General features: G+C 40.2%; 1 pseudogene; it reads left to right on the top strand.

The window, feature by feature from the left end:
- Nucleotides 1-43,080: 43,080 nt before the first annotated feature.
- On the top strand, nucleotides 43,081-112,157 carry LOC142431908 (elongation factor 1-gamma-like; annotated as a pseudogene).
- The last annotated feature ends 32,022 nt before the right edge of the window (nucleotides 112,158-144,179 follow it).

Here is a 144,179-nt window from a genome sequence, read left to right as displayed (position 1 = left end):
AAAAGCATATTAAATAATTCAAGAAAGTTAATAGCAATATTTAAGCCATAGTGTGTTTGTCCAGGTAGACCAGAGAAACAAATTCATGGACACTCATTTGTGTATAGGAAAGAGCTTTATATACAAGAGCAATTGAATATCGAGAAAACATCTCAGACAAGTCCAGATCAAGTCCATAAATCCGATATTAGTCCATATGTCTGATACCAATCTACAAATTCCTCTTCAGACTCACAAAACACATGCAATGACACCGAGTGCAGGAAGTTCACAGGCCAGTGGGTGGGATGTCTTGTGACCCAGAAGTGGTATAAACATCTCAGTGATGGCAGAGGTCTCCCCCTGGCTCCTCCGGCTCCCAGAGTAGCTTCTTGTTAGAAATGTCTCTGTAAGGCAAGGGTCCTCAAACTATGGCCCGCAGGCCACATGTGGTCCGCTGAGGACATTTATCCGACCCGCTGGGTGTTTTTGCCACCGCTGCCTGTCCTGCTTAGCAGCTGACCCATCCCAGGCCACAGTGAGCAAGTGTCGAATGTGCACCACACTCGACTGCCCCCCTTCTCTGTCTCTGGACTCCTCCTCTCAGTCTAGGTGTGATCAGATGAATCAGAGCTTGCCTGTGCAGAGCCTGCTGCTGCCTGAGGACCAAAGTAAGAACAAGGTAGGATTTTTGTTGTTGTTGTTAAAGTTAGGAGGTCTTTTACTTTATTATTATTTTGAAGTTAGTAGGGCATTTCGTGTGGTTAAGGAGGGCCTTTTTTTCTGTAGGGAGGAGGTCTTTTTTTTAAGTTGGTTAGTTGGTTGGGGCTCGTTTCTAGGGGGACTGCATCACAGTGATAATGCAAAAGAATTAGAAAAACTGATCACCAATTTCCTATGGAGAGGGAAGAAACCCAGAATTAGCAGAGAACTCCTCAAGAAGGACAAAGTCAGATGACTTGATTTACCTGATTTTAGCACCTACAACACAACCACACTGGTCAAAGCAGTGTGGCAATGGCATAATGACAGATACTCAGACCAGTGGAAAAGAATAGAAAGCCCAGAAGTAAAACCATCAGCATATAGACAACTGATCTTCAATAAGCATCCCAAAGACATCAGGTGGGAAGCAGATGCCTCTTTTAAGAAATAGTGCTGGAAACAATGGATATTCACATGTATAAAAATGAAAAAAGATGTTTACCTCACCGCATGCACAAGAACAAACTTAAGGTGGGTCACAGACGTAGAAGGAAAACCCCAAATCATCAGGGCCATCAAGGAAGGCTAGCCTAAGATCATTGGCCCAGGGAATTCATAGCTACTGTAATAGGGAAGAATACACACACAGGTAATCTGGATTGACAAATGGGATTTAATAAGAATAAAACATCTGCGTGCCTTGAAAGACTTCACCAAGAGGGTAAGAAGGCAACCCACAGACTGGGAGAGAATTTTTAGCACTGACACATCAGACAAAGGGCATATTACTAAAATCTACAATACCTTCGTGATCTGCAAAGAGAGGAAATCAGTCAACCTTCTAAGGAAGTGGGCGAAAGAACTAAAAAGAAATTTCACTAGGGAGGAGACCCGTATGGCCAACAAACACATGAGAAAGTGTTCCTGTTAATTAGCCACAAGAGAAATGCAAATTAAAACAACCATGTGATACCATCTAACACCCCTGAGGTTAGCCCAAATCAGAAAATCAGAGACCAACTAATGTTGGAGGAGATGTGGTGAAATAGGAACTCTCCCCCACTGCTGGTGGTCATGTAGATATGTAAAGTCACTATGGAAAGTGATCTGGTGATATTTAAAGAAAATGGAAATCGATCTAACTTATGACCCAGGCATCCCTCTACTGGGCATATACCCAGAGAAGGCAAAAATATAAAACACAATCAGTCATCTGTGCTCCAATGTTTATTGCAGTGCAATTCACAATCACAAAGAGGTGGAAACAACCTACATTTCCATCAGTAGACAAGTGGTTTAGTAAATTTTGGCACATACACACAATGGAGTACTATGCAGCACTAAAAAGCAAGGACAATCTCACGAAATATGTTTCATGGGAAGGGTTGGATGGAATTATGTTAAGCAAGGTCAGCCAATCTCAAAAGGACAAGTATAACATGAGTCCCCTGAGGTAAGTACAATCAGCACAGCAGGAATAGAAGAAAAGACACTTATCTCACAATACACAGGTGGAAGCCAAGCAGTCGGGGGGAGGTCAGACTAAACCCAGGGATGTATAGGTAAATTCAACATAAAGAAGGTAAAGGAGGAAGGAAAATAGGGGTGGGAGAAGCTGAGATGGTGACATGGGGGGAACAGAGCACTAACCCACCAGGGGGAGGGTATTGGCTATATCTCCACAGAATTGGAACATGCACACAGACCCCACCACGGCACACGAAACGTAAAATGTAGAGGAATGCATGAAAAGGCTGTAGGGACACTAGGGCAAGCCCCAACCAGAACCAGTCTGACCGACCCCTGCCCTGGAAGTGTGGTTGCAGAGAATGACACTAGACATTCTGGTAGGGGAAAGGAACCGACGACCTACCATACCCAGATGGAAGCACACCAAGAAGGAACAAGAGAAAGAGGCAGTCGGCCTAGACTCCATACGGGCACACCAAGCCCAGAGGGTGAGGTCCCTGCAAGGAGTTGTTGAGGCACAGAGAGGACTGTGGGATTACAAAGAGTTCAAGACATGTTGTCCCCTAACTGGACATTTAGAGACAGGGGACAATAATGGAGATACATGGTGGGGAGACAGTGTAGGAATGGAGCATAACAGATCAGCAATTGGAGTACAGTTGAGCCACAGAACCCCTGAGGAGCCCCAACAATGGACTTCAGGAGAGGAGGGGCAGGTCCCGGATCTTCCTAAAGACCAGTGGGGAGGGTCTCATTGGACCAGCATAAAGACCTGGACCTATGTAGGGTCTCTCTTTCTTTCTTTCTTTCTTTCTTTCTTTCTTTCTTTCTTTCTTTCTTTCTTTCTTTCTTCTTCTTTGTCTTCTTCTTCTCCTTCTTCTTTTTATTCTTTTTAATCTCGCTCTTTCCTTTTTCCTTTTCTTTCTTCCACTGTATGTTTTCTTACTGCTCAGATGAGGACATGGATGGTTTGCATAATTATATGGGTTGGATCATGGGAGAGAAGCCTGGGGAGAAGGTAATGGGGCCAATGGCCACAGAAGGTGTAGGGGGAAGAAGGAGGTGGGGAGAAGGGTGTAGTGAGTGGATGGCATCATGGACAGGGGAACAATGAGGGAAGTGGAGCTAGTATCTAGGAGAAGGTAGAGATCCTGTGAGTATTAGAGCAACACAAAGCTAGTGAAGTGGAAGCACTAAGAGGTGGAAGAAGGGGGAAAGTAATGATGGGGCAGGAGGAGGCAAAAGGAAACAGAGGCAAGCTCTAGGAGGCAAAGGCATAGATAGGGAGATTAACAGAGGTGTCAACTTATGCAAATACATTTATCCATAACAATAGTGGTATTAGTCTGTGTACATATTTTATAAGGCAATACAGTGAAGCTGCAGGTGGGCTTTGAGCCTTGGTTCATACCTTCCCTCAATACAAGAACATTCTGTTCTAACAAGTCTGCATTCTGTGATGCTCACAACACCACCCCCCCGCCCCCCAACACACACACAGTCGCTGAAGACAAAATGGGTGCATAAGCAGATGTGGTTAAGACAGAAGATAGTTTCCAGCTATTAAAAGATATAGTGTCTGGGGTTTTAAAGACTTGAAGTAAGCAAGCAGCCATCTAACAGTGAAGCAACAAGCCCACATGGAAGAAGCACACCACATCTTGATTGTGAGGTGTCATCAAGACCAGGCAATGGGCATCAGAAGACTGACAACAAACAGTAAACCAACAAAAATGCATTGGTGAGAATGAAGGGGGGTTGGGGCAGAGACCCAAAGCCCATCTGTGGACAATGGAATATCCCCCCCCCCCAGAGGGATCGCAGGGAGAGGTTGGCTCAATCAATGTGCAGTAGAGCACTAATGGGTCACACGATATACCTCTTGAGGCCTCCTCACCCCTCTGCTATCATGACCCCAATGCCTCTTCCCTATCTAGATGGGAACATGGACATAGGCATAGGCAAGAGATAAAACTCACATCACATGGAATTCAGGAACAGGAATGGGAATAGAGATAGCAAAAGGGTAGGGGGGAAGGTGGGGAAGAGGTGGAGAGGGAACGGGGTACCAATCACAATGAATGGCACATTACCAAACATCCCTATCCAGGGGAAGAACAACAGAAACCAGAGGGGGAGACAGCGGTCAGTGTGAGATTTGAAAATAATTAACAATCTACAATCTTTCAAGGGGCCACGAGGTGTGGGGGTCAGTGAGGAAAGAGGGGAAATAAAGAGGAACTGTTCCCAAGGCTCAAAATAAAGTAAATGTCTAGAAAAGTATGGTGGAATATATGTACGAGGCCCAAATAAAATGATTTTTTAAAAACATTTTATTAGGTGCTCATACAACTCTTATCACAGGCCATACATATACATACATCAATTGTATAAAGCACATCTGTACATTCTTTGCCCTAATCATTTTTTTCCTCCTCTTTTCTTCTTTTACATTTTATTAGGGACTCATACAACTCTTATCACAATCCATGCATATACATACAACAATTGTATAAAGCACATCTGCACATTCCCTGCCCCAATCATTCTCAAAGTATTTGCTCTCCACTTAAGCCCTTTCCATCAGATCCTGTTTTTCCCCCTCCCTCCCTGCTCCCCCTTCCCTCATGTGCCCTTGGTAATTTATACATTGTTATTTTGTCATATCTTGCCCTATCCAGAGTCTCCCTTCCCCCCCTTCTCTGCTGTCCCTCTCCCAGGGAGGAGGTCACATGTGGATAATTGTAATCAGTTTCCCTTTTCCAACCCACTCAACCTCCAAAAATAATTTGAAATTTAAACAAAAGAAAACCCAAACATTCATTCCATTATATATAAAAAAAGAACTTGAACAAACCCATAACACGAAAGAAGTAATAGGAAAACTTATCATGAAACTCTCAACTAAAAAAGCCCCTGTCCAAATGGCTTCACAGGAGAATTCTCCAAACATTCAAAGAAGAGCTAACACCAGTCCTACACAAATTTTTTCCAGAACATAGAAAGGGAGAGCAAATGCCCAACCTCATTCCATGAAGCCAACAAAAACCTGATACCAAAATCAGACCAAAACTCCACAATGACAGAGAATTACAGACCTATATCTCTGATGAACACATAGAGGCAAAAATCCTCAAAAAAATCTTGGCCATGAGAATCCAACAACATATACAAAAAAGTAACACATCATGTCAAAGTTGGATTCATACCAGAGATGCGGGTAGGGTTAAATCTGCAAACAACAATTAATGAAATCTACCACATCAACAAGAAAAAGGGCAAGAACATATAATCTTATCAATTGATGCAAAAAAAGCATTTACTAACACCCAACACCCATTCCTAATAAAGACTTTCAAGAAGTTAGGATTAGAAGGGAAAATCCTCAAGACAATAAAAACTACATAAAAAATAGCCATTATTGTACTCATTCAATGGAGAAAAGCTGAAAGCATTTCCACTGAACAAGCAAACCCAGCAAAGATGCCCCTTATCTGCACTTCTATTCAGCAATGTGCTGGAAGTCCTAGCCAGTGCCACAGGGCAATGGCTAAATATCAAGGGTGCATGACTGGGCAAAGAAGACGACTTGATGCAAAGGGCTTAAGTGGAGAGCAAATGCTTTGAAAATGATGAGGGCAAAGAATGTACAGATGCGCTTTATACAATTGATGTATGTATGGATTGCGATAAGAGTTGTATGAGTCCCTAATGTTGGTTTTAAAAAATAAAAAAAACAAACAAATGTGCTACTATTTCATGTTGGCCTCCTGAAACTTTTCTTCAAAATTACAAATGTTTCTTTGCCAAGGTCTTGTTAAGGCATAGTGATAAGGGATTAATAAAGTGGCACAAAATCTTCAAGGATTCATGGCTGTTGGTGAATAGCAATGGAAACTCTTATGAAGAATATCTTAGGGGCCATTTGAGCTCAACTGAATGTAGATGCTCCTCAGCCCATTAATTTTTATTCATCAGCAGTCTCCACTATTTGGCATCATTCATATAATTTGCTTATTTTATTCAGTTTTTGATAACTCAAAAATTACTTTATAGGGCAATACTTCCAATTTAGAATATCCAGAAAAGTCTGAATAAAAAGATATTAATGGTAATCTAGCTAGAGTTTAAATGATTTTTAATTGTACAATTTGCTTCTATTTAATTTCTTCATATCCTTTCCTGATAAAATATTGACATTCCTTTTTATTGAGAAGATTGATCTGTAAAAATCTATAGCCATTACCACAAAATGGTTTATTCTATTAAATATTGAAAAGAACAGGTATATGGAAAGACATGTACTTAATCATGTACAAAAATGAAATTAAAGAAAAGCTTTTGCAATGTTAAAAAAAAGAAGTGAAGATGATCATATCATCTGAAGATGATATGATTTTAATAGCGAGACTCCAAAGAGGTCTATAATTGGATTGCTAGAAACAATAGAGGAATTTAGCAGGGTATCAAGACACAAGATTAAGAAGCAGAAATTGATTGGATTTCTATATACCAGGGATGGGAATACAGGAAAATTCTCAAGGAATCAGTACCATTCACAACAGCCATGCAAAAGCTGAAATACATAGGAATAAACCTAACCCAGAGACCTGTATGAAGAAAATTACAGAACATTGCTATAAGAAACCAAAGGGACCTACACAAATTGAAGCATATTCCATGTTTGTGGATCAGAAGAGTCAATACTGTGAAAATGTCAATATTACCTAAAGCAATCTACAGATTCAATGCAATCCTGAACCAAATTCCAGCATCATCCTTTAAAGAAATGGAAAAACCAATTATCAACTTTATATGGTAAGGGAAGAAGCCCAGGGTAGGCAAATTCCCCTCAATAGAAGAGTGGATGAAAACAAAAAACCTCTGTTACATACACAAAATGGAATACTACTCATCATTAAAAAACAGCAAGGAGACCATAAAACGCCTCAACTTGTGGAGGGATCTGGAAGATGCTGAGTGAAGTTAGTCAAGCACAAAAGCGCAAAGATTGTCTGAGTCCACTGCAGCAGGAACAAGCAGCAGATCAGACACAAACTCAGGTGTGCAGGTCACCCAGTCTTCTGGCCGGGAATCAGACAGCCTGCTAAAAAGCTGGATTAGTGCCAAAGAACCACACACTATTTGCTCCAGGTAAGTATTGTGTAGGTCCCTTGGCCAGAGTGCACCTCACAACAGCTGGGGTCAAATGATCAGGGGAGGAGGGAGTGCTGTCTGCACTGTGGATCTGGGGTGAGGTCCCCTGGAGAGGGAGGGGGTCCTTTCAGAGGGCTGAAGTTTACTCATGGGAGGGGCAGAACAGGAAAGGGGAAAGGGGATGGTCAAGTTTGGGGGAACATAGGTGCAAATCTTTAGAGGGAAGAGGACAAAGTGCTGCCCTCCAGGTGGGGAGAGGAGAGAATGAAGATGCCCTTGGGGCCATTAGGTAGGGGCAGTCTTACATAGCAAGCAGCAGGTGGGCAGAATTGGCCTAAGGCAGTGGTTCTCATCCTTCCTAATGCTGCGATTGTTTAATAGTTTATGTTGTGATGACCAACCCCAACCGTGAAATTATTTTCGTTGCTACTTCCTAATTTTAATTTTACTACCATTATGAATCGGGCGACCACTGTGAAAGAGTTGTTCGACCTCCAAAGGGGCCATGACCTACAGGTTGAGAACAACTGGATAGGGAACGAAAACATAACAAAGGTTGGGGGGTTAACAGGAAATGGAGGGGTGAGGAAGATAAGAGGGAGATGATGTCAATTAGTCCAAGAAGGAAAAGTATGTTTGGAGACTGATTATGGAAACAATTGGACAATTATGTTTGACTTGATTGAACTATGAAATGTTATGACATATGTATTAACTCACAAGCTATAAAAATTTTTTTAAAGGCATAGATCCAGGAATGGGTTTTGGGCTTGGATTAAATCCTAGCTCCAACTTAAGAACAATGAGTTCTTAAATCATGGCCCTGCTCCATACTCACCTTCATGAAATGGTCACTGAGGATGAGTGTGCTACAGCAAAGCGGGTGAAGGAAGCAAATGGTGCCTGGCTATCAATTGAAATATTGTCTGGGTTCTCCAAGGCTTGTATTCAAAGAAGCAGACTGTAAGTGAGGAGTCAACTAAGTCCACACAGCAGAAGCACACAAGTTTGTACAATTCAAAGATGATGACTGCAAAATTCAAATATAGTGAAAAGAAAATATCAGAGATAAAATTATGAATATCCAGTTTGTGCACATTTGCAGTATGTTTAGTCTGACTGATCCACAGGCAGATCTGCTCTGGCCACAGGCACGAGCCTCAAACAGCTTTACCATCCGGCAGTGACCATTGTTATTTTGACTATGCTGGATGGAACTCTGTACCTGGCCAGTTGACCACCTTATAGACACAACCTGAATTTATTCTGGGTGAAAGTAACTCTTACTTGTTCCATGACAGAAATTTCTTCCCTGGCTTTTTGAATGTTGATGGGGGTCTTTTCCTTCCTACCCATTACTTGGAGTTTAGTCTTTATACTATTATGATTTTATCTTTACCACCTTAGTGCATGTTCATTGCTTATTGTTTTCTGTTGGGTTTCTCAGCTGTGCCACACAGGAGGGGTGGATGGATAGAGGAACTAACTGATACAAGGGGATATAAGTATCTTAGAGGTGGAGGGAGAGTGGATTTCAGGAGTAAATAATGAAGGCAGGAGGGATTAGGGAACATTAGAACCACCAGAACAGATTGTGATGGCAGAACTCATTTTAAAGGCAATTTAATCATGAGGGGTGGGGGTGGGGATGCTCTAAAGCTGATGTGGCAATGAGTGTATAATGATCCTTGACCTGACTGAACAATTGAACTATTCAATTGTATGATATGTTTATTATATGCCAATAAAACTGTTGGGAAAATCTATTAAAAGGTCTCTGGAGAAAATTAAAGATAACTAATAATAATAATAATAATATATGCCTCGCTTTTATTTCAGCTCTTTTCAATATTCAGTAATGTTGATGGTACTTCTCTCCAAGTTGAACTTTAAATTAAATCCTAGCTTAAGAATCACCAGCCTTAAAGGACACAAAAAAAACCTGATGCAAACGAGATGAATGGAACCTCCAAAAGTTAAGTGTATCAACAAAAGTTCACCAAAAGCAAAATATGTAAAAATAGAAAATACAAATTGGGACAATATCTTTGGCAGTACTTAGTAGACAAGGAATTATTCTACAAGATTTACAGAAAATTTCAACAATTCAAGAAGGAAAATACAAATAATCCACTTTTTAAATGGGCAGATGGAAGACTCAGACACTTAATGCAGAGTCATAAAAACCCTGTAAGACAGGGAGGACTGACCCTGCGAATTTCTTAGAGTGTAACTCTTTACAGAGTAGAAAGCCCACATACAAATCTAAATTTAAATGGCAAAGATAATGTAGAAATATGAGGGGTATCCCCCAAAACCGGACATAAGTTCTGCTGGGTGGGTCTCACAGAGCACACGCTTTTCTTGCTCAGCAAGCATGTAGCAACTTGCTCTGCGTTAGTGCATCTGTGGCTTTGCCTGGCAAGGTTCTCTCGGGCACAGTTAATTTTTTCATAAAAACAGTTTTACTTGAACATCGTTTTTTTTGTGTGTGGAACAATTTATGTGAACAGTATGCAACTGTGAAACATTTTTTCATGCTAGGAAAAAATGTGCAGAAACTGTTGTGATGTTGAACATGGCTTATAAGGACAACACTATGGGAAAAACTCAAGTGTATGAGTGATTTTCTCTTTCAAAAGAGGTGAAATATCAATTGATGACAAACCTTGTTCTGGACATCTGTCAACGTTCCCAATGGAATAAAATGTTGACTCAGTGCATTTGGAGTTTGTTCCATGAGGTCAGACTATTAATCAAACTTTATCTTAGAGGTTCTGAAAAGATAATATAACTGTGTGACAAAATAAGGCTGATTTGTGGCAGGTGGGTGACTGGTTTTGCCACCACAACCATACACCTGTTCATGCAGCCATCTCAGTGTGCCAGTATTTGGCGAAATCAGCATGTCTCTCTTGCCCGACGCACCTGACTCACCAGAGCTCAGTCTGTGCAACTTCTTTTTGTTTCTTTAAATGAAAAGGGACATGAAAGGACAGCGATTAGACGAAGTAGAAGAGTTGAAGAAAAAATTGAGGGATGTGCTGTCAGCCATTCAAACAGATGAGTTTGAAAGATGTTTCCAAGAATGGAATCACAGATTTGACAAATGTATTAGGAGTAATGGAGTGTTTTTCAAGGTGATAAGGTTGTTTTGTAAAAATAAACAAATACATACATATCTTTGGAAAAATATGATTTTGTACCCCCTTGTATGTATATTTGCATGCATTTAATGAACTTTGGGATATTTCAGTGATCTCCCCTTCTATTAAATGATCTGAAGTTATGTTTTTATCACTCTTGAAATAAGAAAAGAGGGCAGTGTTGGATCTGTCCTTGAATTCTTGCCCCCCATGCAGGAGAGTGACATTGCGTTTCTGGATGACACACATATGCATCAAGCACAGCAACCACTCACCTGCCATTGGATGTTTGCATATCGCTATGATATTGAGCAGGACTAGTGGACCTTCCAGACTAAGACACATGAGACAGAAAAGCCTGGTGATTTACATCTGAGAACACTATGGATCATGACATTTCATACTCATGGTGCAGGGAGTTGCCATAAATCAAGGACCTACTCAACAGTAGATAACAACAACATTAAAAGGAAATGGAATTAAAGTTTGAATACAGAGATAATTCAACCACCAAATAAAAAAGTGATATTGAAAAATCCAAAGCATCTTATTAGAGTCTTCAGAAGCAGATGCTGAAACAAGAACTGGAGGCAAGCCCAGAAAGTATCAATAGGACACTGAAGAAAGAAGATAAGAACAAGAAGAAATCCAATATAAGATGCTTTAATATGTAATATATCACTTTGATTACTAGGGATCAGCTCCATTGGGAACATCTGGGATATTATAGATAATATATCCAAATTTAGCTGAAAATTTTCTGTCTTGAGTGGTGGGGAATGGCTGCACTTACTTGTGAATTATCACTCAATATTGGATAAGAGCTGCTCCAGTGTGTGTTATGCCCTCAGAACTTCCACATTCCCTAGTGAGAGACTGAGTACGTCCCTGATGTCAGAAAAAGTCCTCAGACAGAAAGCTACTCACTGTAGGTGAGTCTCAAGGGAATATGGTTAATTCATCCACAGGACACAATTTCCTTTTCACAGGAAATAAAACAATATTCTACATTCCTGAGAGTTCATTAATTTTTTTTCATACAAATGTGCTTCAAAAATAATAATAGAAGTGAAAGTAAAATATAACAGAAACAATGTTTCTAATTTAGCATTAAGGTGGTTCATTTTAATTCAAGATGAGCACATCAATTCAGAACCTCCATCCATCATGATTTTGGAACTATAAATTAGAAGGAAGCTGAGATGTAGATGAAATGATTATAAATTCAGTTAGGTTCCGTGAAGATCTAGCATGAAACAACATGTGTTTGCAAGAATAATACTATAAAAATATTACACAATGGTGATAAGATTACAAAGAAGAATTTTACTAGACAGCCTCTACAGATATATTAAATAAAGTCAAAAGGTTTAACTCACATAAAGGAGAATCATTGTATATCTAGCCAAGCTCTACCTGGTATCAGTGATTATGTTTCTGGATCTATTTATTCTCTGAATATGCTTTGGAATTCTGGCTGTCCACTGTTGATGTTCCACTGCAATCATTTTAAAATACTATATGTAAGATTCCCCATTTCTGGAGTAAGAAGACAGCGAAAATCTTATGCACAGCTACCAAACGTTGTCAGATACCGAAAGCCTAAAAAAGCTTTTCTCTCTTTCTCAGAGAAAGTGCCAGAGGATGGTCCTCTCCGGTCAGAGGTAACTCGAAATGAGACCGAGAAGATGCGGATTTTTAGGAGTTGAGTAGACCATGGTAATGTGAATGGAGTTAAAGCTGTGGGAGCACACCCATTAGCATCTTCATTTGCTGATGGAGCATGACTAAAGATGAGAAGAAACAGCTGCTAAAATCTGCTAATGAACAGAACTTAGAATGTGGGAAATATGAATCTGGAAAAACTTGAGGTCATTAAAAATTAAATGGAATGCATAAAGATTTACACCTCGGTAAGCTGTGAGCTGAAGTGGATTGGTATTGGACATATTGATTCAGAAAATCATATGATTTACAATGGTGGGATTATCACAATCAAGAAGAATGGCATGATCTTCATTGTCAAAAAGGATATTGCAAAATAAAAAAATGAAGTACAATGCTGCCTGTGAAAGAATTATATCTATCTGTCTTCAAGGAAATCCAATCAATAAAACTATCATTCAATTATTTATGCACCAATACAAGAACTAGTGATAGAGAAAATGAAGAATTCTCCAAATTACTTCAGTTAGAATTGAGCAAACATGTAACCAAGATGCATTGATAACTATTGGCTATTGGAAACAAAGAGGAAGGAAAGAACAATCATTGTAAAATATAGTTTTATGGTCTTAGTGATTGAAATGAAGCTAGGGATCACATGATAGGATTTTGAAAAACCAGTCAACCTATTCATAGCAAACACCAGTTTTAAATATCAAAAAGGCAACTATAGATATAGACTTCCCCAAATGGAATGCCCTGAATCACATTGAAGAAACGAGGGAGAAGCCCATTTCAGCAGCTAACACCATACCTGAAGCTGCCTGCTGATGAGCACATTAATTGCTCTTATTTAAACTCAAGTAAAAGCTGAAGAAAATTAAAACAATAGCCAAAATATGACCTCGAGTCTATCCCACCTGAATATCAAGAATATCTCAAGAAGAGATGTTTGACATTGAGCACTAATGACAGAAGACCAACAAGATCATTGGTACCTGATAACCCTTCATAAACAGTAATAGGAGTAATATTCCCTGAGGGTATGGGAAGAGTGTGGGGTGGGAGGGCACTGGAAGCTAATAGCATTGATGGTTGTATAATTCCACTTGATGGGACTGAATAACAAGAAAAAATTCAAGCCTCAAGTTGCAATATTGAAAGTTCTATGGGAAAATTATTGAAAGATACAGGAAGCATCAAGAGAAGGTGTAAATGAGACACAACATACTCTAACTGACCCATAGAGCTACGGGGACCAGCATGAGAGACACTATGCAGACAATGTGCCCGGTCTGCCCTATGAGCATCAGGCTGAAATAGAAGGAAGTATAATAGGACAGCAAGGGGAGCAAAGTAACTAAGTCCCTGAGGAATCCTGAAAATAGACTTCTGACTCAGGAAGAGAGCTTGGCACCTCATCAGACCCAATTAGAAAACATTCATAAGTGCCAGCAGACAGACCTAAAGCTATTTATGATTTTCCCCCTCTTTCTTTCCCTCTATGACTATCTATATAAGACAGGCAGGACAAGCAATCTAGAGGAGAAAACAATGAGACTGGGGGACATTGGAGAAGAGCGGTAAAGGGGGGAGCAAGGAGGCAACAAACTCAGGGATAAGGGAACAAGAGGTCTAAAATTGATGGTGAGGAGGGCGTATAATGCCTGGTGGGGTTTGAACAAGTGTAATGCATCCGAGAGGAATTACTGAGAGCTGAAAGGAGGGTGAGCATGATAGCGGGACAGGAGGAAAGTGAAAGGAAATAGAGGAAAGAACTAGGAAGCAAAAGTTATCGATAGATTTATAGCTGTAGGCATGTATATATGTAAATATATTAATTTATAACAGAGATAGTAAATATACATATATTTATATGTCAAGTATTAAGATAGCAGATGGACTTTGGGTCTCTATTCAAGGCCTCCCTAAACACAGGAACACTTTGGTCTAATAACCTGGCACTCTTGGACCCCTTCCAAACACGATTGCTGAAGACAAAATGGGTGCATAAGCAAATGTGGTGAGGAAAGCAGATGGTGCCTGGCTATCAAAAGATAAAGCATCTGGTGTCTTAAATGCTTCAAGTTAAATAAGTAGCTATCTAGCAGGAAGCAACAAAGCCAGCATGGAAAACACAGATCAGCCTGTGTGATCACAAGGCGTGATGGGATAAGGTATCAAGAGATCCAAAACAAGCAATTATTGATATGAATGAGAGGGGGTTGGAGTGGAGACCCAAGGCCCATTTGTAGACAATTGGTATCAAAGGTAGAAAATTATTTTGTATTGTTGATAGAAACATATGTACAAGTGTGTTTAATACAATTGAATGATGGATTGTTTTAACGTTTGTAAGAGCCCCCCCCCTCCGCAGAATAAAATGATCAGTAAAGAGAGAGAAGGTAGAAAGAATATTCAGAGGCTTTGCACCAAAAATTACTAGTCCCCATCCCCCATTTCAGGAGGCATCATGTGAGCAAGAAGCAACGGTGCAGAAGGAGGAAGTTCGAGCAGCACTGAAAGGATTAGCCAAAGACAAGGCTCCAGGAAGTGATGGGATTCTAATTGAAATGTTTCAACCTGTTGATGAAGCAATGGATGCACTCAGTCATCTGTGCTATGAAATTTGGAATATAGCTAGTTGTCTAACTGATCAGAGGAGATTCAAATTTGTACCCATTCCAGAAAAAGGTGACCCAGCCTGAAGCCCAAACTGTAGAATAATCTAATTGGTATTACACATAATAACGTTTTGATGAAGATCATCCTACAATGGTTACAGCTGTACATTGACAGGCTGATGCCAGGAGATCAGGACAATTCAGGACAGGATGTGGAACAAGTGATACCATTGCTGATGTCAGATGTTTGGCTGAAAGCAGAGAATACCAGGAAATGTTTACTTGTGGTTTATTGGCTATGCCAAGGTGTGAGGTGATATTAAGTCTGGTTTCTACCTTATCATACACCTCGGGTTCAAGAAGGCATGATATGCAGCTAGAAAACTTATAGTTAAGAGATACAAAGGGGCAGCCAGAATTGAGGCATGGAAGTCCTTGAAGTATAGACACTCCAGGGCCCAGAACTTTATTCAGGGCAGGTTTAAATCCCCCTCCTGCCATGTGGCCTGCAACATGTGACAAATTTACATGAAGTGACAGTTTTACAATTATCTGAAGGTAGACAAAAAAAACACATTAATACATCAGCCAAACTGTTCACAGACAAGAGGGGAGGACAGGGTTGGGAACAAAAAGAAACTGCTAAGTTTGCAGACTGTTGCTTCTGCAGCCCTGCCAGGGAGCAGGAAGCAACGGGTTCATTTTATCTCAGGCGCAGAGGCAGGCCAGCTGCTGCTTCACCAACTCCATAGCATGTTCCCAGGGGTCTTGAGCTGTGGGAGGTGATGGTCCAGGATGCCCCATTTGCCTAAGGAGCAAGCAGCCTTTCCCCCATACCGAGGCACTGGACTGCATGGTTCATAACAAACTGTGGAGATCCTTGAGAAGAATGGGGATTTCAGAACACTTCATTGTGCTCAAACAGAATTTGTACATAGATAGCAAGAAGCAATTGTGCAAGCAGAAAAATATAATACTTCATGGTTTAAAATCAAGAAAAGTGTGTGTGTTGGGGTTATATTCTCCATCAGAGCGCTGAATTATATGAAGAAGAGTGTTGTATCAGAATTAGAGGAAGACTTATTAACAATACTCAGATGTCACAATCTTGCTTGCTGAAAGTGGGGACTGGAAGCACTTGCTGATGAAGATCAAGGACTGCAGCTTCAGTACGGAGTATGACCGAATGTAAAGAAGAACAAAATCCTCATATTGCTATTGGCCAATAGCTAACATCGGGATAAAGGGAGAAATGTTGAAGTTGTCAAAGATTGTGTCTTTCTTGGATCCAAGTATGAGGATCCATGCTCATGGAGACAGCAGTTAAGAGATCAAATGATGACATGAGGTAAATCTGCTTCACAGACTTCTTCAGGGCATTGAAAGGCAAAGATGTTCATTTGAGGACTGGTTGTGCCTAACCCAATCCATGGTGTTTTCCATTGACCGTTGGGCATGGAATATAGAAGACCAAAAAAGAACTGGTGCATTTGAACTACGGTGTCTGAGAAGAAGATCGAAAGTACCATGGACTGCGAAAAGGACAAGCTGATCTATCGTGGAAGAAGCATGGACAGAGTGCTACTTAGAAGCAAGGATGGTGAGACTGTCCTACCTACTCTAGGCATGTCAGGAGGGACTAGTTCCTGGAGAAAGACACCAGGCTTGGTAAAGGGGAGGGGAAGCGAAGGAGAAGAAGGTGGCTGCAAGAACGTGCTCAGGCACAGGAGCAATTGTGAAGATGCTGCAAGTCACGCAGGATTTTATTCTGTTGTGCATAGGATAGCTACGGATCAGAAACTACTCAATGGCTCCTTACCAAGAAGAACGAAGTGTGACATTTTACTTCTGAGTGAAATTGATATTGTGTGATCATTTCTGAATTCTGTTCTATCTCATGGTTTTGGAATCTCTTCCAGTTGGCTGGATAAGTAGCTCTCCTTCAAACGTCTTTGCATCAGCGACCGAGCACGCTCAGCATTGCTACTGCTTGTTGAAACAGCTCATTCTCTTTTCCGTCAATTCCTGGAGATTCGCTTATTGCCAAAGCTTTTTAGTCTAGCTCGAACTTCTTGGTTTAATACAGTCAATGCTTATCAGACTCCACTTACGTAAATGATTAACTACTGACCATATCATTTTGCAAAAGTGACTGCGTATTACATTTTATATATATACACAGCTTCCTTAGTCATTCAACATTTTCCCTTAAAACAAAACAAAATCACCATCATCAAATATATTTCAACTTATAGTGACCTTATAGAACACAGTAGAACTGCCTCTTCGGCTCGCCAAGGCTGTAAACATTTATAGAAGGAGCTAGCAACCTCTCTCTCCCTTTGAGGTTTTGTAGGTTCAAGCTGCTGCCCTTGCGGTTAGCAGACCAAGCAAAGTTCTTAATTTCCCTCTAGAATTTTTACATATTGCAACTTTAGGCTTTAATTTCTTTTTTTTTTAGTTCTTTCTGCTTGTGAAATTGAATGTGCCCTGCCTTTTTAGTTTTCTGACATAGATCTTTTCAATTCCACATGCTATCAGCTATGAGTTCTTTGTACTTTCTCCTACTATTATTACCTCTTTCTTTGCCACATGTCTTTTACCTACACTAATATATTATCTAATTGCATCATTTAGTCACTTACCAATTAGAAGACCTACTCTTTGGCATAGTTCTAGAGTTAAGTTAGGTTAGAATGCTTGTCTTTGCTGTGGTGGAGGATCCCCATTTCAGGATGCTGTCATTATGATACGTAAGTCAAATGGCACAAAGAATGGACACATGAAAATATGATCTTATTTCTAGAAACTTTTTTATATGGCCATGGCATGTGCCAGTGAGTAGTTTTTAAAATTCACCTTGATGTCCTAAGACAACAAAACAAAACAGATCTCCAATTATATTTTTAAAAGGTTAAATATGATCAATACATAAAGTAATGGATTAATCCATGAAAATATGAGATAATGTAGATGTGTATTAGTTATTCAGCTAAGTGGAAAGAGTCTGAGTAGGTACAGCACACTGTAAGGGATTTTTACTAGTTATATAATGAGAAGTTAACATATAAACAAAAGGGATATACCCAAGTAAGGAAAATTATTAGTATGCCTGGAAAACCAATTCATATATTTTCAGAATAATAATCACTGTTTTGGGTCTCTCTAGTGGAGTCACAATTTTGCTTAAGGCTAAACTCTAAGAATCAACTGTATAGGTCCTTCTGTATTTATTCACTATTCAGGACATAGTTTTCATTCTTCAAAAGTGAAAATTAAGAACGTTAGTAAAAATCATCCCTGCATGCAAATAAATGACATTTGTTTCTAAGCAAGAATTTTCTAAAGTAGTCTTGGATTTATACATTAAAAACAAAAAATGTTTTGTTGACATTTTCAGTAGTTAGACTTAATTAGTGTAATTTAAAAACAACCATGAACAAACCCCTCGTAATAAATACATATTAAGCACTTTGAATTGCCATAGACTCTATGATTAAGTTGCAAAACTAAGCTTCAAGTAGAAGTCAGGGCAAACAGATTTTTTTAAGATACGGCTTCTGCTGCAAGGTGACTCTAATTTAAGGGAATCTTTAATTATTAATATTTCTGGGAAATATATAAACTCCCTTTCCTTGTGCCCTCAATAACAACAGTTCCTACAGACAATATATTTCTTAATACTCTTATTACTTTATCTGTTAGCAGTTTGTTAAAAAACCTGACAGTGCCAGAGCTAGCAATGAAGTCTGCTGGTGAATCATGTTGTACATCTTATTGACACAGAGCATAATATCTTAATAATTGGCTTTAGATGAGTGCAGAAGAGCGAAGATCATTCTTGTAAGAACAGGCCTGAAGCTGAAAGGAAATACAGATAGTCTCTGTCTTTGTCTCTCCTCTTCTCTCTCTTCTCTCCTCTCCTGTCCCCTCTCTTCTCTTCTTCTTCTCCTTCTCCTCATTCCCCTTCTCTCTCTCTCTCTCTCTCTCTCTCTCTCTCTCTCTCTCTCTTTCTCTCATTATGTATCAACTACTCTCTTCTGGTCTTGAGCCAGATGGTGTTGTTAGCACAGAAAAATTAAAACACAGTTCTTGATTTTTAAGAAATTACAATATGATAAAGGTTAAATAACTTTCAGTAACGGTTCTTAATTAGTAGAAAATCTGTAGATGATGGTTGCGTTAATTCTCTGTCCATGGTTATATTATATGAAGGAAAGTTAAATTGACTATTGCTGAATGTGTTTAAGTTATGTTTAAGTATGGAATGTTTTTGTATTTTGGTATCAAATACACCTTGAATTAGGATGGCACATGGTACTGTATAGGGATACTAACTGGACTAATCCTCAACTCACTGCCGTTGAGTGAAGTTTGACTCATAGAGATGACCTTATAGGACAGAATTGTCCTGTGGGTTTCCAAGACTTATACTTTTTCATGGGAGTAGAAAGTATCACCTGTCTCTGGCAGTGCAGTGGTGATTTAAAACTGCTGACCTTGTAGTTACCAGCCCACTATGAAAGCAACCCCATATTTGTCGCCCTCTTTTTCAATATAAAGTCACATGAATTATATATATATATATATTTCCTTCTAAGAAAGAGAAACTCATGTCCTAATTTGGTGGTGCAGTGTTTCCACTTGGGGCTGCTAACTGCAAGGCTAGGAATTCAAAACCACCAGCCATGAGATGGAGGAGGAAAAGGCTTTCTAATCCATTCATGCGTTAGTCTCTTCATGGGGGCAAGAGTAGCGTCATGTCATAAGAACTCATTGTTCTTAGACTGGAGCTGGAATTAAATGTTATACCCAAACCTGTCAATATATCTGTGGTTTAAATATGTCTCTGATTTGCTTTGGAGATATCGTTCTCATTGTACGCTAGAAAACCTCATGAATCATAGCCCTGGAGCATAAGGTAATTCAACGGATCTTTGTCTCACTGTCATCTAGTATCTCCGAGCTCAGAATTACCCTCCAGGACAGGGGAGAACTTCCCCTGGGGGTCTCTGAGACTGTAACTCTTTATGGGAGTGGAAAGCCTCATCCTTGTCTCACAGAATGACTAGTGGTTTCGAACTGCTGATGTAACAGCCCAACATGCAACCACTCCACCACCAGTGCTCCTTTTAATAGTGTCATTAAGTCAGCCAAGTGCATAGAATTTAAAGTACTGATGAGAAAATGAAACTATAGACATATAGGCCAGCTTTTCAGACTTCAATACATGAATTGTTGACTTGTACAGATTACAAGCTGATGTGAGTGGACCCCATTTATATGAACAATGGGAGCTGTTGATAGGATAAAACTTTCCATAAACCAACACATGCTATAAGAAAGCAAGGAGGTGATTAAAATAGAGTATAGATGGTACTTTCAGGTCACCATTCACTGGGTTCCATTAAATCAAAAAGTCTAAACCAAAGTTAATAACCAAGGTCTGGCACTCATCTCTTTCTTGTCACACGAGGGAGTTTTAGCTTTAAATTAGTCACAGTGGTGTTTAAAGAAAATCCCAGTTCTTTTAGTGAAGTTTCCACACTGAAACCTTCTGATATGGACTATGAATGGGGCCATGTGCATCTAAAGGACAGAGTCTAAATTCTCAGTAATCTATAGCACATGACTGGGGTCCCTAAGGTCTGAATAGAAACTAAGTAAAACATGTCTAATTAAGAACATAATACTGGGCTTATTCCTCGTTTGGGTTCTATATAAATATAGGTAAGTCTTTGAGTGGGAGAAGCTGTTGGCTTCAAAGGCAAACAGGCCAGGATCACCATATGGCAGAGCCCAAGGTGGTGGAAGGATGCTGATGCCCCATGAGTGCTAACGATGTAGCTGTGGCCCGTCTTTCCATCTAAGATAGACCTGCCCTGGGAGGAGCTAAAGAAAGCAGTGCCTGCAAAGATATCATTGCTTCATGTCCCCCAGCCTTATCCTCCCTCTGTTCTTGAGCAGCCCACACAGATTGTGCTTTAAGCCACTGTGAAGCTTCAACCCCTGCCATTTGTCTAGAGCTAAAATTTATTAGACAGGAACTAGTCAATTTTTTTTCCAGATAGACCCTCAGAAGCCAATTGATTTGTTTATTTTGCCTTTCCTGGTTCTTCCATGGAAATGTTAGTGTAAGGAAAAACACCTTTAGAATGGATTTGTTTTTTGAAAAGTTTTTGTCCTAGATTTTTTGAAGCTTATCCTGACCAGATGCAGAGTTAATTACACAAAACAAAACTCAGTGTATACATTTAATTGCTCATAATCCTATTATAATTTTTTTATCTTATGCCATGTCAGATTAACACTTTGTTGGCACAAACTTTTAATTGGCCAATTATTTTTTGAAACATATTAGACAATTAGATTGTTATGACTGTTCAAGTAGTATTTTCAAGAAAAAATTCTGGAATTTTTAAAAGATTACTTTTGTATTGTGGCCCAAATCAGAATTACATTTTACAGATGTCACCCACACATTTAGCTTTTGGAAATAAGTCTTGGTTACATGTCTCTATTAACAACCTTTTTGGATTTATTTGGTATACACCTCATACAGATGAGGCTGTAAATGATGCTAATTTTTTGTGTGTTTAATTTTTTGTTATGAGATTTCCTCAGACCATTGAAATAGATGATGAACTGACCTAGTTTAGTACGAGATATTTTTTTATTTGCAACCATTGGAGATTACATCATATTGCTGGTATTTTTTATAAACTACAATGACAAGCCGTTTTTTAATTTTCTCATGGCATGCTGCAGGTATTACTATAAAAATAAAAAGGGGGGAAGAGGTAGTGTCTGTCACAAAGGACTTATTATTAATTTTATATTTAAATTTTTTCTTTGCCAAAAGACTTATATAGAATTCATGTTGAAAGGCATTTCTCTATCTCTCATGTACATTTTCAAGACTTGTTAAGGTGTGGTGGGAAATGATGATGAGAATTAAATATCAGAACATTTGCTCATTCAAGGGAAGACTTGAGTTTATTTTTCAACAGATGATGGAAATAATGTACGTGTGTTAGTCTGGGGTGACTAGAGAAACAAATCCAGAGACACATATGCTTATAAGAAAAAGCTTTATATTCAATATCAATTGAATAGTGAGCAAACATTCCTGCTCAGTCCAGGTCAAGTCCATAGTCTGATATGAGCCCATATGTCCTATACCAATCTATAAATTCCTCTTCAGACTCCCACAACACATGCAATGATGCCCACTGCAGGAGGATTTCAGGCCAGTGGGTGGAAAGTCTTGTGGATCCAGTGGCAGTGGAAGCATCTCAGTGCTCGCAGGGGTCTCCATGTGGATCTCTCAGCTCCAGGGCTCTAGCATATCTCCATGTATCTTGTCAACAAGCATGTCTCCCAGGGAGTGAGTCTGTGTCCAGCCTCCAGTGAGCAATTTATCTCCTTAATGCCTCCAAATGAGTCATCAAGCTGTGACCTGACTGACAGGCTAAATGCTACCCCATTCACTCTTAAGTCTCAAATTGACAAGAGATTATATAACCCCCACAGTATGGATTTCTTTTTGGCGTGTCTGACCACGAAGACGATGTTTCTGCATTAAGCAGTTTCTCTCCAGAGGTTCCTGCAAGGATAGTCTCAGTCTGAGACTTAATAGCTTCTCATAAGACGCCTAGACGTATGTTTCTGGCCACGTTGGCAGTGTTTGGGTTTCATCTGATGTAGCACCCATCATGCTTGTTGGGCTTACATTCCTTATCAACCATTAATACAAATCTCTGAACGGCATTTTTCCAGGACCTGTGGTTTTCACAAATGAAACTCAATGACCTCCAGAGCCATGGGAAGACAGGAAAGTCACTTTCCCAACAAGGAAGGACTTGCCTTGAACTCTTGAACTTTACTTTGCATGATGACTCTAATCCACTGTGGGTGGGATTTACAGAAGGTTGTCTTAAAGCTAAAATGCAAGGGTGGATGGTTTGGTTATCCGTTAATTGGACTGATTCTAAATTTTTCTCCTTAGCAGGAATGACTTTTGCTAAATATGAAAGCAAAACTTGGCAACGGGGATAATACATTTTGTGAAGTTTTCATTTATCATAAAATTGTACAAAAAGAGCGGTGTTGGTTATGCTGTCAGGGGCCACATGGAGAAATAACTGTTCATAATTCTGTCACAACTGTTGATTGGGGGCCCAATGGTAAATATCTGACATATTGTTCTGGGGATGTCAATGCAACGTTTTGTGATTATGTACAAAGTGTTATTTGGAGCCATCCAGGATCTTATTGGGTTAACACCAAGAAATTGATGGCATTGAATGAAGGTGGGCTAGCTCCTCTTTGAACTTGTCTTTTGCTTCCGTCGATTGGACTTGAGCAGTGGGACGTGTGGACGTTGCCTTTAGCTGCACATCTTCCAATGGAGAATTTGGAGGCACAAGTAGCTCACCTTCCAGTTATAGTTTTACACTTAGTGAAATGCATTATGTAACTTCTTGGGTACAGTAGCTTTATGTGATTCCTATTGGACATTTAAGTTTTGACTATAACTTGCAGCAAATGTAAACTGTATGCTTGTTTTAACATTCTATGCAGGTGAACTTAAACAAAGTAAGTCATCATATTGAAGTCCCATCTGGGAGTGTGGCTGTCAGTGCAGATGTCTCCCCCTTGAGAGGATGCTCTTGTTACTATTGTGTTAACTAAGATATTGCAGAAAGTGCTGAAAAGACATAAAAGGTTTATTGGAATATTAATTGTTATGATTTTAGAGTTAATAGACATAACCACGAATGCAGCCATAGTAGGAGCTGCACTACGAGAATCCATTGAATCTGAACATTTTGTGCAGAAATGGCTAAATGATTCTCACTAAATGTGGAATATTTGAGCCAGAGTAGACAACAGACTAAACAGGGAAGTTGCTGACTGCAACAAGTGGTGAGATGGATGGTAGACAAACATATTGATTTATAAAAACAAATGTCATTGGAATATCTCTGATTATTATTGTATTACACCATACTCATACAATCAAAGCAGATCTGAATGGAATTTGATAAGAGGTCATTAGAATAATGTAAAAACAATGTAACATTGGATATTGAGTCATTGTGAGAAGAAATCTTTGACTCTTTTAATGAAACTCTTAAAATGATCCTGCTGATAATATTATTTCACAGATGGCTGAGGAATTATCTGGTAGAAGAGCCTTGTGCAAAGCAGAGGTTCATCTGCAATTACATTAATAATTGTATTGTTTATTATTTTACTAGGTGTTCAGGCTCTCCAGAAGAGATTAAGTCATGTGGAGGCCAAGCAACTAGGACACATCAATTTATTTGTTTAGAAAAGAATATACTAGAGGAGAATAAATTTAATTTTAGTTTGTTGTTGAAAACATGGTAAACGAATTGCACTTAATGTTACTTGTTTGGACTATTGATTGTACACATGCTTTAACTATACTTCGTGAGCCATATCTTCATGAAGATAATGTTCTTATGTTGGATATGCATATCCCATAAATAAGCAACTGGATTTTGGGTTCCTACATACCTCTAGCATCAATAAAATAACAGTTAGTTCTGATAATATGGCCTTACATGATACTCACCTTCTTGACATGATAACTGAGATAACAGGGGGCACAAGCGAATGTGTTGAACAAAATGGATGGTGCCTAGCTATCAATCAGATTAGTGGCTGAGGTATTAAAGACTTGTATACAAACAAGTGGACAACCAGCAAGGAGTCAACAAAGTCCACATGGAAGAAGCCCTCTAGAATGTGTGATCTGAATATGTCAAAGGAAATGGTATCAAAGCTAAACTGTAAACACCCAGTTATGAAAGTTTATGAAGTACAGTGGAAACCCAAAACTCATCTGGAGAGTAGTCAATCAGGATGACCACCTGACTTCTTGTGCAATGTTTTGAATTTTGTCGAAGAAGTTTTCTTATGAATATTTCTTATTTGCATCTTTAATGAAAAATGATTAAAGGGTTTGTTTTACTGTTAAAATGTGCTATTGAAGTGAATAAGACCCATATCATTTTTAGTTTGTTTTAAAAATATAAAAAAGGGATAGATGGAGGGAAAGCTGTTTACTCTTTATGCAAATAACCACCACGTTTCAAGACTGCGGAAGGGTGCTGTTAGCTCTACCACCAGAGTTACTTATGCATCTGTGGTCTGTCTTTCTGTCTTAGATAAAAATACATTTAACCTCCCTCCCTGGGTCTAAAAAAAATGGCACCTGGAAAGATAAAATTACTTCATTTTCCCAAGCCTTCATCCTCCCTCTGTCCTTGAACAACCCAGACTAATGAGTTAATGCTTTTTTGTGCCTCAAGAATTGTAAATTGCCTTTTTGTGTAATCAGATCCTGGCAAGAGCATACTTTAGGCTTCATGACATAAAGACTAAGCTCACTCCTAACAAAGCTCTGGATTCTGAAGCACCTATGCTCCAGGGACTGCTGTGCCCTAACTTTTTGTCTGTCTCTTTTGTGTATAAATTTTTTCCTGCAGATCATACCATCTTGAACCCATTTGATTTGTAAGATAAGAGGTGGTCTCTACATTATCTTACAAGCCTTTTTTCCTAAATGAAGGCTGCTCCACCCGATTTATGGTACTCAGCCATGAGAAGGATAGTTTATGAAATGTTAAAGTTTTGTCTTAACACCAGCACCCATCTAAGTGGAAGAAGCACACCCACCTGTGTGATCCAAGGATTATAAATAATATGATCCAAATCTAAAGAAAGGAATGCATCACAGTTTACGTTGTGAACTCCCAGTATGCAGAAGGCGGAACTTGACAGGGGAATCCCAAAGTCCATTTGCAGGGTCCAGACATGGATTAAGACTTCCCTGAATCCCTTCTGACAGCAGTGGAGGTGTGTGAATAGCCCTGCTACTAGACAAAGAGCATTGTAAAGTTCATAATGGCAGCCTTAGGTCAAAATATAATATCTTATCATTTGATCTGCCTTTGGACTCATTGTAAAGGATAAAAGTGAAGGGGGAACACATGTGGAGTAAGCCCCTTGTGAGTGATTCCCCTCTGACTATGGCTCGAGGATGCCAATAGCCTTGGTAATATGAAGACTTCACCGGAAAATGAATTGTTGCAAACACAGTTACACTAACATGTAGCGCCCTATCATTTGATCTCCCTATGATTCATTTAAAATTGTTCTAGTTTTCAATATTTTCTGCTATCTTTTCAATTGAGGTTTTATGTGTTTTTCTTGTTAGTTTTGTTTGTTTGTTAATGTTTTTATGTATATGACATCCAGAGTAGGTAAATCTACATATACAATAACTAGGTTAATGGTTCTTTAGGAATGGGGAGTTAATAACAGTGGGTAAAAGAGTGAATAAAATGTTCTGAAATCTAGTGAGGTAGTGATTGTATAACTCTTTTGGATATGAATAAATTATTGAATTATATAATACATGAATTACATGCCAATAACATTGTTGAAAAATATATTTGTATGTTATTCACTATAGAAATGCATTAGAGTGGGGTCCTCAAACTTTTTAAACAGAGGGCCAATTCGCTGTCCTTCATACCATTGGAGGGCCAGACTATAGTTTTTAAAAAAACTGTGAACAAATTCCTATGCACACTGCACATATCTTATTTTTAAATAAAAAAACAAAACAGGCAGGCCGGATAAATGTCCTTCACGGGTTGCATGTGGCCACGGGCCATTGTTGGAGGACCCCTATACTATTTGTATTATAACAAATTATGGATAACTTTGAAAAGAATAGCAATTCTAATATACTTCCATGTGTTTATGCAGAACATACACATGGAACAAAAGGCAGTCATTAGGACAGAACAGAGAAACACTGCATGCATTAACATCAAGAAAGGTGAGTGCCAGATTTGTATCATTTTACCATATATATTTAATCTCTATGCTGATATACATAATACACACACACACATACCAGACTACATAAAGAAGGACTGGGCATCAGGATTAGAGATAGGTTTATTAACAACATATGCAGATGAAACAAGAGTGAAGAGAACTTGAAACACATGCTGGTGAAGATCAATTCCTGAAGCTTTCAGTATGAATTATAACTCAGTGTAAAGAAAAACAAAATCCTCACAATTGTAGCAATAGATAACATCACGGTGAATGGAGACAAGATTTAAGTTGTCAAGAGTTCCCTCTTGCTTAGACCCACAATCAATGCCCATGGGTGCATCCATCAAAAATCAAATGATATATTGCATTGGGTGATATTTTTAAGAATGAGGAAGTAACTTTTAGAACTGAAGTGTCCTGATCAAAGTCATAACATTTTCAATCATCCATATACACATGACAGCTGGACCGTAATAAGGAAGGCTAGGGAAGAATGGATGCACTTGAATTACAGCCCTGGGAAAGAAGAGTGAGAACACTACGGACTGCCAAAGCAAAACCATTCTGCAGGCAGAGTTTTCCTTAAGCTTGAGCACGTCAAGGCTTTGTCTCATGTATTTTGGACATATTAACAGGACAGAGGAGTCCCTGAAAAGAATGCTTGGTATATTAGAAGGCTAGTGAGAAAGAAGAATACTATCAAGGACATGGATTAATACATGGCTGCAACTATTGGTCCACCCATTTTTACAATCACTCAGGATGCAAATAGGGGCAATATAAATTGGAACTGACTGGACAGCACCTAAATCCAACAATAACATATTGTTCAGGATATAAGTAAGAATATTTATACTTCAAAAATTAACTAAAATTTATCCAGGTATAATGACAAAACTTAATTGATAAGAAATAAGCTTCTCCATTCCAAAAGAACCTTGGAGGTGTAATGAACTAAGCTCTGCACTGCCTCCCAGCAGCTCCAAATAAGTCCTTGAGCACCAGCCAGCCCTCAGGAAAAAGATGAGGCATTTTGCTAACATAAGAGGCCCAGCGTGGGAAACTCATGGAAGCAGTTCTACTGTGTCTAAAGGGGAATTGTGAGACAGAATGAACTTGACAGCAATGGGTTTGATTTTGGTTCTAACTCTCATGGAGAATCACTCAGGACCACCAGATATGGCTGGACAGAGCACAGCAAATGAACACACCAAGAAGGTTTTGGTAGAATGAATGTCTTTATAATATGGAAAATAGCATTTGCACACCTTGCTTACTTGGATGATGCTCCAGGTGTATCGCTTCTGTGATATTTTTTGTAATAACAAACTATTGGAAAAGAAGTTCCTGTAGATAGCAAGCTATAACCCAAAGTGACCATTAACATGGCGTTCCTTTCAAGCCAAAGTGGATGTCAGGAGAGACTCTGAAACTTACTCTTTATCACAGAATACCAAAGCAAAAGGAAGAAATAATAAAGTCAAAGAGCTAAATAGAAAATTACAAAATGGCAGCTTAAGAAGACAAAGCCAACTATTATAATGAAATGTATGAAAACCTAGAGTTAGAAAACCAAAAAGAACAAGTTTATTATAACTTACACTGAAAGAACTGAAGAAAAAAATTCAGCCTTGAGTTGCAATCTTAAAGCATTCTGTGGGAAAAATATTGAAAGATGCATGGCGCATCAAAAGAATATGGAAAGAATACACAGTCACTCTACCAAAAAGAACATCTGACCATTTCAGGAGACGACAGCATATGAGCCAGAACCAATGGTGCTAAAGGAAGGAGTTCAAGCTCCACTGAAAGCATTAGCAAAAAGCAAAACTCTAGGAATTGATGGAATTCCCAGTGAAAAGATTTCAACAACCTGCGTGAGCACAGGGAGTACTCACTTGTCTATGCCAGGAAGATATTTGGAAGACAGCTGCTTTTCCAAGCAGCTGTCAGAAATCCAAATTTGTTTACATTCTAAGTAATGGTGACCCAACTGAATGAACAAATTATAGCGCAATATCATTGATATCACACACCAATAAAAGTCTACTGAATATTAACCAACAACAGTTGTAGCTGGATATTGACAAATAGCTACCAGCAATTCAGGTCAGATTCAGAAGAGGATGTGGAACTAACGAAATTATTGCTGATATCAGATGGATCTTGACTGAAAGTGTGAATACAAGAAAAATGTTAATTTAATTTTTATTAACTATGAAAAAGCATGCAACTTTGTGGCCCATAGCAAACTATGGATAATCTTGAGAAGAATGGGAATTCCAGAACACTTCATTGTGCTTATGAGTAACTTGTCCATGGACCAAGAGGCAGTTGTGTGAATGGAGCGAGAGACACTGCATTGTTTAACGTCAGGAAAGGTGTTCCTCAGGGTTATGTCCCCACGCCATCCTTATCCAACCTGTATGCTGGGCAAAGAATCTGAGAGGTTTGTTTGTGTGAAGGAGAATGTGACATCAGGGTTGGAGGAAGACTCCTTAATGACCTCAGATTTGCAGATGACACAGCCTTGCTTGCTGAATGTGAGGAGGATTTGAAGAACATGCTGATGAAGATCAATGGTTTCAGCCTTCAGTGTGGAGTACCACTGAAGTTAAATAAGACCCAAACGCTCACGACTCTGGCGCCAGGCAGCAGCAGCATACGTGAAGAAAAGGTTGGGTTGTCAAGGATTTGGCCATGCTTCAATCCACACACAAGGCTCATGCACACAGCAGTCAAGAGATCAAAAGACGTGTGTTGCATTGAATAACTCTGCTGCACAAGACCTCTTCTCGGAATTGAATGCAAGGTTGTTACTTTGAAGACCATTGTGTGCCTAACACAGCCACAGTATTTTCAATGACCTCAGATGGATATGAAAGTTGGACATTGAATAAGAATGACTGAAGAATTGATACATTTGAGTTGTCATGCTGGAGACAAATATTGAAAGTACCATAGATGGCTAAATGGACAAATTGATCCTCAAAGAAGTATGGGCAGACTGCTCCTTAGAGACAAGGATGTTGAGAATTCATCTAACATATTTTGGACATGTAGTCAGCAGGGACCAGTCCTGGCGGTGGGGGGGGGGGCATGAAAAGGCTTTCGAGGCGATGGATTGACAGCGCGACTGCAACAATGTGCTCAAGCAGAGGGACCAAGGTGAGGATGGTGCAGGACCAGGTATTGTTCCATTTGGTTGTGCATCGGGCTGCTATGGGCAGAGCTAACTCTGCGGCACCTAACAAAACCCTTTCTTGTCACATCAATGCTGAGTGTCTGGATCACGGGTGCCTTTCTTGAGAGGAGGTGTTGTCATTTGTTTCTTCTCACCACGATCCTCACCCCAAAATACAAGGGCCTTCACAAATGTCATTATCTTTTTTTCATTTTCTATTAACTTTTTGAAGCCCCCTTGTAACCTAGAAACTCTTTTCCTCATTTTACAGCACCTCCTATTGAGTCCACAAACTGATCTGATGTGTTTGAGGAAGAGGGCAAGAAAGTAGATGTTAGGAATGCTTTCCTTCTTTGCTCCCCTGACCCTATCCATTGAGTTCCATAAGGGTGGTTTATCCATGAGGTGAGTTTCAGGTATCCCTGGCTTTCAGTGACCCGGGGTTATCAGTGTGCTACAGTGTGTGTGAGAGCCGTGTTGCGGAAAAATTTCCCCACTAAAAGAACTAACAGAGCCCCTTGGAAAAACTGAGAGAAGACACATCACTTCAACGTCAATAAAAATTTTACGAAGTATATTTACTTAATATGCATAGTATATAAAACTCTAAGCTAGCCTGTATTTTGTGACTTTGAGAGTTCTAATATACATAACATAAATGGGAAACATTACATATCATAAACTTGAGTTGAGATTACCATGTCTTCTCACTATTATACTAACCTCACCAAATTATCATCATATAAATTACTCAGGAAAAACATTTGCAAAGATTTTATTGCATCTAATCAAGAGCTAAAACTCCAAGAAAAAGGCCATAAGTGTTATTTATAATCATTAAACTGTGTGCAAATATTCTAATTTATATAGTTTAAAGTATGAAAACCCATGTGTTTACATGTTTCTTGCTTAAGGGAGACATTGATAGCAAGAGATATAATCATAGAAATGTATCTAATGTCACATGCAAATCACAGAACATTTCACACAGAACAGAGCTTTGGGTGACATAACTGAAATAATTTTATAATTGCTTGGTATACAATGTGTTTCTGCATGAGGGTAAGAACGGAGCTGAGAAATCACAGTGAAGGGAGTTAAAATTCTTACTCAGAAACTTACTAAGAGAAGGACACTCAGGGAGTTATTTAGTCCCTCTGTAACTTTGTAACCTCATCTTTAACTGGAAATACAATGTGTTGCTGTTGTTAGGTGCTGTTTTGTCAGTTCAGATTCATTGCAACAGCATGTAGAACAAAGGAAACTCTGCCTGGTGCTCCACCGTCCTCACAGTTCCTGTGCTTGAATGCATTGTTGCAGCTACCATCCACCTTATCCAAGGCCTTTGTGCTGTCGCTCTACTTTCCCAAGTATGATATCCTTCTCCAGAGAAAGCTCTCTCTTGACAATATTTCAAAAATATGTGATACAAGGTTTTCTAAGAAGCATTCAGACTGTACTTCTTCCAAGATAGATCTGTTTGTTCTTTCAGAAGTTCATGGTATTTTCATTATTCATTAATAAATGATAGATGTGACAATGCTTAACAAAGCCTATGATATGTAATTTTAATTCTTGATTGTAAGTTAAAAGGAAAAGTGTACTCTGGTCATGCTGTTTAAACCTTTCTCATCTGTTATTCTCCATTCAGCTGAAAATAATGAAGAAAAACCTATAAAAGAAAACACATTAGATGAACAATGCTACCATAAATTCTGCTTAAAAGGGGGTATTTCACAACATTTTATTGCTTTTCATAGCCCAGCTTAGAGAATCAGTTTTTAATTTTCCTCATATCACCATGGAAAACACAAAATCCTTATAATGCTCTGCCTGGAGGATTTATCCCCAATGACATTGACCTGGCAATGATGATGTATTGTGTTCATCAGGTGTTAGATCAATGTCTCTTTGTTGACCAGGAAGCCAGGAAACACACAGCAATTAAAAAGATGTACAGTCTAATATATTCTAATTAGAGATGATTGCCCACATTCACCATCGGGCATTCACAAATCACCTACCAACTCTTTAAGAAACAGGAAGGCTGCAGCTCCGTGGCCCTTGATACTGAAAGCCGTACGAAAGCAGTTAATCAGTATGTTAGACACAGAAATGGTAGGTGTGTATTTATTCTCTTCTTTTGCAGAACAACTCTTTGATTACTTTCCTTTAACATTTTGAATGATCTTTAAAACCAGGACCTGAAAGAGTCGTGTCCTGCTTGACAATGGTTAATCAAAGAAGACACAGAAAGCACAGCAGGAAAGACGTATTATTAATGGAGTCATCCAATGAGATAGAATTGATAAATAATAATACTGACAGAAAATAACTTTACAACATTTGTCAACATTTAAAAAAAGAAATATATAAACATAGAAGATGGTCTGTTACAGCGGGACTCCTCACGTAGAACAGACAGGAGAGAAAAGGTAAGAAGAGGAAAGAATTAAAACATAGCAAATATGCTATTTCCATGACAATTTTAATCTACAATGACCAACTGGGAAGCCTTAGCATTTCCTTTACACCAGCATTTTTGCCTCCCAAACTTCATGACACACTGTAAAGTGATTCAGGCTAGAAAACTAAGTCATCATGTTTGCTTTCTCCCTCTTCCTCACTCCTCACCATCAGCCAAAAAACAAAACAAAACAAAAAAGCCCAAAACAATAAACTCTGCCAGATCTATTTGCAAAATATCTCTGATATTTGCTTTGTCTGCCCATTTCCAAGTAAGTGATACTAAGATCAATAACCACCACATCCCACTTAACAAGTGTTTCTCAAATCCTGTAGAGCATACAAATTACACGAGGCTCTTGTTAAAATGTAAATTCTGGTCTACTCGGTCAAATGTGGGAATCTAAGGTTCATTATTTCTTAGAAGCTCCCAAGTGGTGTTGATCCTGTTCATTGATGGCGCTCATGTGATTTATTTATTTATTATTATATAAGGATAATTTTATTGAGGGGTTATATTTCTTATAACAACCCATGCATCAATTGCATCAAACATATTTGTACATATGTTGCCATCATCATTTTCTAAACATTTACTTTCTATTTGAGCCATTGGCATCAGCTCATCTTTTATCCCCCTCCCCTCCCTTCTCACCTTAAATGACCGCCAGAATCTCACTTTAAGTAGGAAGATATTGACAATCAGTAAAGCTAAAGAAAAGAGAACTTAAAGTTACTGATGAAGATCAAAGAATTCAACGTTCAGTATGGGCGATAGTTCAACATAATAAAGCAAAAATCCTCACAATTGGACCAATTGACATCATGACAAAGAGAAAATATTTAAATGGTCCCTTATTTCACTTTACTAGGATCCCGAATCAGTGAATCAGTGCTCATAGAAGCAGCAATCAAGTCAAATGACATAACACTGGGCAAATTTGCAATACATAACCCCCACCTCCTTGAATGGTTAGAGAACAAAGATATGACTTTGAGTACTCAGGTGTGTCTGACCTACACCATGACATTTTCTATCTTCTCATATACTGTGGAAGCTGGGCAATGCCTAAGAAAGACTGGAGAAGAGTTGGGGTATATGATTTATGTTACTGGCAGAGCATATTGTGCCAATATTGTACAGTAGAACCCCAGTACTCAACCTCATCAGTACTCAACATAATCAGATTTTGACATGAAATGTCGAAAATTTTTCATCGGCGCTCAAACAAAACATCAGAATGCCACCTGCCCGATACACACGATTTTTGTCAACAAAAGCAGTTCGTGTTGCAGTCACTCAGCATTAGTTGGCGTTGTTAGTACATGTTGTTTAAACCTTTTGTGACTGTGTCCCACATGTGGCTTTTTCTAGTGTTTTTAAATAAAAAATGTGGGTCCTAAGACAGTTTTTTGAAAAGAATCATCAGGATAGTGAACTGGTCAACCATGTTATTGTTGATAATTTAGAAAGCAGTTAAGGAAACGCCAACAATAGACCACATTAGACAGATGTTTTTGTTTTTTTAGAGAAAGCTAGCCAGGTCTTAGTTAAAAAAAAAAAAAGACAAAGAAGGGAAAAAAAACCAAAAACCTCCTGAAAAGCAGCTGTTGATTTGATGGAAGGGGATTCCCTTCCAACCAATGACCCTCTCTCCATCCCTCCTCTCCACATGCATGTCCACAGATCCAGGGGATTCCCCTTCCAACCAATGACCCTCTCTCCATCCCTCCTCTCCACATGCATGTCCACAGATCCAGGGGCTTCCCCTTCCAACCAATGCCTCTCTCTCCATCCCTCCTCTCCACATGCATGTCCACAGATCCAGGGGATTCCCTTCCAACCAATGACCCTCTCTCCATCCCTCCTCTCCACATGCATGTCCACAGATCCAGGGGATTCCCCTTCCAACCAATGACTCTCTCTCCATCCCTCCTCTCCACATGCATGTCCACAGATCCAGGGGACTCCCCTTCCAACCAATGACCCTCTCTCCATCCCTCCTCTCCACATGCATGTCCACAGATCCAGGGGCTTCCCCTTCCAACCAATGACTCTCTCTCCATCCCTCCTCTCCACATGCATGTCCACAGATCCAGGGGATTCCCTTCCAACCAATGACCCTCTCTCCATCCCTCCTCTCCACATGCATGTCCACAGATCCAGGGGATTCCCCTTCCAACCAATGCCTCTCTCTCCATCCCTCCTCTCCACATGCATGTCCACAGATCCAGGGGATTCCCTTCCAACCAATGACCCTCTCTCCATCCCTCCTCTCCACATGCATGTCCACAGATCCAGGGGATTCCCTTCCAACCAATGACCCTCTCTCCATCCCTCCTCTCCACATGCATGTCCACAGATCCAGGGGATTCCCCTTCCAACCAATGCCTCTCTCTCCATCCCTCCTCTCCACATGCATGTCCACAGATCCAGGGGATTCCCCTTCCAACCAATGACTCTCTCTCCATCCCTCCTCTCCACATGCATGTCCACAGATCCAGGGGACTCCCCTTCCAACCAATGACCCTCTCTCCATCCCTCCTCTCCACATGCATGTCCACAGATCCAGGGGCTTCCCCTTCCAACCAATGACTCTCTCTCCATCCCTCCTCTCCACATGCATGTCCACAGATCCAGGGGATTCCCCTTCCAACCAATGACTCTCTCTCCATCCCTCCTCTCCACATGCATGTCCACAGATCCAGGGGATTCCCCTTCCAACCAATGCCTCTCTCTCCATCCCTCCTCTCCACATGCATGTCCACAGATCCAGGGGATTCCCCTTCCAACCAATGCCTCTCTCTCCATCCCTCCTCTCCACATGCATGTCCACAGATCCAGGGGATTCCCCTTCCAACCAATGACTCTCTCTCCATCCCTCCTCTCCACATGCATGTCCACAGATCCAGGGGACTCCCCTTCCAACCAATGACCCTCTCTCCATCCCTCCTCTCCACATGCATGTCCACAGATCCAGGGGCTTCCCCTTCCAACCAATGACTCTCTCTCCATCCCTCCTCTCCACATGCATGTCCACAGATCCAGGGGATTCCCCTTCCAACCAATGCCTCTCTCTCCATCCCTCCTCTCCACATGCATGTCCACAGATCCAGGGGATTCCCCTTCCAACCAATGACTCTCTCTCCATCCCTCCTCTCCACATGCATGTCCACAGATCCAGGGGATTCCCCTTCCAACCAATGACTCTCTCTCCATCCCTCCTCTCCACATGCATGTCCACAGATCCAGGGGATTCCCCTTCCAACCAATGACTCTCTCTCCATCCCTCCTCTCCACATGCATGTCCACAGATCCAGGGGACTCCCCTTCCAACCAATGACCCTCTCTCCATCCCTCCTCTCCACATGCATGTCCACAGATCCAGGGGCTTCCCCTTCCAACCAATGACTCTCTCTCCATCCCTCCTCTCCACATGCATGTCCACAGATCCAGGGGATTCCCCTTCCAACCAATGACTCTCTCTCCATCCCTCCTCTCCACATGCATGTCCACAGATCCAGGGGATTCCCCTTCCAACCAATGCCTCTCTCTCCATCCCTCCTCTCCACATGCATGTCCACAGATCCAGGGGATTCCCCTTCCAACCAATGACTCTCTCTCCATCCCTCCTCTCCACATGCATGTCCACAGATCCAGGGGATTCCCCTTCCAACCAATGACTCTCTCTCCATCCCTCCTCTCCACATGCATGTCCACAGATCCAGGGGATTCCCCTTCCAACCAATGACTCTCTCTCCATCCCTCCTCTCCACATGCATGTCCACAGATCCAGGGGATTCCCCTTCCAACCAATGACTCTCTCTCCATCCCTCCTCTCCACATGCATGTCCACAGATCCAGGGGATTCCCCTTCCAACCAATGACTCTCTCTCCATCCCTCCTCTCCACATGCATGTCCACAGATCCAGGGGATTCCCCTTCCAACCAATGACTCTCTCTCCATCCCTCCTCTCCACATGCATGTCCACAGATCCAGGGGATTCCCCTTCCAACCAATGACTCTCTCTCCATCCCTCCTCTCCACATGCATGTCCACAGATCCAGGGGATCCCCCTTCCAACCAATGACTCTCTCTCCATCCTCCTCTCCACATGCATGTCCACAGATCCAGGGGATCCCCCTTCCAACCAATGACTCTCTCTCCATCCTCCTCTCCACATGCATGTCCACAGATCCAGGGGATTCCCCTTCCACACACTGACTCTCTCTCCATCCTCCTCTCCACATGCATGTCCACAGATCCAGGGGATTCCCCTTCCACACACTGACTCTCTCTCCATCCTCCTCTCCACATGCATGTCCACAGATCCAGGGGATCCCCCTTCTAACCAATGACTCTCTCTCCATCCTCCTCTCCACATGCATGTCCACAGATCCAGGGGATTCCCCTTCCACACACTGACTCTCTCTCCATCCTCCTCTCCACATGCATGTCCACAGATCCAGGGGATCCCCTTCCAAACAATGACTCTCTCTCCATCCTCCTCTCCACATGCATGTCCACAGATCCAGGGGATTCCCCTTCCACACACTGACTCTCTCTCCATCCTCCTCTCCACATGCATGTCCACAGATCCAGGGGATTCCCCTTCCACACACTGACTCTCTCTCCATCCTCCTCTCCACATGCATGTCCACAGATCCAGGGGATTCCCCTTCCACACACTGACTCTCTCTCCATCCTCCTCTCCACATGCATGTCCACAGATCCAGGGGATCCCCCTTCCAACCAATGACTCTCTCTCCATCCTCCTCTCCACATGCATGTCCACAGATCCAGGGGATTCCCCTTCCACACACTGACTCTCTCTCCATCCTCCTCTCCACATGCATGTCCACAGATCCAGGGGATTCCCCTTCCAACCAATGACTCTCTCTCCATCCTCCTCTCCACATGCATGTCCACAGATCCAGGGGATCCCCTTCCAAACAATGACTCTCTCTCCATCCCTCCTCTCCACATGCATGTCCACAGATCCAGGGGATCCCCTTCCAACCAATGACTCTCTCTCCATCCCTCCTCTCCACATGCATGTCCACAGATCCAGATCCTCATCAATCTCAAGAGATGGGCCATACTGTAGTTGTTAAAAACTTTTTTTTTAATTTTGTGTTTCTTATTTAAATTATATTACTTAACTCTGAACTTATTTACTGTGAAATTTATGTGTTATGTTTTGTATAAAAAGGCAAGGTTAGGTAAAAACTTTGGTGGTCGTGAACAGATTAATCAATTTTCAGTTATTTTTGTTTTGTTTTTAAGGTCACTTTATTGGTGGCTCTTACAGATATTACAACCATCCATACAGCAATTTTATCAAGAATATTTGTACATATGTCAACATCATTATTTTCTAAACATTTACTTTAAAAAATACTTCTATTTGGGGCCTCTTACATCTCATTACAATCCCTATATTCATCTAGTGCGTCAAGCACATTTGCACATATGCCGCCATCATCATTTTCAAAGCATTCTCTTCCCACTTGACCCCCTGATATCAGTTCCCCATTTCTTCCTCCTCCCTCCCCCACCAGTCCTCCCTCGTGAACTCTTGATAAGTTATAGATTATTTTTTCCATCTCTTACATGGCCCCTCACCCATTTTTCTGCTATTTGTCCCCCTGGGAACGGGTTCTAGGTTGATCCTTGTGATTGATTCCCCATTCTCCTCCTACCCTCCCCTAATCCTCCTGGTATCTCTATTCTCATTTTTGGCCCTGAGGAGTTTATTTATCCTGATTCCCTGTGCTGCCGGCTCTTATTTGTAGGAGTGTACATGCTCCATTCTAATCTGATTTGTAATGTATAACTGAGGTCATGATAGTGGGGTGAAGGAAGTATCGGAAGCTAGAGGAAAGTTGTGTGTTTCACTGGTGCTATACTGCACCCTGACTGGCTCATCTCTTCCCTGTGACACCTCTGTGGGGGGATGTCCAATTGTCGACAAATGGGTATTGGGTCTCCACTCCATTCCCCCCTTCCTCACATTCACCTTGGGTATGGTTTTATTCTGGGTCTTAGATGCCTGATACCTGATTCCATGGACAATTCACACAGGCTGGTGTTCTTGTTCCATGTGGGCTTTGTTGCTGCTGAGCTAGATGGCCTTCTGTTTATCTTCAAGTCTTTAAGACCCTAGACGCTATATCTTTTGGTAGCAGGGCACCACCAGCTTTCTTCACCACATTTACTTATTTCTTATTGGAAATATTAATTTGCAACTCAACTGCCTCTCACCTTGACACTCCTTCTAGATCGGATTAGTGTCGAGGACCGAGGTCCATCTACACTGTGGATTGTCAGAATAATAAGCAAACCTGTCTAGGATGAAGTACAGCCACAATGCCCCCTAGATTCAAGGAAGATGAGATGTCATGTCACATATTTTGGACATGCTGTCAGCATAGACCAGGCTCTGGAGGAGAACACCATACCTGGTAAAGTAGAGGGTCAGAGAAAAGGAGGAAGCTCCGCAAGGAAATTTAGTGACACGACAGTTGTGCGGAGGATGCAAGATCAAGCAGTGTTTGTTCAGTTGCAGATAGAGTTGCTAAGAATCAGAACGGAATTCAACATGATACCCAATAGCTACAACACAGAGATCAACTGGCAATGGCCTGTTAAGATCTTAAACCAGTTCCGGTGTAATCAACTTCCAAACATGACCACCCAAATTTTGTCAGAGGATATGACTGCTCCATGGGGGTTTCAAAGGCTGGATTTGTTTGTTTTGTTTGTTTGTTTGTTTGTTTTGGGAAGTAGATCTCTTGGCCTTTCTCCTGAGCACTTCTGGGTAGACTCCAACCTCCAACATGCTTAGCAGTTAAGCATGTTGACTAAAAATTAGAGACTTCTGAAAGATATTGAAAGGTACCCAAATTGATCCTTCTACTATTTCCACTCATCAATTACCTCCAGTCTATATAAAAGAAACTAGCGATTAATGACAATTTGTAGTATTCGGTGAAAGTCTTACTTTTGTCCCCTCTGTATGAGGTGAGACGAGAATGCTCTAGTCCTGGATCGATTGGAAGGAATTAGAAATGACCAACAAAACTGAGCTAATAAGTGAGTGTGAAGACTGACTTCATGGTCTCTTAATGGCGGTCCTTATATTTTAAAGAAACAAACAAGCAAGGAGGCTTATTTCCATTAGAACATTCAGAGGGCTGGGAAATGAGAAAAATCTCTGGGAAAAATAGCATGTGTCCTCTTATGTGGCATTCATGATTACAGAAAAGTATACTTTGGGAAAATGCTCCCAAAATGATGACTGTAGCTAAACAGGCCCTCCCTGTGTGTCCTTGGGCCTACTTGGAAGAGACTCTTGCACTGTAGATGGCCAAAGTATCAAAAAACAGCTAGAAACACACAGAGGTATTATGACTACGTCCTGCGCCACCCCATTCCAAGCCTCATAATTACTTGGAACTTCAGGAATTTAGAATATTCTAGCCTTATGTGGATGACTTCACTGGGTCTCAGTAGCCCCATTCCCCTGACTCAGCTCACCAGAAGTATAAAATAGAAGCCCCAGAATGCGCTCCCTTCTCCAAAGTGTCCTGTCCAGTCCTTTGTTCTTCCGAAAAACCAGTGCTGTTCCTTGATATTTGTAAGCCTCCAATGTAATAAAATCAAATCTCCCAAATTGGCTCCAGGTCAGGTTTTCAGTCTCCTGGCACCAACTCTCCTTAGGGGTTAGAAGACCACATAGTTTCTCATTACTCAACTGGCAAAGTATTTCATCTTGTAACTGTAATATCACCATTTTGGAAGGGGGGAAAAAGGTATGTTTTTCTATAAGTTTTGAAAGTTAACTAGACTTCCATTGTTTCATAAGAAACTTATGTTTTGCTCTACCTTCAAACTCTCTATACCACTACTCTATTACCTGCATAACCAACAAATAGTTTACCAAGATAGGTCAAGGTGGAGCAATAGTGGAAGGAACCTGCTTCCTGTTTTCTGTCCCTGCATAAACAAATTACCAAACATATAATGGATTAAAGCAATACTCGTCTATCAGCTACCATTTCTGTGGGTCAGCGGTTGGTGCACCTGTGTCGGTACTATGGTCAGAGTATCACGGGGTTGAAATCGGGATTTAGGGCACTGTGTTCTCCAGGAGGGGCTGTGGATGACATTCTTCCATTTGTTTTTTGTTGTGGACAGAATTCAATCCATTTGGGCTGTAGGATTGCAGAGTGTTTTCCTGTTAGGTGTCGAGTAAGAATTTCTCTCTGTAGTAACTCACCACAACTAACCCCAATGTAACTGTTAGGTAGTCAGAGACAGAAACCAGGAGTTAAAGACTGGAGGGCCTACACAAAATCAGGCCTTTGAGACAGGAAACCAGTGCACTTGGGAAGACCCCAATCTAGGTCAGGTGGACTTGACTCAGCCAATGAAGTCAAGCAGTACCCTAGACCACGCCTCCATCACAGGGCCCTGATAAACCAGAAACTTGCAGACCACCTCCTGTCCCCCCACCAGCTGTGCCTCACTGTGCTGCGGCTTCTCTGGCCTCGGGTGGTCACGTGTGGGCATGAAGTGCCCTGAGGGCGCCTGTGTAAAACCTGTGACTTCTTCTCTCTTATAAAAACTCACTTGGATCACAAACCAGACGTCGGCATTATTTTTTTCTCATGCAAATGCAGGGACAGAGGTATTTCTAACCCAAAGAATCTAGCACTTTTCTGGTGCCTGTGACTCGGAGATACAAGCTGGAGGGTAAGCCAGTCTGGACCTTTCCCCCAAGACACGTTGCCGATGTTCCCAGAACTGGCTCTGTGGAGCCGCGCATCATGTATTGTGAGAGCCCCGTCCCTCATGCCTGTCTTTCTATCTGTCCTACCTTTTCTATATGGGACTGGGGTCTGCCTTCCTGTGTTTCCAGGGGCGTGCCTGCTATTCACAACCTCGTTCCTCAGATGCGATGGAAATGCTGACGCCTGCAGGGTTGGGTAGTTTGAGTCCCCAAAGCCTTTTTGAGTTTCTGTGGTCTGCTTTCTGCTGTCCAGCTAGATGAACGTGCACACGCACAAACTTTGTTGGTCTCTGCAGACCCCCGGTTCTGGTGGCTTGCCCACCCCCCCAGGGTGGACTTGGCCACTGTGGAGGCAGCCATTCTCTTGACCACGTGACCCTCTGCTCCCTGGCAGGATGACATCACCCAGTGGCTGCCACCATTTTTGATGTGGGACAAATGAGTATGTGACCTTGGCCAGGATGGCACCTGATGCCCCAAACACATGGTGTGCGTGTGGGGGCGGGGGGGGTTGCCCCCAGGGTCAGACACTCCCTTCCCACCTCCTTGCCCTTTAGTTTTCTCCTGGCATTACAAACAAGCTGCTTGGTACTGTTGGGTTATTGGCTGTTTGATTTAGTGTCCTAGTTTGGATTTGGGTTTGTTTGTTTGTTTATTTTATTCCTAATGGGTGGCTTTTCATTGCCGAAGCCTCAAGCCTGAGTAACTATTAACTTTCCTTTCTCAAGGCCTTTCAGCAATACTGCCTTCAGCACATTTGGGGGACAGTTCCTGGTACAGTCCCGTTGTGATGTGTGTCAGCCAAGGATCCCTATTTCCCTAAAAGGTCCCCTGACCAATCGCTCCTCCCTTCCATAGGTTAGGGAGCCTGTCATGCCAGTGGGCACCTTTGAGGGCTATTCGGAGGCCACCCCAAGCAGTGGGCTCGCCATCAGAGGTGGTGAGTTGCTCGTGCCAGTAGTTCCGTCCATTGGCCCTGTGTGGTCACCCACACCAGTGGCCATTGCTTGCTGCCTAGAAAACAGTCGGGACCCACTTTGCTGTCTAGGAATGGGGTCTGCGACCCCTCCCTCAAACAGGGGCATCTGCTTGAGGTGCCAGATTTATGGCACGCTAGGGGCCTGCACTGAAACTGCAGTTACTGACCTTGAAGGATTGAGGTCTCAGTAATTTTTCTGTTGTTGTGTTTTCTAGATGGGGATTGTCGGTTCGATGCTGACGGAAACCCACCTTGGCTGCATTCTATCTAATTGGGATAGATTTGACCCAGAGAGACTGGCGCAACAGAAGCTGATTCGTTTAGCAATTCCATCTGGCCACAGTACATATTGGGGAAAGAGAATCATGGCCGAAGAACAGCACCCTTTCCCTTCCAACCCTGATTCAGCTAGAACATGTCTGTGGAAGGATGGGGAGGTGGGAGGAGTTCCCTTCTGTGAGAGCACGTGTCCTTTTGAGGAGCAGGAAAGACCTTTGTCCTCAGGGCACCCAGGACCCCCGACGGGACCCTGAAGCTAGGGGCTACTCTTCCCCCAGACCTGAACCTGCCAACGTTCAACCCTGAGCAGAGACAGCTGGGGAGTTTGGTGCCAGGCAGTCCACAGGCCTTTCACCCTGATTGCACTCAAGCAGATTAAAAATGACCTGGGCAGTTACTCTGACAAGCCCAAACAGTACATAGAAAGCCTCCAGCACTCACCTGTGATTTTACCTGGAAGGACGCGATGGTCATACTGGGACAGACTGTGACAAACCTTGAGAGCGAACAAGTGCTCAAAGGTGCTAGGAAGGTTGCAGAGGAGTTACATGTGATGAATGATAAGTCCCCAGTGGGACTTTTACTGTGCCTTTTACTGACCCTGTCTGAGATCACAATGATACCAAGGACGGGTGGGCATGGGAACGTATTCTGGTGTGTATCACAAGTGGACGGAAGTCAGGTAGGCAAAAGGCCATTAATTATGCTAGAGACAGCGATTCACCAGGACCCGAGGAAAGCTCCATGGGTGTCTTAGAGCAGCTAAAAGAAGTCCTGAAGGATCACACTGCTGTAGATGTAGATTCTTACGAAGGACACGTCTTGCTTAGTGACAACTGTCTCATACACGCTGCACCGGACATTTGGAAGAAATTCCCGAAGTTAGTGCAAATGCCTGAAGGGGTTACCCTAGAAGAGATGGTTGCTGGTACTAATGCTACCTTTTACAATAGGGAACAGAAGGGGGAGGTGCAGGCCCGGCAAAAGGAGAGAAGGAAGACATCAGGCATGCCCAGGTACTGGCTGCACTTGCTAACTGCCCATCAACCACCTCCCAGGCTTCCCAAACCCATGACCAAAGTGCCAAGTGCTATGTGTGTCAGGATCCGGGCCACTGCACACGGAACTGCCCTAGCCAGGACCACCCCAGGGCCATGCCACCCCGACAAGCAGGCTGGCCACCAGGGTGTCCCTTGTCCTATCGCAGATAGCCAAGAGGGTTCAAAATTGGTAAGTTCTCTTTGACACAGTGACTCTGTGTACCCTATCTTCTTGCAGACTTTCCTGGGTTGCTCAATGGTTTGCCTGTAGAACCTTTACGCTAGATTTTTTTTTTCTTCAGTTCTTTCTTGAGAAATGCTGAGTATGTTCTTCCCTTTTCATTCCTAACTGGGTATCTTTGCACGTTTCATTATAATATTTTGCCTGTTGAAATTGTCTATTAATTTATTATTCTATTTATTATTTTTTCCATCCACTTTAGCCTCTCTCTATATAAGTGCAGTGTCAGAGTCCCTTCTGATGTCCACTTTGATCTTCTATTGATTTCCTATCTCTTCTAATTTCTCTAGGTGCATTTACTCAAGTTAGCATTTGACTCCTGTGGATTGGTTTTGATTTTCTTCAACATCAACTTGAACTTGCTCATGAGTAATTGGCAGTCTGCTCAGCATTTGGAAGGTCTTCTCCTCAGTGTTGATACTATGTATCTTATTGTTTCTTCATATTGATGTTCCAGTTTTATTCTTGTTTATTCCATCTGCTGAGGTCCACATGTGCCGTCATCATTTACATTGTTGGGAGGAAAAAGCAAAAATCAAACCCACTGCCATTAGTCAAGTTAACTCCCACTCATAGCAGCCCTCCAGAGCAAAGTAGAACTGCCCCTTTGGGTTCATGCTACTGTAATTCTATAGGAGAAGAAAGTCTTACCTCTCTTCTCTGGAGCAGGGGTTGAGTCAAAGTGTTGGATTTTCCGTTTGTAGTCCAATGCAAAAGGGTTGGAGCTAATGAGAGCACAGTGAGGTTTTGTTGGGAAAGGGCATTTGTGTTATACAAGTTATTGGTCTTGCTAAATTCTATCATTATCTCTATCCAAAGCATTGTTTCTATCATTAAGGTCATACTTTCCAACTTCCAATCCTGTCTCTTTCGTTTCATCATTCACATTCCAATCAGAAGTACTTATCAAAACATATTTATTTCATATTTGATCAATTTCAGAATTTAAAAATTGGTAAGGCCCTTCAATTTATTCATCTTCAGCGTTTGTGTTTGTTGGATGAATGTGAATGGTCTTATTAACTGTTCTTCTGTGCAGGATATTATCCTGTCAGGATAAATCCTGAGAAGTCCTTTCTGGTGATGAATGGATTGCCATTTCTCTTCAATTTGCCATTTTCAGTACTGTAGTAGAATATATGATTGTCCGATTCAAAATGACCAATACCAGTTTATTTCAGTACACAAATGCCTAAGATCTCCACGTGTTCCATTTCATTTTTTATTAATTCCAATTTTCTTAGCTGTATGCTTTGTACATATAATATTTTAAGGTTTTGTGTCAACTTTGCTGGACCAAGATTCTCAGTGATTTGGCAACTAAGATTTGGATATGCCTCAGGATGAGATTTAACACAGAGTAATCACCTCCACAATGATATCTGCCATAAACAGCCAATTACTTGGAAAAAAGTTACCTCAGAGACAAGGTTGGTGGAAAATCTTGCTTCAGTTTTTCCTCCCTGTGCATCCTGCATGTGATATTCAATCTGGTTCTTTAAACTTGAGACAATTACCTACTATCTGATGTGCCAACACTGATTTCATTTTTTCTATAGTCACAAACCTGAACAACTGACCTTGACTTCTGTGGTAGTTAAATAATCTGTTGTCAACTTGAGACTATTAAGAAGGAAGGTGTGGAGGTTAGCTTGTCAATCAGGTCGCAGCTTGATTACCTCAGTGGAGGCACTATGCAGATAAATAATTCGCTAGAGGGGGGACACACACGCTCTCCCTGAGAGACTTTCCTGTTGACAAGTCACCTGGAGCTGTGCTTATGGTAGTCTGAACTTTGGAGCTGGACGAGCTACATGAAGACACATGCCATTGCTAAGAAGCTTCCACTGCCACTGAATCAACAAGACTTTCCACCCACTGACCTGTGATCTTCCTGCACTCAGCATCATTGCATGTGTTGCATGAATCTGAAGAGGACTTTATAGATTAGTATGGGACATATGAGCTAAAATCAGACTTATGGACTTGATCTGAGCTGGTATATTTTCTTAATATACAATTGCTCTTTGATATAAAGTTTTTTCTTATACACAAATTCATTCACCTTTTCAGTTACCAGGCAGTTGCTGTTGATGTTGTTGTTTTCAGTCTTGATTGAATTCATTAGTTTTCTGGTGTCAAGAGAAACCGTCAGCCTAACATCTGACTGCTAAACTTGGAACATATATGAGAATCACTGATTTTGCTTCACTAGAGAACCTAGCTTAACACCGTATATGTCACACCTAATTTATCAATGGTTGATTTCAACTTTGTCTTCTCACTTTGAGTCATACAGTATCTGAAAACCAAGGTTTCAAAGGTTTGCTTCACTCATTTGATTAAGGTCAACCATGATTTGAGGAGGTAGCTCTTTCTCAATTGTATTTTTTTTCCTCCAAAATTGTACTTCAAATGTTTTTCCATGTAAAAGTCTCATCTTCTGACACTATAGTAGACAATTTTATATGACTATCATAAGATATTCACAGGCTAGTTGTCAGGATTGGTTTGTCTGTCTCTTCTTTCTAGTTGGCCTTGGTCTGAAAGCTCCAGTGAAGGCTACCTGCCCATCATAGGTGACCGTACATGTGTATGCAGTACTTGCGGCACCGTCACACTAACTGCCACAGTACAACAAATCGGCAGATGAGTGATGGCATAGATATAGTCATCACCATATCTTCATGTGGCTATAGTGAAAATTTCATGTGAAAACTTCCCAAATGTTTTATGTAAGTCTAAAAGCTTATCTGAACCACAATTCATAATTATGAGCTCTTGATGGTGCTCTATTATAGCACCATTTTACTCTCTTCATAACTAGTATCTTTGTGTGTAATCATGTGTTTATTTCCTTGTGTGCTCACTATCTCTGTGAGATCTTAAACACAAATGTACAGAGACTATAACAGTCTAGTACTTTCTGAAGTTCAATGTCTTTTCAAAACCTAATATTAAGTTGATATCAGTAACTGTGTGTTGAATAATTAGAAATATGTTTAAATGAGAAAATATAAAATATTCTAAAGCTCAGACAGCTTCAGAGTAAGAATTATCAAATTCAGATTGAAAAATATGAGCAACAAGTCCTTATTTATATGCTCATTTTGAGAGTACATAACTTTCTTGATTGGTGTTCAAAGATACTTATATTTTGCATAGATTTATGAAGACACAAGTTTATGCCATGCAAAGATTTCTCCTGTAATTATTTCTATATGCCTACCAGATGAGCTCTTCTCCTAGACAGTGTCAAACCGTAGCTATGGGCTATTTTCCTCCCTAATACCTCTATAAATCAATGCTTCTTATAACGTATGTGTATGTTGTATTTATCTTTTCCCATATTCTTTTCTATCTGTTAGTTACAGTAAATTTGTGCAGAACAGAAAAGTCTTTATCTTTGTGGTCAAGGATTATAAATTGAGAAAAAGCAATCAAAATGAGTAAATTTTGTTCTCCTGTATACAACAATGCCTATTTTCCCCATACTCTACCATTAGGTTTTGTAAGTCATTGCAAAGGTTACACATGATGCAGAGCCTCGATTCATGAGTAAAGGTTTGGCTAGGGAAGTTAGCAGGTTAAAATGCAGATAAGAAATAAGCAGCAGACAGTTGTTCAGTCAGGAAATGTTACAAAATTATTTCAATGCTGACAAGAAATAGGCAATGGGTTTGCCACTGTACCGTAAGCCTCAAGCTCTGTGGTTCAGCGAACCAAGCTCTCTAAATTGTCCAGAGGCACCCACACCAGTGAACTTCAGCTTGAAGGCACTCAGTTCCATCCCCATGGATCATCAAGCCCAGCTCCACTAATTAGTATCCAGAGGCACCCCATCCCGTAGGCCAACTTCTGGACCCAAATTGCCCAGCTTTACTTGTCCTGTGACCTGGGAAGTGCATCCTTCTGTCTCATGCTCTGTCCCCTGGTTCTTTTGCCACTGCTGCTGCTGCTGTGGCTGCTCCTTTGTCACTTGTCTGATGTCACAGATGTTTTCTAGATGAAAGAGGTGCTTTGCAGGGATCCCACTCCACCCCTGGATCTTGCCTGTGGTAAGGTTCCCTGAGGGCTGCTTGTATATCCAGTAGGATGGCGATCAAAATGAACCTTAGTAATAATTATTCAGAGATGAATCCTGTCCATGTCTTACCCCATCCTTCTTAGCCAAACTCATGCAGGAAAACGTAATTTTTTTGGAAGTTACAAAGACTTTGGCTAAAAGAGCCACAATAAATAATTCACTACATCTGCACAAGGTGAAGCCAATTGAGGAATATTGGGCACATAGATTTCCTATGGAAGTCTGCAAAGATTTTTACTAAACAGAGGGTAAGTTCCAATATAACAGTTCTGCCATCAGAAGATTGTATTATGCTCAGACATACTCGGCCTCATTTACTTACTGAGTGGCATTACATGGGTCTCATTTTGAACTAATTTCTATTAGACCACCCTTGTAGGCTCTCCAGGCCACTTCCCAGTATTTGAAGGGGAACATTCATTGTAAAAAGAAATCCCAACCCCCTAAAGCACATCTACTGCTATAGAGATGATTCCAATTCATAATGACCCCTTAGGACAGGGTAGAATTGCCCTTGTGAGTCTCCAAAGAGTTGACAGGAGCAGAACGCTTTACCTTCCTCCCACAGACTCGACAATTTATCCAATACCCAGAAATGCATATTTATTTTTCTAGAAATATCTCCAAGATTTAGTGATATATACATAGGTACCCTCTTGTCTCTTTCTTTGAGATAATAGATTTTAACCCATCTGACAAAAATGAATTATTCTCTTCATTGATAGTAGAGAACATTTTCTTGCATAATCCAAAAGTAAAAGTTATCTTTGAGAATAAATATGTCTGGTGTTCCCCAACTTTATACCAAATATTTTAAGGGACTCCTTAGTAACGTCTCTTCTTTTTTTTCACCCAAACCATTTTATTAGGATATAATCCAAGTTCCATACCATCCCACAGTTCACATAAAGCAGTATTGTACAATTAATTGCTACCGCTAAAGGTACTCAATGCCATTGAGTCTATGCTGACTCATAGTGACCCCCAGGGGGTTTCTGAGACTAGACTGTAATTCAATGGAGTAGAAAGCCAGTCTTTCTCCCGCCGAACTGCTGGTGGCTTCCAAGTGCTGACCATGCAGGAGCACTGCCTAGTAGGGCTTGTTCTTTGTAACGTTTCTTCTTGTTGCTGTTTTAGGTGCTGTTTTCTGTTTTTGGTAGAAACAGGCATATAGAAATTAATTATTAACCTTATGGAGTACTTGCTCCATCTCAAAACTCTAAACTGTATAATGGTTAGTGCAATAAGAGACACTGGATAAATCTTGAAAATCCAGCCAGTCCCATGTCAGACATCTACATGGGTCTTTCCTTTGTGTGGCTCACTGCTGTGTACTAGACAACTGAGATAGCGAATTTATTGTGTAGCATGGACGATAAATACAAGTGGGATTAATTGAAGGGCAGAGATATAAATGGCTTGGTGAGCCTTGCCTTTCTTGTCTCTTGCTCTTTGCTCATCAGACCAGTGTGCGGCTGCCTTGCTCATTTTGTGCCTCAATTTACAGGCTTCACTACCTGTGGGACACCTAACCTGTGGACTGTGTCACTGTAATCTGAGGTCCCTTTAAGACCACATGATTGAAATTACATCTCTTGAGCTGGGGACTGACAGTTGGTGACCTGACTTACAGTTCGTGACCTGCCTTGCTGTTTGCTGCCTCTGCTGCAATAGCCTAGCTCTCTCTCCAAAGGACTACCTGGCGGCCCTCAAGACTTAAAGGACTGCCAGTGGTTCACAACTCTCTCACGGAAGTGAGTTTCACTGAGCCATTTGTACTGCTTTATAATTTAACTGTTCATTTCCTATATTATATATCTATCTGTTTATAATTTAACAGTTCTTTTCTTGTGTTATATGCATGTATATCTATCTATCTATCATCTATCTATCTATTTATCAGCAATCTGCTTTATCTCTCTAGAGAACCCTGTCTAACACAACACAAGGATAAAATTTGTATTTGCACCAAGAAAGTAGCCATAAACATTTTCCTGTAAGTGCTCAATTCCAGCTCACATTCAAAATAAAATAATTTGCTTGAAACATGATGTCTGTTGTAACTAATAAAATATCCACTCCTTTCACAGAAAATAAATATAAAGAGAAAAGTACCCTAATTTCAGAGGGACAATAAAAATGGGAGGGCATCAGCACGGTGTTTTATTTTCCAAAACTTCATTTATTTTTGTATTTATATTCGCTAGTTTGTAGTGAATAGTTTTTGCTAAATTAGGAACTGACAGCTTAATTACATGTGATTGATATGTTTTCTGTGAGGAGTCACTGCTGGAATATAAACACCTATCTTTATTCCTATTTGTATTTATCATGTTCAATACAACACTAATATAGAATGGTGATACTTCAGTTCAGCTGAATTAAAAACTGTTCACTGTAAAAGGCTTAGCATGAGCAAAGTTTTATTTAGCAAGTATTAAATTGTCCTGTTCTACTTTGTGATGTTATCCCCCACATGGTATATAGCTCACCTAAAATTGCTAAGCTGATGTAGATATGCCAAAGAACTGTGTTACTGAGACAGCCTTTACAACACATTCACAGCCATGTCTCTATTGAATACTCCATGCAACCAACAGACAAAAACTGTCCTTTTCTCTTCTCAGAAAAAAGCACCTATTCAGTGTTTAAAAGGATGACAGTGTTTTTTTAAATTGTACTGTTTTAAATATTCTACAGAAAATGTCACTATTTCCAGTACTAAGCCACCCGGGGGAGAGTATCGGTTGTGTCCTCACAGATCTGGAACATGCATACAGACCCCACCACGACACACCAAACAAGGAGGGCAACGCAAAGTACAGAGGTCTACACAAAGAGGCTGGACGACACGCTGGCCCAAACCAGAATTAGGCCGACCCCCACACTCGAAGGGAATACCACAGAAAACAAAAATAGATCGTCTGGAGTGGGAAAGGAACTGACCCACCAAACCACATCCAGAAGGAAGCTGAAACAAAAGAAGGAGAAAGGACGTAGTGGAGTACACATGGGTCCACCAAGCGCAAGGTCAATAGCCCAGCTAGAAGGGTCCATCAGACAGAGAGGGCCATTCAGCTGGCCACACTACAAGATGTGACATCCTGCACCAACACATGGCCCTACACGGGACAGCACCTGAGACAAAGTGGGAGATGTGCGACTGAACTGACCCCACCACACTGAGGCAAACACTGGGGGCGTGCAATGAAGCAGCAGAGGAAGCAGAGTAAAGGGATCCCGAGGGAGTATAAAGGATGGACTTCTGGGCCAGGACGTGGCGCCTCACAAGCTACACCTAGAAAACACTCCTAAAGGCCAACGAACTACTAGCAATTTTTCTTTTAATATTTGCTATCCTTTTGTTTTGTCTTTTTTTATTTGTTTTTTTTACCTTGTAAATTTTGTATATTAGTGACTTTTCTGCTTATCAGCATGTCGATGTTGCTTCTGTCAAAGCCATGTTCTTTTGTGCCACTTGGGTGCTATCAAAGTCATCTGCATTAGTATGCACATATTACTATGTCAGCAGGTCCACCTAGACAAGATAGGCTGGACAAATAATGAGAGAAGAAAACAACAGGACCAATGGTCCTGGAGGGACGTGGGAGCGTGGGAGGTAGGGGAAGGGAGGAGGTGTCACCCAACACAGGGACAAGGGAACAGCGAGTGGTTCAAAACCAGAGGAGGGAGGGGAGGGGAGGACTGGTGGGGAGTGACCAAGAGCAAAGTAACTGAGAGGAATTACTGAAACCAGAATGAAGGCTGAACATGGTAATGGGATGGGAGGAAAGCGAAAGGAAGTGGAGGAAAGGAGTAGGAGGCAAAGTGCATACAGAGAAGCCTAAATGCAGACATGCACATATGTAAATATATTTATGATTATGGGGGCAATAGACTTATATGCATATATTTATAGGTTCTGTAGTAGGGTAGCAGATGGACATTGGGCCTCCTCATTCATAATTCCCCAATACAATAGCACCTCGCCCTGCTAAACAGTCATTGCAGGATACCCACCTTCCCGACATGATCACTGAAGACAGACCTGTGTGTAAGCAAACATGGTGAAGAAAGCTGATGGTGCCCAGCTATCAAAAAGATATAGCATCTGGGGTCTTAAAGGCTTGAAGGCAAATAAGCGGCCATCTAGCTCAGAAGAAACAAAGCCCACAGAGAAGAAGCACACGGCCTAAGTGAATACAAGGTTTTGAATGGACCATGTAGCAGACACCAAGGAACAAAAACAATCATTGTGTGATCACCTTCCTCACATAATCGCTGAAGACGAAAGTGTGCATAAGCAAGTGTGGTGAAGGCTGATGGTGCCCGGCTACTGAGAGATATAGCGTCTGGGGACTTAAAGGCTTGAAAGCAAACAAGTGGCCATCTAGCCCAGAAGCAACCAAGCCCACACAGAAGCAGCACACCAGCATAGGTGATCGTGAAGGGCAGAGGAGACCAGGTCTCCAACAACAAAGGAGGGGTGGTGGTGAGAACCACATCACCGTGAAAGAGGGGGAGTGCATGATGGGGACCCAATGCCCAGCTATAGACAGCTGGACATCCCTTCCAGAGGGGTAGTGGGGAGGAGATGGGTCACTCAGGGTTCAGTGTAGCAACAATGAAAATAAAAAACCTTCCTCTAGTTCCTGACCCCAATTCTACTGCGGACCTGGTTATACCAGAGGATGTACAGCAGTGCAGTGGGGATCTGGAGGCACAGGGAATCTAGTCAGACGAACCCCTCAACACCAGCGGTGGGAATGGCGACACCAGGAGGGAAGGGGGTGTAGAAAGGGAGAACTGATCTCGGAGATCTATGTGTAACCTCCTCTCTGGGAGATGGGCAATGGGGAGGCGGGTGAGGGGAGACGCCGGGGAGTGTAAGATAAGATATAATAATTATTTATAAACTATCAAGGGACCAGGGGTGGGATCGGGTAGGGAGGGGGACAGGTGAAAAAAAGGGAAACCGAGCTGATTCCAGGAACCCAATTGGAAGGTGAATTATGAGAATGACGAGTGCAACGAATGTACAAGGGTGCTTTGCTCAATTGATGTATGTACAGACTGTGATAAGAGCCTTATGAGACCCAATAAAAAGATTTTTAAAAATTTCCCAGAAGCAGCAGAGCTTGATGAAGATAGTATGTTCTTCAGTCAAGATGATCTAGATTGAATCTTGACACTCTGACTTACTAGCTGTGCAAATTTGCCAAAATTATTTCATTTCAGTGAATTTTACCTACCGTATATACTCGAATAGAAGCCGACCCAATTATAAGCCGAGGTACCTAATTATTACCTGGAAAACCGTTAAAACTGATCGACTCTAGCATAAGCCTAGGGTAGGAAATGCAGGATGTGAATTAACACAGAGACCAGAGGGGAGAGACGGAGCACAGCCACAGACACATCCTTACCAGTTCAGCTGCTGGCATAAGTGAATCACTATGGGTGCTTCTGCGAATTGGAGCCGTCCATGTCATAGGATGGCTCTGATTGGTTAGATGTGAGTAAACAAACATTCAAAGCCCTGCAGTGTCAGGGGGGCTTTGAATGAACAGGGGAAGAACAGCAATCATCTGCGAGATGGTGCACCTCACTGGGGTACCGCTGACCCATGTATAAGCCAAACCCCAGTCTTTCAGCCCATTTTTGTGCTAAAAATCCTGGCTTATACACCAGTATTTATGGTACTTTGCAAAATGAGTGTAACTCTTCCTTTAATGCAAACATTTCAGTGGTTTCATAATGCTTACATGAGACAATGGGGACCACAGTGTCTAAAAGCCTGTCCTGTGAGTTGTACATACTCAATTAATAAAATTATTGATGCCGTGACTATACAACGGCTTACACTTAAACATATATTGTTTATTTCCCTAAATTGTGACTCTATCTTTCATTTTTAATGAGTCATATTTTTTTCAAAAAAGAAATCCAGGTTAAGTAGAGTTAATGGTTGCCGAGCAAACACGACAGAAAAAGACAAGGAGAAGATCACACAGAGGAAGTTCTTCAATTTGAGAGATAGTTGGGGAAATAATTGTATCAGTCACCTTCCTAGTCACGAGTAACAAAAATTCAACTTATTTTTCTTGATGCTAAAACCAGGAGATGGATTTGCTCCTACTTCAGATATCTAAAATGTACATTTGGCTATACGTATACTCAAACCATGTCCTCAGGATTCTGTGTATCATGCTGTTCTCTTTCTCTATGTTAAGCATCTTCTAAGAAATTATCTTTCACTTGGGAAAAGGCACCTGTGAGAGATCTAGGTTTACACATGTTTAATTATTACAACCAGAAAAAATAAGGTAACTCTCCCCCCCCCCACCATATCTAAATAGTTATTTGTCAGAGTCTGATGGTCAGCAGTTTGAATCCATCAGGTGCTCTGACTAAGACAAGGCTTTCTACGCTCAGAAACCAAAACAGCACTTATACCTGATCCTATATGGTGGCTACGGGATGGCTTCAACTCAATGGCAGTGAGTTTCTGGATTCTTTTATAAAAGTATATGACAAAATAACAATCTATAAATTATCAAGGGCTCATGAGGAAGAGGGGAGCGGGGAGGGAGGGGGGAAAAGAGGACCTGATGCAAAGGGCTTAAGTGGAGAGCAAATGCTTTGAAAATGATTAGGGCAAAGAATGTATGGATGTGCTTTAAACAATTGATGTATGTATATGTATGGATTGTGATAAGAGTTGTATGAACCCCTAATAAAATGTTTTAAAAAAGTAGTTACTTCATAAAAAGATATTAAGAGTCTCAGTTTGGATCCGATGCCCACAGTGGACTGTTTTCTGTGACTACAACACAAGAATAATCAGCTAATTTATAATGTGTTACGTGACTATTCCCATGACAAGAGAGGCAGGTCCCTTGATTGAAGTTCCACTAAACTCAATGGAATACTAATAAGGAATTTCTGATTGAAAACGAGACTCAGGGCAAAAAGGTAACTTTGCCTTTGTGCTTTCAGATCACATATTCTATCCAAATTGTCAAAAGCCATTGATTAAGTTATCACAGCAAGATTTTACATTATAATTCTCATGAATGCTAAAGTGATGTGTATGGTGCCTTTGGACCCTCAAATAGAGAGCTCTGGCCTCTTATGAGTAGTCTAGAAAGGGTGTTCAAGAGAAGATGCGTTAACTGAATGAAAGTAGTAGGTGTGGTGCAGTGCATTACTGATATAGCTCTTCTAGTCACACCCCGTAACTCCGACCAGATAACGGCTGCAACCATGTATAGACTTGTGGGGATTAGTCAGTTTGGCTTTAGGAGCAAAGATCTTACTACTTTCAATAAAGAATATGCACCAGAGTCCCCTCTGACCATAGATAAGGTATGTGACTCACCTTGCTATTGTACAGAGTATATTGGAAAGTGGATTTCTGCAGATGCAGTTAGATTAAAATTTAATGCCTTGCCCACTTGATCTCCCACTTGATTCATTTTAAAATTGTTCTAGCTTTTAATATTTTCTGCTTTCTGTTCAACTGAGGTTTTATCAGGCTTTCCTTCATTATTGCTAGGTTTTGTTTTGTTCAAATGTTTTTCTGTATTTAAAATCCAGGATAATAAGTTTATAAAGACAGTGACTGGATTAATGACTACTTGGGGATGTGGCAGGGGACGTGGTAGGGAAATGAGGAGCTAATAACAATGAGTGCAAGAATGAAGAACGCATTCTAAAATTGATTGTGGTGATGATTGTACTTCTGAACATAATTGAACTATTGAATGTTATGATATGTGAATGATATGCCAATAAAACTGTTAAAAATAAAATAAAAAGACTATGCAAGAGTAGGGTGCATACACTGGGTTCCTAGGTCACTGTATGCCGCTTCCCTTCTACCCAGCAGCCAGACAGCTGTGACCCCAGAGGCACATGGGAGTGGCAGAGGTCTGGAGGAAGTTGACCTAGAGAGGCCTGCCTTTGAACTCAGCTGAGAAAAGGCACTCCTGACTAAAGAACTGTAGTCTTTGTATTTCTGATTCTTCATTGTAACTGCTATGTACCCTAAAAGCAGTTGTGAATATTGTCTGCAAATACGGGGTGACCATTTTGATGGAGGTTGAATAGAGCATAAAAGGAAAGGATGCCTTTGGGGAGAAAAAATGTGTTTGAATTGTCAAAGAAAGTTGGTGTGTGGGGCATGTCTGACGACCACCTCATAGGAATTGGCATCGCTAAGGTTAAGATGTCACCACCAGGTCACTTTTACAGTAAGGAAAGAATGTGGTAAGCAGGTTATGGCATGTTCAAAACTGTGTGATGATTCCGAGAGGTACAATCATGAGAAACCAGTGATTTGCAGATCGCTGGGGAGGTGGGGAAATTAATATTGAACAGATTCATATGGCTTTTGCATTCTTCTATGTTAAAGGTAGGTTAATCTGTTTTAAGAAAGATGCCTCACAATGAAGCAGCTCAAATGAGACAAACAGCTTTTGATTGCTTACATAACAGCTCAGTTTTTCTAAACATGATGTCTTTTCAGGGAACTGGTCTCTTCTGATAAGATACTCAAGGTACAGGAGATGAGCCCTTGTTTTCCTCTTTTCCAAGGAATAGTGTGACTGTGCTTTTCTAGTGGGGATTGGTTTGTTCTTCTGGAATTCCAGGGTATTTTAAAACTCTTGACCAACACCATAATTCAAATGCATCAATTCTTCGTTAGTCCTACTAAAGGACACATGCATCAAATCTTCTATCCACCTTATATCCATATAAAGTAACTGAAATGATCAAAAATCCAAGGCTACGGTTGAGTGCACCTTAGACTTCTGAGTGATATCTTTGCTCTTTTAACCCTTTAAAGAGGTATTTTTCAGGACAGTCGCCTACTGCTAAATGTTTGATTTATGGTCTGTTGCTTCCATCTGTATTGCTTGATAATTAAGTAAAATGAAATCTCTAATTACTTCAATCTTTTATATACTTTCTCAGTTTATCATGTCATCTAATCATTCAATTATGAGAAATTTTGTTTTCTTTACGTTATTCTGGATTCCCTAGAGAAGTGAAACCAATGAGGTTTATAGATGTATATGTAGCTATAGAGGAAAATTCATTAATACTATAGCTCACACAGTTGTAGAAGCAGGCAAGTCATTCACAAGGTAGCCTGGAGGTTTCTCCCGACTCTAGTTGCAGTGGCGTTGATGAACCCAAGTTTGGCAGGTTTTGGGCTACAGAGAAAGGAAATGTAAGGTCAGCAGCTCTGGCTTGCGGCTGCAGAATGAACCCAAGGTCAGCAGGAAAGATAACAGTCCACTAATAACTCCCAGAACGGGCAGGCAACATGCAGATCGTTGGCTCAAGTCCAAAGAACCAGAGGTCTATAAGCCAGATTCAGCTCCCGGACCCAACAAAAAGCAAGCAAACTGCTCTACAACATCCATTTATATCGGCAGAAGGCCATATCCCCAAGGAAATTTCCTTTCAGTTGATCCCATCAAGGCTGTTACTGGAATACGGCGTGGCATCATACCCTAAGTTTCTTACAGCTGATTGGCTGCTCCTAAATTGACGTATCCTAATATGGGGGATTTCTATGTTTTCAGTGCTAAACTGCTGAGAATCCTGACCCAGCCAAGAAGAAGCAAAACCCATCACAATTCTGAAGACTAGTAGGATATTCATTACAAGTGCTTCAGTCCTCCTCTTCCAGCAAGCAAGTCTATGACCTCGGCATACCACAGGGTGTGAATGAGCCTCCAATCCTGATGCCATTTTCTTCTTCATCCTATCTTGGTTCTGTCAGATTATTTGAACAGCATACAGATTGAATGAATATGGCAAATGCATATCCTAGCAAACACCTGACTTTATCAAATAATGGCCTATTGACTTATGTGTAGGTTCTCCAAGAACAAAATTAAGCTCTCTAGTATTCCTGTTCCATAGTTTTCTGTGCTGTATGCAGTTTAACATACTTACATTGTCAATAAAACATAAGTAAAATATGTAAACATTTCCAGATTCATTGAAACATTATAATAGATATTCTTTCAATTCCTGCAGCCCCCCTCCCACTCCCAATGCTTTAAGTGAAGCTTCAACTTCTTTCTTCATTGCTATTAGTTCTTTATCTATGGGTTGAGATCAACTCAGTGTTGAGTTTTGAGGTTTTTATGACATCCAGTAATTGCTGGAAATTAACTACTTATTTTGGTAGTATGACTGTGTAATCCTTCCAATATATTTTGATGTGGCATAGTTCAACATTTTGAACTATGAATCCTTGAATATTTCAACCTGAGGCTTGAATTTTTCTATCTTTTTTTAAAAATTGAGATAGGTTGAGTGTATTTATCTCTTTTTGTTTATAGCTTCAGGTTTTTATTATTTAGTTAGACTTCCTTTAGTTTTATCTAGCTGCTTTTTAAAATTTCTTGTTAAGTGTGGGAAACTGAGGACTAGAAAGACAGTGTATTCAATCAAACTCTCTACACTCATAATTAAGACTCTGGTGAAGGAAGGCCTGGATATTTGTGAGTTAGAGATAACTCTGAGTCACATTCTTCATACTAAAATTCATTCCACAAACTTCTCCTTTAATAGTGCTACTTTAAAGAAGCCTGTTACAAGGCAAGCACATGTCTGCTCACTGTTTACTGAAGGCTCTCCTTCTCCAGGAACAAATACGTTCTATTGTTCTTCCCACACAAAGGGCAGTCAACTCCCCTCTGATGGCCCCCAATACAGGTCTTAGGTACTTCCCAAATGCGCTCAAGGATGTTTAGGGTTAAGACACTGCCCACCTTGTTACATACATGATTGACTGTGAAAGACAGTGCTCGCTTGCCCCATTGGAGAATACAATCACTCTCTTTCTTATTCCTGACTTCTGGAAAGGTGAGCACAGTGCACACTTTGTCTCTCTTCATTTTCCCTCAAATGCACACCCACTCCTCTGGACACTCTCAGTGAAGAGGCTGAGGCTAGACCTCACGGCTAAGCTCTTTTACTTCATCATTTCTTCCATTTGACTTCTCAAGAGGACCATTAGCTTCCAAAAGAACAAACAAATCTGTCTTGGAGGAGGGAAAGCCAGAGCACTCCTTAGAAGGAAGGACGGTGAGCTACGCTATGAACATGTTACCAGGAGAGATTGGTCCCTGGAAAAAGACATCATTGTGCTTGGTTTACATGGGGTCCTTATGAGTCAGAGCCTACTTGAGAGCACACATCAACAACATGCTCAAGAGGTAGTTTGAAAGTCTGCTTAAGGGCTCTGCTTTCTGCAAAGATGAGGTCATTCCACTACTCATCTGGTCTTCAGTCACTAGTGTTCAAGGAATCAAGCAAGGTGGTTTCTAAAATCTCTAGGGATTTCCTGGAATTGTTTTAATTGGTTTAACTTCTTCTTGTGCTTGCTTATGAGCAATTGATGGTCTCTTTAGCACTCATCCTTGACCTTGTTGTGAATGTTGATGCTGCTCTTCTTCACTATCACTTTCCACAGAATTAGTAGATTTGATTTTTGTGTATTTCATGTGATGAATTATATATAGAGTTACTCTCATAGCTGTTGAAAATGATGTTTACAATGAATAATTAGTTAGTCTTGCACAATCCAATCATGCAATTTCTGTCTCTGTTTCTGTCAACAAGGAAATGTTTTCAAACTTTCTTTGTTTCTAAATCTCACATTCTAATAATCAGTAATGACCAATACAAATTGATTGCATGTTTAATCAATTTCAAATGGCAGAAATTATTTTAAAATCCTCTAGTTTTTCATGTTCAGCATTATTGATTGCAATATGAACGTGTGTAATGGTCATACTACCTGGTATTCCTTGTAGGTATATGAATATTATCCTATCACTAACAGTGTTGCACTTCAAGATAGAGCTTCAAATATTCTTTCTGACAGCATGGACACGACATTATCCATCTTCAAATAATTATTATTAGCATAGTTTATTCAATTAAAAATGTCCATACCAGTTTTTTTCTCACTAAAACCTATTCATTTTTTCTTTATACATTCCATTTTAGTTTTGATGACTTTCATTCAGTTTTAATAACATTCATATACTTTACACTCCTTTTATGAATGAATCTTTGCTTTGAGTCATGCCATATCAGAAAATGAAAATGCTGAAATCTTTACTCCATCCATTTCATTCAGAATGCTCCAATTTGAGGAATAAATTCCTCTTCCGTGGCCTTTGGGTAACTTCCCACCTGAGCGGCTCCTCCTCTAGCGCTGTATTGGACAATGTTCCATTGTCATCTATAAGGTTACCACGGGCCAATGTATTTTTTAAAATCATTTTATCTGGGGCTTGTATAATTCTTATCACAATCCACACATCCATCCATTGTGTCAAGCACATTTGTACATTTGTTGCCATCATCATTCTCAAAACATTTGCTTTCTACTTGAGCCCTTGGAATCAGCTCCTCATTTTTCCCCTCCCTCCCTCCATCCCCTCCCTCATGAACCCTTGATAGTTTATAAATTATTATTATTTTGTCATATCTTACACTGTCCGACGTCTCCCTTCACCCACTTTTCTGTTGTCCATCCCCCAGGGAGGAGGTTATATGAAGATCTTTGTAATAGATTCCCCCTTTCTACGCCACCTTGCCTCCACCCTCCAGGTATTGTCACGCTCACCACTGATCCTGAAGGGGTCATCTGTTCTGGATTCCCTGTGTTTCTAGTTCCTATCTGTACCAATGTACATCCTCTGGTCTAACCAGATTTTTAAGGTAGAATTGGGATCATGATAGTGGGGGGAGGAAGCATTTAAGAACTTGAGGAACATTGTATGTTTCATCGTTGCTACACTGCACCCTGACTGGATCGTCTTCTTCCTGCGACCCTCAGTAAGCGGGTGTCCAGTTGCCTACAGATGGGTTTTGGATCTCCACTCTGCACTCACCCTCATTTTCAATGATATGATTTTTTTTGTTGTTGTTCTTTGATGCCTGATACCTGATCACTTAGACACCTCATGGTCACAAAGGCTGGTGTGCTTGTTCCATATGGGCTTTGTTGCTTCTCAGCTAGATGGCCGCTTGTTTATCTTGAAGCCTTTAAGACCCCAGATGCTATATCTTTTGATAGCATGGCACCATCAGCTTTCATCACCACATTTGCTTATGCATCCATTTTGTCTTCAGTGATCATGTTGGGAAGGTGAGCATCATAGAATGTCAGATTGTTAGAACAAAGTCTTCATGTGTTGAGGGAGTACTTGAGTTGAGGCCCAATGTCCATATTTAACCTTCATTGTTAACATATAGGTATATGCCCTTGATTAAGCCCCAATAAGCACCCTACACCCTTCTCTCCATTGATTTTAGTTCAACTGTAGTTCCTTTGTCTCTGCTCCGCTCCTTCTTTCTCCCACCCTCCCCATCTCCTGTATCCCCTCAGAACCATTGGTTCTGTTCTTTGCATCTCAGAATTATTTATCCTGCCTATCTTAACTAGATAGATATCCAGATACATTAATAATTGTAAAAAGCAGGCAAAGCCAAATAAAACAACAAAGGAAGTCAAGACAAAACAAGACATACAACAAAAAGAAAGTCACTGGCAAAAATGGAAAAACCTATCAATAGTTAAAGGTCTGTTTGTTGGCCTTTATGAGCGTTTTCCAGGTGAGTCTGATGGTGTGCCAAACTCTGTCTCCAAAGTCTAATTTTGGTATTCCCCGGGGGTTTCATCACTTTGGTCCCCTTGCTGTCCTGTTACATGCACTTAGTGTTTCTCTCCAGCATGATGGGGTCAGATTGGGCACAATTCCTGCACTGAGTCTCCAGTGTTGTCCCCCGAAGTGCTATGGTTTAGTGAGGGACACTGTGTCTCATGGTGGGGCCGGCCATATGGTCCTCACTGTGTGCTGTTTCCCCCGAGGGGGAATATTGTCAGGGGCTTGGTGGACCATGATGTCCTCCCCTTCTTCTCCATCACTTTCTGTCTCTCCCGTGTGCTCTAATCAGACACGCTCCTCTCTCCAAGCTGTAGTCCCAGTGCTGTCCTCTGAAGTGCATTCTTCTAGGGGAGCGAGGTTGTCCACATAATTGGGATTGGGGCCAGCCCCACAGACCTCTCTGTTGGTTCCCTGGTACATGTGGGTATGTTGTATCCATATCTTGGTGCACCAGGTTGAAGCCTGGTTTCTCTGTCCCTCTCCTGTGTAGATAAAAACAATACCCTCCCCTTGGAGGGTTAGTGCCCTGCTCCCCCTTACACATCTTGTTTTGTTTATTTTGTTTTTTTCTCTTTCTTTCTCCCTACTATTTAGTTGACTGCTGTATATATCCCTGGATTGGGTTTGGCCCTTACCATAGTAGCTCACCCCAGAGATGTATGTACATAGTAGCTTTTCCCATATTGCCCCCACCCTTTTTAAGCTTACCTCAGTCGACTCATGCTGTGCTTGTCCTCTTGTGCTTGCCTTACTTCACTTAGCAAAATTTCCTCCAGTTCTTCCTATGCAGTGATGTGCTTCATGAGTTCATCACTGATTTTTAGCGATGTGTAGTACTCCACTCTATGTTTGTGCCACAATTTTTTAATCCATTCATCTGTTGATGGAAATTTGGGTTGTTTACAACTCCTTACAATTGTGAACTGTGCCACAATGAACATTGGAACACACATGTCTGGCTATGGTTTTTTTCTTGCCTCTTCTCTGTATATGTCCACTAAGGGGGTCCGGGGATTGCTGGTTGTATGGTAGCTCAATGTCCATCTGTTTAAGATATCACCAAATGTATTTCCATAGTGGCTGTACATATTTACAGGTCCACCAGCAGTGGATGAGAGTTCCTATTTTACCACAGCCCCTCCAACACTTGTTGCTTTTGAATTGGACTATTTTTGAAGATGTTAATTGGTATCTCATAGGAGTTTTAATTTATATTTCTCTTATGGCTAATGACTGGGAACATTTTCTCATATGTTTATTGGACATTCGGATTTCTGTCCCTGTGAAACTTCTCTTCGGGTTCTTTGTCCACCTCCTTAGTAGGAACTTAGCTTTTTTTTTAATTGAAAGTTTGCAAAGTATTTTAGATTTTAGTAATAAGGCTTTTGTCTGATGTGTCATTGCTAAAGATGTTTTCCAAGTCTGTGAGCTCTCTTTGTGAATTCTTTCGATATACACAGGTGGTTTATCTTCAGGATATCCCACTTGTCAATTTGTGACTCCTCTGTATTTGTATCCTTCCCTATTTCCAATAATCTATGTATCCCTGTGCCAAGCATCTCAGGTTTGTTCAAATTTCCTCATTAATGGCCCTAACAGCGTGGGGTTTTACCTCAAAATCTGTGATCCACCTTGACTTTATTCCTGTGCATGGAGTAAGATAAGGGACTTGCTTCTTTTTTTGTGCAGGTAGATATCCTTTTTTCCAGCACCACTTATTGAAGAGGGCACCTGCTTCCCATTGAATATTTTTGAGCCCTTCCAAAGATCAGTTGTCTGTATGCTGATGTTTTTATTTCTGGGGGTTCAGCTCTTTTTCCTTGTTCTGAATATCTGTTGTTATATGAGTACCACACTGTTTTGACCACTGAGGCTGTATACTATGTGCTACAGTCAGGTAAAGCAAGCCCTCCCACTTTATCCTTCTTCTTGAGGAATTCTTTGCTACTTCTGGGCTTCTTCCCTCTCCATTTGAAGTTGGTAATCAGTTTTTCCAATTATTTGAGCAAGGATGATGGTATTCATATTGGGATATCATTAAACTTATATAGTGACTTGGGCAGAACTGATATCTTTACTATATTGAGTCTTCCAATCCATGATCATGGGCTATTCTTCCATTTGTTGAGGTCACTCTAGAATTTGGAAACATTTTTCAAACTCATCTGTTTGTATGCTGACAGCACCTTCCTCATTCTTTTCTTTGCCTTTTTTACACCCTTAAATCTCTGTCCTTTCATATCCCTCTTCATTCACAGAAACAATAAGAAGTCTCATGGAGTAAGGTAGGGTAAGTAAGGTGCATGGAGCAAGAGAGACATGCTATTTTTTGCAAAAAACTGATGCACTGAGATGGCTATGTGAACACGTGCATTGTTGTGGTGGCAAAACTGGACCCCCGTATGCCCCAAATCAGGTCTTTCTTATATTCAGACTGTTACACAATCTTCTCAGAACCTCAAAATAGAATGCTTAATTAACAATCTGACCTTGTGGAACAAACTGCAAATGCACTATCCCCCTCACACCAAAAAAAAAAAAAAAATCAGCATATGTTTTTCGGAGATAGCCCCATGTATGGACTTTAAAGAAAACTTAAGAATCCATCATATGCTTTTAACTTTGCAACTAAATAATGATAGTATTAACTCGTGTGAGTTTGCGCACATTTCCTATTACTTGAATTGTTTTAATCAATAAATTTTAATGTTCATCATAAATTCATTTAAGTTAGCATGATGACATATATTTTCATTTTCTTATGAGTTAATAGAGTGGGCCCATATATAACAGCTTCTCAGAGTCCTTTTTCTAAGATGCCCCCCTCTTCTCCCACATATATATGACTGGAAAGCAGCATCCGCTCACCTTGGACATAGTTTGCTCACCCAGGAGTATGACCGTGACACCAGTTATATCAGTAGGTTCAGAAGGAGTTATCAAAGTAAGAGTTGAGAGATCAGTGTTTGTCTGGGTGATTAAAACTGTTCATTTAAATTTGAGCTGAGTCTTTGCAGAGGTGATTGTTTTGCAGAGAGTAGGATGAAACAGAGAAAAAACAGAAAATGGAGAGAAAGTTTCCCTGATCTTTGAAACAAATGAGCTTAATAACCCATCTGTATCCGTCAGACACATGGCTCCGTACATATAAACCTGCTTTATAACTTTCAGCCACTGCGTATTTTTTTTAGAACTTGAGATCATTCATTGATCAGTGGTGCCCTATATGTCTATATGAAAATGTGGAGGGGGTAGAGGGGAATCAGATCAAACTTAAATTACCCAAAATGACACTAATAACACTGCAAAGTAAGGTCTTCTAGATATTGTTTTTGAATCGTGGATATTGAAAGTACTAGGGACTGCCAGAAGAATGAACAAAGCTGTCTTGGATGAAGTTGTGGTAGTTACATAATCTGGTATCAATCTGAGAGGAGTATGAGTGAAGGGGTAGAGTCTGGCCTGTCAATCAAGATGTAACCAATGAGGCCTCTTTGTGGGCATGCCCTTCTCCTGAGAATTCTGGGAACTCCAGGATTTCCTACTTGGAGGCAGTAGAGACTCTCATGACTTACTCCCTTGGAGACTCTCGACTAACAAGACACATGGCACTACACTGATGGATCCCATGCCCTGGAAACTGGAGGAGCTATGTGGAGACTCCTGCCAGCACTAAGATGCTTACAACACAACTGGATCCACAGACTTTCTACCCACTGGCCTGTGATCATCCCACTGTTAGCGTCATTGCATGTGTTTTGTGAGGCTGAAGAGGACTTTATATATTGGTGTTGGACAGATAGGCTAATGTTGGACTTATGGGCTTGGACTGGACTGGATTGGATGCTTTCTTAAAGTACAAATTACCCTTTATATAAAACTCTCTCTTAGACATATATGGGTTTCTATGGATTGGTTTCTCTAGTCTACCCAAACTAACACAGAAGTACAGCCTAAATTCTCCATAGATGTAAAGATGGTGAGACTTTGGACATGTTATCCAATGTTCCTGGAAAAGGAATTCATGTTTAGTAAAATAAAAGGGCAGCAGAAAAAAGAAAGACTCTCAATGGAAAGGATTGACACATCCAACAGTGGGTTTCACCATACTAAGTATGATACAGGACTGGGTAGTGTCCATGTCTGTTGTACATAATGGTCGCTGTGAGTCAGAATTGATTACATGGCCTCCAACAATATCAACAGAGATAATGCTTCCCATTAATTTCTGAGTACTACCTTCATTCCTATCTTGATATTTACTAAGTCTTCAGATCTTTTCTGATGTATTTCTTATGTTACACAAGTTTTTGAAATTTACAAATAAACATTATCCTAAGATAAGAAATTGATGCTTTTAAGTTTTCATATCATATGGTCCAGTACTTTTCTTTCCCTAAATGAAAAGTCAATTTAAATGTTCTAAAGAAAGGAGCTATTTGGACAAAGACAGTTTCTCAATCATGAAAGTCATTTAGAGTGAAAAAAAAGGTTAATTACAGGAAGATAGGCCACAGAACCTCTCCATACAACTTCAAAAAGTTTCCTGGGATAAGGATAAATATCAACATGGTACTTTAGAATTAGAAGAAATATTTCACAAGACAAATAAAATTAGGGGTGTCTTTTAACTTTTTCAATAATATAAAGCATATTGAATCATTTTGGGACTTCGCTGAACAATTTTCTACTGGGTCCTAAAGTTGTTGCTTTACATTTTTTCCTAATCATTCAAGCACAGTATATCATCATTTATTCCTGATGGCAGACTTATAAGGCCTAGGGAAAAATATGCAGTCTTGGAACCTATGTCGAATAACATTTCAAAGAAGAGTAAATCTAATTTGAGGGGGGACGTGGGGAGAGGTAGTGCATAGCTTATTGATACTATCATGCCTGGACAGATGAGAGGCTTCACAAATAAACGTTTTTGTGTAGTTTAGTATATTTCACTACACTCTTCATTTTGTTTACAACCATGTAAAACAAAAAATATATATTATATAAAATATAATTATACTTTGTTTATTCTTTAGCCATGGACATCACTAGGATCCAAGCAGAGTTTTAAAAAAAGCACTTTTACATAGGCGCATTTAAATTTATGTTACACATTCTAATATAAAATCATGGGGGCTAATTTTTGGGGCTAATTTATTCAGTTTTCAAGAGAATTTTATGTTTAAAAGTAGATTTTTCCAGATGACTTTTATCATCTTTGTGTATAATGAATAGCTCTTATGTTTGTGAAAACTGTACTTATTTTATAAGAGCTATGAATGCAGCGAAAAGGAACTGCTGAGTTTGTCTGTTTACCCCACCACCTGCACCAGAACCTAAAGAGGCAGCTTCTGCCCGAGACAGCCTGGGGGCAGTTCGACTTCATGCTACTGGGTCCCTGTGAGTGGGGATGCAGACTGTCAAAACAGACAACAAGTTTGTCTTGGACAAAGAACAGCCAAAATGCAAGAGGAAAGGGTGGCCAGATTTTGTCTTACATAATTTGGACATGTTGTCAGGAAAGACCAGTTCCCTGCAGAAGGACATCAAGCTTGCTAAAAAGGAAAGGCAGAAAAAGAGGAAGAATTTCAATAAGATGTGTGGTAATGACATAATCCTTTGTCAATTTGAGAGGATTCAGAGTGAAGGGGTGGAGTCTAGCCTGTCAATCAGGTTACAGCATGATGACATCATTTGGAGGCGCTAAGGAGATAACTCACTGGAGGTGTGATATAAGCTCCCTCCCTTAGAGAATCTCTACTGAGAAGACACACGGAGCTATGCTGATGGCAGCGAGAGCCCTGGACCTGGATGAGCCACGTAGAGACCCATGCCAGTACTGAGATGCTTCCACCATCACTGGATCCACAAGACTTTCCACCTATTGACCTGTCATCTTCCTGCATTCGGCATCATTGCATGTGTTGTGTGAGTCTGAAGAAAAATTTATAGACTGGTAATGGACATATGGGCTAATAATGGATTTATGAACTTGACCTAGACTGGACTGGGATGTTTTCTCAATATCCAATAGCTCTTGTATATAAAGCTCTTTCTTATACACATATGTGTGTTTCTGAATTTGTTTCCCTAGTCAACCCGGACTAACACAAGATGCACTGATACAGTGGCTGAATAACATGGTTCAAACATACTAGCAATTGTGAGGATAACATAGGACTGACGGTATTTTGTTCTGTTGTATATAAGCTATCTATGAATCGAACCATCTGGCTCAAAAGTACCTAACAACAACCAGAAACAGAACTGGCTTCTCCCACAAATCTGTGGGACTCTAGGAATATCAGTTTGAATAAAATTAAAGAATGGGAAACAGGAAAGATGAGAAATGAACTTGGCAGAAAACAGACTAATTGTCACAGTCGCTGTAATAATGAGCAACAACTGTGAGACTGAAGCAGGAGGATGAGCTACATTTTGTTCTGTCGTACATATGGTTGCTAAGAGACGGACGCAAATTAAATATTCCAATAACAACAGCACTCAAGGTCTACCAGGTGGATTATTGTTTATATTTTTAATGTGGGTAGGAGAAGGCTTTAAATGCTTTCCTATTTTCTGCACTCACCAGAATGCATCAAAATACATATTTTACTATGAAGAATTTTGCTGTGGGCATTTTCCCAGAATATTTAGTCTACTATAAACCTAAAGGCAAAATAAAAATTTTTGCATTTTATTCTCAAGAATATTTCAAAATATATGTTTATTTGATAGAAAGTTTTTAACCTGTGAATTTACTCTGTCTTTACTGGATTAATTAATTACTATAGCTATATATCACATTACTACTGTAATAATACTCATTTTCAGAGTTAATTTTATCTTTGCTCAAGAACATATTATTCCCATTTCTTTTAACTTCTTTATTTAAACTGTTATGACATAGACATTTGTTAGGTGATTCATTTCTCTTCCAAATGTAAAAGTCAATTTAAAAATGACATTTTCATATGTGTATATAAAAATGTCAAGTCTGAGTTGTTCTTTTATTTTTTTCACAAATGTCTAGTTTTAAGTAAGATCAAATTAATTTCTTACTACTTTTACTCCTGTTAAATTAATTTCATAGAAGTCCTCTAGGTGAATGAGCTGTGTTCTACTGATGATTTTTGCTCTTGTTTTATTCAACTTACAAGAGATGGATTAAAACTCCTGTGCTCAAACACATGAGCGATTTTGAGAATGGTATTGTTCTGGGAAGCTTTCCTTTCATTGTACATCTCTTTATGAGTTGAAGTAAATTCATAGATAAATATCTTGAGTAAAATAATTAGCTTAAAGTTTGATGTGAATTGGACAGTGAGATGCATTACTAAATAATATTTTTGCTTTTAAAATGTCTAAAATACATAATATTTTTCTTATTGATATTATTAATATTATCATTGTATCACTAATGATTAATAAAGTAATTTTAGAACTACACTCAAGTTATAAGAACATATTTTCTTTATTAATATGTAGTAATGAATGAGTAATAGTAATTGCTTGGATAAATTAAGAGCACCCTCCATAAATTAGTTTTGCTATGATGCTGGGTGTGCTTTTAAAAAGCATGACTCATGGTGAGAGCAGTGATACTGGGAGGGTGGAGGGAAGGTGAGGGAGAAAGGGGGAACAGACTACAAGGATCTACATATAACCTCCTCCCTGGGGGACAGGCGGTGGAGAAGTGGGTGAAGGGAGATGTCAGACAATGTAAGATATGACAAAATAATAATAATTTAATAAACATATCAAGGGTTCATGGGGGAGCAGGGAGGGGGATGGTGGGGAAAAATGAGGAGCTCTGATACCAAGGGCTCAAGTAGAAAGCAAATGTTTTGAGAATGATGATGGCGACAAATGTACAAAAGTGCTTGACACAATGGATGTGTGGATTGTGATCAGAGTTGTACAAGTCCCCAATAAAGTGATTTAATTATTTTTTAAAAAGCATGATTTATTTGTTTTACAAATTTGGAATATTCACTTTTTCTGTAACTGCACATTCAGATTTTAAGGCTTAAAGAATCATTACATGTGGAAATAAAAGCTTATTGACTCAAACAAAATCAAGCATTTTCTAAAACTTTCAAAAAATATGAATTTTAGAATTGTTTTCTCCCGATAGCATTTGCATTCACAAACAAGCACACTAATGGGAATGAAAGAATCAGAATCAACAGATCAAGTCAAACCAAGGTCAGCAAACCTTGTAAGTCATTATAATGAATGCCTGTCAGCAAGTACACATAAAAAAGTTTGCCTGGCATCGCTTGGTTGTTAAAAGAGACATCTAGCATTTCACCACAGCTGGCACCTCTGACTTCACATAGCGAATGCAGACATGCTGACCACAGCAAAGGGGAAGGCAGAATGGAGCCAGTGTGGAACTGCACAGGGTGCAAATATTATCCAAGCGTTATTATTGACTGCACCCCCATCTGCCAAGAAAGCCCAAGTGATTACATACAATATGTGCTCTCCTGGACACACTTGTAGCCTCTCTTCTCCCTTGTCTAGCCCATATTATTTTCTTCTTCCATAAATTAACTCTATGTTACATACAGAAAATGATCCAGCTGCTGTTTAGAACAATACAGTCGTTTCAAAATGCAAATGCTAAATGAGTTCCATACAATTCGCACGCATGCATGCACACACGCTTACACGCACAGAAATGTAACAAAAAGAGGAGAGGGACCTAGAACCAGGAAAGGTCTTTTGTACCAAGAATGACCTTGATTTTTCATGGTGGGCTTTTTTCTTTGAACCTCAGCCTATGAATGCATAGTGAACTATATAAAATATTTGGTTGTGTGTATATTATGTATACAGTATGTGTATATATAGCATGTATAATTATATGTATGTTGTGTAGAAAAATTAGATGGTATCTTTCCATTCAAAGATCTATCTCTCTACCATTGAGAAGACTCTTCCCCCAGAGTGAATAACACAGGACTGAGCTTTGCTTTTAATCCATTAACTCACCACCATGCTGCAACGAAGTAAATGTTCTTAAAGTGGCTCTTAAATCCACTCCTTATAACTTCCACCAAATGATTGGGGGCGGGGGGGGGGGGGCTATGCAAACGGTGTGTGACCTACTAAGAAAGCAGATCAGTCAGTTCTACTTACAGATCTTCGGGCTTTAAGAATGAGTCATCTCAGAAGCAGGAAGATAAAGAAAAGTCTCAGGATGGTCAAGAGAGACCCCACTGGAGCACATCCTGCATCTCTGTCTGAAGAGGCAGAAGCTGAGACAAGAGGCACCGGGACAGAGCAAAGGAGCCAGGCCCAAACGCGAGGCAAAGACAAGGAGATTATGAGACAGGACAAAGGAACTCTGCTCAGACTGTGAGGCAGGATAGAGTTGGGCTGGTGTCCTCTCCCAAGGGATTAGGGGCCATGAGACGACATTGTGGAGAGGCTGAGGCTACGGAGAGACTTGGCTCCTGGCTGAGGAGAGGTGCTGCTGTGGATGGTCTGTGTTCTCATGTGTGACGTAGCCTGTTGACGTCCCTGATGGCCTCTGCTCCGTGCGAGCCCGGTGAGCTCTGTGTGGCCATGGAAACAGATGAACGAATCCAGCAGGAATGCGGGGTCCTGAAAAGAATGGTTGGGGTCAGAAACAAGAAGAACGATGCGGGGGGGGGGGGGTCTGTCTGGCCTGTCTCATGGTAACAGACCTTGGTGGGGGAGGGGTTGGACGAGGTGGCATAGATGTTCCACGTCAGGGCTGCTCACAGGGATGTGGGCAAGTAGAACCATCAGCTGCACCTCAGGAGAAAGAGGGGGCTTTCTACTCCTGTTAAGAGTTACAACCCGGGAACTCGCAGGGGCAGTTCGACCCTGCACTGTAGTGTGACAATCGGTTAGCTTGGACTCAATAACAATGAGGATTTTTTTGATTTGGTTTAGTTTGCATAGACAGAGGGGGTCAGATAGAGCCTCCAAGCTGTTATATGCTTTAAAAAAAATCCACTCCCATGGATTTGATTCTGACTCATTGTCCCATAGGAAAGAATAGAACTTCAGATTTCTGAGGCTATGATCTTTACTAGAGCTGAAAGCCTCATCCTTTTCTCTCAGTTGGTAGTTTTGAACTTCTGAACATGTGGTTAACAGGCCAAATTGCACTGTACCACCAACCAATTTATTATGGCTGAATTCTTCATCTAAAATGGACTAATCAAATTAATTTTTCCAATTCTTGGGAATTAGGACCAAGATTGAGTGGCTGGACATTAGTATATTTCAACCTGCACCATGTTTTAGGGGGGAAAGGACCCCAAATTCAAATATATCCTATGGAGACATCTTTCAGTCTTATATAGAACAAAGACCAAACATCCTAGACCAAACACCCTAGACCAATAATCCAGATGAGGGAGATCATCAGCATGAGGGTATAAAGGATTCACTGCCACGTGGCTAATTAAATAGAGCATAGAAAACAAAGAAAAGTGACACTAATTCATGACCGGCAGCAGATAAATTCATCACAAATCATCACATCACCCAGAGCAGTCCACACAGAGGGAAAGGGGCCTGGACTGGGATGTGTACATGACTGGAAGGTCGAGAAGTTTACAGGCTTGGTCTGCGGCCCTCCTTCCACATTGTGTGTGGTGTTATGATCCTGTGGCCCTGGCACCCGATTTCCACTAGCAGCACACCCAGGCAATGCCTTCAGGGGGAAACTGCCTTCTTTAGGTCGTCTAGGGAAGTTAGCATTTTCTGTTTGAAAACACATTTTCCTTGGAGCAGTGGTTCTCAGCCTGTGGGTCATAACCCCTCTGAGGGTCAAACAAACCTTTCATAGGAGTTGTCTGATTCATAACAGTCGCAAAATTACAGTTATAAAGTAGCAACAAAATAATTTTATGGGCAGGGGGTCATCACAACATGAGGAGCTGTATTAAAGCGTCACGGCATTAGGAAGACTGAGAACCACTGGTTTAGGGGCAAAGTTTTCTGAATTACTCACTGGCTCATGGTCAGAATGAACTCAATGGAAACTGCATGTTCAAAACTGGAAACACAGTGGTTCCCAGTGCAAAACAAAGTGCTCCGCAGAGCAAGAGCATATAATTTAAGCTCTAATAGATACTTAAGCACTCTTGTGCAGCCACATTTCATTAAGTGGGCAAAGAAACAAAGAAAGCTATACCACAATATAAAGCCCTTAAGATTTTAAAAAATAAAGCAATTAATTGGATAAAAAAAGAAAGTATTTAGGGCACTGGACAAAATCTACATTTAGCCATATAAAATTTGTAGTTAAAGAAGCCCCGATAGCTTCGTAGACAATGCACTGAGCTGCTAATCACAAGAGCAGTGGTCGAACCCCCCAGTCCCTCGGCCAGAGAGAGATGAGGCTGTTCACTCATCACGATGTAAAATTTTGGAAATCCAAAGGGGCAGTTCGACCCTGCCCCATAGAATCTCCAAGAGTCAGTCAGAATCGACTCAATGCAGTATATTTTGTTTGGTTTTATTTTATAGCTAAGAAGCTCTGGTAGTGAAATGGATTATACATCGGTTAGCTAATAACCAGGTTGTTAAGGAAGATAAGAAATAAAGATGGGTGGGAAAGGAAAAAGAAGAAAACCTACCCACATAGATGTTTTGATGTTATGAACTATGCAACTATATAGAGTGTGTTTTCATTGTATGTGTTATATTTCACCATTAGATATGACAAAATAACAATCTATAAATTATCAAGACCTCATGACGGAGGGGGAGCGGGGAGGGAGGGGGAAAAAAGAGGACCTGGTGCAAAGGGCTTAAGTGGAGAGCAAATGCTTTGAGAATGATTGGGGCGGGGAATGTATGGATGTGCTTTATACAATTGATGTATGTATATGTGTGGATTGTGATAAGAGTTGTATGAGCCCCTAATAAAATGTTTTAAAAAAAGAATGTTTTAAAAAAAGAATAAAATGTTTAAAAAGAGAGATAACAGAAGGGTTACAGCCTTAAACCCCTCCAGATTTCATACCCAGCAGAACTACACACTGGTCTGAGTGGTTATAAAATGAAGAAACAGAAAATCAAAACTGACACAATTTTTTTTTGTGATGCACAGTCTAGTATCAAATCAACAAACAAAACAAAACACCACCCTAAGGAACAGTTCCATTCTGGCCGATAGCATCTCAGGGAGTCTAAACCAATTAGAAAGCAATGAGCTGGATATGTGGGGTACCAAATAATGGATTTCTCTGGATTCCTGGACTCTCAAACAGATGTTTCAGATTTCCAGGGCAATCCGGTGACACCAAGGCAGAGAAGTGAGACTGGCAGAGTGAAATGTAATGCCCCTTCACGCAGCATGTTCCAACTTAGCATCCCCACTCCTCCTCAAGCGTGTGCGGCCTTAAGCAAATGACTGTGTCATTCGCCTGCCAGCTCCCTACTTTAAACAGAGAAACAAGTAACAGGGCCTAAGTGTCAGTATGAGAAGTAAATAAAGTGAGAGATCATCTTTGCTTTAGCATGCATAACATCTTGTCCGTTGTAAGTGACAATAGTGTCAGAGCTTCTTTCCTGGGCACTCACAGTTGAGCTTTACTTGGGACTTTAGATGAATACACAATCATATTAAGAAGGATGGGGAGTAGTGACAAAGGTCCCCACATGTTAATGTTTCTTAATCGACTATTCCCAAAGGCCCCAGAGGTCTTTCAGTACAATTAGCACTGTAAGAAGAACCATTTTTTATTCCTTCTAGAATCAATTTCCATTATGTATCTGTCTAGAATATCCTATAAAGCAATAATACATGCCAGTTATTGATCATTAACTAGGTAGTAATCAGCTAACTTATTATATTTAATATCCATTATAATCCCCTGATTTATCCTTTCTTATTCAATATTCTTACTTCAGCTTCACATTTTTTTCTTTTTTAGCATTATTTTATTAAGGTAAGTTGATAGCTCAGAGGTTAAAGCACTCAGCTGCTAACAGAAGGTTGTTATTTTGAACTCACAGTTGCTTTGGGGGAAGAACATTTTGTAATCTGCTTCTGTAAAGATTTACAAACTTGGAGACCCTGCAGGTTAGTTCTTATCTGTCTTATAGGAGCACTCTGAATCAGCATGGCTTCCTGGCAATGGGTTTGTCTTTTATTCTTATTTTAATACTAGGACATTTGAGGTTATAGAGGTTAAGTAAGTTTTCTTGTCCATGATCACCAGCCAGAAAGTGTCAAACTCAGAAACCAAAACCATTTTCCCCCAAGTCAATATTTTGACCAGCTTCAGTACAATCTAGCCTATTTAAATAATGATGTCCCACATATATAAAGATGTATTTGACCAAATTGGATATATGTATGGAATGTGATAAGAGCCGTAAGAACCCCCCAAAAAATAAAATTAAGAAAAAATAATAATGGTATTCCTTTTTATTCGTACTTTACAGGAGCTCACGTAAGCAATATATAAAAATAACTGATTTTATCAGAAATACTTGGGAAAAAACCCAAACCTTGAAACTTAAATATCTACTCTTTTTCCCCTTTTACTATTACTTCACAATATTATCTGTAACATATTTATATATTCTCATTTTGAAATCAAAACATCAGCCATTTTAATTATTTTTTATACTTGAGTCTTTGTTGGTGAGATATTTTTCTTTGTTTGATTTTCTGTTCTGTTCTCTTCTTTCTTGTTAAAAACAACAATTCCAGCCTGTTTGATTTTTTGAAAGCAGGTTGTCTTTCACTGATACTCAGATTTTATTTAGCACCATTAAGAAGTTGAAGAATATAGCGTGATTTTTGAATTTTTATTCAAAGATTTGAATATTGAAAGTTTTGGAAATGAAAGTATTTATTCAGCAAATATTTATTGAATGCTTACTATGAACCAGGTATTAGAGGAAGGATTATTAGCAATTTATTGCTCATTAACAATTAGATTACATCACGATAAATGGAGAAGGGATGAAGTTGTCAGGGATTTCACTTTACTTGGTTCCACAAACAATACTCATAGACTCAGCAGTCCAGAAATCAAGCAACATGTAAGCAACATGTTCAGTGAACGAGTTCCGTAAAGTGTCAAGGGCAGAGATGCCACTCACAATATTGCCTGATGCACGCCATTGCCTCCCGTGCCTGTGAAAGCTGGACAATGTATAAACCGACCACAGAGGAATTGATCAATTCGACTATGGCATTGGTGAAGAATGTTGAAAGTTCCATGGAGTGCTGGATGAGCAAACCAATCTGTGTTGGTGTCAGTACAACCAGGTGCCACGAGGCGCAAGGATGACGAGACTTTGTTTTATGTACTTTGGTTGCCCTACCAGGAGTCTGGAGTAGTACCTCATGCTTGGTAAAGTGGAGCATCAATGAAAAAGAAGAAAACCTGCAACGATGGATAGACACAGGGGCTGCACCCATGGGCTCAAAGATGACAAAACCGGACACCGGAGCTCAGTGCAGTCTTTCCTTCAGCTCGACCCCAGGGTCACTTTGAGCAGGAGCCTAAACAATGGCAACTAACAGCAGTTTCTATCCAGGCTTTAATCATTTTCTGTCTACGCATTACAGGGGTAGTGAACTATTTAATGTGGCTCTTCTAGTCAAAGTTTCTAACTCCTGCCAACCGACTATTTTCTGCATGGGTCTGGTAAAAGGTGGAGGAAGAGAAGGACAGAATTCACCTGTAATTGCAACTAGAATTCACTGGGGTGCCATCATTCTTTGCCAGCACTTGGAGAAGCAGGAGGAGGAATCTCATTACCAGTAAGAGCCAAGAGTGGGGCTAGTCCTTTGGACCCCAGAACCTTGTACTGTGAGCCTTCTCGATCCAGAATACAGATCTGTCATGAGAGGGGCAGTAGAAGAATCCGGAGGCAGAGTATTGAACAGTGTAATGTACTTCCAAACCAATGAAGCAAATGAAACTGAGTACTTTTGTGTGAGAGGCTGTCTTGCAGAGTGTGGCGCCTCTGGGCACTTAAAAGAGGTCAAGGGGGTTTGCTGAGCCAGGGAGCTGAAGCCGAGTACCTTTAGGCTGAGTCTGATCACAGAGTGATATGCCTCTTTGGACATTTATTAGTAGACAGGAAAGAGCTTTGTGACATGTCCGGGTAAACATCTCAACTCTGAGCGCTTGTCGCTGGCATTATAACTTGTCATCGTCCTTAATAAACCCTCGAATTAGGAATTTCATCCACTAAATATGTGCAGTGGATATTAAAACCCAAAGAAGTAAAACAGACCTCTACTTGAGCAAGCACAGCCATCATAATCGCCGTAATGTTCAGTGAGTACCCCCTGATGGCTTTCTCTGCAACCTAACCGTTTGGGGATAACGCTGGAGGTGCTGTCCCTGATGGCGCGGTCAGGTAAGCATTGGAATGCTTGCTCAGTGCAAGGTCAGAAATTCAAACCTATAGCAGCTCCTATGCAGAAAAATGAGGCTTCCTGCTCCGGGAAAGAGTTATAGCCTACGAAACTGTATACAGGGTCCCTATGAATGGAGATTGTCTCAGTGGTAATGAGGGAATTGAAACTGTTTCCCAATTCGTTGCTGCAAACTTTGTGGACACATCAAGAAATATACACACATTCCTTTCTTTGTCTCCTAAGTCATTCAAGAAGAACTTGGACGCTTCCTCATGATTATACAGCAGAGAGGAAGTGGGTTTCCTCAGGGGACACAGACTCAATTATAGATAAGAAGACAATGCTCAGGAAACCAAAAGAGGCCTGAATGGAAACAGTGGCCTGGGACCGCACATAGCGCATTTGAAACAAAAGACTAATCAGTCTCAAAAACCATTCTAGCTGGAAAAATTACGATAATTTCAAGTGAAAACAACAATTTCCTGCATTTTTCATTAATTTTCATGCCCACTATTCTGAGTCTTGGCATGCTTCTCAGAGAGATGGCCCACCAAAAATCGTTTTGTAAACCAGTATGTTTCACCTGGTTTCAATGTTTATCCCCCGGATTTCTCAGGTAAGTTCTTTAGAAACGCACTGTATTCAAAGTCCTGCCCCAAATCAAATCTAATAGGGGCTTTGCATGAATATCCTATTTGTATGAGTATTCTAGTTAATATCACTTACTCATTACCTTTTCTACTATCTTACAGTATTTTTCTTCAGAATGATCCAATGATAAGAAAATATATATCACAACTAATTATATTTTATGGCTATATTTCACTCTAGAATACAAACTAAATAACTGTAAACATTTATTCTAGTTTAATATTGTACACTGCAGCAGCTACATCTTTGATTAACACTAGTTAATGACTGTACACATTTTGTTACCTAAGCAATATTAACTTTTGTGTAATATAGCAATAATATTGATTGGTAATATTGAAGCCATTCTATGGGGGGAGAAACCAAAGGTGTAATTATTAAATAATTAATTAAAATATAAATATATGCCAAGCTTCAGGAAATATTCTCTCATACTACATAACATTCCTATTACTAACTCTACTCTTCATTAGAAGAACCATCAGACACAGTAGAAACTTACTTGGTCGCATTCTATTTTTTGGTCTTCTTCCTTGTTCTACATCATGCATGGAAATGTCTCTTTTCCTCAATTATGTTCTAGTCATTATCAATGGTAGTTTTTTGATTTGTTGGTACTGTTATTATTGTGAGTGATACCCAGTCTGTTCATAGCTACCTCATGTACAACAGAATGAAGTACTCCCCTATCCTGGGCAACCCTCACAGAAGCTATGTTTGAACCCTTCGTTGTAGCCTATGGATCTATTCATTTGTCCAGCATTCTTTGCTTTTTTTTTTTAATGTTCTTGTACTTTACCAAGCATAGTGTCCCTTTCTAGTGGTCTCTCTAGATAATGTGACCAAAGTACATGAGACAAAGGCTTGCCTACCTCGGTTCTAAGGACATTCTGGCAGTACTTCTTCCCAGAGAGACTTGCTAATTGTTCTGACAGTCTTCACTAGCACCACAATTCCAATGTGCTGATTCTTTTTCAGCCTTCCTTATTCAGTGTCCAACTTTCACATGGATATGAGGCAGCAGAAAATACCATGGCTTGAGTCAGGCATACTTTAATCTTCAAAGTAACATTTTTGCCTTTCAACCCTTGAAAGACGTTTGGTGTACCAGGTTTACCCAACGCAAAATGTCATTTTATTTCTTCTCTGGTGCTGCCATCAGCATTGATTGTGAATAAAAGCAAGATGAAATCATTGAGAAATTCAAACTTTTCTTTGTTTATCATAGTCTTCTTTTTGATTCAGTTTTGAGAAATTTAGTTTGCATTAAGTTTTAATCCATAATGAAAGCTACAACCCCTGATTTTCATCAGTAGATACTTCAGGTCTTCCTCACTTTCAGCAAGCAAGTTCATGTCATCTCATGTCACAGGTTGCTAATAAATCTTCTTCCAATCCAGATGTATTATACATCATATAAGTCCAGCTTCTCTGGTCATTAGATCAACATACAGATTGGATAAATATGGGGAGTGGATAAAACCTTGGTGCACACCTTTCATGATTTTAAGCCATGCAGTATTTCCTTCGGCTGCTCAAATGACTGCCTCTTGATCCTTGTCCAGGTTCCGTATGGACATAATGAAGTGCATTGGAATTCCCAGTTTTCTCAAACTGTTCTATAGTTTGTTATGATCCACATAGGCCAATGTATTTTCATGACCAATTAAGCACAAGTAAATATCTTTCTGCTCTTCTCAGCTGGCTGCTAAGATTCATCTGACATCAACAATGACCTATCTTGTTCTACATCTTCTAAATCAACCTAGAATATCTAGCAGCTCCCTGTTGACATACTGTTGAATGATCTTCAGCCAAATTTTACTTGCATGTAATATTAATGATATTTTTCAATGATTTTATCATTCTGTGGGACCACTGTTCTTTGGTGTAGATAAAATGTGGATTTTTTTCCAGTCAATTGGCCAGATAGCTGTCTTTCAAATGTCTTGGCATAGATGAGTGAGCAGTTTTAGTACTTAATCTACTTCTTGAAACATATTAATTGGTATCTTTTGTCTCTGGTCCAGGAGACTCATGTCCTAGAATTTAAGAACCTTTAGCAATCTACCAAGAATTCTGGTACTGTAGTGGGTGAAGTGTTAATGATCCAAAGGTGCTTAATTTGAACCCACCACCTGCTTTGCAAGAAAAAGAAAGAATTTGTGTCCATAAAGATTGACAGCATCGGTAACTCTGTGGAGCAGTTTTAGTCTGTCTTATAGGCTCACTCTAAATTAGAATCGACAGTAGCAAGGAGTTTGTATTGGCGATCAATCTTGCAAGTAAGGTAAAATATCATATACTTCACACTTTTTGAAACTAATAATCTTTAAATATACTTTTATTTTGTTTTGCTGTCTGGATTATGTAGATCTTTCTAATCATTGGTTTAAAAGGTGTATCTGAGATAATAACAATTGAAACAGTAAGCTTTATTCATCAAAAACTTCATTAACTTTAATTTATTGAATTTTTGTAGTCCTATTAGTCACTGTAAATTATAGGCCAAGTTGTAGTACTTGCTATCAAAAACAACTCCTAGCAATAAATTACTGCTAGTTTCTATTGTATCATCATTTCCTTCAAGCTTCATCTGTTAACCTACTTATAGTTAACTTTCTAATTCTGTACATTGAAGCAGTTTCAATTTATTAGAAATGGATAGTTCTCTATGTTCGTTTTTGTTTTTTCGTTTTCTAGATTTTCCCCCACTAAAGTATAGTCTATTTTGTCTTATTTCCCGTTTTACAGTTTCTTCTGTTAATATCGCATGACTATTTATTGAAATGCTTTGCCTTCTGATGTATTAAGTATTTAGATAGTCAAAATAGAGACAAGGACTGGGGGATTTCTTTCACATGACTGATTAATCGCCAACAACATTTATATTCCAACATATGCTAGGATGTAACTTTTGTTTCTCCATTTCTGTTTATTCTGCTCCTGAATTCTAGTAAAATATCTCAAAACATTCTGAAAAATGTTTTAAACTGAACTCATTTGGATTTGCTAATCAGTGTGGAATGCTTCATATGAACATGCACAAGTTGTCCTCCTTATGGTATCCCCGGTGAAATAAACCATGATAGACATCGCAGTAACTGTGACTGGAGCTACTGAGTAAACATTGGACTGCTAACCTCAAGTTCGCAGTTGAAACCCACCACCTTCGAGACGAAATTAAAGGTCTCTTCTTGCTTACAACTTCAGAGTCTCCAAAGGGCCATTATGAGTCAAAATCAACTTGATGGCAGTGGATTTGGTGTTTTGGTTCAGTGGCTATGCTGGACACAAATACTAACACTATTAACGGAACCGCAATGCACTTTTACGTTCTACTTTATTTTGTTTTCTTTGGTTTTGTACCTTTGTTCTACTGTCCCACTCCACTCTTCCAAGAACACACACTCCCCCGCAAGAAACCGTGCAGGCCTATAGATTTGGAGTCACACACCTCATTATCTGCAAACCTAGCTGCTTCAGAGCACACACCTCCCCAGGAAAGAAGAGTACCATGCCAAACCCGGTCCAAACCTACAAAGCCCTAAGAAAGAGAGGCAAACACGGAATAGGATGAATGGACACAGTCGCTGCAACAAAGGACTCAAGCACAGGAAGAGTTGCGAGGATGGTGTAGGACTGGGCAGTGTTTCATTCTGTTGTGCACAGGGCAGCTATGAGTGGAAAGTGATTCAATGACACATACAACAGCAACATAAAAAGCTAAACTCCAACACATTTGATAATCTAGAAAAAATGGACAAATACAGAAATACACATCTACCCAGATTAATGCACAAGAGAGTGAAAAACCTCAATAGAATCATTTAAAAAAGAAGATATAGAGGATGTCATCAGGAATTTCCCACCAAGAAAAGCCCAGGATCAGGATTCACAGGTGAATTCTACCAAATATTCAGGGGAAACCTGTCACCAATTCTATACAACTATTCCAAAATATAGAAAGTGACCACAAACTTCAAAGTCATGCTATGAAGACAAGCAAATGATACCTGATACCAAAAGCAAGCAAAGGCCACTTCCCCTGCCCCCGCCAAAGACAGAAAACTAAAGACCAATAGATGCAAAAACTCTCAACAGAATTCTGGCCAATAGAGTCCAATAATATAACCCAAATGGGACCACCTTATGCCCACAGTTTAGACTAGTACCCCCAAAAGCAAAAAACAAAGAACAACAAATGCTGGGGAGGGTGTGGAGCGATTGGAACCTCATACACTGATGGTGTGGTTGTAGATATGTACAGCCATTGTGGAAAACGATATCGTATTTCCTGAAACAAGTGGGAAATAAAAACAGCATAAAACTCAGCCTTTGCGGAAAGCACCTATACAGACAAATGCTCTCTCGCGTTCATAGAGCACAGTTCCCTACAGCAAGAAGCTGAAAGCAGCCCCAAATGCCCGCCAGTTGAAGAATGGATAAAGAAATTATGGTCTATATACACGATGGAATACTAGGCATCCTAAACAACAACAATAAAACATGGAACACCTCCTGACATGGAGGGACTATGAAGCATTATGTTGACTGAAGTTAGTCAAACGCAAAAGCCAGATACTATATGAGTCCATTACTATCCGGATAAAAACCAAGACAGAAACAGGTTTGGTTCTTGGCCATAGAGTCTTCTAATTTAGGTCCCCCAGTGTGCCTGCCTACCTCCTCTGATCTATATACAACCCCTTTATTAGAACACCTTAAAGATGACTTCAAAAGAGCTGGCATTGTAAGAAATATCCCAGCAGGGGATTTTAACCATTGGAAAAGAAATCCAACACACTACCTCACCCCATGTACTCCTCATTCTTGAAACTCACCCATCCCTGAGCCCCTTCCACCTGCACCAACCACCGTGTCTGCACTAGAATTCCCTGCCCATTCCACTTCTCTGACCTTGCCCGAGCAGACCAAATGTAAAAGCTACAGCCATCCACCGTTGGGGTGCAGATCCTCTGGAAGGCTACTTCTTCGGGGTGGCTGGCTACTACATGTTTCCTCTTTCAAGTTCTCCAAGAGTTCCACCTGGTCATTCCAGACACATGGTTTTGTGACTATGTTTTGGTGTATTGGCTAGGAATCCCCACCGCTCTGGCTCCGTGTGCCACACTGGTTTAGCTCGGTGAACAGAGCCAGCCAGAGACCCAGGCTTGAGGAGGGAAGAGGCGCCACTGCCACTTGAGTGAACTTCCCTTCCCACCACTGAGCCTACCAGCTGCCCCCAACTCATCCCATCAGAGTCAGCATAGGTCTTGATGAGGCCTGGCTCATCACACTGACAAGGTGAACCCCGGGGTCCTGTACCACCGTCGTCAGGCCGTCCAGCAGGGACAGAAGGAGGGACTGATCACTTCTCAGCCAGGATTGCTGCTGGCTTCAGATAAGGACCTCCAAAAGGTGATGGGGGGCACTGTTTAAACTGTGTGTGTGTGTGTGTGTGACTATCTGCCGCTTGTAGCAGTCTGGTCTGTGAGGCTATACAACAAGGAAACCCCAAGCCATGAAGTCCAATGGAGCCCAACATGCATCACCGTGGTCACATCATGCAGCATAATGGAGACTCCCCTCCCTTCTGGAGGCTGACCAAGGCCGGGATTTTAGGGGTGCTCCTTAGCCAGGATGGACCTAAGTTCTCAAGAGGGATATGCTCAGGTGACATCTGTGTGCCCTCACTCAGAGGCAACCCCTTCTCTCGTTTGTCACGCCACCATTCAAGGGTCAGACATGGACCATGGGTGATGGCCAGTCGTAGCCCACCATGTTAGACTGTATGATCAAGAATTTTGACAGAATTCCTCAGGACTATTGTGTAAAACTGAAACCAGGACGACTCTGAATCCTGTGCCAGGTCACAAGGCAATCTTTTGGAGTTGACTGGCCCTTGGAGGGTGTGCTCAACTCCCTTACAGTCCAGGTATTTGGAAAGTGGTCACGAGGAGCCCAGCCACCCTGATCAGTACCCTCTATAGATTCCTGGTTAGCTGTAGCCTGCCCCTCGCCTCCATGTGCCAGAGACTATTGTGCTAGGCAGGGACAGTGGCAGATTTTTGTCACTCAAAAGAGAAGTCAAACACAGCAGAAAGTCCACCGAACTGCCCCTGAGGAAAAGCCCTTCCTGGTGCGTGCCCTACAGTTGTCCTCACTAGCTGTGGTGGCCAGTCTCCTGCCCACCCCCTCCCCTGTCTCCTTGCTGCTGCAAGCACCAACTCTCAGGGCGGCTAACCCCATGGCTCCCAAGACCTGGCAGTTCCAGCAGCGCTGTGAGCCTCTTCGCTCCTGCACTGAGCCCCGTCATCTGTCTCAACCAACTGGACAATTCCTTGTTTGAGAAACCCAGCCATCCCCAACTGTGCAATCTGACAGAATGACAGCACCTGGACAGCCCACGCTTCATTCCCTGCCCTGTAGCTCCTCTGACGCCCTCAACTGGAACAATGCAGAGAAGCCCCAGGCCAGGGTTAAATCAGTTGATTCATTGATCCAGATCCACATCCCCACCTGGGATGACTCTTGCTAGCTTCTTATCACCCTCTTTAATACCGAGGAAAGGTGGCATAACACCCTTGAAACTCGAAAGTACCTACAAACCATTGCCACCCCAGGGCCCCTTCAATACCACACAGTAGGCAGCCCAAGTGTACCTAGATGCCCAGCCCAACTGGAGTTTATGTACTCCAAAGGGGCAGGCTGCCCTGACCCAGTGTCGGCAACCCTTTTGCAGGGGTCAGTCTGACAAGATGAAGTAGGTAGTTTATTGTGCCAACCTGGCCAATAAACACATGTGGGGTTCGTTGAAGGATGGAGGGATAAATGGCTTGGTGAGCCTCGCCTTTGGAGTTCTCGGGTGTCTTGTTTTCTGATAGTCAGACCGGGGTGCAGCTGCCTTAACCAGTTCCCTGCTTCAGCCTGCAAGGCTCACTTCCTACAAGATATCACTGAGGTGAAGCCACATGGACTTAGCCCTATGCAGCCCTGACTGCTGGAGCAGCTGTGTGGATACCCCTGCCAGCGCTGAGATGCTTATACATTTACTGACTCGGCTTTCCTCCTGCAGTCAGCATCATTGTGTACATTTTGTGAGATGTAGGAGGACTTTGTGGATTGGTGTGGGACATATGGGTTAATGTTGGACTTGTGGGCTTGGGCAGCACTGGGTTGGGATGTTTTCTTGAGACGCACTTAACCTTTATATAAAACTCTTTTTTTCTTTTTTTTAATAAATGTTTTATTAGGGGGCCCATACAACCCTAATCACAATCCATACATACATCAATTGTGTAAAGCACATCTGTACATGCTTTGCTCTATTCGTTTTCAAAGCATTTGCTCTCCACTTAAGCCCTTTGCATCAGGTTCTCTTTTTCCCCCTTCCTCCCTGCTTCCCCTCTCCCTCATGAGCCCTTGATAATTTATAAATTATTATTTTGTCATATCTTACCCTATCTGGTGTCTCCCTTTACCCCCTTTTCTGTTGTCCGTCCCCCAGGGAGGAGGTCACATGTAGATCCTTATAATTGGCTCCCCCTTTCCAACCCACACCCCTCTACCCTTCCAGCGTCGCCCCTCACAGCCCTGGTCCTGAAGGTATCATCCACCCTAGATTCCCTGTGCCTCCAGCTCCTATCTGCACCAGTGTACAACCTCTGCTCTATCCAGACTTACAAGGTAGAATTCGGATCATGGTAGTGGGGCGGGGTTTCTGTGGATTTGTTTCTCTGCAGTATCCAGACTAATACACAAGACAAAAGTCCATGAGCATGTCTCAACCAGCCACAGTACTCTAGAAGCCCAGGGTGTTACTATGAATGGCTCTGTGAGGCATATCACATCTGCACCCCAATAGACCCGGAATCTCCAAATGCTCAGCTCACTGCCTACTCTGCATTTGTTGCTCAGTGGGCCCAGCACATCAGAGGACAATTGCAGCATCTGTAAGTTTTTGCTGGTGTGGGTATCACCCACTTATTATAAGTGACCATTAAGGTGTTCAAAACCAGGACAAAGAGGCTGCACAATGAGGTCCATAGAAGAGCCAAGGGAGATGAGATGCCTGGGGTGAGGCAGCAAATTGGGTTGCTAATTCCATTTGTCCTGAACTTTTGGAGGTCTATTCATATAATTCTAATTATTTATTCAAATTGCATGAGGTTTTTAGAGAAAAGTCCTTGCTCAAAATGTTAAAATGTACACTGCAACTTTAAGGACTTAACAAAGTGCTCCTGATGGTTGGGGTGGGGTGGGGGGTGATAATACTAAACAAAATATACAATGAACACCTAGAACAAAGGATGGGAGAGAGGCCGTTAAAATATGAGGAGACTCTGATTTATGCTTGTTTCTCTAGATAAGCAAAGCAAGAACACTGATAAATGTATATAAGTAGAGAAGTTTATAATGAGAAATGAATTTATGCCAGGAAAGCAGCCCACCCAGCTGCAGAGAGAGCCTAGTCTGAGTCACTCGTGTGGACCAGTGGTGCTGAATGTCGTTAGGACTCACAGTGCTACTGGACTTGTGATTCTGGTTATCTGAGACACAGTACCACTTAGAGTGGCTCTCAACCTTCCTCACGCCGTGACTCTTTAATACAGTTCTGCAGGTTTTGTTGACCCCAGCCATAAAATTATTTTCATTGCTACTTCATAACTGTAATTTTGCTACTGTGAGGGATCATAATGTAACTACCTGATATGCAGGATGTATTTTCATTGTTACGTATTGAAAATAATTAAAGCATAGTGATTAATTACAAAGCAATATGTAATTCTAAATTGTGAAATATGTATTTCTAATGACAAATCATTGAAATTTTGTCTTGAAGCATGGTCTAGCGTGGGTAACAGTCTTCCCACCAGGTACCTATATGTGGGTGTAAAATGCACGTGGGAGGACCCACCCGGAGACAAAAGAGGGGCGGTGTCTCAGTTCCTAAGACCATCAGAAATATGTGTTTTCCGGTGGTCTTAGGAGATCCCGGTGAAAGCGTCATTAGATCTGCAACGGGGTCGCGCACCACAAGTTGAGAACTGCTATATTAGAGCCTACAACAGCTTTATGGAGACCACAGGATTGTGACCACACTGATGCTGTAATTGTTCTCTTCAAGAACCCGTACAAACCTTCTTGGGTGAGGATAAGTTAAAAAGTATTACTACTAGGCTACATATATGAGTTTATTCTAAACAAAATGTATTTAAACACCCTCAGTGATAAGAAAATGGCAGGGCAGGATACAAGTTCTCTCAATAATATCCTTGTTTTCATCTCCTTAGGATGCTTTCCCCAAACAAAAATATGATACATTTTGTGCCATGAGGGGGAGAGGTGGGATAGGGAGTGGGGTGGGGAAACTATTTTCAGATCAGGGCTAATATCAAGTGAATGTCTTCATAGATCACTGAGGCTTTGCCTCGAATTTATAGGAATCCTCCCACTCATAAAACAAGTTTTAGAGGGACCTAGTTTCTTAAGGAAGGTCTAGAAGACCCCAAGCTGAATGAATAGAGACACTGTGGCTGACATCTGGAAACTGGAAGAAGATGATCATAGAAATTCTAATGATGCTTTAGCTACTGAAGTTCAGATCTCACCGAGTTCAGCATTTTTCCATTTTAAGCAAACATCTTGACCTTAGCAAGCTTTTTCCCGGATGGATGCCAAAAATATTTTATGAAGGTTAACTTGCTCAAAACGGTGAACTTTCCATCAATCTTTTAAGTGAAATCTATGTTAGTGAATATGCTCATACCTGGGGGGAAATCTTGGATTCATAAATAAAATGCAGAGAGCAAGGTTTATGTAAACACTAGCTTCTGAGGGGATCTGTCAGGCCACTTCAACTCAGACAGTTTTGGTGACTTACTTTGAGATCTCAAAGGGGGTAATCTTGATAGATTTTCTAAAAGGACATAGGATGACCACAGGAACTTATTATAAAAAAGTTTTCCGAAAATTGAAGACTACACTGGTGAGAAAAAGTTCAGGAAGCTTGTGAAGAGGAGTTTCTTTTTTTCTATCAACAACCACCAGTTAATTTTTAGAGAATAGCAAGGGCTGACTGGAGAGAATTTTATTGGGAAGCTTTATATCACGCATCCTACAAGCTGGATCTTGCCCTTTCAGACTTTTGTTTGTTCCCTAAACTCAAAGAACATAGCAAAGTAATGCAATTTGGGCTCCCTTAACAAACTGAAACTGCCATCTTGCCAAGTGTAAAGCAAAGAACAGGGAATTCTTTGGGGGGAGGATAAAGGGATTGAAACACTGTCTTCAGGAGTTTATAGATTTACATGGAGGACGTGTCAAGAAATAATAAGTTCACATTTGGATATTTTAGTTGAATACACTTGTCTGATTTTTAGAAATACTTTTTGACTTATGCCCATATATATGTGAAAATAAAGCAATAGAGAGTATACATGCTAACACAGATAAACTTAATTTTTATTTATGCATTTGTTAACAAAGTGAAGAGATAACCTCTGAATGGAGAAACATAGGGAAATTGATATCCAGAATATATAAATTAAGCTAGTCAATAAAAGAGAAACAAAAATTTGTTTATAATGACATTTTTATGCAACCAAGTGTTGGTTTCCAATTTTTTTTCTTCCCCCTAACTGACTTTCAATGTTTCCTAATCAATAACCCTTTCTCCCTGCAATATATCCCTGGAACCAGTCAAGAACAACAATAACAAATAGCAAAACAAACCAATTAAAAATTAGACTAAAGACATAAATAGAGATTTCATCAAAGAAGAAACACAAAGGGCCAACATCCAAAGGTTGACAAAGCCATCAGTCATTGATGTTGCATGTATGTTACATGTACAGTGACCCATATGTATACAAGACAGAACTATGGCACAGGTTTCTCAGGAATGCAAGCTTGCAGAATAGGATTATCAGTCTGTCATCCAAGATGCCTTTAGATGGGTCAGAACTGTCAACCTTCCTGCTAATAATTCAAGACTTTACTGTTTGAGCCAATAAGAAATGATCTCATTATTCATTAAGGAAAATAAAATAAAAATCAAATTAAAATATTACTTCACCTTTTGAAGATGGCGATGATGAAAAAAACAAACGAAACAAAATGTTGAAAAAGAGAAAGCCACAGGTTTGGTGAGAACAGGGACAGTTTAAAATATCATCAAGTGGTAATAGGATCCTAAAACAGTACAATCACTGCAGAAAACAGTTTTTTTTTTAAAGTTGGGGGAAAAGATATCACATGATCCAGCAATATCATTTCCAGGTGTGGTAGTTATATAATCTGTTGTCAATTCGAGAGGATTAAGAGTGAAGGGGTGGAATCTAGCCTATCAATCAGGTAATAGATTGATGACCTCATTTAGAGGCGCTAAGGAGATAAATAGATCTGAAGCTGAAGAAGTCATGTGGAGATCCCTGCCAGCACTGAGATGCATATACCGCCACTGGATCCACAAGACTTTCCACCCACTGGCCTATGATCATCCTACATTCGGCATCATTGCATGTGTTTCATAAGGCTGAAGAGGATTTTATAGATTGGTATCAGACATGTGGGCTAATATCGAACTTATTGACCTGATCTGGATTGGGCTGGGATATTTTCTCCATATTCAATTGCTCTTGTATATAAAGCTCTTTCTTATACACATATGAGTGTCTGTGAATTTGTTTCTCTAGTCTACCTGGACTAACACACCAAGCATCTACACAAAAAATTCAAAAGCAAGAGCACAGTAATATATGTGCACATGAAGATTCATGTTTACAATAACCCAAAGGTGAAAATAATGAAATGTCCACATAAACAAAATGAGATACAAACATTGGAATATTACTGTACCATAAAGGAAATGAAGTCTTCATAGATGCTACAATATATATAAACCTTGAAATCATTAAGCTGATTTAAATGTCAGTAAAAATAATAACAAATATTGAATGTCACCATATATATAAAATATTTTGAATAGACAAACATTTTGTGAGTGGTTACAGGAATTGATTGAAGGAATACAGACAGAGTTACTGCTTAGGATACATTGTAAGTCTAGAATGAAGGAAAAAATTGGAAACTCAGGAGTCCCTTAGTACTCAAAGTAACAGGTTTTTCTTCTTTAACACTTTGAAAAGGTCTTTTGGTGCATATTTTCCTACTGTAATATTTCATTTGATTTCTTTTTCTTAATAAAATATTATTGTGTTTTCAATTAAAATTTATATAGTAGATTAGGTTTTCATTTAAGGATTTTTTTTTAATTGGGTGTTCTTACATGTCTTTTAACATTCCATACATTACTTGTATCCAGCATACTTGTCTATATGTTGCCATCATCATTTTCTAAACATTTACTTTTCTATTTGAGCCTTTGATATCTGTTCCTCTTTTTCTCCCCCACCCCCTTGTGACCTTGATAAATTATATATTATTATCATTTTCATACCTTACACTGCCTGCTGTCTCCATTCACCCACATTTGTGTTGCTTGTCCCCTGGGGGCCGGGGGTGGAGGGGGCAGGTTATTCATTAATCATTGCGATTAGTTCTCGCTTCCTACCCTCCTCTCTCAACCTATACAACTTGTTCAGCAACATTGGTTACTTTTTTTTTCAATCTAAAAGAAAAGAGGGAGAGAGAACAAATTTAGACTACACCAAAAAAGAACACAAATGATAAGATGTTAAATTTGAACCTAACTATGTCTGCAATAATTCACTCTCTGTTTTCTGTCTGTAGGAAGGGCTTCTCACATGCCTGCTCAATAATCTGGTTATTCAATAGAGGCCTCTCCCTTTGGGGTCTCTGTAAGGAAATTTCAGGCTATCACTGCCATCCACAGTCTTCTGTAAGCTGCTACTGAGAATGTGCAGTGGTTACACATAGGGCTGCTAACCCCAGGGTTAGCAGTTCAAATCCATCAGTTGCTCTGCAGGTGAGGCTGTCTACTTCCATAAATAGTTACAGTCTCAGAAACAAGGGCAGCTCTACCCTGTCCTTGATCAATCAGCTTTGAATTGATGACAGTGACATTGGTTTGGAGTGAAGTAGAATTGTTTAAACATGGCTCTTCCAACTGTGTCTTTGTAACTCCCACCACATACTTGGGTCAGACCATGAACATAGGGTCTCCACAAGATGAACAAAGGTGAATTGTCAGTTTTGCATTCGTTGGGGTATGAGAGCCATCTCAGAAATGGAGAGGATTCCACCACCCTCAGGACAGTAAAGCCATCGGTGGGGCATGTGCACCACCCTTCTCTGAAATGGCAGCTGCGGCAGAGGGGCAGCAGTGAGCAGAGCAGTGGAGCCGAATGGAGACCTTGAGGTGGAGGAGAGGAGTCGCAATGAGACTGTGAGTCATCTGATGAGCTGCCCAGCCCACGAAACAAGTCAGAGGCCAAAAGACCATTTAACTGAAAGGTCAAGGACAAGAGAGAGATTACTGCTAAGTAGGCAGAGAAGAAGCATTTGAGTCAAAAATACTATCCCCTTACCATTGTATAAATTATTAGCTTTCTGAATAAACCCACATAATTATGAGTATTGTCTGTGAGTTCTCTGTGGATATTGACGTGGATGATAAAACCACAGTGGAGCCTTGAGGGAAATACCTGGTGTCCGGGTAGGGGAAGAACACTGGTGTTTGGAAGCATGTCTTCTCTCGGTGCCTTTTAGAAAGTAGCTTTAGGTTGACGTAATTTTAGATGATCCTGCTCTTTTTTGTAGCCAGAAGAGGTCATATGTAGTCCCTTGACCACTTCTTTGATGGTTTAATATCCTGAGTATTAAAATCATCCCTTGATTATTTTTATTTTAATATTTTTAAAAATTCCTTTTACATTTGCATTTTAATTTCTTTGTTTTATTATTGCCATGTGAGTTTTTAGAAGTGTTTTAATATATATCCCTTTTATATTTTTTTCCAAAAATAAAGATGTCATTTCTAGGCAATTATTGTTGCTAATACTTCTCATTCAACTACCAAATATCATTGTTTTATCAAATATAAACAATTATATTTAATATAATAGTTTACATGATAAATTTTTATATAATAAACATAAATGTTCAACATTTTTATATACAAAAGTCAATTTATAATAAAAATGAGTTTATTGATGAATATGTACTTTTTCCCTCCATCTGGTTATTTGTGTTTGTTACCACCCACTAGGTCTCGCACTCTTGGTGACCACGCGTAAATTGGAGCCCAACTAGTAATGGAGATAAAGTTCTCTCATTGGTGATATGAACTAGTTCCAATGATCATTTGCTAGTTTTTCTACCATTAATTGCAGTTTGAATCTATTTTTCACACTTTATCTGTAATTATGTTTCCAAATCCCAAAGATAATGTTGTACTTTTCCCTGTTTAGAGCAAGTTGACAATATCCCAGTCTCTACCAGAGAGATTATCAGGGAGACTTGGTGGCATAGTGGTGACACGTTGGGCTGTTACCTGCAAGGTCAGCGGTTTGAAATCACCAGCTGTTTGGTGGGAGGAAGCTTAGGGTTTCTTCTTCTGTAAAGAGTTACTGTCTCAGCAACCAACAGGGGCAATTCTGCCCTGTTCTAAAGGGTGGCTGTGAGTCAGCACCAACTCAATGGCGGTGAGTTGGGTTTTGGAGATCATCAGGATTACCACTCTGGAATCTCAAAACACTGTGATCATCATCTTTTTGAGCTAACCTTTCTGCTTTAATTTTAACTGGCCCAGTCGATCCCCCTGGAAGTTATTATTTTGACTGCGCTATTTTTTGAAGGCACCTACCAAGAAATTAAGACAAGTGTATTAACGGGAAAACATGCTGGCAGTCCTCTGCTGATAACAGAGAGATTTTAAATTATGATTTGTTTGGAATAAAACATGCATGTATAGACTGCATGCATTAGGCTGGGTTGACTAGAGAAACAAATCTAGTGACACTCAGATGGGTAAGAAAGAGCTTTAATATTGAATGATGCAGGAAACATCCACAGAACATGGAAAGAATACACACAGATACTGTACCAAAAAGAACTAGTTGACAAGCCACCATTTCGGGAAGTAGCATATGAGCAAGGATCAACAGTACCGAAGGAAGGATTTCAAGCTGTCCTAAAGACATTAGTCAAAGAAAACACAAAGGCTCCAGTAACTGATGAAATGCCAATTGAAATGTTTCAACAAGCTGCAGAGGCTCTGGAAGCACTCGCTCTTCTATGGAAGAAAAATATAGCTACTTGGTGGGTCAATTGTCAGGGCGAGGTGCCCATTCCAAAGAAAGATGACCCAACAGAGCGCTCATGTTATAGGACAATATCACTGATATCACAAGTAAAATTGGGCTGGTGGTCATCCAACAATGGGTGCAGCAATACGTTAACAGGGTGCTGCAGGAGGTCAGATTCAGAAGAGGAATCAGAATGAGGATATTATTGCTGATGGCAGATGGATCTTGACTCAAATCAGAGAATGCCAGAAAGATATTTACTTGTGTTTTATTGACTGTGTCGAGGCATTGGACTGTGTGGCTCATAACAAGTTATGAGTGACTGAGAAGAATGGGCATTCCAGAACACGTAGCAGTGCTCATTCAGAATTTGCACATGGACTAAGGTAGTTGGTCACACAAACCAAGAGGAGGCCACCTGGTTTAGAATCAGGAAAGGTGTGTGACAGGTTTATTACTCTCACCATATGCTTAGCAAGGAATCAAAGAAACTAGATTTTATGAAGAAGAAGGCAGCAGCAGGATTGAGGAAGTCTTATTAACAACTTTCAATAGGCAGATGACACAATTTTGCTAGCTGAAAATGATGAAGAACTGGAGCTGTTGCTGATGGTGATCAAGGATTGCAGCCTTCAGTATGGATTACAACTCAACATAAAGAAGACCAAAAACCTAGACCAGTAGGTAACAACGTGGTAAATAGAGAAGAGGTTGAAGCTGTCAGATTTTGTCTTGAATCCACAATCAATGTTCATAGTAGCAGCTGTTGAAAGATAAAAAAACTCATTGCATTTGGTAAATCTGCGGCACAAGACTTCTTTAGAATGTTGAAATACAAGGATGTTACTTGGAGAACTGTGATATGCCAGACCAAAGACATGGCATTTTTAATGGTTTCATGTGCATAGGAATGCTGGACATTGAACAAAGTAGACCAAAGAAGAAAGGATGCTTTTAAATTTCGGTGCTGGAGAAGAATATTGACAGTAACAGGGATTGCTAAAAGGACAAACAGATTTGTCTTGGAAGAAGTATGGCCAGGGTGTTCTTCAGAGGCATGGTTAGTGGGATTTTTTGTCTTACATTCTTTGCACATGTTGTTGGGAGAGTCCAGTTCCTGGAGCAGGACATCATATTTGATAAAGCAGAAGGGCAGTGACAAAGAGGAAGCCTTTTAAGGAGATGGATTGACTCAGTTGCTGCCGCAGTGGGCTTGAGCATAGGATGGCACAGACTGGGCAGTCTTTTGCTCTGTTGTACATACAATTACTATGGGTCAGAATTGACTAGATGGCACTTGACAACAAGAACAACACAATAAAAACAAAATGACATCAGAGTATTTGTCACAAAATGCTAAGTGAGTACATTGGATATTCTATGATATCTGTTTTGCCTTAAAAATTCTAGACTTGGCACTTGACAAAGAGCATGTGTCTGAGATCACAGGGCTACTTACGGAGAGTGCTAACCATATGGAAAACATTGTTTTGAATACGTGAATTCATGAGATTCAATAATAACTGTAAAGAGAAATTACTTGAGAATATGGTTTCATAAATAGTAACCCGCCATCATGCTGCCTCCATTCTACAGAAAAGAGGATAAAGGGAAACACTAGAAAATCAGTCAAAATTTTAAAAAGTTATTTTTCACCATCAAATACTATGTGCTCCTTCTCAAAAATTTGAAAATAACCATTATAATCCACATAAATGAGTCATTTGACAATGCCAAATTGATTTCATAATCAAAGCATTTGGAGAAACAATAATAAAACTATTAGAAATTTTATTATTGTGTGGCCATAATCCTCTTCTTTCACAAAGGAGTCAGAAATAAATATTATTAAGAGTTCCTGATAGCATCTAGATTTGCTTTTGGGGTAAATGTAAAATTATATCATCTTTAAATGATCATATGCGTATTTTATTTTTTAAATGTAATTAAAACTAATAGAAAATGCACAAGTGTAGTTAGTTCCTCAGTTACAACAGTAGAAATAAATATCATTTTGTTTGTTCCAAATCCTCATCATTTAAATTCATCACATAGAAATTGTGGAGAGGAAGTAAATATTACTTTGGCAGCAGTGTTGTCTCAAAGATAAAACTGTTTGCACTGTTTTTTTCTTTAAACCAAATGATATTCTTTTAAATATTTTGCATTAAATGTTGTATGTCAGAATGCTCACACATTATTGCATGCACCAGAAAGGGTTATATGCCAGAAAAAAAGATAAATATTTATTTCCTACCAAAATCGTAAGTCTAGGGAAACTCTAATTTGTTTAATCCTCTAAATCCAGCCTTGACCTTCTGTTCATTATTCATAATCTGTCCATGTGTACAAATTTACATCTCATGGACCAAATAACTTTCTCTTTTAATCTCCATTAAAAAATGAATTGCATGTCACTTGCATTAAATGAGGTATTAAAAATAATGTTAAAAATAATTTTAATAAAAGAGAAACTAATTAACAAGCCACTTCATGCCCACTAGTTATATCCAGAAGAAGTGAGAGGTGAATGTAGAAATTGTGCACGATGGTTAATCTTTTCTTTTAGCAAGCATCAACTTGACCTGAGATCAGGTAGCAGTCATCCACACCATTCAATTAATAAATATATCATGTTATAGTCCATAAATTAAACCTGATAAGAATCTTACCATATCATTTCAATCCCTGTGCTTAGTAAAAGCTGGAATGGAGCCCAAAGAAAGAGATCTGATATACCAACACTTTTAAATAAGAACAAAACTAAAAATTGCCACCATCAAGTCAATGCTGTCTCATAGAGACCTCCTGTGGGTCTGAGACCAAAACTGTTTAGGGAAGTAAAAAAGTCCAGCCTTTCTCCTGCTGAGCTGCTGCTGGTTTTGAACTGCCAACCATGAGGATTGCAGCTAAATTTGCAACCACCACACCACCAGAGCTCCTCTCCCAACACCTAGCTAAAATACGATAATAATTGAAGCACCTAAAAACAAAAATTCAAATTTAGTTACATCTATAAGAGAGTATGTTAACCCCCATGTTTTTGGTAGTTCAAAGGAGTCATAATTAACAGTGTTTATTATACTCAGTGTTGTACAGAATCATCAAGTGGAGTTTTTCTTAGTTTTATAAGGCTTAGTTATTCAGGATTTGAAAATCAATCAATGTAGTCTTGATACTGATAGATTAAAAAAAGAAAAACTACATATTAATTGATGAAGAAACAGCATTTGTACAAATTTAACACCTATGTATTTAGACTAAAAATGCTAAGGAACATCTACAGAAACTCTAGCTAGAATCGCTGAGAATGATGATAAACATGGAGTTCACATTTCCCCCAAAACCAGGAGCTAGCAAGGACATCCATATTTACTATTGCTATTAAATGTAGTATTTACCAGAAGTTCAAGTCTTCCTGTTACCAGCAGGAATAATGTGGAGGGAATAAAAGGTGTGTAGATTGGACATAAATAAAAAGAACTGATGGCATGAGGGTTGGTGTAGGAAATTTCAAGAGATATACAAAAATTTTCTAGAAGGGAGTTGAGTCAGGAATATATTGTAAAAATGTTTATTGATTTTCTTATAACAGAAAGACATGCAAACAGATATTAAGTACAACCAAGTCTTACTTACCCACATAGCTAAATTCCAAAAATCAGGCCATTATGCCAAGCAGAGGGGTTTTTGTTTTCTTTTTTCAGATTATTCGTTTGTCTGTTTTTCTCCCTGTAGAAAATATGATCATAGGAATAATAATAATACATAAAATGTATCGATGTGTTCATCATTGTTATGAGTCAAGTTACAGATTATGCATCTGTAGAGCAGACGGCTTAGAGGACACAAAGGTAGATAAAGCTGGGTATTATGACTGGATAGCCCGCAGCTAATGACTTCATTTTCCTCCTGTGCGGCTGAGAGCTTAACCTTCATAGTGGAGTTGCCTCCTGGGCTCCGTTCCCAACTCCGTGAGTCTTGTGTTCACGACCCAGGACACGTGCCTTGCTTGACTGGTGCGTCACCATGCCTCTGGGTTTCCTGTCAGGTGGCTTTACCTAGGCAGAGGTTCCAGCCCAGTTCACTCACTTTGGGAGTCATATCATTGGCAGCATTTTCCCCAGGCTCATTCTCCAGGGCCCATTTTGCCTCACTCTCTCTCTACCCCACAGCAAGGTTGAGCTGAAGGGCGTCAGGCTGCGTAGGAACTGGAAACATACAATGGGCACCCTCTGGCTCAGTTCTCGCTGTGTCTACCTACGACCTGTGGCAGGGAGTAGGCAGGTTCCTAAGTAGCAGTTCGCTCCGGCACCCCTGCCAACAGATGGGAGCACAGGGCACAAGACAGAGTGGCCTAAATTCCTAGGGGCTGGTCTCTCCTTTTGTGTCTTTGAAAACTTGCATTTTTATTTATGTCAATCTTTTCCACCGAGATTTCAATCCAGCTCATCAAGGGTCTCCCTTGTCCTCCCCAGACCTCTACTTCACCAAGCATGATGACCTCCTTCACTCTTTCCTGATGACATATCCAAAGCAAGTGATTTAAACAATAGTCTCTCTCAGATATCCCCCTAGTGGTATAGTGGTTACGAAACAGGTTGCTACCCACAAGATTGGCAGTTTGAAACTACCAGCTGCTCCTTGGCAAAAAGATGAGGCTTCTCAGTCCTGTGAAGAGTTCTTCTCTGAGACCCGCAGTGGAAGTTCTACCCTATCATTTACTAAGCAAGACAGAGTAATCAATGCATTAACGACTAGCTGGCATGAAGTAGCAGTATTAAAGTACCACTAGAACTCCTCCAGACAGCCATCCTTGAGAATATTGTCAAGAGAAACCAGTCTCTAAAGAAGAACATCATGCTTGGTAAAGTAGAGGGGCAAAGAGAAAGAGAAAAGCAATATAAATAAATTGTGATGGATAGACACAGTGCTGCAAAAATAGGCTTAAGCATAAAAACAATCGTAAGGATGGTACAGAACCAGGCAGTGCTTCATTCTGTTGTTCAAAGGGTCACCATGTGTCGGAAGCAACTCAACTCAGTGACACCTAACAACCAAACTAAACTCACTGCCACTAGACAAAGTCATGGCAACCCTATGTGACAGGGCATCCAAGACCATAACTGCATATCAGTGTATATTAAACTGTAATTCGTGTATTTATATTAATATACCCATACTCTATATCGTGATATAAATATATACATTAATATTTTGAGTTAATATTGTCACTTTTATCCTATATAAGCCCAAAACCAAACTCAGAAACAATCCTGAAAACATTGGGTACTGAAGTAGTTCTATGGAAACAAAACCCTAACGACAGTTTTTTCCAAATTAGCAACGAGGATGCTGTCAACCCACGGGGTGAAGTAGCAATTTTAGAAGGGTTGGTGGTTCAAACTGCTGATCTTGTCCTGAGTAGCCTGACTTGTAGTCCACCGTGACCCTAGACCAAGTATTGGTGAGGAGGGAACCTCTGCATGGTTTTGTGTTGGATGCTTTTCTGCAATTTTGTCAGAATTGGGGGTATAAAGAAGCTAGTGGGTTATTCCTCCTTAACCTTGTGAAAGTGGTTAAGGAAAAGGGGTTCAGCGGTTCAGAGTCACAGGTCAAGGACCACATAAAAGACCTCAAAGTTTCCACATAGGCCCTTAAAGATCCTTATTTCTTTTAGTAACAGTAATGATATTGCTAGAAACCAAAGTTTTATCTTATTGTAAGAGTGGCTGGATTTAACAGGTGGCTAAATTACCTGCACTGAATGGGGTCCAATATAAAATGGAAAGAATACATTGGGAAGGAATGGGATCCGGAAATTTAGGATAAGTATATGTGGGTTGATAATCAGGAGTTTCAGGACATTGAGTCCACAAATTCCATTGAATCACTTTGCCAACCGAGTCAGATCGAATCCTATGAAAACTGATGCACTTGATAAGTCATTGTCTGAGATTACCACGTGGGGAGTGCTTAGTGAATGCCACCACCTGAGATATTGCTGGGTGCTCTCAGGAAATATGTCCACCATCCTTTATTGTTTCTAGGCCGAATACTAGATTTTAACCTCAGTAAGTCTGAAAAGTTGAATTAAAAATTGTGACCCAGAAAGAGGGACATGACATTCCCAAAGAACTGTTTGATTTTCCCAACATGTACGAATACAAGCCTGGACTATATGCGTGGGAATGTCTATTAAAGATCTAGGAAAAACTGGCAGGCCTGCAAGGCCCTCATCGCTGCTCACTACAGTGGGGCTCAGATCCGCGTGCTTTCCACATCACCCCAATTCCGCTTCGCCCAAACCAACTGCATCCCCGAATTTCTCCGCATATTCCCTGCTGGCAAGGTGCCAGTGTTGAAGGTGATGACGGATTCTGTGTTTGAGAGCAATGCAATTGCCTACTGTGTGAGCCATGAGGGGCTACCGAGAAGCACCCTAGAGGCAGCAGCTGGGGTAGTGCAGTGGGTGAGCTTCGTGGAAAGCAACATAGTCCCCCCAGCCAGTCCCTGGGTGTTCCCCACCTTGGGCATCATGCATCACAACAAGCAGGCCGCCTAGAACGCCAAGGAGGAGGTGCAGCGAATCCTGGGTCTGCTGTGCTGCTGTTTTAAACCAGGACTTTCCTGGGGGGTGACCGAGTGACCCTGGCTGACATCACAGCCGTCTGCACCCTCTTATCCTAGAGCCTTCTCACCGCCAGGCCTTTGTTCCTCACCTGTATTCACCAGCCCCAGTGTCAGATCTTCTTTGGGGATGTGCAGCTCAGTGAGAAGATGGTGCAGTTAGATGCTAAAAAGTTTACTGAGATCCAGCGTAAAAAGGACACCCCTCAGAAGGAGAAGGCGCCCCTGGAGGAGCAGCAGAAGGCCAAGGCAGAGCGGAAAGAAGAGAAGGCCGCGGCTCCTGCCCCTGAGGAGGAGATGGACGAATGCGAACAGGCGCTGGCCGCCGAGCTCAAGGCCAAGGACCCCTTTGCTCACCTGCCCAAGAGTTTCTTCGTGCTGGATGAGTTTGTACTCCAAGGCGGACACCGTCTCGGTGGCGCGGGCGTACTTCTGGGGCACATGGATAAGGAAGGATGGTCCTTGTGGTATGCTGGGTACCGCTTCCCCAGGAGCTGAGCCAGACACTCGTGAGCTGCAACCTCATCCCTGGGATGTTCCAGTGACTGGACAAGCTGCGGAAGAATGCCTTCGCCTGCGTTAGCTTCTCCGGAACCAAGAAGAGCCCCCACATTTTGGAGGTTTAGGCCATCAGAAGCCAAGAGCGTGTCTTTCTGCTGAGTCCAGATTGGCAGGTGGACTTTGAGCCATACACATGGGGGACCCTGGATCCTGGCAGTGAGGAGACACAGCCGCTGGTCCGAGAGTGCTTCTCCTGGGAGGGGGCCTTCCAGCACGTGGCACAGCCTTCAACCAGGGCAAGATCTTCAAGCGAACGGCCTGCCGGAGGCCCGCCGACTGTACCTGCCCTGTTGGGGAGTTGGATGGTGGTGGTGGTGGAGGGGGGTGGGGGTGGGGGTCTTTAAAGGAAGCTGAGCAGTAGGGGGGGGAAAGGTGTAGGATAATAGTACAAGGAGCATAAACTTTGACCAGTCTGAACTTATTGATATAGGCTCATTGCCTACAGATTCAGTACTTCAGTTTTAGAGGCTAGGAAAGAATCAAAGAGTTCATTTACTTGATTCACTGAAACCTGGATTTCAGAGTGACTTACAATAACTCACATAGAAATCTTTTAATTATTTCTTGAAGTACTTGATAAACTTCCTAGGAACACTGGAGAAGAAGATATCCAAAAAGGTAGGGAAATTGGCATGTTGTTATTATTTTGGGTGCTGTTTAGTTCAGACTTATAGACACCTTATGTACATTAGAATGAAACACTACTTCATCCTATGACATCCTCATCATAGTTGTTATGCTCTGTTTTATGGCGTTTTTCTGTTGTTTGATTCTATCATAACATCCACAAAGAAACCACTTCTGTATGAAAAACTGGGGAGTGAGTTGTGTAACTATCAGCCTTGAGTGGATTTATTAGGATAGATCCATGGACCCACACTTGAAGGAGCCACAGCAGCTTGAAATAACTTTGTCAAGGGAGGCCCAGCATACTAGAAGACAGTTGTGATTGCTATTTTATGTAAGTCATATTTGAGAGTGGGAATTGTTCTAATGAATTAAGATATCTAACTACAATGAGATTGATTTGGCCCCACAGGAGTAGGGGCCATACAGCAGCACTTCACACAAACAAAGCATGGTTCTTAATAGCAGAGTCAACGTAGAAATCAGAAAAATCTGACATAGGAATTTAGGGCCTTCACCATGGAAACGAGGTGTCCCCACCTATTAAATGGAGGAGAAGTCTAATAAACCTAGGTCATATGAATGGCAATCACCAGAATGAATCACCAGAATGGAATCACAATCCATCAATCAATTCTGTGACTTGAGCCAGTTGACAGACCTGCAATCCCTCACATGAAAGGAAGGCCCGGTCACCTGGAACAGAAACAAAAAAATTACTGCCATGATTTGCTTCTGACTCATAGTGACCCTTGAGAAAGGACTCACCAAAAATGTATACTAGCTTCTTCTCAGTCTCCTACAAAGGGGCCTAGGTGTTTTAAAACAGTGACTGTTCACTGGGGAGAATGAATTGCACAGTCTTTGGGGGAATTACTGGACATTGGTTCTGAATTGACTGTAATTGCAAGAGTTCAAAAATATCACTGTACCTGAGTTATTAAGGGCTTCTTAGTTCAGGTATCTCTCACACTTGGTCCTGTGGATCCCTCTCATGTATAACAAGCGCTATTGTGGTTGGAAAAGCCATCAGATCTGCCTCTACATAGGAGAAAAGGAAATCAAAACCAATCCTCAAAATGTGGTTGACACTTGGGCCGCCATTCAAGGCTTGAAGGATGCAGAGGTATTTCCACCATATCACCATTTCACTCACCCTTTAGTCTGTGCTAAAGACAGATGCATGTTAGAGAGTGATCGTGGATTATTATAAACTGAAAACTAAATAAACAAATAAACAAAAGCTCATGGTCATCATGCTGAGTCACTTGTAGTGACTCTCAAACACAGAGTAGAACCGTGGGTTTCCAAGACGGTTAGGTCTTTCCACTGTGGAATGGCTGGTGGTTTGAAACTGCTGACCTTGTGCATAGCACTCCAACTAGTAACCACTATGCCACTAAGGCTCTATCTAAAACTTAACCATGGGGTAACTCCAATTGCAATTTCTGTTTATATATAGCTTCACTTCTGGAGGAAATGACTGCTTCTCCTGCTACCGCAGACCTAGCTACTGATCGAACCAACACCTTTTAGTGAATTTCAGTTAGAATGATCACCAGAAGCATTTTGTCTTCAGCTTGCAAAGGCAACAATCCACCTTTATTATCCTACCTAAAAGGTATATTAACTCTCCCACACCATCTCATAATTAACCTGCAGGGACTGGCAAAGAACAAAACAGCTGTTTTGAAAGAAGTAAGCACCTTAGAATCTAGGATGGGAAATTACGGCTCAATTACTTTGGACATGTTATTAAGGGAGACCAGTCTCTGGAAAAGGACATACTTGGTTAAGTTCAAGGGCAGCAAAAAGGAGAAAGATCCTGGGAGCATGGGTTGACAGAGTGGCTGCAATGATAAGCTCAAGCGTTAAGATGATTGTTTCATTCTTTTGCCCACAGGGGCGCTGTGAGTGGGAACCTACTCAAGGGCGCCTAATACCAGCAGCAACTTTATCCTTTCACAGCAGTTGATAGGAGTAGCAAGATAGCGTCCAGTAATAGCTTTCAGGTCCTGAAGACGGACGGATTGGTGCATAATTAGCTCATTAAACTGACTCTTAAAATGACTCTGTCCATGCATTTAGTCTATCATTACTCGCCTTTCTTCTGGATAGAGCAAGATAAATAGTTACACCATAGAAGGCTACCCATGAGCTTTGAAGATGGTAGCGGCTACTCACCAAAGTAGGATAGAGTGTATTTTCTTGTGGGCTTTATTATGCCAATTACTATCAGTGTTATAATCATGCTTTAAATTGTATATTTTCACACTCCTGTGTTTTGAAAGTTTGTGAGTAATAAGCATCCATTTACATTAAAAATAAATTCTATTCATAGTGGCTTCCTAGATTTGCACAACATGATATGTAACACATTTCTATGTCAATTATAATAACTCAAAAATAATTGAGTTATGATCAGTGAAATATGGCCCTTCTAACCATGGTATTTTATTAATTATGGTTCTGAACCTGACTACACACTTTGTTTCTTTGTTGTTTTTTGGTAGATGCCATCGAATCAGCTCCGACCTGTAGCTACTCTATGCCACAATAGATCGAAATACTGCAAGGCCCTGTGCCATCCTCACAATATTTCCCACTTTAAGGCCATTTTTGTAGCCACTGTGTTAATCCATCTCATCAAGGGTCTCCTTCTTTTCGCCACCCCTCCGCTTTACCAAACACTGTTTTTCTCCGGGGACTGGTTCCTTCTGATGACACGTCCAAACAATGTAAGATGAGGTCCTGCTGTCCTGGCCTCCAGAAGAGCTCTGGGCTTCCTGCTTCCAATACGGGTCAGCTTGTCCTTTTAGTATCCCATGGTACTTTCAATGATCTTCTCCAGCACCACAACTCAAGTGGATTTTCCTTATTCCACGTAAAACTTTCACATGCATCTGAGGCAATTACAAATACCAAAGCTTGGGTCAGGCACACTTTAGTCCTCCAACTAGCATTCTTGCTCTTCAGTATTTCTTAAATAGTGTTCTGTCACTTACGTGAAGGGTGCAGGAAGCATCAAGATAAGATGGAAAGTATACACAGCGTCACTGTACCAGAAAGATCTAGACAGTCCATCATTTCACGAGGTAGCAAGTCAGCAAGAACCAGTGGTGCTGAAGGAAGGAGCCCTGTTGGGAGTATCATTGCCACTCTTTGAAGAATAGGCAGATTGACGTTCTTATCCCAAAGAAGTTTTTCATCTAACTGCACTTTGATTCAAAAGGTCCCAAACTGACATTTTCTTTTACCTTTTAAAAGGTGGCTTACATAAGCTCCCTGAGCCAACCCACTCCAATGAATGCAAGCCATGTTTAGGCAAAAACAAGGCTTCAGGATTTGATGGAAGATCCATTGAAATGTTTCAGAAAGCCAAAGAAGCACCGGAAGCACTCACTCGTCTATGCCAGGAGTTTGGCAAAGACCTGCCCAACTGACTGGGAGAGATCCATATATGTGCCCATTCCATGGAAAGAATACTCAAACTATAGAGCAATACCATTGATATGGCACACAAGTAAAATTTTCCTTAAGCTCATACAACGGTTGCAGCAATACATTGACAGTGAACTGCCAGATGTTCAGGGTGAATTCAGAACAGGATGTGGAACAAAGGATATCACTGCTGATATCAGACAGATCTTGGCTGAGAGCAAAAAAATACCAGAAATATGTTTACTTGTGTTCCATCGACTGTAAAAGAGCATTTGACTGTGTGGGCTATAATAAGCCGTGGGTAACCTTGACTCAGAATTCTGGAACACGTCCTTGTGCTCATTCAGAACTTACTCATGGGTCAAGAGGTTTTTGTATGAGCAGAACAAGGGAATACTGCATTTTTAAAATCAGGAAAGATGTGCTTCAGAGTTGTATCCTCTCACCATACTTGTTCAATCTGTCTGTTGAGCAAATCATCAGAGAAGCTGGATTATATGTAGAAAAAAGTGGCATCAAGACAGGCGGAAGGCTTTATAACAACCCGCGGTATGCCGGCGGCACAGCCTTGCTGGAAGCACTTGCTAACGAAGATTCAGGAGTGCAGCCTTCAGAATGGATTACGACTCAATGTAAGGAAAACCAAAATCTTCACAACTGGACCAATAGGTAACATCATGATCAATGGAGAAAGGGTTAAAGTTGTCAAGGATTTTATCGTACTTGTATCCACAATCTATGCTTATGAAAGCAGCTGACAAGATATAAAAAAGATATATTGCATTAGGTAAATCTGATACACAAGAAATCTTTAGTGTATTAAAGGGCAAGGATACTACTTTGAGGCTTAAGATGCTCTTGACCCAAGCCATGGTATTCTCCGTTGCATCCTATGCATGGTAAAGCTGTTCTCCTCAACGGTCCACTTTAGTAGAACTACTGCATTTGGTTCATGGGGGAGATCTTTGATTTTACCTTGGAGGAGGGTAGGTTGTAAGGTAAGACACCATCTTTTTTCAGAGAATAAATTCTGGTTCTAGTGCACATTGCCTTCTGGAGATCCAGAGCACAGGAATTTTAGTTAATGTATTTAAGGGAGGAGAGTGGGGCAGGAGATGGAGTAAAGTAGCATCTTGGAAGAGTCAGACATTTGAGACATCTCCATTTTCCAACGTTGTTCGACTATTGTTACTAGGTGTCAGTGGGTTCTGACACACAGCGACCCTGTGCACAACAGAACAAAACTGAGACGATCCTGCACCATCCTCACAATCGTTTCTATACCCAAGCCCATTGTTGAATCACGGAGTCAGTCCAACTCTTCCAGGTTTTAGCAGAGCCGCTAGGCCAAGAACAGACAACGAGAAAGAGCTTGGCTTCCCACGTTAGAGAAAGAAGCCATTGAAAACTCTATGCATGGTTTGGAAACACTTCAGACACATTGTCCTTTGGACCAGTCTGATTTTCATTCTTACAGAAGAAATTATTACTACTATGATAATAGGAAAAAAATAACGAACAAGTTGTGGTAGGGTTTTTAAATATACTAGGTAAACATCTCTGTAATCAGAGTAAGGTTTTACATTACTGATACTACAATTAAAATAATAACCATGTTGCTTATTTTTAATAGTTACATTTGATGTTCCTAAAATCTCTTTGCCTGTAGATCAGGAATATCTTAAATAAATAAAGATGGATTTATGTATTAGTTTTAAGAACTCATGCAAATACAGAGTTTAATGTAGTTAAATTTGTACTCATGATCTTATGTGAAAAAGTCCAGAATTAAAAAAATAATTTCCTCCTACATTTGTCATATGATGTCTCTTTCTGACTAAGAATGTGATGAAAATTTCAGGGATATTCTATGGGAATGGTTTGAAGATATTTGAAAGAAGTGAAGGTATTTAAAATTATATTCCACACATGCCTTTTCCCACCTGTACATTCTTTTTATTCTCCAAACTAGTGATTCAAATAATGTTAAATAAAAGGTGATTGGATGAAGGTGTATGAGCATATCATTTTTAAGTAGGATGATTCAATTGGTAAGACACATTACTTCAATATGGGGCGAGCAGAACAAGGAGGTCCTGAGGGAGTATAAAGGATGGACTTTGGAGCCAGGATGTGGCACCCCATCAGACTCGTCCGGAAAACACTCCTAAAGTTCAACAAACAGACCTTGAACTACTAACTAGTTGTTGTTGTTTTTTTTTTGGGGGGGGGGTGTCTTTCTTTTTTCTTTTCTTTAAAATGTTGTATGTCAGTGGCTTTTTTGTTTGTCAGCGTGTCAGTGTTGCTGCCGTCGATGCCATGTTCCTATGTGCCACTTGGATGCTGTCAAAGCCATCGCATTTTTATGCACATATTACTATATCTGCAGGTCCACCTAGATATGATAGGCTGGACAAACTATGTGAGGAGAAAATAACAGGACCAACGGTTCCGGAGGGAAATGAGAGTGTGGGAGGTAGGGAAAGGAAGGAGGTGTTGGCCAACCCAGGGACAAGGGAACAACGAGTGGTTCAAAACCAGTGGAGGGAGGGGATGGGAGGACTGGTAGGGAGTGACCAAGGGCAAGGTAACTGAGAGGAATTACTGAAACCAGAATGAAGGCTGAACATGGTAGTGGGACAGGAGGAAAGCATAGGGGAATAGAGGAAAGGAGTAGGAGGCAAAGGGCATACATAGAAGCCTAAATACAGACATGCACATATGTAAATATATTTATGATTATGGGGGAACTACACTTATGTGCATATATTTATAGGTTCAGTAGTAGGGTAGCAGGTGGACATTGGGCCTCCTTGCGCACACTCCCTCAATACAAGAGCACCTTACTCAGCTAAATGGTCATTCCATGATACCCACCTTCCCGACATGATCGCTGAAGACAGACATGTGCATAAGCAAACATGGTGAAGAAAGCTGATGGTGCTCAGCTATCAAAAAGATATAGCACCTGGGGTCTTAAAGACTTGAAGACAAACAAGCTGCCATCTAGCTCGGAAGAAACAAAGCCCACAGAGAAGAAGCACACAGCCTCAGTGAACACTAGGTGTTGAAGGGATCAGGTAGCAGACACCAAAGAACAAAAACCATCATTGTGTGATCACCTTCCCCACATAAACGCTGAAAACGAATGTGTACATAAGTAAGTATGGTGAAGAAGGCTGATGGTGCCTGGCTATAGAGAGCTATAGTGTCTGGGGACTTAAAGGCTTGAAAGTAAACAAGCAGCTATCTAGCCCAGAAGCAACAAAGCCCACATGGAAGCAGCACACCAACATGTGTGATCATGAAGGGCCAAGGGGAACTGGTTTCAAGCAACAATCATGAATGAGGGGAGTGCATGATGGGGGCCCAAAGCCTATCTGTAGACAACTGGACATCCCTTGCTGAGGGGTACTGGGGAGGAGATGAGTCACTCAGGGTTCAGTGTAGCAACAATGAAACTCAAAAACTTCTTCTAGTTTTTAAATGCTTCCTTCCCTCTCCTCCCCCCCAGCAATTATCATGATCCCAATTCTACCTTGCAAACCTGGTTAGATCAGAGGATGCACAGTGGTACAGTTGGGATCTGGAAACACAGGGAATCTAGGACATATGAACCTCTCAGGACCAACATTGAGAGTGGCGATACCAGGATGGAAGAGGGGTAGAAAGGGGAAACCTATCTCGGGGATCCATATATAACCTCCTCTCTGGGGGATGGGCAACAGGAAAGTGGGTGAAGGGAGAAGTCAGGCAGTGTAAGATAAGAAAAAATAATAATTTATCAATTATTAAGGGTTCATGAGAGAGGGGAAAGCAGGCAGGGAGGGGAAAGAAAAAAAGGAAAATGAGCTGATTCCAGTAACCCAAGTGGAAGGTGAATTTTGAGAATGATGAGGGCAACGAATGTATACGGTGCTTTACTCAATTGATGTATGTATGGATTGTGATAAGAGTTGTATGAGCCCCAAATAAAATGATTTATAAAAATTTAAAAAACAGCCATTTGTGAGTAGCATTGCTAATATGGGAAGAATAGACAGATTTAAGTTATTATGCAAAACAAGTTGCTCATCCAACTTTACTTTTATGCAAAAGCCCCAAACTGTTTTCTTTTACCATTTAAAATGTGGCTTACATAAGCTCCCTGATCCACGCCAGCCCAAGTTTCAATAACTTTTAAAATGGAACTATCGGCATTTAAAGTCCAACAACATAGAAAGATTATTTCCTGTTCCAGAATCGCGTTGCTATCTGAACGAGTCCACCATAGTTCACAGAGATATCATTCATTCACAGATGCAATGCTACGGTCAGCAGCCACATTCAGTACATTCATTCTGGATGCAATCCACGTTCAGCGCATCCTACGCCACTCAATACATAGCAGCGAAATGGAGAGATAGAATTGATTAGGCAGATAAATAATTTTTTTGCTGTAGAATTCGAATAGAGGGCCTTTTTGTTCTCACCACAAATGTGCTTTATTATTTTATTTGAAAAGTCACAAAATGGCATATAGTGTTAGAAGTATAATCTGCAATGTAGTGTTCTCACCCCCAGTTCTCACCGCTCCCTTAACACAACTGGCGGGAGAGTTACTGCTGCTACTGAACATACTCTAATATACAGGACAGAACTCACAACAAAAAAAATTTACTGGCTCAAAATTTCACAAGTGCAAAATATTCATTTTATCCCATATGGAACTTTCTTATCTCCGTAGTTCTCATGAAGACCAGCAAATCATCACGATTGGTTAGTTTAGTTGGCCAGATGCTCCCAGAAGTATTAAAGCAGCTTAATGCAAGTAGAGAATCAATTATGGGCCACGTTAGAGAGCTATTATTCATATGTCCTGTTTATAAGGGCTCCCTGACCTACTCTTTCAAGAATTACAAAGTGTTCTCATTAGTTCTTTCTATTAGGTCTTGGGACCCGACTTGCCTAAAATTTCTCATGGCCAGACAGGATTAGTGTGAAAGATGAAGCTGAATTGACTACTCGCTCTCTATCAAAGAGCAAATGTGAATTTATAGTCTATTTTTCCTATAATAAAAATCTCATTTATCCTGCTGAATAAAAACCAAGATCATTAAAATAAGGACATTCAAGAAATTTACTTATAACCTTACTCTTTCCAGCACCCAAACAATTAAAAATACAGGCCATAGGGCATGAAAGACACAAGTACAAATCAATCTAGATAATGGCATAATTAGCTATCACAAACCGCTGTCACATTTCTCCTTTCAAATGAACTCCATATTAGTTATCATATTTCTTCAAAAAGCATGCCTTAAAAAGACAAGAGCTCCATGATTACAAAGGAAGTAGTTATTTACCCCAACGTCAATTCATGAAGCGTTAGACCAAGGAAGTATTCTGCTATTACTGTGCTAACCACCAAGAAAAGTTCAACATAATGCTGCTTGCTCTTCTTGTGCTTAATACAATTCTACGAAGAAGCTATACACTCCTGGAGATGGGGAGTTGTCTTTCCTGGACTTCCCTTTGTTCTTGGTTTCCCTCAACAGGAGCCTAGACTGTCAGGATTTGAGCCTGTTTGGTGGTGGGAGTGGGAAGGGGGGGAGTCTACAATCTCAAAAGCAAATACAGAAAACTTAGCAGTATCTTCCCAATTACAGTCTTTAGAAAGGTTGAGAGGAAAAGAAAGTCATATTAAACAGAAAGCAATCATTTTTATTTTCTCCTGAGAAGGTCGTCAGGAGGCCTCATGGCTTAGCGCGTTCTGCTGCTAAAGGAAAAGTCAACAGTTCAAAGCCATCAGCTGCGCTGGGGAAAGAAAGAGGAGGTTTACTACTCCTGCACAGAGTTACAGTCTTAGAAACCAATGTGGGGCATTCTACCTTTGCCCTTTGAGGTCACTGTCAGTTAGAATGGACTCTATGGAAGGGAGAGTGCGAAGGTTCACAGAAATGAACCTGGTAAGCTGGGCTCGTCTGCTTGATTTTCTTGCCATGTCTTTAAACACTAGTGATCTGCAAATCCACTCTTATGGTCCATGGATCTCTAAAACTAGGTTTAGTTAATGCTTTCTTTGGAGAGGTTCTCTGACACCCAAGTGTTTTGTGTCAGTGAATAGAGATTGAAATAAAGACTGGAAAGGAAGAAAAGAGAAAAGAAGCTCTTGGACTTAAAATAGTGCTTTAAGACGCTGTGCAGAGACCTGAGGGATTACTGTACATATTAAAGCTGCTGCTAGCGCCGCCTAATCTTGGTCACAGGGATCCGCCTCCCCGTGCCCTAGTCCCCCTGTAGCTACTGAAGATGTCAGAGCTCCTCCAAACAACAATTAGGAAGGAATGCTTTCCTCAGGTGGTACTAGACAACTCTGGTACCCTGTCTGCATAACACAGCACCAAACTGAGCCATGAGCCCAGAAGCTCTGCGCTCTACTTCAATGGTATCCAGATCCTCCCTAGGAAAAATACTAACCACCACTGAATATGTTTGCCCATGTTGCTGGCAGGACAATTCTCCTCCTCCAATTTGCCCTGGATAATTGTAAGTGTTATCTATCACTGTGCCACACAAGAAAGAAAAAAGCAGTTAACAAGATGACAGCGTTACCTAGGTATGTGGCGTCAATATTCGCGAGAGTCTGTCATTTGACAATTATTTCCCTAGCATACCAGACGGTAAAGAAAATGTTTTCACTCATCCGCAAATGACTAACATTTTATTGATGTTTCAAAATGCGGTTGAATACTATTGCACTCTCGATTTCCGAGTCGTTTTTGAGAGTTAACCCTGAATACTAATAGCATGGGCAACTCCTGCTGCAAGCATCTCCCTTCATTGCAAAGCTTCCGGTGTCTGTTCAGCAGGGAGGTGTTCCTTTTAGGGGCACTTCTATCAGTCGGTCTGGGTGGTCCCAGGTGAGGGGAGTCCTTCAGTTTCCACATACATCCTCTTGCACCATGATATAAAATCTCAGCGAGCACCGCTATCACCAAGCACAAGGACTCCCTGGCTCCCCTGCCACGAGCTCAGCCTGGGGAGGCAGCCGGCTGCTGACCCCTGCAGAGATGATTGCTTCAGTGCGCTTTGCCCGTGCACCCTCTTACTGTTAATGAAGGAGAGTTCGGGATGGCGGGGGGGGGGGGGGGTTGCTTTATTTGTTTCCGCCGGGGGAAGAAGGTTTGGGGTCAGGGATATCAAATCTTTGAAGACTGCTAAAGGGGACTAAGGGTGGAGAGATGGAAAAATTGGAGGAGGAAGGGGCTTATTTTTCAATGATTTTTTTTTTCTCCCTCGCTTCCCCGCTGCTTTCAAACTCCTCACTGAACCAAGATTGATTCGTGTAACTGCTATTGACTGCAGCCGGGTTTTCGCATTGATCTGCAAATGGCCCGGAATAGCGAAGGGATCGCAAATCTGGCAATGAGTTCAAAAGGAAAGAAAAAATAACAACAACAAGACCAGGGAGGGGACAGCCTCTTGCCAAGCCCCCAGCTCGGCTTCAGGACTCCGCCGTCCGGTGAGCGAGCGGCGGCGCAGGACCTCCGCGTGGGAAACAAGGAAGCCCGCCCACGCTGCCTAGGAGTTGGTGGAAAAACAGAATCACCCCCGAAAACCAGCAAATCCTATACTTGAGCCCATCCTTACTTTGATCACTCCAAACGATAGGCACACGCGGGTTAAACTGCCTCTTACATAACAGGACTGCCTGGCGCTACACAATTAAAACCCTTGATTGCGGCGTCTTCCCGACTCGATCGCTGAACGACCCGCCCCACCCTCCCGCGCAGCGCGCCTGCGTGCAGCGCGCGCACAGAGCCCTGCGCGCGCCCCCGGCGGGTGCCCAGTCGCGCGCACGCATCCGCGCGGGCACAGTCCCACGCCACACTCCTGCGCGCCTACGCTCCCCACACACACGTATATACACTGCACACGAGCACAGACGCTCCCTAAAAACCCCAAAGCGTTCCCTGCAAACAAAACAAAAGCGAACACAAACAACTTCGTGGCTGCAGCGAGCCCTGGGGAGGAGGGACAGCCTCCGAGCCCTAAGGACTGACCAGCAGCCTTGCCAGCTGCTCTGCCGCAAAGCCTGGCGTGCAATCCGGCCTCCTTTCCACTCCCCACCGTATCCCCGAAAAGGAGTACCGGAGGACCAGTTGGCCGCTTGTCAACTGAAGCCTGTCAGTCCCTGCGAGGCATACAAAGTCCCGTTCGGATCGGCAGCGTCATGATGGCGCCCACCACAACTTGGAGGACTTTAAACTTACGTGCCCGGCGGAGAGGTAAAACTCACCCGCCGGAAAGCAAAAGTACCCCTGCGCCCTCCTTATCCCAGCCCTGACTCCGAGACTATTCTTGCCAAGCATCACACCAGTGCGTACGAGCCACAGAAAGCGTTCACTCAGGGAGCCATCGCTCTTCCCCCTCAGTCTGCACAATTATGATCGACCTCCTCCTGTTTGGGGGTGTTTTTTTTTTCTTTAAGTTTTTCATCCCTTCTCTCTTTCAAACACCGCCCCCCCCCTCCCCGTGCGCCCCCACCAACCCTTCCTTCTTTGCTCCATCCCTAGTCCCCGGGCGGGGTTGCTAAGGAAACGGCCGCTTGGCAACGCGCGCAAGCCCGGGGGCCGGCGGCCGCTGCTGCGCCCGGCGCTGCTTCTGCAGCTGCTGCGATTGCAGCCGCCGCCGCCGCCGCCGCCGCGCCTCCTCTCCTCCCTCCCTCGCCGGCGCGCTCGCCTCCTCGCTAGATGGTGTGCTCGCCGCCGGAGGACTGCACACGCTCCGGACGTTGCCAGAAGCTACCAGGCGGAGGTGTCGCGCGGTGCCTGGGGGTGGGAGGGGAGGGAGGGAGGGCAAGAGAAGAAGAGAAAGAAGAGAGGCAAAGAGAGAAACAGCACCCAATAACTCGGGGGTGAGGGGTTCAGAAAGAAAAGAAACTCACCCACCCACCCCACCCCACAAAAAAAAAAAATACAACAACAACCCAGTGGAGCGCCCGCCGCCTGCTTCCTGGGCAGACTCGCCAGCACCAGGGGGTGGGCGAGTTGGAGCTGAAAGCTGCCGGGAGTGAGCAGCCCTAGCAGGGATGGACATGATGCTGTTGGTGCAGGGTGCTTGTTGCTCGAACCAGTGGCTGGCCGCGGTGCTCCTCAGCCTGTGCTGCCTGCTGCCCTCCTGCCTCCCGGCTGGACAGAGTGTGGACTTCCCCTGGGCGGCCGTGGACAACATGATGGTCAGAAAAGGGGACACGGCGGTGCTTAGGTAGGAAAGACGGCGTGCTTTTCGTACCTGTCCTAGTCTGTCTTTCTGTCTCTCTCTTCACCCTCCTTGCCTTCGTTTCATTCCGAGCTAGGCTGCTGGTGGTGAACACCATCCAAAGACCACGATAGAACAAACCCAGGTGTGGACTCTTTCCAGAACCCTGGTCCCTTTACGCCGGGGCAGGCAGCGAGCTAAAGCACTTTGCGGACGCCAAGTAGCCACAGGATGAGTGAAGTGTGAGATTTAGGAGGGGCAGGTGCCACTTTGGAACTCCATGCACAAGGTCTCTCTTTTACTGCCATGGGCTACTCTGGGGGTATCTGACAAGTTTATCAGGTTCGTTGCTATTTTACTCTAGCATAAGCGACTTTTTCAAACTGCTAGGTCCCTGTTCTCTTTATTCCCCCTCTCTCGAACATTTGGACTCAATGTCTTCCTCTCCAGCATTGTTCCTCCTCGCGCCCATCTTCCTTCTCTCCCTCCTTTTCCTCATTAAAAAAAATGCTGCTTGTTATCCATCCATTGCCTCTTTTCTAGTTCCTCACTCTTCTTTCCTCCCTCCATTATTTTTATTTTCCCTCACTTTCCCCTCCCTTTTATCACCACCACTCTAAATTCTAACCCTCTTAACACCTTTTTTCCATCAGCCCTCACGCTTCCTTTTTCTACATTACATTCTCCATTTCCCCTCCTCATTAATGTCCCTATTCTGTTTTGCACCACCACTCTCCATTTCCCACCCTTCTCCTCACCCCCCCTCAAGTCCCTGTCACACACACATGTTCCCTCTTCCCCCCTCCAGTATCACTTCCTCACCCTCACAAATCTCTCTTTGGTAAACACACTCCCTCACACACTCTCTCACATCCTCAGACACATTAGCACTTACATGTTCATCCACTGTCATATTCAGATTCCCTTTCAATGTTTAAAAAGGCACCCGCTCTTTCACTGCTCCTCACTGTCACTCTGTGACACATGTGTACATACACGGTCTCTTCCTCCCCTCCCTTCCCACCTTCTTCCCTCCTTCCATTTTCAGTTTTACACTTTTTCATCACTCTCGGGTCTTTGCCCTGAGCCTGAGCATGGAAATGGTTGGTCACTAATGAACATCTACAGCCTGATTTCACCCTTAAGCAACACTGCCGAGTGAGCTTCTGGAAACATTTCCTCTTCCGTGAAAATACAAATTGAGGTTCAGCCTTGTTTAGAGCTCCACATGACTAAACGCTCCCATTCCTTCCTTTTTTCACCGCTGCCCTTCTTCCACTGAAGCTCCCGATCTGAAGTGTGCCTCCAATCTCCCGGGAAGATCTTCTTTCTCTCCACTGGGTGGAAGTTGCCTCATCAGTGTGGAGTGTACAACATCAGTGTAGATGGCATGCCCAAAAGAGAATAGGGTATATTTCTGCTGGAATCATACAATATATTTTAACTTTGATGGCATAGGTGTGGTATATGATTTATAGCATCTGAAGCACGAGTTCCAATATGTGTGGACTGTCGTAATTTCTAATGTGAACTAAGAGCACACGCTTCTTCAGTAACAATGTTGTTATAGCTTTGCTAGAAACCAAGATTACCATGGAATGTATACAAAAGCCTTTCCTCTTTGGATGTTGGTAATGGAGATGAACTCTTCGGAAAGCACAGTCACAGAGAATAGAACTAAGTCTGATTTACATTGTTTGCATTAAGTTTGTTTTAGAAGTTTGGAAAGCAGTGGTAGGGATGACATCCTATTTTCAGAGGCTGCAGGCACTTTTCAGGGGAGCTGCAATCGACATGTTCTAGCATAAGGCTTACTTGTAATGAGCATTAATATATCTTCCCTAAAGTGTTTCATAGAGTGCTTCCTTTTTGGTGACATATCTTGGCAATTTGTTTTCTAATGACCAACCTAGTAAATACTAAGCAGCATTGAAATAGCTGATCGCACCTTCTGCTTCCAGGAGATGTTTCTTTCACTCATTGCTTCCAAGAAGCTCTTTTAACATCCTGGGTGAATCTCTTTCCCGTGTGGTTGTTTTGGTGCAGTCCATGTTTACCTTGTGTGCACGGCACCTTATCTATATGGAAATGGGTATATATATATATATATATGGTTATATATATATATGGTTATATGGTTATGGTTGAGTTTCGTGTTGTTACAGGGAGCTTTTGACATTTAAACTTTTCAAAAAAAAGTAGAAACTCCTGTCTTACTAATGTTTCTAACCAATTACAGGTTGCTGTTGTTGTTTTTAATGAACAATCACTTCTTGTAACATGAAATAGAAATTTGATCTAAAGTTTTGCTTTTTACTGCAAGCAAGTTGTCCCTTAAGGAGTATGCTGTTTTTAAATCTTTTACACTTTCCATTGGTTCTAAACTAATCTCACATTTAGCACATGCTCCGGACATTTCTCTCAGTTCATAAAAATGTTAACTGGTGTCAGTTATTTTCTTGACACAGCTGGTATTTACTGTGTTGATAGACCAATACAGACAGATCTCAAGGATGGAGTCTGTGTGTCATTTTCACAGAGTCAATATTTTCCATCAAATTTAATGGCACAGTATTTTATTTTATACTTTTATTTTAGACACTCAGATTCATAGTTGATGTATTCTTCAACTCATTAGAACGCAAAGATAATTTTATTCTTCAAATACAAATCCCCTTCCATCAAAATGCATGAATCCAGGGGTCAAGAGAACAATCTACTGAATTACAAGGTATCACTAAACAAGCGCAATATAATATGGTCTATTTATTTTTAATATAAAATAATCCTAAAAATGTTCTTAATAATAATGTTAAAAATTAGTGGCAATAACAGTTAACAAGTAACTTAAAATATCAAAGGCCTAAAAGTGCTAACTCGCCACTCAGTAGCTCTATTTGTGGTGTTTATATTAATATACCAGAAGTTTAGATGTCAAGTGTTACATCTCTAATTTCTAGTAGTGCCAGCATATCTGTTTTTAGATGAAAACTCAAGAAAAACAGGACTTTCCTTACGTAAAGCTTTAAACACAAGGGAAACCTTTCTAGCATGTACTAACCACCACATCCGTCATTGTGGAACTCTTGTTTTCTTTGAATAAGGACTTTTAATACAAGCCCATATAGTCATTTCAACATCTTTACCATTATAACTTTGCCTAATGAAGAGTGAAGCAATACATTAAATGTCAAAAGTCCTCTTACTTTTAACTATGTTATTCACAGTTATATATCTTTTAAGGATTTACTTAGACTATTTGGTTTTTCTTTAAACAGTATTGAATAATGCAGCCTCTGAATATACTTACCTTTGACATCTTGCTTACTTTCAGTTTGGGTTAGGGTGTAAATAAGTACATAAATATATGTTACTTTGTAATATACTTCAAATATGAATTATGGTTTGTATTAGCTCATTAAAGATATAATTTGATTATAACTGTTTAATACTTCTGTTCTATGACTGAAAAATGTTTATTGATCTGTATAGATAAATTAACTTTTCTCCAGTCTTAAAATAGCATTTTCCAGAACATAGATGATTTGAGTTAATGTGTTAAGGAGCAAACTGGCAAAGAACAAGGGATGCTAGAACCACGCTGGTTAGGCTTGGGTGTGTTTCTAGACTGGAGAATTGAGGGGAGGGATCAGTACATAGACTTATGTAGTAAAGTCCTTTTCAGTTTCTTCCTTGTGAACTAATGTGCTTATTATTTTCATGTTAAGAGATATAATTAACACAAACACATGCAGAGTATGTAATAGGTGTGGAAGCAACCCTGGAGACATCTTCATTTGTGGACTTCCAGTGCTTGCACAGTTATAAAAGAAAACCTTTCATTGTGCAACGGATCCTTCCATTCTGCTTCCAATATACATATGTATATTTTTAGCTGACTTCCTGATAAGAATTCAAAATATCCTATGCTATGTCATAAACGAAAGGAGGAAGAGAGGTTATTTTCCTAAATGTGATATCATCATTTACTTTAGCAAGGTTCAATTCAACCCTTGTTATTTTGATGTCATAAATTTGATGGTAATGATAAGATCTTATTATTATACTGTATAATAAGAAGGGGAACTACTGCTTAGAACTGAGGGCACATTTCAACACAAGTTTCACAAATAGATTTATGAGTAAATACGGCAATTACTTGTTACTTCTCAACCTATATTTTGCCTTTTCATTAGGCTACATTAGTTTTTATTTGAAATATTATATATACTATTGGGCACACTTATGTAAATTATTTATTTATGAGAATGCATGATCATCAATATTATCAATGTAGAAATCAATTATTCTGTACATTTGGGTTAACATGAGAGTCTGAATATCGTTTGTTCAGTCGTTTGATACTTCACATGTTCGGAGTACACTGCACTCACATACATATTTACAGCATTAAGGCATTTTGAATTTTATATATTCCTCAAATGGTGTCATTGAATAAATATTTGTTATAGTCTGAAGTAGTTGCTTTGCGTTTCTCTATCATTAGAAAAAGGAAGTGTAGATGGTCCTATTGAGTCAGTTTGGAAAAGTATATTCTCGGATGAAGAATGTAAAGTGCATGTGGCAAGCTGTCATGCTTTTCAGATCTAGTCTACCAGTATGAGGATATGACATGATATGCTAGCACACCTCATTTATTATATGGAAGCTTCGTGTGGCATCTGCAATTTAAGATATATTTATGATTTCCCAGGCTCCTTTAGAAGAATGGACAAGCCCATTGTGGTTCTATCAGTGTTCAAGCACAAGTATTTCAATGAACTGATGTTCTTAAAATAGACGTGTTACAGTGAAATTATTTAACACAATTCTGCAATACCAAGTTTCTCAAGAATTTAGAGAAATGTTTAAATCATGGTCTGCATAATTTCTAGGCTTGATTGACCAGATCCATTTTTCAGCCTCCTAGTACTTTGTGCTGTTGGGAACCTGTGGAGGAGCACATACCTCGGCTGGCAGTCCCCGACTGGCATGTCTGTCTTTAGGCTGCAGTTTGACAGTGGAAGATAGTGTTAGTAAAGATTCTTCCCCATTCTTCATTACTGTGGCACTGCCCATCCCTTCTCTGCTTTCCCTTGGCAACCCTTTGCTCCTGCATCCACCCTGTAATGATGGCCCGTTGCTGCTTTTATTACTGCATGGGCAGTGAATGTGGCTCTTTTAGCTAACCTCCCTAATTCTTCCTAAATAACCTTTCCCAGCATGAGTCTGGTAGGAAGGTGGGAGAAGACTCTGATAGGATTCACCTGTGAGTAATCGTGAACAGAATTCCCTGGAATGTCATCCTGATGCATATAGAATAAGACATCTGAGAAACAGGAGAAAGATCTCATTTCCAGCAAGAGCCAAAAGTGGAACTTTCCCTCTGAACCCGAGATCTCTGTGCACTGGACCTCGTGGGTCCAGAAGACAGCTGTGACAGCAGAGCTGTGACAGCAGAGCTAGGAGCCAGAATATGGAAAGGAGTGGTGGACATCCTAACCCCAGAATAAGTAAAGCCGAGTGCTTTTGTGCAGGAGGCTGGCTTGTTCAAAGTGGAGTGCCTTTGGCCTGAAGTTTACTGGAGTCAGGTGTCTCTGGGCATTTTACTGCAGGGAGCCGGGTTTGCTGACCTATGAAACTTGAGCTGAATATCTTCAGGTTGAGGCTTACAGCGGAGTGGTCTGCCCTTTGGCATCTATTAGCAGCCTTGAAAGAACATTGGAACATGTCCTGATGAAATCCTGAGCAGTTCTCACTTGCATTACAATGTGTTCATTTCCCTAATAAACCCTTTAATCATTAATTATGCCTGTGAGTTCTGTGTAGTCCTTCCAATGGATATTAAAGCTTAGAGATAACAAACAGAATACTAATTAAGACAAGACAACTGCCCCATCTGTTTCATTCTCCAAACTCAGAGTAGTTCTGGAGTCTAGCTCTTCCTGACCTCTCGATGATCCAGTATCACCCGTTTCATTGAACAGCTCTTCATCCTCTGTGTAATCAATTTCCTGACTTAAACCTCTCAGCTTTAAATGTCTAGCATACTTTGTTGATGGAATACTGATCAGTCCATAACAAAATAACAGTTGCAGTGATTTTTATTATATTTGATTTTGAATTAGTACTTTGCCTTAGGCACCATAATTTCCCCTTTCCAACACTGTGTATGAGTACACATTTAGGGCTTTCCCTACACTTAAGTTAAGGTAGAATAATAAATCAAAAGTATATTAAATATAAAATCGAATAAATTATGTCAGTAGAAAAAATGCATAATGTTCCCATGGGTGGTGGGGAATTTATAAATTAATGAATTGCTACTTGTGTTCAGTTCATTCCAAATAAAATATGTGTAAACATGTCTCTGAGACCAGTGAATGACTTCAGACAACTTCTCTTAGTTTTGTACGTGCCTTAGTTTCCTGAGGGTGACTTCAAAAGAATCCATTTAACAGAGTGAGTTTGTTCAAGAGGGTTATGCTCCACCAAAATATCAAACTCGCCACCATGGAGTTGATGCTGGCTCATAGTGGCCGATCGTTCAAGGTGGAACTGCTTCTGTGAGTTTCCAAGACTGTAACTCTTAACCAGAAGTAGAAAGTCCCACCATTCTCTCAAGCAGTGGTGGCTTCCAACTGTTGACCTTGAAGTTAGCACCCCAAAGAATAACCACTGGGCTTCCAGGGGGTTCTAGTAGGCCAGCTGAACTGTAAAGCAGAGGAGTCATCTCAGAGGGTTCTGGGGACCATATTTTGTGTGGGGATTCCATGGAGTAATTCTGATATATTTTCTTCAAGAAAATAGGCTTCATATGGAGAAATTTCAAGAAAGTTGAAAAATATATTGGTTCAAAAAAGCCCAGGAAGATTGTGATGAGGAATGTTTTTTTGTTCTCCATCAAGACAATGCACCAGCCCATCCTCCAGGGTTTATAAGGGCTTCTCTGGAAGAATTTCAAAGGGAAATCTTACCCCTTAGCCACCCTACAACCCTGATCTTGCCCCTCAACACTGCTCTCTGTTCTCCAAATGCAAAGAACAACACTGAAACGCAGCATCATTTGAGCCCCTGGAGTTGCAAACATGGTTATTTTGATGCTCCATAAAGAGCACAGAATTCCTGGGGGAAGGGTCTAGACTTAGAAGGAGGATATATCAAGAAACAATCGCGCCACGATTAGGCATTTTTGTTTAATTTCTTTGATTTTATTACAATACTTTGACTTATCCTCATATATCTGCAAGATTCAATGTTACAGGGTCTTCTTTTGACTACATAAAAGAGAACCAGGGCTAACATCTGGTTGTGGATATGTGATCAAAAAATGCTGAGACGGTTCTTACACTGTTTCCTCTTGAAATCAATGGGTATTAAAGGTCCTTTTTTAAATGTAGCTGAATACCTGAGGAGCTAATCAAAGTTTTTGGGTTCCTATGAAGTATATGATCACAACAAAGCTTTTGATTCATGTCTTTGGCTGTTGTCAGAATAAATCTCCAAGACAAATTAAATCTTTTGATTAGGAATCAAATCCATTTCTACAGTATCATTTTTTTTAAATGACATAAATTAAAAGGTTATGTACATCACATACCTTACAAGAGCAATGGAAAGATTCAAAAAAAATTTAAATCCTCTTTAGTTAAAAAAAAAGAAATATAGCAAAAGTAGGACTTGCTGGTGACACTTGCATAGATTGAAGCCAACACCTACAGAATGTCTTTCAGAAAAAACGTTTTCTATAAAAGCTGTTGATCTGAAACCACCATTATTGAAATGACTCACTGTCTGAGATGCTGTAGAGAGGACTCAAAATGAAGTGGAATGCAGACCTGTTTGATCCCTGTCTTTCCAAGGTTGTACTGATCCGTTAAAGATTGCCAATGACACTTACTCATTAGAGAAAGAATAGCGTAGTGTTCTAATTTCCCCTAGAAGCATCATCTTACCTGCTTTTTATTTTTATATAGAAAATTTAAACTTGTGTTAGATGTTTTATATCAGATATTTTGTGTATTTTATATACACTGGTGGAAATAAGAACTTCCTTACTAAGAAAATCTGAGTCCTGCGTCATTTTCTACATTTCTCCCTGCCATTGAGTCGATGCTGACTCATAGCAACATTGTAGGACAGCGTAGCACTGCAGTGTGAGTTTCTGAGACTGTACCTTTGTATGGGAATACAGGGCTCATCTTTCTCCCAACTACTGATCTTTTGGGTTGCAGCCTGACACATCACCACTACACCACCAGGGCTCCATGTTGTTTTCTGCATAGGCATAATTATTATTAAATTGTATTTTAGTTATTCCACTGTTCACGAGAGAAAAATTTTATATTATCAGTTCATGAAGAAACAAATGATAGAACACTTAATAAATGATACTTCAAAGCACACTGCTCTTTACTGTATCACGGTTGTTGTTATTAGGTGTCATCAATTCAGTTTTGACACCTAGCAACCCAGGAACAACAGCTACTAACTGCCAAAGCACCTGACAGATCATCACTCTGTCGGTAGGGCTTTTTCACAGAACCTCCATAGATCATAACAACATTAATTCATTTTTATAAGTTAATGAATCAATAGAAATATAAATGATGGAATAAATGCATTTGTGTATTTTTAATTGTCTTCAATTTAATAATTGTAATATCTTTAATACCCTGTGGGGTCTGCTGAGTAATCATAACTAAGAACATTTCTATTTACTATGTCAAAATTTTCTGCCTTAAGTAATTCCTTTATAAGTCTTAGAAGTATGTGGAGTCTTATTCAAATAGTGTACTGTTTTCAGTTGTACAATCCTATTTAATAGTGGATCTTGAGGAAACATACCAGGAACTAAAATGTGTTTTTTGAGAAATAAAATTGATCTGAAATTATCGCACACAATATAGGTAAGTATTATCTTATTAACTCTTTAAATTTCAGGTGTTTATTATCAACTCTGGCAGGATTTCAGATGTAATTCTTATAGTGGGTTGCAGCTAATACAGTTAAAATGCTTCTTACTGCTGGATGTTGCATTGCCAACCCCAGGTCCAGAGGTGCAGGTGTGAGCACATGAAGAAGGGGTGATTTTATCCCTTAATAAGAGACTGTAACTACACCCTTGAACCTATATGCCCAGGTTCCCAAGAAGACTAATGGGATGCATTGTACCTTATCCCCATATGGAAAACTTGGGGTGACCTGTGAATAGTGTTCTATTACCTAGTGGTTGAGATAGCCCTCTAGGCTTGTAACTGAATAAACCCCAATCATTGTGAGTTTTGTCAGTGAGTTCTGTGTGGCCATTGCAAAGAGTTAGAGGAATTGTTGGTGTCAGATTGTATAAAGAAAGTTGGAGGTTGGAGGTATGTCTGATGCCTAGTCTCTGTTTTGGGACAGCAGGGACACCAGAGAGGTCAGATTCCCTTGCCTCTCTGAGCCATGCTATTCAGAGGGCATTCTCCTTTTGCAGTTATAATCATTAGATCAGAGGAACAGGCCAAACTACAAAAATGCCTCCTAAAACTCACTGTCACCAAGTCAGTCCTGCCGTTCTGATTCTTAAGGACCACAAAGAACAGCGTAGAACTGTCCTTTAGGTATCTAGGTCTATAAATCCTTATGAGAGTAGAAAGCCTCATCTTTCTCCAGTGAATCACCTGGTAGTTTTGAACTTCTGACCTGCACTTAACAACCAAATACACAATTAACTATATCATCAGACCTCCTAGGCTACATTTTTATCTTTGTACTTCAAATAATAAATGGTGTCTCCTCCTCTTGTTTTAAGATTTCAATTCAAGAAAATCAAAGGTACAGAGGTAGAATTGGCTATTTTTATATGGATGAATAACAGTCAGTGTGAAGAGTTAGCTACATGCCCTTAACCAGAGCAAATTTTTGTATCATTCCAATCATCTTCCAGAGGTAGGTCAACAGTACTTTATAAACCACGGGGTATTGATGCTAGTTTAAAGAATTTTAATGTGGCTACAATGGTTTAGGCTACAATGTTGAAGAGGTTATCTATTAGCATAGTGGTTTCTACAGCATTTCAAGTTCAGAATCCTGACAGAAGACCTTTGGTCCTCTTAAGCATCCAGCTGGCATGGGAATTGGTCTCTTAATCACTTTCTCTTAAGAAACAGGAATAGAGGAAAGGAGGGTCTTGGCGGAGTTGTCAGCAGTAAGTGTTACCCTTTTGAATAGTAGCCAATACATTGTACTTTCCAAATAGCTGATAATTTGCTCGATTTAAGGAAGCTGTTTCTAACCATGTTCAGTCTAGAATTACAGTGTTCTTTTCTGAATAATACAGTCATTTGGACATAGATAGAGTGATCCTGGGTATACTACAAGACAGGCTTTAAAAAAAAACTGTTGCTATTGTTTAAACCATTAAAGGTTTGGATTATTTAATGGGCAATGGGAAATGTGTGTTCTGTTATCTTCAGAAACCCCTTTCCTATAATACAACTAAATTAAATTTAGAGATATTAAACGGACATAAGAGGTAATGTGAACATAAGAGCTATAATCTGAAGGCAAGAGAATATTGTTTGTATCTTCTCCCCAACAACATTATATCCTATTGTAGAGATATTAAATTAATAAATCAAAGGATCCTAATGTTTTCTTAATCTTTTTTAAAAACATTTTATTAAGGGCTCATACAACTCTTATCACAATCCATACATACATCATTTGTGAAAAGGACATCTGTACATTCTTTGCCCTCATCATTTTCAAAGCATTTGCTCTCCACTTAAACCCTTTGCATCAGGTCCTCTTTTTTTACCCCTTCCTCCCTACTCCTCCCTCCCTCATGAGTCCTTGGTAATTTTTAAATTATTATTTTGTCATATCTTGCACTGTCTGACGTCTCCCTTCACCCCCTTTTCTGTTGCCCGTCCACCAGGGAGGAGGTCACATATAGTTCCTTGTAATTGGTTCCCTCTTTCCAACCCACTCTCCCTCTATCCTCCCAGTATCGCCACTTACACCCCTGTCCTGAAGATATCATTCGCCCTTGATTCCCTGTGCCTCCAGCTCCTATCTGCACCAGTGTACATCCTCTGCTCTATCCAGACTTGCAAGGTAGAATTCGGATCATGATAGTGGGGTGCGGGGGGTGGAGGGGAGGGGAAGGAAGCATTTAGGAACTAGAGCAAAGCTGTATTCTTCATCGGTGCTACATCGCACCCTGACTGACTCATCTCTTCCCCTAGAGCCCTCTGCAAGGGGATCTCCAGTGGCCAACACATGGGCTTTGGGTCTCCACTCTGCACTTCCCCCTTCAATCCTTTAAGACCCCAGATGCTATCTCTTTTGATAGCTGGGCACCATCAGCTTTCTTCGCCACATTTGCTTATGCACCTTTTTGTCCTCAGCGACCGTATCATGGAGGTGTGCACCCAATGATATGATTTTTGTTCTTTGATGCCTGATGACTGATCCCTTCGGAACCACGTGATCACACAGGCTGGTGTGTTTTTCCATGTGGACTTTTTTGCTTCTGAGCTAGATAGCCGCTTGTTTATCTTCAAGCCTTTAAGACCCCAGATGCTTTATCTTTTGATAGCTGGGCACCATCAGCTTTCTTCACCACATTTGTTTATTCACCCGCTTTGTCTTCAGCAGTTATATCAGGAGGGTGAGCATCATAGAATGCCAATGTAATAAAAGAAAATATTATTGCATTGAGAGAGTACTTGAGTAGAGGCCCAATGTCCTTCCGCCACATTAATACTAAACCTATAAATATAGGCACATCGATCTATTTCCCCATCCTAATATATACATTTGCATATGTACATGTCTTTTTCCAGACCTCTATAAATGCCCTTTGCCTCCTAGCTCTTTCCTCTATTTCCCTTAACTTTCCTCCTGCCCCACTACCATGCTCCATTCCCACCCGGGTTTCAGCAATACCTCTTCATTACGTTACCTTACCCTTGATCATTCCCTACCAGGATATGAAATGATCGCTATGATGAGTCTTGCTTCTGCATGACATTTTATCTTCTGTTGTAATTGTTTTGTTTCAATGAGTCTGGTCAGGCTGTGAGGTGACCAGAGTTTGCGTCCCTTCTTCTAGACTCCATGACTGTGAAATTGAACAAATGCTGTACTTTCACTTAGACTAAAGTTATTTATTTATAAAATAGGAAACCAGTACCTTCCTGACAGAAATGGATGAATGAGCTATATATATAATGCTAACACATCAAATAGTACAAAATGCTAAATTCATATTTTGGTGACATAGTAGTTATGTGCTGGACTTCAGTCTTCAAGGTCCACAGTTTGCAACCACCAGTCACTCCAAGTAGAAAATATAGACTCTCTTCTCCCATAAATAGATAACAGTATTAGAAATACTCAGGGACAGTATTACAGCGACCTGTAGAGTTTCTATGAGTTGGTATCAACTCTAACTTAGTGAGTTTGCTTTTGGTTTAATAATGTTTTAAAAGTGCATTCATGGTGCTGTTAGATAAATGTTGGACTGTTAAACACAAGGTCGGCATTTAAAAAACAACAATATAGACTTTCTCTAACATTAATATCAACTTGGAGTTTACTGGCACTATTTATTTACTGACAGGGATATATTTGCCCTATCTAAATTGTTCTACAATTATTTGTCACCCCCTTGTAGAGAAAGCATGGAACATATATATATTAAATAGTTTAATGATACCAGTCAGATATTCACTGGAACTCAGTGAATACACTTGGCTGCTGAGCCCAATAAGTTCATTAAACTGCTGCCAATACAAAAATAAATACACAGAACAAGATGTTTTAGCTATTAGGGTTCAGAGTATAGCAGTCAACAACTGTGCAACACAATATTTGATACTCAGTGGACTATTTATGGTGATTTTATTCACTTACAGATAAGAGATATAGTAATTAATTCATCATGTCAAACACCCAGAACATGAAATAAAAATGTAAAGAGACAGAAGAGAAGAAATAAGTATTAGAAAGTATAACAATGTTAATAAAAGAGAAGATTATTGATGACATACTTGTAGACTTGAAGAGGTGATAACTAGTGACAACATTGGGAAAGTAGTAAGAAGGCTAGGATCAATTAAAAAAAGAGTTATCCAACTTGAATCCTGGGTGGGATAGAAGCTACCTACCCAGGAATAGCTATCCCCATACGTTTTAGTGGTTCACTGGAGCATCGGTGTCTTATGCTGAAGGATGTATAATTCAGAAGCAGTCACCATGGGAAAGAAGTTTCTCAAACCACCCACAACATACTGAGGAGAAGTATGCAAGCTTGCATTAATTCTGGCTATTTCCAAATGCATTGCAGAATGGTGTTTGTTCCTTATAATGATGCTGCCGTCAGGATCATGATTTAGATTCCACAAACATTCACTGAGGATCTAGTATGGATGAGGGACTTTGACTCATTGTGTTCTGTGTCCATATGGAACAGATTTTTTTACACTCATTCTCCATTAAACTCTAAATATATTTGTTGAGTGCTTGTCACATGGTGAAAGTTTCTATGTGTTTGACCAACCTCCACTATTACAGACTTTACATTTTCATTTAATTAGTATGGTTGTGCAGAATTAAAAAAATAGCTTGAATATTCACTTTAAGAAGTGTTGGACTTTCTGTTTTTTTCTGGGAAACTGTTTTCTTGTCTGTAAAATGGAAATAATTTCCTATAACTCAAAATTGCCATTTGTTTGTTACTTTGTCTACTGGAGTGGCTTGTTATACTGCCTGTTTATCGAATACCAGCAGGGTCACTTATGGTGGACTGGTTTCTGCAGTATTTTCTGATGAAAAATACAGAGTAGGATGAAGGATGTGGTGATCCATTTCTAAAAACATTGGCCAGTGAGAGTATCATGGATATCTGTAGAAAATTGTTCAGTTTTGAGCCTGATGATGAGCCCCTCAGGATAGAAGATATTCAAAATACCCCTGGGAAGAGCTGTCTCCTCAGTTAAAGTCAACCTTAGTGATGTGAACGACATACATTTTTCTTGAACTTTCATTTTCTGATGTTACAGGACCCAAAATGGGAATACACAGTGGAAATTATTCAGTACCTTCAACATGACATTTATAATGTATGAATCCAGGAAAATTGGAATTCATTGTAAAATGAAATGCGTATGTTTTGATACTCTCGGCATTAGTAAACAATTGATTGGTATTGGTCATTTTGAATTAGACAACCATATGGTGCGGAATGACAGGAAAGAAAAAAAAAGCAAAGGTTCATTTAGTCACAATCATTTCAATATATCTCTTTAATTACAACCCAGGTGATAAGATAATATTCACATGCCAACAAGGAAGATTGTCAGAGCTCATGGAAGCAGCAGTTAAGAAACCAACCACCATCGTGTATGGGGCAAATCTGATGCATAAGACCTTTTTAAGTGTTGAAGAGCAAAAATATCATGTTGAAGACTAAGGTGTTCTTTAACAAAGTGGTGATATTTTCAGTTCCCTCTTATAAATGTGAAAGTTGAACAATGAATAAAGGTGACCTCAGAATACTTGGTCCATTTGGATTATAGTGTTAGTGATATGTGTTGGTGAATATGAATACTCAAAGTATCATGGATTGCCAGAAGTCAAAAATCTTAGAGGAAGTACACCGTGACTCCTTCATAGAGAGGATGGTGAGACTTCATCTCATGTACATTGGACATGCTCTTAAGAGAAACCAATTGCTAGAAAAATACATGATGCTTTGTAAAGTCGAAGCCCAAGAAAAAGAGAAACACCTTCAATGGGTTTGGTTGACACAGTGGCTGCAACAATGGCCTTAAACACAATTATGAAGATGACAAGGACAAGAGTGTTTCTTTCTGTTGTATATCAGGCCACTCTAAGTTGGAACCAATTAGATAACAACAATAACAAAGGAAGATGGTTACTCAGACTTATGCACCAACCATTAAGGCTAAAGATGAAAAAAATGGAAGTTTTTTTTAATCACCTTTTCCAGTCTGAAATTTAAAAAGCATGCAATCAAGGTGCATTGATAATTACTGGTAATTAGAATTTAGATGTTGGAAACAAAGTGAAGCATGGGATTGTGGCAAACATGCCCTCGGTGATGGAAACAATGCAGGGGATCATGTGACAGAATTCTGAAAGACCAACGACTTCATTGCAAATGAGTTTCCAACAACTTGAATGATTATTGTACATAGTCAAATCACATATCTTTGATAATACAATATGGATAGGAAATATGTTCCCCAAAGAGCATCATCTGATTTAAGATTATTTCATTCTTTTTGTACATATAATACTGACTATAATATGTGATTGATATTTCCTTAAATAAACACATAAACTACAGAATGAATGCTGATATAGTATTGCATTACTATAGTACCATATATACTTGAGTATAAGTCAACCTAGTGTCAGCCAAGGCACCTAATTTTACCACCAAAACTACATAAAAATGTGCTGACAAAGTCAGTTTATGTGAGATTATATGGTATTTTAAATCTCAGTGTTATCCATATGGTTTTAATTGGAGAATATTTTTTCAGAAGTGGATTGCTATGTCTACTTCCTAGTCAGTCAGCCTGGGGGCTCTGCTGAACCTGGTTCCTCACGGATGACCCTGCTGTGTAAAACGTTGGTGACATAGCTTTAAGCATCATAGTAATACTAAAGCCACTACAGTATGGAGTATGGCACACAAAAAAAGAAAGAAAACAGAGTGGTACATTGAGGAAATCTGCTGCAACAATCCCTTCAAAGTGTTAAAAATAAAATCCAACACCTCGAGGACTGAGTAAGTCTGACCAAACAAGGGCATTTCCATCCACCTCATATGCATAATATTACTTGCAAGTAAAATTTTCATGAAGATAATTTTAAAACAGTTGTAGCAATACATGCACAAGGAGCTGCCAGAAATGCCAAACCAGATACAGAAGTAGACATGGCAGGAGGGATGTCATTGCTGACATCAAATGGCCCTGGGATAAATTAAAAAATACTGGAAAGATGTTCATCTGTGTTTCATTAATGTGCAAAAGCATTTGGCTATGTGGATCATAATCAAGTCTAGACACCATGGAGAAGAAGGGGAATCAGTCAAGGGATGGCTGCATGGTTTAAAGTCAGGAAAGGTGTGCACCAGAGAGTATCCTTTCACCATAATTGCTCAATCTTTGTGCTGAGCAGACAGTCTGAGAATCTGGATTAGAAGAAGACCATGTCATCAGGAAGTCAAGGTGTGCTTAATGCAGATGACACAATCTTACCAACTGAAGACAAGGAGAACCCGAAGCACTTGTCAATGCAATCTGACTGCAGCCTTTGATATGGATTGCAACTCAATGGAAAGAAAACCAAAATCCTCACAACTTGGCCAGTAGACAGCATGATAAATGGGTAAAAGGCTGTAGTTGTCAAGGGTTTCATTGTTTTCCTTGGGAATTACATCAATGCTCGTGGAAACAGCATTAGAAAAAAATTAAAAGATGTTTTGGGCAAACTTGCTGCACAAGGCTCCTTGAAAGTGTTGAAGAACAAGGATGCCACTCGAGGACTAAGCTGTGCATGGTATTCTTTATTGCCTCATACATATATGGAAGTTGGATGGTGAATAAGGATGACAGGAGATGAGTTGATGAATTTTAAATACTGTGGACTTCCAGAAGAACAAATAAATCGATCTTGGAAGAAGTACATTTAGAATTCTTCTTAAATCTGGGACTGGCTAGACTTCCCGTCACATGCTAATCCCTGGAAAGAAAAGCGTGAGTGATGAACTGGATCAGTGAAACAGAAGGAAGAGCCTCAGGGAGATGGACGGACACACGGCTGCAGCCATGGGCTGACACATGACCACCATTGTGGAGATGGCACAGGATGTGGCATTGATGGTTCTGTTGGATGTGGCATTGGACAATTCTGTTGGATGTGGCATTGGATGGTTCTGTTAGATGTAGCATTGGGCGGTAGCTATGAGTGGGAAACAATTTAGTGACTCCTCACAGCAACCACATCAGCACATCCATGGGAGAGCTGGACAATTAACAAGAAAGACTAAGGATAAATTGTTGCCCTTGACTATGGTGTTTGTGATGAACACTGAATAAAGTGTGGCCTGCCAGAAGAAAGAACTCTGGTTTGGAAGAAGTGTAGCCAGAAAGCCTAAGAAGCCAGGATGTCAGAAGTTTGTCTCATGTCCTTTGGCCATGCTTATCTGGAGAGATGTTTTCTGGAGGGGCTTGGGAGAAGGAAATCATGCTTGGTAAAGTAGAAGATGAGTGAAAAATGGGAATTTTCCCTTTATTATGGATTGAGAGTTTGGCTGAAACTTAGCTCTCAGACATAGCAATTGTTTTGAGAATGGCACATAATTGTTTCGTGTTTCATTCTATTATATAGCCACAACGAGTCAGAGTCAATTCAATGACAATTATCAACAACAATAATGTTTGACATAAAGGATTACAATATAGGGTGCTGTAAGTAAGGAGAAAAAATGAAGTCTCAATTGGGGAGTACCATTCAAAAAATTGGTGGAGTGTAAGAATTGGGATGAATTATGCATGATGAAATTGATGTTGATGCCTGTGAGTTTTATATCCTAATAAGAATTTTTTAAATAAAATAAAATTAGTTAAGAAGTTCATTGAATATTTTCTGTTTACTTTACCATGCATTCAGGTTCCTAGTTCATATATTTAATATTCTATGCCATAAGAATTTAAGCACTAAACCATCCTTACTTTTGCTTTAGAGAGACATAATTTATTTTGTGCATCATTTTTTGGAAGCTCTCACAGATATTACAACAATCCATAAGTCAATTAGAAAAAGCCTTGTTATATAATTGCTGCCACTATCACTTTCAAAACATTTCATTTCTTCTTGAACTCTTTGATTTCAGCTCCCATTTATCCCCTCCTTCCCTCCTTTCTGCCCCCAGGGGCCCTCATTCTTACATTTTATTATTACTATTTTGCTGTATCTTTCACTATTCGTTGTGTCCGTTCACCTACAATTCTGTTATTCCTTCCCCTCTAGTGGGTTATACAACCATCTTTTCTATCAAGAGAGAAATGATTTCAGATCTACAATGCTTTCAGCAACCAGTGAATCAGCCAATAAATAATTTATTGATAGATTGTATTTCATTTCCTTGAAAGCTTGAGCTTCTTTTAACCACTAATTTCCATCCTTTAGTAAATAAAAGGCATACTTTTGGATTAAAATTAATTTTTAATTTTCAAATTATATTGTATTAGTAAGAGAGTCATTTTTCTTTGTGATCAATACAAAAATGAAAGTGTGCTGTGCTCTAAAATTAAATAGACTTTTAAAGTGATCATTTTAATACCACCAAAATAATTAAAGTAAAAGGCTATAAAAATATTTTCTTAAGTAATGAGACAATGTATTATCTGTTTTAAGTGGTTTTCATTTGACATCAGCAAATAGCTTGGTGGTCAAAGGCAAGCATCTTGCAGCAGTCATGTATAATGAAATAGAACAGATTGTCCAGGAGTGTAGATTAGGTATAGCTTAATGGATAAAATTTAACATAGGAAAAAAGGTAATAATTGTGTAGTTCTACAACTTTTTATGAAAGATAAAAATGTTACATATATATCATTATTGAAATACTTGATGGAAAATGATACTGGTATGCATAATTAAAATTTACCCTGTAAAGTAGTTTATATATCAAGTTATATATTAATTTAATTAAATAATCTTTATTAAGTCAGAAAGCTCTATAAAAGTAGTTTTTGTTAATGTGTTTTCCAGCTTAACTATACTATAGGATAATCAGTGTTTGGCAAATTAGGAAAATTTTTGTGTTCCTAAACACTTTTTTGAGAAATAAAACACTGACATTTTAACATGATGTTTTATCTCAGAGCTATACTGATAATACATACTAATCTATTTTAATAATAAACAAATATTTTATTATTAATATTAATCATTATCAAACATTAAAAGTGATTGGGTCATTCATATATTATTAGATTTTTACACATTAAAAAATTAAATACTCTAAAGGGACTATTTCTTCTCAATGTAATTTTTTACTTATTATACAACAAAGGACTTTATGGACGAAAGGAAGTCAAAAATCAAAGTGGCATGAAAATTGAAAATACTGCTCATCATTTTAGTACTTTGTTTTTTAGATAATATGTTCATGACATATTAGTCTTCTTTCTAAAGTGCATTTTACTGTATGAAATAAACAGAAGCCATAATATCATATCTATACTTGATATATTTCAGAAAGTTTTGTGTTGACAAGATGAAACAGTTTATGAGCTTCTGGTTACAAATGATTACTTTTTAATATCTACCCAGGTTATTTCATTTATAAGTGTTCCTCTAATAATTTTGTAATTCCTTATCAGAAAGGAAAGTAATTACTCAATCTGCATGTGTCAACTTGAATGAATTTTGGTTTCCTTACATTGGGATAAAAAACAAAGTAAAGCTGAATTCCAATTAGAATTCATTTAAATTATTATTGTATAGTTCAATAAACTACTTACAAAGTGCATTTTCTCACAGCGAGTTTGTCAGTGTTTGGAGAATGTGAAAAAGAGGCGCTGGGCTATCGTGCTTGATGGCATCTTTAAGCTCACATTGTTTGAGTAGAAGCAGAACTTTCCTGCCTGGGGAGCATGACTTTACACAAAGCGTTTAGTCTCCCTGAGACTGTTCGCTCATCTTTTATATCGAGGATCACAATGGTGTCTATTCATACAGTTATTTTAAGAGTTTTTAATACAATTTTTGGATTGATTTAAATAGTACTGGGCTCATAGTAAGTGTTTAGTAAATGTTAATAAATTATTGCTTGCAGGCTGCTGAAAATTCACTTAAGTCTATGGATGAGACCAAAGTTCCTGTTCAAAATTATCATTCATAACAATTGGACTTAAAATTAAAGAGTATAAAATCTGAGGTGCTGACGGACGTCTCAGTACTCAAAATATCCATTTGGAGAGCTATTGTTATTTAAACCTAAGATTTCAAAGTAAAATAAATCTATACTGTTATACAGTAGCTGATGTAACATGCTTTCCACTAACCTCCTCATAGTTGGCATTCTATTGTTTATGGAATAGGACCAGTCCCTACATCATAGGATTGTTGTGATGAGTCAACAGACGGAACTTAGGTCAATCACTCGTTTCGGTTATTGGTGTGTACGAATGGTGGGTTGTTGATGCTGGATGCTGTGCAATTGGCCTCTGATTCATGGAGACTCCCTGAATCACACCTCCGTGGTCCAGAGGGATTTTACTGGCTGATTTTCAGAAGTAAATTGTCATTGCTCATTTCCTAGCCTGCTTTGACAGGTGGTGGCTGGACATGAGGTACATTGGTTGAAAATTGAACCTTGACAGCCCTTTGATGCCATCATGGGGTAGTGGTCACATTGCACTGCTAAATGTAAGGTCAGAAGCTCAAAACCACCTGGTGTTCTGAGCAGAAAGACAGGGCTTTCTACTTCTATAAAAAGTTACAGTTTCAGAAACTCACAGGGGCAGTTCGACCCTGCCCTATAGGGTCATTATGAGTCAGCCTCAACTCCATGGCAGTGAGGTTTTGATGCAGTGGCTTTATGTGAGGCTTTGATCAGTATAGTGAGTAGTTTGAAACCACCAGTTGATCCTCCAGTGAAAGATTTTCTACTTTCACTCCCATTAATAGCTACAGTCTCCCAACCCCCAGGGGGGTCATTATGAGTCAACACTGACATGATGGCATTGTCATGTCTATCATCTATGTCTAGAAAATTTGAATGTGTGTGAAATGATGGTGAGAATGTTACTAGTCCCATAAGTGAACAATAGGTTGTTATGATTACTATTTTTAATTATAGAATATTTAATTATCTTAAAAACATGTAACATTTTTAAAATGTTGAAATTTCTTAAAATACTTGAGAAAAGGTACAAATACAAAAATTATATGATACTAGAAAAATATTATTAAGAACAGAGAGGTAAAAAGAGTGAAAGAGGTGAGAGGTTAAAAGAAGAAAAAAGAAAAAGTTTTTACCTGCATTACAGTTTTGCCAAAGACAGTACTACATACAAGTATAGTTTTATTTGTACCTCATTATTATTGAAGAACATTTATTAGGTTTTCACATGTTCATGTTAGGTAAGGGACCATTAAATAGACATGATACATGCCCTTTAGAAAGGTATAATGAAATGTATTCTCTTGGTATAAAGGGCCCCAATCCATAAAAGATTGCTTCACTTGAAAATTGCACCATTTCTCTGAAATAGTAAAACAATGTGTATTTTTTTGCACAAATGAGGCAAACATAATTCTCTAGTTATGAAATGCATCCTCCAAATTGTGTTAAGAGTTAGTAACACAATTTGACTTGTTGTGTTGTGGTGGCTTGGGCGCTGCTTTGATGCTGAAGGTCTGCCCATAGTGTTTTCAATCTTAGCTGGTTACCCATTATAGACAGCTTTCAGAGGAGCTTCTAGACCAGGCAATCTACCTTCAGTCTGATCATCTACTTCTAGAAAAATTGGCCATTGAGAGCCTTTTGAATCCCAGTGGACTGTTGTTGAAATATGCTGAAAGATGTACTGAAGCAGAGTCCTTCCTGTTGCATGATACTCAAAATGTCTCCCAGGCACAGAAGCCCCTCAAAGTATATTCCTCCTGCATGCTGTGAACAGAGAAAAACTACAGAGGTCTACATTTCCTCCTGTGGCATGACTAAAAATAGAAAGAAACAACAGGAAGGGTCTATTTGTTATCAGAACATGTAAAGAAACAAGTATCAATCTAGGAAAATTGAAGTCATCAGAAATGAAATGGGATGCATAAAGATTGATATGCTAGGCATTAATGAGTCAAAATGGTAGTGGCCATTTGAAATTTGGTGATAAGATGGTCTACTATGCTAGGAATGGCAACGTTTAGAATGTTGGCGTCATACATATTGTCAAAAAGGACATTTCAAGCTTGAACCTGAAGTACGACGCTGAGAGTAGTTGGACAATCTTCCTATGTATACAAGGAAGACTAGTTATACAATTCACATTCTTTATGCACTAAGCAGTTAGGCAAAGGATGTAGAAATTGAAAACTTTCACCAACTCCTGAAGTTAGAAATGGATGAAACATGCTGTCAAAATGCACTGATGATTACTAGTGATCAGAGTGGAAAAGTTAGGAACAAAGAAGAAAGGTCAGTATTTGGAAAATATGGCCCTGGTAATAGGGTGCAGAGATTGGATGATAGAATTTTGAGGACCGACAATGACTTATTCATTACAAATGCCTTTTCCCTCCATAAACATAAATAGCATGTGTGCTTCATCTTATGGAATACATATTAATCAAATTGAGTATATATATTGTAAGAGATGGAGGAAGAGCTTAATATTATTCAGGAGTGATGGCAGAACAGGCTATTAATTTCTTCTATGGAATTTGAAAAAGAAACTGTGTAAAATTAGAACAATCCTTGAAAGGCAATGCCCACATTTGGGTATATCACACTTGAATAGCAAGCTCAGGCTTCGGGTGATCTCTGAATTCTGATATATACAAATATGTACTTTGCCTCTCAGGGATTTATTCTAATGTTATTCAGCTTCATTTTCAAATTTCATGGAAGATGAGTGATCTATTCTGAAGTCATTCCTGATCTTTAGCTCATTGAATACCAGTGACAAAAGACCAAGGAGTTGTGAGATGACATGAAGAAATAAAGAGTCATTCAAAGGATAGGAAAGGCAAAAGCAAACAAAACAAATTCGTAGACACTCATATGTGTATTGGAAGAGCTTTAGAAAGAGTAATTGTACTTTACGAAAACATCCCAGTCCGGTCCAGATCAAGTCCATATGTCCAATATTAGCCTCTATGTCCAGTAGCAGTCTGTAAATTTCTCTTCAGACTCACACAACCCCTGCAATGATGCCAAGTGCAGGAAGATCACAGGCTAGTGGGTGGAAAGTCTTGCAGATCCAGCGGTGGTGGAAGTATCTTAGAGCTGCCATGGGTCTCCACATGGCTCCTCCAGCTCCAAGGCTCTGGCTGGCATCAGCAAAGCTCCATGTGGCTAGTCAACAGGAATGTCTCATAGGGAGTGAGTGTGTGCCCTGCCTCCAGTGAGCTATTTATCTCCTTAGTGCCTCCAAATGAGGTCATAATGCTGCAATCTGATTGACAGGCTAAACCCCACTCCATTCACAAGTTGACACTAGATTATGTAATGACCACAAATGTGGATCTACTAAACTAAAGGGAAGAACTACTTGGCAATTCTCTAGTCCAAGTAACTAAAGAAAGCATTCATTTGGAATTGCAATACTGAAGACTTTTACTGGCACAATATTACACAATATAAGAAGCATCAGAAGAGATGGAAAGAATACACAAAATCACTGCATAAAAAGAAATCATTGACATGCTTTCAACCATTTCAGGGGATGACATATGATCAAGAACTAATGGTATACATGTATTGTTGGAGTGCATCCAAGGTTGTAGACTGATAAAAAACAATGTTTACAGAAACTGATGAATACCAATTGAGGTGTTTCACTGATGGAGGCAATGTAGCAATATTCACTTATCCATGGCAAGCAATTTGGAAGCGATCTCCCAAGTCCATTGACTGTAAAATACCCATACTTGTGGCCATTCAAAGCAAAGGTGTTCCAATGAAATGGCAAATTTTTAATAAAGTTCTTACTGCCATATGGAAGTGAAACTGTGCTAACTATAATTTGAAAAGTGGTTGCGAAGTGCATTGACAGAGAACCACCAGAAATTCAAGCCAGATTCATAAGAAGACATGGAATTAGGAGTATCATTGCTTGTAGGAGATGGGTGTTGCTGTAATCAGAGAATACCAGAAGTAGGTTACCTGTGTTATATTCAATATGCAAATGCATTTTACTATGTGGAGCTTTACAAATGATGAGTAATGTTTTAAGGACTGGGAATTGTACCAAGATGCAGTTTTTCAAACAGAAAAAGGATATATTTCATGCTTTAAAATCAGGAAAGGTATGCATCAGGATTATATACTTTAGTTAAAGTATTCAGTCTTTATGCTGAGCACATAATCTGAGAAGCTGAACTAAATAAAGAAGAACATAGCAACAGGAATGGAGGAAGACTCATTATCAACCTGTGATATGCAGATAGCGAACCTTGCTTGTTAAAAAGGAGGAGGACTTGAAGCATTGACTGATGAAAATCAAGACTACAAAATTCAATATTGATTACATCTAAAATTAAAGAAAACAAGCATTCTTGCAATTGAGTCAGTATGCAACATCAAGCTAAACAGAGAGCAGACAGAAGTTCTCAAGGGTTTTATTTTACTTTGATCCACAATTAACATTTATGGCTGCGGCAGCCAAGAAATCCAATGAAATGTTGCATTGGGCAATGTACTACAAAACACCTCTTTAAAATATTATTAATAAAGGTGATACTTGGAGGACTAAATTGTACCTGACCCAGTCATCTGGTGTACATTCAGAAGCTGAACGTCACAAATAATGAAATCCAAAGAATTGATGCCTTTGAATTATGACATTTTAAAAGAATGTTACATATACCATGGACTGCTAGGAGAGCAAACGATTCAATCTCCAGAAGTACAGACAGAAGTTTCCTTGGAAGTGAAGAACTTCAGCGTATATGTTTGGAAATATTATCAGGAAATATTACCAGCTGCTGGAGAAGGACATCATGCTTGTTAAACTAGAGTGTCAACAAAATAGATGAAGACTCTAAATGAAATGGACTGATACAGTGATTGCAACAAAGATCTCAAACACGAAGTGTGAGTGTGGTGCCGGATTGTGTAGTGTTTCATTCTGCTTTACATGGGGTTGCCACGCGTCACAGCTAACATGTCAACCCTAGCAAGAACATACCCAGAATCAATGTCAATCAATATTCATGCATATTTATTTTTGCATTTAATCACAATCTCATCTAAATTGTAAGAATTTTTTATTTGCTCTTCTTAGCTGTTTGATTACATAAAATAAAGTCATAGATCCCAATTGGAGGTTGAATCTGGGCCTGATTTGCCCTAAAAATTTATTTCCTAAAAATTCATTTACATCAATATTGTATGTGCACCTCCCTTTGTTAACGTTTTATATATGTTCAAGTAGTTATAGCTAAGGTGTATTATTGATCTTATTTGATAAAATTTATGGAAAAAGATCAAAAGAAACCCAAGCCCTCTTTGTGCTCACAACATACATTCTAGTTTTTACATAAATTTTAGCTCATTAATTTTTTCTCTTCCTGTGAACTGAAATAATGAAATAGAAGGTAAGAAACAAATTAAGTAGTGCATGTATTATGAAGTTACAGAATAATCATAATTTCTAATTCAATTTCAAATGTGTATTTTCAACCTCCACATCTATTTAAACTAGGTAAACAAGCAGACAAAGATGTGTTCTCACTCTCCTCCATTGAGAGAAGGGAGGCAAGAAGAAGCGGGCCATCTGGGGCAGTTACAAGTTACAGCAAATGCCAATGAAAGCAATGTTGTTTGGAATCTCCAGCTGAATGAGCATTGTGTCAACACTTTTGTGGTGTGTCTTGATGATATCTTGTTAGCATGAAGAGCCCTTCGCAGATACTAATTATCATCTCATGAATACTCTTTAGTCAAAAAGGTGAAAATCTATTCAGTTTGTGCTAGATGCACACTCCATTGTAAACCTAAACTGAAAGCTTCGAAGACTTAATGTTTGGTGATAGTGTAAGGGTAAATAAAGAAGGTGTTTGCCTTTATTCTATAAAATATATGCTTTTTAGTGCACTATTATGTAAAATATGTTTCTCAGGAGTTGGATTCTAAATTGTACCATTTTTATTATCAAGTTGCTCAAAGGGATTAGCTATATTTGATGCAATTCATGTTATTGTCCAGTTGTCACATAAATCCCAAAATACACACTTCTATATTGGACTGTAGTATGATTTTAAGTCACTAATTTGGAGAAATATAATAAACATGATCTATACTTTAATGGAAAACCTCAATTCTTTAAAATTAGCATGCATTTTTGGCAAATAATACTAGTAAAAATAATGCCAGTATTTTCCATTGAATAAACCCTAAGTAACCTATATGGGACAGCATATATAGACCAAAGTAATAGAAAATGATGCCCTTTCTTTTGAATATATTCTGGCCAGTAATTGATTAATTATTAAATAGCTACTAATTGCTTGTTTATGCCAGTTGTGTTAACTATCTTTTCAGTTTGCTGGTAATAAGGTGATTGATTTTTGCACATTTGATCCAAATGATATGATTGAATGATTTCATGTTGTTTACTATTTTATTCAAATTATTTATTAGTTGGATTAGATACTCAAGAGTTGTTGAATTTATGCTAATCATGGTGTTCATGTTAGATTAACACCCAACGGGAGTTTTTTTTAAGCGTAATTCTAGTTAACTATGTTCATAAGTTTATTTTCCATAATGTTTCAACTTTTTTTGAGCATCCTAAATATGAGGAATCATATTAAATAGAATTTATGGATTAATGGAATCAAAGATTGTTTGTGTACAGAGGAAATACAAGCATTAACGTGGACAATCATAAGAACACACAGAAACATTGAAGCACAGTAGAGTGTAAATAGAGTATATATACATTTTAACTATATCACAACAGCAAAAATAAAAACATTGCCAAGAAGATGATTCTGACTTATGCTCGTCCCATGTGTTCCAGCATAGAATGCTTCTGGGGTTTTCTGGATGTAGTCTTTATAGAAGTCGATTGCTAGGCCTTCCTCTACAATGCTACTCGGTAGATCCTTCTTACTAACAAGCCTCAAGCTTTATGGTTAAGAGCAAACCACTTATCTCACTCAGGAAGCCTCACTATCTCTATTGTGTTTGATATATGGGAATAAATTTTAAAATTATCTCTAATAGGATTCCAGTTTATATATGCACAGGTTTATTCCAAACAAAATATTTTTAAGCATGTCTCTGTGATCAGTGGATAGCTGGAGACATGTTCTCTCAGAAATACACTTGTATTAATTTCTTTACTTATCCCCAACCCATGGTCATGTGTCAAATATGATTCATAGCAAACTTATAGTACAGAGTAGGACTGCTCCCTAGGTTTTTGAAGTGTAAATCTTCACAATGCTTAACTGTCATCAGGTCTCCTGTAATGTTTCTGCAGTGCCTTCAACAAAAGGCACAATCCAAACAGTTTCTTCCTAAGGGATCTACTGGGCCAGTTAAATTCAGGGCAGAAAGGTCAACCCAGAAGGTTACATTGACTGCTTTTTAGGATTCCAAAAGGGTTGTCTTGGTAAATGTTCTCAAAGTACACAGAATAGACATGGAGTGTCAGGGGAAGCCAGCCCCTAACACATCATTATGGGTCCGGTAGGCACAATTGTACAGCGATAATAAGTAAAGATCATAGTAAAGTCATAGAGAGCATGAGAGATAGAAGTGAAATATTGAAATAAATGGGAGTCAGACAAGTTTCATGGTATCATGCTCACCTCAGGCCCACTCGATGGTCCATGTGGAGGGAGAGAGAGAGTTTAATGGTAGCCCCGGCCCCTTTTATATTCTCTGAGGACGTGCAAGCCCCCTAATTGTAGGTGAGGACGTACGTCACAGGAAGGGGCTGTACTATAGGCAATACAGTAATGGGAAGGGGTGGTCTAGGGACATACACGTAATAGGAAGGGGAGGGTTTGGGGTTATACATGTGACAAGATGGTCAGATCCTAGGTTCAGGATGGCGGCCTAACTTTGACCTATTCCCTAGATCTCCATAGGAACCATTATCAATAGGGTGTGAATGCTTGGTCTCAGGCCTCAAGGAGGAATAGTTTATTGTCCCCAGTAGCAGGGAGTGAGGCTTGTCATATAGTCTGGTTGACTAACTGCCCGAGAGGCCTACCCTGTAGTCTGGTGACTTAACTACCCTGGGGACGATGTCTGAAAGCATTTGACCTCTCCCCACAATGGAGTTTATTATTAAAGAGCCTTAAGAAATTTGAATACTGCCTTGGTGAGAAAAAGGCCACAAATATTACACTGAGGATTTTTTCCACCCTTGAAGCTGACAGGGCACCAGCTCATTCTTTAAGGGTGTTCAGAAGTGTCGGAGGGGATTTCATTGAGAAACCTAAACCAGACACCGTAAAGCTCTGATATTTGCTCGCAGACTCCTTTTTATTCAAAATCCAAAGAACATTTAAAAGGAACAAAATTTGAGTCCCTCTAGACATAGCACAAATCAAAGAGCTGAGAATACTTCAAGAAAGGGTTAGAGATGGAAATGCTGCTTTCCTAAATGTGTCTATCTACATGGAGGCTATGTTGAGAATTCTTAGATATATATTGTTTTGCTTCATAAAAGTTTCTAAAATTTTGTGCCAATTCTTTTTGACTTACCTTTATAAAAGAATCTTAAGGAATATCTGAAGCAAGAGGAATGGCTTTAACGCATCAGAGAAAATTCCACCGCAAATAATATTGTAGAGATTAGTTTTTTTAATGAAGAATGAATATAACTTAATGAAAAATAAAGACAAAGTGCTTTACATTAAAGACCAACATTTTCCTGGCCTTTGAAAAATACGTAAATGTTTATGAAATAAAATGTTTCATATATACTTCATATATATATGAAATGGGATTATCAGGTATCCTTTTTTTAATGCAAACACTTTAGACATTTCCCTTTATGTCCTAACAGTTAGCAGTGTTCCTTCTCTATTCAAAACATTTGCTGAGTGCCTCCTTAAGACTTAATAGTTCCACTAGCCATTTAGGGAGAGTTTTAGGGATGTTATCTATTGAGACAATTTGAAAATAGCAGCAAGACACATACCGACTTCAGAGTTAATAATTCCTTAATTGATTTTTAATCAATAAATATAATATAAAGTCAATGTTTAATGATTCAATTTAAAGTATGCATTATATTGTTAATGTTGGAAAGAAACAGAACTTTCACTTTAACTACATGAGATGTGAGGTGGGCTTTGGAAGATGTAAAGAATTTTATGGTAGAGAACATAGGTCAGGCTAGAGAATGTCATTCAATGTCATTCAACTCTGCTTTGAGAAGTTCAACTCTGGTAGTTGCAAAGATATCTGTAGCCTTTCCAGATTAGCCTCTTCAGGTTTCAGAGGAGCCCTGGTGGCATAATGAATGTGTTATGAATTGGGCTGCTAACTGTAAGGTCAGCAGTTCGAATCCACCAGCCACTCTGTTGGAGAAAGATGAGGATTTCTATTCCCATACACAATTCTAGTCTTGGAAACCCTCAGGCACAGTTTTACTCTGTCCCATAGGGTCACTCTGAGCCATAATCAACTTGATGGCAGTGAGGTTTTCTTCTTCTAGTTTCAGATTTCAAATTTTCATCTGTAAGATGATGGAGATTTTAATCATTGCACAGTTTTATGACTAAAAATTTTCTTGTTGAAATAATGATACACATCAATTTCAGCTAGTGTCTTTGTTGATTACTTTTTCTTCCAAAAACCTAGCCTAGATCCAGCCTTGGATTCAGTTGCTGAAAATCTCTATTTGGATATTATGAACTCACTACCCATTTCATTATGCTTGACGTGGACTATTAGCAATCTATGCCAAGATCCTGAAATTTAAGCATTTCTTTTATTAATCAAAGTTAAAGACTTAAAGTAATGGATAATTTACTTCCATTCAGTTGTAATCCATTCCATTTCTACCAATAGCACAATCTTTCAATGTTTCTCCCTTTATGTTGAAGCCTTATTTATTCTAACTTACATTTCTGTGTCTTTCTTCATGTTTTATTCTTCTGAGCGGAATGGAAATTACCCAGACATGGCTATGTACCAAGATAGGGCAGAAAGAATAATATATTGAGTGAAGATCAGGGTTAATTTATTACTTAATCTCTCTTCAGGCTTATTGTCACGTCATGAAAGTATTCTGTGTTTGCGATTTGATCTGAACCTTCTTGTATGACTTTCCTGTATGAAATTCTGGGCACCCAGCCTAATGAGATGGAAGAATTTCCTAGAGTCCCCCAAGCATCCTAATGTGAACTTTTGATGTTTGGAGTAATTTCAATAGAGAAAGAACAACATGAAACTATCAGTGATTCTGTGTTGACAGAGATAATGAGAGGATGGATGAGACAGTAGAGCATCACAGCACAGTCTCCTGAAGAAAGAATACTGTCCAGCAAATTCAGAGTCGACCGTTTAACTACATTACCAGGTCACGCAGACAATGCCCCCCTCTCAGTGTCTGTAGAGCTCATCCATTCAACTGTGGGAACACATCCTAGTATTTACTCTTGGAAAAATATTGCTTGGGCTTCCAAAAGTTTTTTTCCAGATAAAATAACAATGCAAACTATCTGCAGGTGTATGTCCTACTTAGTCAATGCCAACTCAATTTTCTTTAGAACCTTGACAGTATTCTAACCTTAGAAAACTATCACATATCCTAATGCCACCATTTATGATTCCAGGTTGGAACTGGATAGATCATAAGGCATTTAAGTCATATGCCACATGTAATATTCATGTAAACAAAGAAGGTTTATACTTTCCAGGAGCTGTCTCTAACCTTCCAAGCAGACACTCACCCTAATGAAGTAGGAAACTTGAAGAAGCATCACGTTAAGGCCATTCTCTTTCCTTCTCTTCTTTCCTCTTATTCTCATTCTTGTTCTCACGCTCTGTCTTACACACACAAGCACACCACACACACACAACTCTCACAATATTCTTCTTTTTACAAATATGTCTAAAGGGAATTTACTATAGAGATTATAGAGTACATGCTACATAAAAATGTAAAAACAATTTGATTTTGAAAGAAGATAAATTAAGAAATGTGTTGCAGACATGTACTTAGATCTCTTCATTGAGATGTGAGATTTTCAAACCCAAGGAGTAATAC

Source organism: Tenrec ecaudatus, chromosome 1 (assembly GCF_050624435.1).
Source record: "Tenrec ecaudatus isolate mTenEca1 chromosome 1, mTenEca1.hap1, whole genome shotgun sequence".
NCBI classification, from domain to species: Eukaryota; Metazoa; Chordata; class Mammalia; order Afrosoricida; family Tenrecidae; genus Tenrec; species Tenrec ecaudatus.
The sequence above is the reverse complement of the archived record's forward strand: the minus strand, read 5'-3'. Positions and strand labels throughout refer to the sequence as shown.